The sequence below is a fragment of the Meriones unguiculatus genome, chromosome 11, assembly GCF_030254825.1.
Source record: "Meriones unguiculatus strain TT.TT164.6M chromosome 11, Bangor_MerUng_6.1, whole genome shotgun sequence".
Lineage (NCBI taxonomy): Eukaryota > Metazoa > Chordata > Mammalia > Rodentia > Muridae > Meriones > Meriones unguiculatus.
Window position 1 is genome coordinate 87897493 of NC_083359.1, and position 130498 is coordinate 88027990.

The 130498-nt window shown below is 47.7% G+C and overlaps 1 protein-coding gene across 1 annotated transcript; it reads right to left on the minus strand.

Annotated features, from left to right (window-relative positions):
* Positions 1 to 55071: 55071 nt before the first annotated feature.
* Uck2 (uridine-cytidine kinase 2) lies at positions 55072 to 121244 on the minus strand. Its single transcript, XM_021642597.2, has 7 exons — positions 120814 to 121244; positions 73376 to 73535; positions 72523 to 72619; positions 67948 to 68090; positions 63492 to 63589; positions 61213 to 61261; positions 55072 to 58712 (listed from the first exon to the last, which is right to left on the minus strand). The coding sequence occupies exons 1-7, from the start codon at positions 120910 to 120912 to the stop codon at positions 58573 to 58575; spliced, it is 786 nt and encodes a 261-aa protein (XP_021498272.1). The 5' UTR covers positions 120913 to 121244; the 3' UTR covers positions 55072 to 58572.
* Between the last annotated feature and the right edge of the window lie 9254 nt (positions 121245 to 130498).

Here is a 130498-nt window from a genome sequence, read left to right on the forward strand (position 1 = left end):
CCCCCAATTTCTTTCACAAGGTTGCCTCCTGAAATCAGCTCCAAGATAAGGTTGTTCTCAAATGCTGTGGTGAGATGGTGTAGTGGTTAATTTATGTCAGCTTGACACCAACTAGAGTCTCCTGGGAAGAAAGAACCTCAATTAAAGAATTGCCTGCATCAGGCCGACCGATAGGCGTGTCTCTGCTTCACTACCTTGATTAATGGTTGATGGGTGAGAATTGCCTGCAGTGCCACTGCTAAGAAGGTAGTCCTGGGTTACATAAGAAAGCAAGGTGATTGACCAGACATGGTAGCACACATCTCTGATCCCAGCACTCAGCAAGGCAGAGGCAGGCGAATCAATGTGAGTTCGAGGCCAGCCTGGCCTACAAAGCGAGTTCAGGACAGCCAAGACTACAAAGAGAAACCCTGTCTGGAAAAACCAAAAGAAAGAAACAAAGACACAAAGCTGAGCAAGTCACTGAGAGGAAGCCATAAGCTGCATTCCTCCATAGTCTCTGCTTCAGTGTCTGCCTTGAGTTCCTGCCCTGTTCATAGCATCTTTATGCATAATAGCCAGAAACTGAAACAACCGAGACATCCCTCAGCTGAAGAACAGATAAGGAAAATGTGGTGCATTTACACGATGGAATACCACTCAGCTGTTAAAGACAATGATATCATGAAATTTGCAGGCAAATGGATGGAACTAGAAAATCAATCATCCTGACTGAGGTAACACAGACCCAGAAAGAGAAACATGCTATGTGCTCACTTATAAGCGGATGTTAAAATAAAGGATAATCGTGCTGCAATCCACAGACCCAGAGAAGCTGGGTAACAAGGAGAGTTCAAGGTGGGGGTGGCGGGAAGTGGGATGTATGAATCTCCCTCTCCCAGGGAAGAGGAAATAGAACAGATATTGCTGGTGAACTGGGGTAGATGGAGACAGAAACAAAAAGGGGGAGGATGGAGGGACAGAGTATTGGGAAAGACAATCTACTCCTAGAAATGGGACATACAGAGTCTAAACTGGCCATCCTCCGAGAACCAGGCATGGCTTCCAGTGAAGGAACTGGGACCATCAACCCAGCCACAAAACCTGTGCTGGAGTAAAGGTGACACAAAAATTGCGCAAGTGTCCCAGCTTGAGATCAGTGCCACGAGAAGGAGCCCAGACCTGATGCTGCTTGGAGGACCAGAAACCAGAGGCCAGATGGCCCAGAGACCTAGGACAGAACCAAACACAGTTGGAAAAAAAAGTCAATGAAATGATGCCTAATGATATTCTGCTATACTCATGGATTGGTACCCAACTGAGGAGAGCAGATGCAGAGACCCACATTAGGTAGAGCTCTGGGGAAATCCACTGAAGAGGGAGATGAGGGGTCAAGGACACCACAAGAACACAAGAAAACACACCGGGATCAACCAACCTGGACTCACAGGGGCTCACAGAGACTGAAGTATCATTCAGAGGGCCTGCATGGGTCTGATCTAGGCCCTCTGCATGTATGTTATAGTTGTGTGACTTGGTGTTTTGTGGCACTCCTAACAGAGGGAGTGGGAGCTGTCTCTGACACTTTCACCTACTTTTGGGGACCCCTGTCCTCCTACTGGGTTGCCTTCTCCAGTCTTAATGTGAGAGGAGGTGCCTAGCCTTGTTACAGCTTGATACACCATGTTTGGTTGATATCACTGGGAGGCCTGCCCTTTTCTAATGGGAAATGGAAAGAGTGGATGGGGATGGGGAAGAGGGAGGAGGTAAAGGGTGAGGAAGGAGGAAGGAGAGGAAAGGGGGAAACTGGTAGGGATTTAATATATGAGAGAATAAATTAATTTAAAAAATTAAGTTAACACAAAAAAATGTAAAAGAAAATAAGAAATACATAGACAATTGAGTTTTACTTAGCCATGAATAAGAATAAAATTCTGTTGTTTGTTGAAGAATTAATGTAGCTGGAGATCATCTGGTCAAGTGAAATAACTCAGATAGCAAAGATAAATGTTGAACCTCTTCTTTCAAGTGTGGGAGCCAAGGCACTGAGAGCATGAAGCCAAAGGCTGACTTCTAAGGTGCTGAAGAAGGGGAACAAGAAAACAGGGTGTGAGAAAGAGAGATGAATAGAGGGGGCTGATTTTGAACATAGCACATTACGTGCATGTATGTAAACATGGTGATGAAAGCCCTTTGTAAAACTAAAGCATCTTAACAAATGTAAACAAAATGAGTCTGGTTTTGTTTCATTCATTTCCTAAACTCCTCTAACTGTACCCTGATTTTACGAGCCCTAGCCCCATCCCAGGGTTAGTGTTCCAAGAACAAGAACAACCAAGTCCCGCATGGAGTTCGGTCAGCATGGCCTGACCTCGCCCAGCGGCTGTGCCCTCAGCCTTGGGCTCTGTGCCTTTAGCATTCTGCTCTCTGAAAGCCAGCCTTCCCCGTGCTCAGGATGGCAGCTTGCTGTCTCTCCACTCCGCTCACACACTGAGCTGGTGTCAGGCCCTTGGCTAGGTCTGACAACTCAGCAGAAAGAGTTGGCTCATGACTTCATGGCTCCTGCAGCTCGCCTTCCAGAGGAGGAAGCCGAGAGCTTCCTCTTTTATAAGAATCCACTCAAGGCCTTTCTAAAGCAAGCTAAAAATATACACACCAGCATTTGTCTCCAGTGAATCCCCAAGTCCAGCTAAGAAACAGCCCTGTTAGCTGTGTGGTTTGTGAAGTTACTGTCAGGCCCTTATTCAAAAAGCAGGGGGAGGCTGAGGAGATGGCTGCCAGTAAAGTGCTTGCCGTGCTTGAGGACCAGAGTTTGATCCCCAGCGCTTGTGTAAAATAACCTGGGAGTAGCAGTGTCAGCCTCTGATCCCAGCCCTAAGGAGGCAGAGACAGGAGGGTGCCTGGGGCTACTGGCCAGCCAGCACAGCTAAAGCCACAAGCCACAGACTCAGTGACAGACCCTGTCTCAAAGGCTAAGATGATGGCAAACAGCTGTAGACAACCAGGCAGTGACCTCTGTTGTCACACACAGACATGAACCTGCACACATGTATGCACGCACACAAACACACACACACAAAGCAAGCCTAAAGGTTCTGAGATACAAAGGGTTTTTTTTTCCTTAAAAACTACTGTACTATCCATAAAGCATGATGAGGTGATATTGACCTACATGTAAATAAAGTTATAAAATCACAAAAATGGGTGTCATCATAACTGATACCTTCTTAATGAGACAGTGTCGTGATCATAAATTCTTCTGGCTTGCTTTCCTGGAAATTCAGTTACTAAATTATCAAAATTTAGAATGACTCCACTTCCTTTTTTAAATGCAAAGGAGCTCTTTCCCCAACAACCCTTATTTTAATTGTACATACTTACAGAATAAAGTGCATCTTGATCCACACATACAATACGTATTGGTTGAATCAAAATGATCAGTGTTCGCCTCTCACCCCCTCCCTCTGCGTTTGGCACTTTCAAGCTCCTCCTGCAATTTATCTCTGTCAGACATGTACCAGGTGATTGTCAACGGCAGGTGTGCCACGGTAGTATACAATGCCAGAACTTAAGTCACTGGCCCTCTCCAAGCCTCCCTCCCTTCACATCCCCTTCGGATACCACTGAGGAGAACCTGGGTTAACCCGAGGCTCCCCTGCTACAAACAGTGCAGCAAATAAACATGGCCGCACCCTCGTCTCTTTAATGTGCTGGTTTAAGTTCCTTTGGCTACAAACCGGAGTGGGCTCACTGGGTCATACAGTAGATCTAGCTTTACGTTTTGAGGACTCTCCATTCCGTTCCTCCATAATTGCTATATTAATTCACAGCCCCACCAACGGTGCATGAGATTCCCTATGTTCTAGAGGCTGTCAAGATGACTACGGACAGGCACTGGCCACCAAACCTGATGACATGACCCACATAACAGGAGAAGAAAAATATTTTCCCCCTGACTTCCACATGTGTTCAATAGTACATCACGCGTACATACACACCTACACACAGATAGATAGATAGATAGATAGATAGATAGATAGATAGATAGATAGATAGATAGATAGATGATGCAGGTTTTAAAGAAGATGCTCTATTCTCCACATCCTGGCTGGCACCTCTATTACTTATCTGTTGCAAACAGCTCTTCTAATTAGTACAAGGAAACCTTTCACTGTGGCTCTGATTTCCCGATGGCTAATGGGAGAGAGCGTTTTTCCGTGAATTGGAACAAGTCCATTTCCAAGTGACACAAGTGTAAGCTGCAAGCGACAACTCCACGTCGGCAAATGAGAGATCACAAAGGATCCCGGGCACCTCCCAATTTTGAAAAGTGTTTTTCTTCTGGGGCCATTGTTCCTGAGCTGTCAGGAACACTCTACAGACTGTGACAACACCAGGATACACTTGTGATAAATTGCCTCAAGACATAATTTCCAGTGTACCTAGAACAGACCATCCTTACAAAAACAATTTTTCTAAAAATACTTATTTCTTCTTGCAGTTCGGTTTTGCTTAAATCTGGATTTATGCTTAAAAGCAGATTCTTAGGGTGGCATTTTTAATGTCTCCGTGGCAGTTCCCCGTGACTTGTAACAGGAACCTGAGAACGGCACCATAACTCAGAACGTTCCATGGCATCGGACACCTGTATCTCCAACTGTAAGGTGGAGTTTCTTTAAATCTTCCTCGTTAATAATCAGACCATCTAGAGCATCATGTAAAACTAATGTGTTCAGGCTGACACGGGGGAGGTGGAGACAGGAGGATTACCAGGCACCCAGTCTAGATGAACTGACAATCTCCATGCTCGGTGACGGAGGCCATTTCAAAAAATAAAAATAAAACGTGGAGAACAGTTGAAGAAGACATTGCTCTCTGACCTCCATATGCATGGGGCGGTAGGCTAGGGCGGTAATGATTTTATCCTTGGATTTGCGTTTTGTTGTTAAGGATCACAGTACGGGGGTCATGCCTGTGAACAGAAGGAATGTGTGCCAGAGGCTCTCGTGTAGACTGTCACCACTGAGTCACCTCTCCAGCCCACACCCGACGTTTTTATGTAGCGCTGGGGATAGAACTCGGATCTTCATGTTCATGCAGCAAGGACTTTACCAACGGAGCCGTCTCCCCAGCCCTCAAATTATTACGCGTTTAAAGAAGGTGAAAGCGGAGCAAGAAACCGAACACCTGGCTCCTCCTGAAATAAGATCCCTGTGCGCTGTGCTGCCTCCTCCCCACGGGTCCAGCCCTGCTTGCAGCATCTCCCTGAGTGTTACGCTCTGTGCTCCCTAGCGCCCTCTGCCGTCCTGCAGCTTCCGTTCTGCAGACCCTCTATGGCAGTCAGCAGAGCTGTGCAGCTTCCTTTATCAGCCAGGTTCCCCTGCTGGTTTCTTCAGGGCAAAACCTCACTCAGCCCATCTTCCTTCTAATCCATGTCCTGCACCCTCCCCCACCAAGTGCCTGCTTTACTCTCAAACCCTCCCTTATGACGGACCCGTCCTTGCATCTCCCACAAGCTCTGCTTGCCTGGCTTTGTTTTCCAACGGCAGGAGGTTTGGGTTTAAAAATAAAAGGAATCATACTGGTGATAAGGATTAGCCAGCAGCACTGACTAATGGAGGTGACTGTGGATTGAGTGACTAAGCGGGGAGAGAGCCAAGTCGCTATTCTAAGACAAAGTTCACTGCCATAGCAAGAAAGGCACCGTGCTTCTCTGGCCCTGTTCCTGCTCCAGCTCTGCCTGCTCTCTGCTTTCCTGGAAATGTCAAATTATAAATAAAAACTTTGAGATGCCCCTTTAAAATAAACGTGCCTCGAGAAAATGGCAGCTATCCTCTTTAGCGCCCGGTCTATATCAAGCGAAACGCAGGGCCCGTCCCCCAAGAAATAACATTTAACCCCTGAGACAATCCTGTGAGCCATTAGAATGCCCTCCCCTCAAAAGTATGGGGCAGAACGCGCAGAAAGCCTGGATCGCAGGCGCCAGTGATGACCCTGGGCTTACGGATAAGATAGCTTAGGGCGGGAGGTCACAACCAAAGTGTCAGGTTAGGCGAGGTGATCAAGTCTCACCGGACTGATCTAGAAGAACGAGCTGTCCAGCCAACAGGGTGAGTGGTGCAGGACACCTTCCATAGAGCAGATAACAGAGTAAAAGTCAGCCAACAGCTGGGGGCCCCTAAGTGGAGGTTACGTGTGGTTCACATGGCAGCCACAGCAGCTATGTGGGCAGGCTGCAGCCAGCTAAGGGAGCCAGGGTCGGCAACTGAGGAAGCAAGGACTCAGAAAGGTTAGCCGGGTTCCTGGAGGCAGGAAAGATGGAGCTACATTCCAACCTGAGGCACGTACAGGAGGCTCCCACCCATAACCGGTTATGACACATGGCAGCCACAAGAACATAACCTCAGAGTAATCCGTTCTCCTAAGGAGAGCTGACTGCTTGAGAAACTCTGATACTCTGAGCTTAAAAAGAAAAGAGAGAAAGGAAGGAAGGAAGGAAGGAAGGAAGGAAGGAAGGAAGGAAGGAAGGAAGGAAGGAAGAGAGAGAGAAAGAAAGAAAGAAAGAAAATGTGTTTGAATCCAAGTTACCCAAATTGTATATAAATACGAAAAGGCCAGACTTTTGCTCTGGGCTCCAGTGCAATTTGTTAGTCTTTTGCTTGCACATCAGTTTCCAAACTACTGTGTCTCCTGTGGCCCCCTTTTCCAGCCAGGGCTCCTTAAACTTTTTCTGTCACAACCATTTTTGTCCAATAATTTTCTTTGTCAACCACAGACATCTTGGTATATAAAACAGGAGCACAAATAAAATTTTTATTGGTTAAAAAAATCATAAATAGGGCTAGAGAGTGACTCCGAGAGTAAGGGCACAGGCTGCTCTTCCAGAGGTCCTGAGTTCAAGTCCCAGCAACCACACGGTGGCTCACAACCATCTGTCATGAGATCTGTTGCCCTCTTCTGGCACAGACATGCATGCAGGCAGAATACTATATATAATAAATACATCTTTAAAAGGAGATGTATTTTAAAATTATTTTTGGTTGAGGTATGTTTCGCCATAAGTTAAAGACGAAAGTCAAGTTTCATAGTAATAATATGACAATGACTGTTTATTTTTACATAAAGAATTTTAATTTAATCTTGGGCTGGAGAAATGGCTCAGTGCATGCCATTCTCCAGGGGAACCCAAGTTGTAGTTCCCAGGACTTATATTGAGCCACTCAAAGCCATTTGGAACTTGTCCCCAGCTTCCACAGGCACACACTCACACGCACACACACACACCCAAACACGCACATACACATACACATTTTTTTTAATCTTTTTTTTAAAAAGAGTTAAATCTTGACTGTTGTTACCATTCCCGTATTTTGGTGGACAGCCTCACACCCGTGCATATATAGGCACTGTTAACTGAATTTAGTAGGTTTTTTTTTAAGACATAAAGTTGGGAGGAGGATAAGCAGGGAGTTGGAGTGGAGATAGAAGATAGATCATATTTCATTGTATGCATGCATAAAATTTCAAGAATAAAGAACATATTAATAAAATATCAAATGATATTAATAAATATATTAAATAAAATAAACATTTTACTAAATGAATAATGAAAGAAGCAAAAACAAAAACAAAAAAATCCTGGTAGGATATTTGATGCCTCAGAGACACAGAGCATTAACTTGTAATGATTTTCTATGACGCTCACGTCAACAACTCAAATGATTTGTAAAATCACTCTAAATAAAATACAGTGCAAGGCAAAGACAAAATAATTTAGTACTCGCTGAGGAAAGAAAACAGAAAAAATATTAAAAGTCTTTGTTTTCCATAGTTAAGCCACTGTGCTTCTATGAGAGCGGAGAACTTCGTGTGTACATAAAAACACTGCAGCGCTTGGCCTGGAATCTGAGCCAAGGCATTTCAGGCCGCGCTCATAGGTGACATGATGTCATGCGCGGTGCAAAGTGCATGTGTTGTGTGTTCAGAGCTCAGGCTGCAGTGACGTCACAACGCAACAAAGACAAGTGCTGCCAAAACACCCCAGCTTCTTCCCACATTTAGCTTTGAATTAATATTTTAATTCCAGAAAGTTGCTGTGTCTTCAGAGATCTCTTACTGGTACCAATGTTTCCCAAGCCCCACACACAGTTACACAACCCCACGGGGGTTTAAGAAGCTGGGCTCTAGCCTGCGCTTGTCTCATCCCAGAAGTGATGGAGTCCATTGATTCTGTGGGTGAGGACCTTGAGCAATTAGGAACAAGCAGGCCTCGCCAAGATGGAAATAAATGAGCTCATCAAAATACCAACAATGTGCCCCACAGAGCTCGAGAAAACCATCCTCGAGTTTATACAGAGGTACCAAGGGCCTAGAATAGTCAAAGAAAGCCCAAGGGGGAAAAAAAAACAGTGCTGGTGGAATCCCAGTATCTGACTTAAAACCATGCTATAATGTCAGGCATGGTGACGTTAATCCCACCACTAGGAAGGCAGAGACAGGCAGTTCTCTATGAGTTCAAGACCAGCCTAGTCTACACAGAGAGCGTTCTAGGCTAGCCATGACTACATAGTGAGACCCTATCTTAAAAGAAAAAAGAAAAAACAAACCTACAACATGAAACACACGTATAGATGTGTGTGTTCGCGCCCATACTGCATACATGCTGTAGAATTTCATTCACCCATGAAGATGAAGGACGTATTATTCGCACCTGGAAGTCATCAGGTAATTGAAATAAGATGGAGCCGGGAAAAAAAACACATCCTGCTTGTTTTCTCTCACGTGTGGATCCTAGACTCTATGAAGATGACATGAAGAAGTTACATATGTGGCATGAACATATAAGCAAGAATGGGAGATAAATGGGGAGAGTGGGGAGACAGACAGAGAAGATAAGGGGTCAAGAGTCACAGGCATCATGCGCATGCCTAAAATTTCTTTACAAAAGCGGCTGCTATGTACAACCAAGTTTGAAAATTCATACTAGAAAAGAATGAGATAGATTCTTTGACATATGTTCCTATCACAGAAGAATAATCTAAAATACATAAAGGGCTTTTTTAAAGAATAAAAATAAGAACACAATCAATAAATGAACAAATCTCAGCAGGCACTTCTCAAGAGAAATATAAGTGATCAATCAATACATGAAACAAAAAGTGTTCAACGTCTTTAGCCACCGGGGAAATGTAAATCAGAGCTACATAGAGGCCGGGCACCGTGACACACACCTGTGATCCCAGCACTCAGGGAGATAGAGACAGGTGGGTCTCTGTGAACTCGAGGCCAGCCTGGTCTACAAAGAGTCCAGGACAGCCAAGGCTACACAGAGAAACCCTGTCTCAAAAAAAAAAAAAAAAAAAAAAAAAAAAAAACTGCATGGAGATTCCACTCATCTAAATCAAAATGGCTGCTCTAAAGAATTGCTGGCAACTATGTCAGGCACCACAGAGCTGGCCTCACCCCTCTGTGTACCACAGCGGCAGTCTCAGGAGCCACGCTATAAAACCAGTCTAAGTGCCCATTCACAGCCCAATGGCTAAGAAAATACATTCTTGGGGCTCAGAGGTTCAGAGCATTGACTGCCCTTCCAAAGGTCCTGAGTTTGATTCCCAACAACCACACAGTGGCTCGTAACCGTCTACAATGAGATCTGGTGCCCTCTTCTGGCGTGCAGGCAGAACACTGTGTACCTAATAAATAGATATTTTAAAAATACATTCTTTTTTAAAATGGCATGTCATTCAGCTCTAAAACACAGAGGCAGGAGAATCGGGAATCTCACACAGTCATAATCATAATGCATTGGAGTCCAGCCTGGGCTACACAAAATCTTTTAACATCGTGCTACCTCACCCTGCCTTACTGTTAATGAGCTTGTGTCACAGGCCACAGCTCCAGAGAGGACCATTTCCTATGCTAAGCCTGATTCTAGTAACAGGCTCTGGAGTGTTGTCAGTCATCGAGACTCAGAAGCCTGGCTTCTCTTGGGAAGCACGCACCATCGCAGCCCCTTCGCTTTCCGTGACTATTTCTGAGTTCGAAGTAGCCTTTCTGTGACCACATCTACAATTTCCCCAGGACCCTTGGACGCAATCCATCTGGGCTTGAACTCGTGAGGCGCCTCTCCGCACTGCTGCCTCCCATCCCTTGGATTTCAATTCCCTCTTAATCATGTTTGCTGTACCCTTTCCAGCTGAAAGGTCATCCTGTTTGATAGAGAACACGGAGGCAAGATAGGACTGCCCTCACTGCTGTCTTAACCGCCATCCCATCTGCCCCAAGCCCTGCGCCTATCATCAAATCCTCATTGCAGCTTCCCTCAGAAATAATCTCAACCCTAATTTCTTTCTTCGCTCTTGGTTCAAAACAATTCTTGCAAGCTGCAGTTCATCTGGGACTCACACATTCTGATAGCATTTTGTGCCTCCGTGCCTCTTAGCTCTCCATGATGGTCAGGTGTCTTTACAGCTCTTCCTCATGGCCTTTGAACATCTAAACTATGGGCTGGTGATCAGTCACTCCGGTGCTTGCCAAGCATGCATGCTCAAAGCTCTCAGTTCAATCCCCCGGCATACCACAAAGCAGCAATGGTGGTACACACTTGGCAGTATTTGTGAAGAGGGGGCAAGAGGATCCAGGGGTCTAAAGTCACCTTGGCTACCCAGAGCTCTAGATGCTAATCTGGGCTACAGGAGATCCTGTTTAAACAAATAAATAAATACATTTCTGGATTACCTCGGTTTCCGTTGCTGTGACAAACACTGATTGAATGTAACTTAGAGAGAAAAGGTGTTACCTGGCTTCTGTGTTGGATTCCATAGTTGTGGAATACCAAGACAGGAACCCGGAGGCAGGAACTGAAGCAGAGAACTGAAGGAATGCTGCTTACTGCTCTGCTCCCCGAGGCTTACCTAGCTATCTCTATTACACACCCCAGGCCTACCTGCTTAGGGGTGCACTGCCTGCACTGGACTGGGATTTTCCACATCAATCATTAATTTAAAAAAAAAAAAATGCCCCCAGAGGCATTCACCCCAGGCCAGTTTGATGGAGGCAGGCCCTCGGCGGAGGTTCTCACTCCCCAAGTTGTGTCAAGTCGACAAAAACTAACCAGAACACTAAAGAAGCACATGAACGAACAAGCAACTATCTACATCCAGAGCCCCTCTGAGTGGCTGGTTCTCTCCAGTGGGCTCCTCCTGCCTTCACCGCACACTCCTTCCTCCAGGTTCTTCCTGCTCCATCTCAGGGGCTCTCCTGCCCTATCACTTTGTGTAAAAACATTAGCGTTTCCTTACCTTTTTCCCCCCTCCGTGTTTCTGGGTTCACAACTACAGCCATGTGTATTGTTTTTGTCATGTCTCCCTATTTCCCCCCTTTAATAACTGGCCCCTCTCCACTACCTGTTCTGTTTTTGTTTTTAATGTCAGACTCTTTGTCCATAGCTAAAAACCTGATAGACTGTTGGGTTTTTTCCTCTCTCTCTCTCTCTTTGTCCTTGAACACCTGTCTAAAGCCCCCTCAGTTAGGTGAACGTTGTGAAACACACCCTTCCCCCACCTCCTACACATTCTCAATTGCTGCCAAGACACCATGGATAAACAGAGTTTCGTGCCCCTGTGAACAACCCATGCAAAATCTCACTGGGCCACTCAGAAAACATCCGTTTCTCGTCTTTATCATATATAACCACGTGTACTTATAATATTGTACTCCCAACTCTTGTCATTTTGTGACCATCAGGAGTCCATACAAATGTCTCCCTGAACAGTGTGGTTGGTCCTTGTTTCTGTCTTTTGTGTGTGTTCCAAAACCACATTCTATGTAGATCAAATCCAGGCCTCCTCTGTTCTTATTCTAGTGGGGAAGAAGAAGCATGTTAGAAATGTGGTGCTACCTCAAAGCCTAACTCCAAGCTCTAATGCCAATGGTAAGACTGCTCAGCAGCCCTCCCCACGAGAGAAGTAAGAAGATCAGTTTCCCAGCCTCTGAGGAGACCATCTCCCTTCAGGAGAGATGAGAAGCTACCAGAGGGAACACCTGGACTTTCTGAGTCTGTTCTTAGCCCTCACCTTAAAAAATACAGAAATTATGTAAAGAGATAAAGGCCAATGTGGTACCTGCCGGAGTTTCTCAGGGGAGATACAGGCAGAGAGACAGACAGCCAGGGAGGGAGGGAGAGAAAGAGAAAGATATAAAGAGAGAGAGAGAGATTTCAGTCCTTATGTTTCTGTGCTCCTTGAATTTGGGCTGTTTAAGGGCAATGCCTCATCGGGAGCGCTGGAGGAGCTGAAAGAGTCCGTGTCAGCCCAGCACACTGCCACTTGGCTTCACAAAGCCCCCCCCCCCGAACAAATGAGTTTAGATTTTTGCAAAACCTTCCCCTGGGCACTCAGATCCTGTGCAGAGGGCCTTGCTTATTGTAGTTACTTTCTCAGGCCACCATGACCAAGTGCTAGAGACTGGATGACTTAAAACAAATAAACCTATTTCCTCACAGACATTAGAAGTCTAAGACCAAAGTTCTGGTCATCTTAATCCCCCTATGTTTATAGTTTATTATTACAGGGCTCAGGTCCTACACTGCCTCTCCCTAGTTAAATGCCCTCAATATTTGAAACTCTCTTGAGCTTCACTTTCTTTATAAGCACATTGGACACAATAATTTAGTATTCTGTCCATTAGGTGTGAAGGTTAAATAAGCAAAGCCAGATGCAATAGTCCACACCTGTAATTTTAGCACTTGGGAGATAGAAGCAGGAGAATCAGAAATTCAAGGTCAGCCTCAGCTACAGAGCGAAATCAAGGTCAACCTAAACTAATAAGATTGTATCAAAAAACCAAAAATATAAAAATAAATACACATTTGCACATGCACACATTTATGTATGTGTAGAGTCAGTAAGTTGGTAGCTTCTATTATTCTTTCCACGGTCTAACTGGGAATACAGCGCAGAGTAGGTGTTCAACACGTTTTATCATTCTGTGATTCATGATTTGTTTGAGTCAACAAGACTCTCCTGTTCCCAAAGACCCGGCAGAGCAACGATCATGGGGAAACGCCCCTCACTAGCAATGCAGACTTGACCAGCACGGAGTGATGGAGATGATGGGAATGATGAGGACATAGAGAAGCTCCCACTGGTCCCTGGTACTTGTTAGGGATCAAGAAGTCCCCAAATGGTCATCCCTTCACCCTTCCCACACAACAGAACTGAGAGATTTTTAGATGAGGTAAATGGGTGAATAACCTCAGTACATTTCCGTATTTTCCATCACAGAGAGACTTGGAGTCTCAACTGGGCCATCATTTCTCCAGCACAAGGGCATTGCATCTGACTTAGGGACAGAAAGGACCATTAGCTCACGGCTGAAAGGAAAGCTCAGTGAACCCATGCCTGGTTCTCTTCCTACACAGGGGCCACACTGGGAGCCCACATTTCATTGTTTCCTCCAATTTATGAGACAAGCCTTGGCCCTAAAATCAGCGAGAGTGAGAAACGACTCCATAGAGAAATGTGTGGTTTGAATCCAACTGTTGAAATGTGAAGATTTGTGGGTAATTAGTTCATTTGCTCCGGGGGTTGGACTGGGTTGCCCAGGATTAAAGCCCAGCTTTCACTATTTGTCCTGGAGCTCCAATTCCCTCTCCCAAGTCCTGGTTAATTTAATGTCTACATTTTACTAAATCACTACCTGATCCTCAGAGCCCTCTCTCCCAATGTTATTTGATACCTATGAATATTTTAAAGGAAAAGCAATAATAAAAAAATGATACCCACATTCTCCATTCGTTCCTAGTCTTTTTTTTTTCAAGTCCCAAATATTTGGTCAAATGATAATTGTATTGACTAAGAAATTATCAAGTTCCGGGCACTGTTTTAAGTAGCTTACAAGCACATTCATCGATCCTCATAACAATCCTATGAGATATATGCCATCAATAAGCATGTTTAACAGATGAGGAAACTAAGGGATGGGAAACTAAATAGCTTGCCCAAGCTCCTAGAGTGGAAAGATCCAGAATCTGAGCACAGACTAAGTAGTCCACACTTCTACCCCCGCACCACGTACCCCGGGCACATTCCATGCTACTGTACCTCTGTGCCTTTGTTGGTACTGTTCCCTCTAATTCTCTCCTCGTTTCTGATTTATCATTTAGGAAGCTACAGCTTGAATTAGCAAGATCGCTCACCAGGTAACGGTGCTGGCTGAAAAGGCTAAGAGCACGGCCAGGGAGGAAGAGGCAAGCAGATCGCTGTGAGTTCGAGGCCAGCCTGGAACATGAATTCAGCTCCCGGGAACCACGTGGTAGCAGAAGTCTGACACCACAAATTGTTCTTTCACCACCACATGTGCACCCACATACACATGAGCACACACAAATAAACACATTAGTAAATAATTTAAAATGTAAATAAGACCCTACTATTCAACCTTCACGATCATGATATTTTTGAGATGATAACACAATTAAATCATTTTCTCCTCCCTTTCTTCCCTCTACGCCCTCCCGTATACTCCTCCTTGCTTCCTTTTGCATTCGGAGATGATGGATTCTTTGCCTGACTTCCTGAAAAGTTAGCCCTGGCCTCTTCATTTGCTCCCAGAGCCTATGACTTAACATAGCCATGTTGCTTGTACATGAGATTATGGCTCACATACCTGTCTGTCTCCACTACATCATATGAGGCCAAAGATTCTCAGAGGTAACTCCAAAAACCGAGCATGTATGCATACACACACAAACATACATACATACACACATGTATACATACATACACACATGTATACATACATACACACATGTATACATACATACACACATACATCACGTTACTGCCATTCAAAAACAATTCTTCTTGTTGTTAAATTTAGGTGCATTAGGAGGCAGGATTTGGGAACTGGGGAGATATCTCATCTTGGTGGGCAAAATGCTTGCTCCACAAGCATGAGAACTAAATCTAAATCTCCGAGAACACATCTATAACCTCAGTGCCCCTGCAACTGAGAAGAGGATGCAGGATACCAGAGACTTGCAAGCCAGCTAGCCTGGCATATGCAGCAAGGAACCAAGAAACCTGTCTCAAACAGGGAAGAAGACGAAAGCCAAAACTTCAGATTGCCTTCTGACTTCTATGTGTTTGTGATGGAATACCGGCTCTCCCGAACTCAAATACAAGAATGCACACACACACACACACACACACACACACACACACACAATTATACACTCACAAAAATTAAAAATAAATCAACTTGGGGAAAAGTAGCAGGCTTCAGTAATAATCTGGTTGAGTACCGTGAACAAAGAAAACTACGTGAGTCAAAGATTTGAACCATACAAGCCAGGCATGGTGGGAACAACTTCAGTTCCAGCACTCAAGAGGCCAAGACAGGCAGACCTCTGTGAGTTCAAGGCCAGCCTTTTACACACAGCAAGTTCTAAGACAGCCAAGGCCTCATAGAGAGACCTTGTCTCAAAACAACAGAAGATTTGAACCTTATACGAAATAGTTGGATTGAACTTCCAAAATGCAGCCTTGCCAAAAAGAGATCCATATCCTCAAAGACATTTCTCCCTCGCCTCTTTTTATTTTATTTTATGTATTTATGTATTTGTTATTTTATTTATTTATTTATTTATTTATTTATTTATTTGTATTGCCTGAACAGTTTTAATGGGCTCTTCCTGTGTGCCCAGCCTCTTGTTTTATCCCATCTAATTTATTTACTACAGCATGATCAAGATGAACTATCTAAACAAATGAACTATCTAAACAAATTCTCCCCACCCCATTGTCCACGATATCATATCAGCTTTCAAATATTTCTATGCTTCACACAGCCAAATGTGACCATCGCATTCTTTTGGTGCATGAAATCCCATTTCCCTAGTTGAAGTGATGCCTTTTAAATATTTAAATAATATTGTGTTTCACCATCAGAACGCATAGTTGAGGAAAGATGCTGAAGTCATCTTACAGGCTCAGAGCAGAGAAATGTTAAACTCATTGGTTTTCCATGCTGACCAAGTTCTATTTGGCTGGAAGCAAATAAATCAATTGCATCATTTTTCACTTAATTAGCCTTGAAGCTGCTGGCTTGAGCATTCTCACTGCCAGGCCAGCACAAGGCATGCCTTCGTCCCCTTCCCCCAGCCTCTACTCATTAGTCAGTAGATGCCAGTCACAGTTAAGTCTGAGTCTTCCAATTGCATCCTCTGGGCATCCTGAACCCTCTGCACACATTGAAACCAAAAGTTTCTCTTCTTTTCCTTCACGGAGTAGGTATCTGTCTCCCCACTGGACTCTGAGCTCTTAAAAGGCACTTCTCGTTTATTTTCATGTTTTGGCATAAAGCTGGTACTTGAATTTCAGTCAGTGATGTCACCTTGTGGATGGGGAAAGTCATAAAAGCACACTTAAAAACTAATTCTACATCTCTTGTTCTACCTAAATAGCCAGGAAGACGTCCCGCTGGCCAGAAGCACAGCACAGCCCCTCCAGCTTGCTTCTCTTGAACTATGCATTCAAAATTATGTATGTATCCAGCTGCAAAAAATTAAAGCCAGTCCCTGGCAACTGATGCCCTTTTCCTGGTCCATGTGGATAAGCTTACTATTGGGTTTTCTGGAATGAATTGACCAGCTTAATGTCTTACTGAGCTTACAGGCATACTGAGAGTCAGAAAACAGTGAGTATTTGGTGGGAAATATTTCTCTTTTTTGAATCAGGAATCTTTGAGCAGAACACAACCTGCTGTCCTTCCATGATTCCCTTAGCTTGGGAATCAGCAGTTGACAACAATAACTCCAACTGTGCTCCTAAACTGCAGTGGATCCCTCCAGTGACTCACGGGGTCCCATCCACTCTGTGGTACTTAATACTGAGTGGCAGGATCTAGAACCATCTAGGTTAGCCTCCAGGAATCCCAGTGAGGAATTATCTAGATCCTGGGTTCATTGAGGTCAGAAGACCCACCTTCAATGCGGGTGGCACAGGTCCTTAGGCTGAGGTCTCAGACATCATAAAAAGAAAACCGAGAATTGAGCATAAGCCTTTCTCACTCTCGGCTTCTGACTGTAGATGCAAGGTGAATAGCTGCCTTCTGCTCCCGCCACCTGGATTTACCAACCACAACAGACTGTACCCTTGAACCGTGAGCTAAAAATAAACCCTCCTTCTTTAATGTGCTTTTGTCACAACCCTCCATCGGTCCTCTCGGTGATTTCATGCATTCCCATGGTCCTGAATTCATGTAGTACTAGCTGACTTCCAAGCTCATACATCACTTTCTCTATTACCTCCCTTAAACTTTAGAGTCAGCCAATAATTAGCACCTCAAACTACGTGACTGTCAGTAACTGACCTAAGCCAGTTGGGTCAGACACAATAATGTGTTTCTTTTGATAAGTAATAGTAGCTGCCATTATAGTAAACAAAAGTAGGATATCCTCCCTTAACTCACCATAGGCTTTTGTTCACCATTACCATGGCTGTTCACCAGGCTGTTCATAAAATCGCTGTTGACACACGCCTGTGTTTAACTTATTAGCACACAACTGCTAGGTCCTCAGTCTGCATCCAGTAGAAAATATATACCCTGAGTCCTGGGTGAAGCTCTGTGCTGCAGACCCATCTGTCAGCAAAAGCTTGCATAGCTCCTACTTCCTGCAGCAAAACCTCAATATTGAGGTCCCAGGATTGAGGTCCTCTAGCTTAAAAAAAAATGAAAAACATGGGAGCAACTGGCAACAAGGCAGACTGGGTTGATTTAGCTCTCTCTCTCTCTCTATTGCCCTCTCTCTCTCTCTCTCTCTCTCTCTGTCTTCTATACAGAGGAATGCCAGATAAAATATAACTGGATAAATGAGTGCACATAGGCAAGCAGGAGGGAGAATAAACTCCTCGGTGCTAACAGAGAAAAAGAAACAGGGAGCCGAAGCAGGAAATTGATGGAAAGGACCACAGGTCCCTCCCCCTCGATGTGGCGGTCAAGGGACTAAAGCAGGAGAGAGAGACAAGACTTTATACTTGGCCGAGACAGAAAAATGCAACTGAGATCTGCCAAACAGGGCTTCCTGGGAGGCTCATGAACAGAGATTAGGAGAGCCCCCAAACTGCCTCTATATCCTTGGTCCAGAGAAATCATCAGAGAGGCTGTGTCTCTTATTCTGCACGGCAAAGAGAAGGCCACTGAAATTCAAATTGGAAGTAGTTAGTTTGCAAACGCATCTAACAGGGCATGGGTTAGGATACTGCAAATGTCAAAGACTTCACGACAAACGAACCTTAACATTTGGGGGCTGGAAAGATGGCCCAGTGGTTAAGAGTACTCTCTGATCTTCCAGAGGACCCACGTTTGGTTCCCGGCACCTAATTAACCTTTTTTAAAATTTTTATTTGAGTGTACTTAGCTTTTATTTAAGTGGCCTATAACTCTGTTGCCAACATGGAAGCCAGCTCTCCCCCATCCCCGTGGTTGGCTTATGGCCACTTAAATATAAGTAAGTACACTTAAATGAAAATTAGAAAAAGAATTTAATTAGGAAATGCATTATCTCTAACAACCAAAGATCTAGACAAAAGAGTAGGTTTCAAGGGATATGGTCAACAGCTGGGTCATATCACACTGTTTGTTTATTCAACTGGTTACAAGCTTAGTGGGTTTTTGTTGTTGTTGTTTTGTTTGTTTGTTTTTTGTTTTTGTTTTGTTTTGGTTTTGATGTGGCTTAATTACCTACTTCTTTCTGTAATTATGTCAGTTTTTTCTTTCCCTATCCAAAAGGTTCAGGATTGTTGTATTTTCTCATCAACTGCTCCTTTTATTACTCAATAAGAATGTGGAGAGCTCCTGAGCTGGGCTTGCTTTCTTTTGATGTCTATTTTATCTTATTAATAGTCGTTATCTCCCTGTAATATTGCTAAACCAGCTTTATAGTTTTAACTGCCTTCCTTGTAGAACTTTTGCAGCCCAACGGCTTTGAATTTTTTGTTGTCAATACACTTAGGTGTTTTGTAAACGGGTCTTCTCTCCATAGTTTAACAAGTGAGGTGGGGATGGGGATGGGGGGTGCTTATGCTTTGTTTTCTTTTGTTTCTTTGTAAGATAGGATCTTGTTGTGTTCCTTAGGCTGGCTTCAAGCGTGAGAGTCTCCCCAAACCCCATTTTCATCCTTCAAGTAGCTAGGATTACACATGTGTGCAGGGTTACCCTACTGGAACATAAGCTCAACCAGCAGCAGGCACCAGGCTGCCTTGGTAACAGTTAAGCCCAGTATCCAGCAGAAAAAAAATTAGTTGAAGGGTCAGATGAATAAAATCGTACTCAAAGCTCAGTCATGACTGAAAAATAAAAAACTCACAAGTGGAGGTCACCACTGGTAAGTCCTCTGACAGAGATACCCCTCCGGAGCCACTCTACTCAAGCTTCCAGGACATGGTCAAGACCCTTTTGATACGCACCCAACCCCAGCACCTTGCACAGATGTGCACACACATGCAAACACATCATAAACATACACAGACACACACGTGTGTGTGCACAAATACGCACCTGTATTCACACACACACCTGACACCTGAGAACCACCTTTGCCCCTATGTGAGCAAACCGTCTTAAATATTTATGGTTCTTAAGTCAATTAAACCAATAGCTGCCCCCTTTGCCTGAAGAAACACTTCTGAGAACAGGAAAAGGCAACCGTGACTGAGCCCCTCCTTGGCACCTTGATGTAGAAATTGAGCTGGCTTGATCTGTGCTCCTACTGAGCCCTCCAAATGAGTTAGGAGAGTTGTGATTTGTTGACCAGGGAAGGTTACAAGAGGGGTCCCAGTACCCTTTCCCATCCACACCATCATCATCACCCACAGTACCAATGCTGACGTGCTTGGCTGCCACTGCGAGAGAACCTGTCTGGATTTGCCTTCAGGGGTCCCACACTGTCCAAACAGTTGAAAAAACACCACCTTTGAGAGAAGCCTGGACAAGTCCAGGCAAGACCTTACTGCCTCTTAGCACTGGATTGGGGAAGAGATAAAAGGGCAATGAGACACCTCCACCAACCTCCTGGCTTCCTGAAATGAGTGTCTTAGTGCATCAGATAAGTTATCTAAGGAGTCATCTCTAGTCTTGACAAGTTCTAAAATATCAGTATGTAGGAAGAGACGCGTGCCCGCACGCACACAGCTGCCAGCTCCAGCAAGGTTAGGAGCGAGCATAGTACTGAGTGAGGCTGACGGATCCATTCTGCCCGTCGTCAGGACTGTTGGACAAAATCTTCACCTACAAGGTTTAAAGCACTGTTTCTCCTGGGGGATTCAGCTCACTCTGTTCCCCTCACCTGAAACAGGCTCTCCAAACTCCATCCTTCACGTCTCACTTCTTCCTTGATGCCCTCTCTGACTCGCCAACCCATTTATAAACTTCCAAACAAGTAGGCGACATCCCCAGTCCACTTCTCTGGATTTCTACAGGACCGACTATTGATTGATATACCTTAACACTGAGCACACTTAGATATTCGGCAAAGAGTCAGCGCCGCTCTGCCTCCTGACTGCTGAGGCAGTGGGACCAGCTGCCTCACCTTTACCACCAGGATGGTCTGTAGCCTTTCTTAAAATGTAAACGGAGGGGCTGGAGAGGTGGCTTAGCAGTTAAGAGCACTGTCTACTCTTCCAGAGATCCCGAGTTCAATTCCCAGTACCACATGGTGTCTCACAACCATCTATAAGTGATCTGATGCCCTCTTCTGGCATGCAGGTGTACATGCAGATAGAACATTCCTATCCATTAAATAAATAAATAAATCTTTTAAAATGTAAACAGAAATAAACACCTTCTCCCTTAAAATGAGAAACTAAGACTTCAACTCATACTTTCTTGCTAGTCATATGGCCAAATGGGTGTGTGCAAATCACATAACAAAAATAGCAGTAATAACAGCTAATGTACCAGAGCATTTACTGTAGAGCAGGTACTTTGCTAAGCACTTTGTCTGCATTAGCTAATTTAAATATCTCAGTGGACTTGGTTCAAGGCTCTCATCATGTCTTGGGCTGTCACCTTGTCCCACTAGGTTGAACTAGGCTCTTAGCTGCCCTCCGTTCCCTTTCCTTTTGCCCCTTCCTCACCATCTACTCTTTTGTTCAGCCCCACCACTGCATCAAGACTCCCGACACCGAATTGTACTGTTCCCTTGCCACACAGAAAAATTCAAACACTTCTTGTGCTGTGGTGAAGCAGTGACCCAGACTGCAACACAGAGGGCCCAAGAGGGCTGAAGACAAGTTACCCTTTGTGTGTGACAAAGGAGAACATACCTCCTGTTTCCCTCTGGCCCTGTTCAGGAGCCCCTACCTCTCCTGGGTGGAAAAATGAGAGAACTAACTAATTACCTTGGAGACTCTAATCCAGCCACAATCTAGCCAAGCTGTCAGCTGTCCTCAGCAAGCAGTTTTTAAGACACTTTGATCTCCTTGGTTGTCATTGCCAATGATGCCCATGTCTCCGTGGAAGGAAAGCAACCAGACCTGGGTGCTCATCAGACCAGGAGGTAGCAAAAAGACCTGAGTTCTAACAAAAATTCAAAAGCATTGGAGCAGCCCTGGGATGACTCACTCCATGGGGAGACTGAATGTAGGTTTACTGAAGAGTGCGATGAGCTAGAGAGATGGCGCAGTAAAGTAAGCCAGGCAAGCCTGAGGGGCAGAGCTCACTTAGCACCCGATTCAATAGCAGGCATTTGTAATCCCAGAACTCTGATGAGGACTTAGGAGGCAGACACTCCCTGGAAGCTGAAGGACCAATTACCCTGGCATATGCACTAGCAAACAACAAGAGACCCTGTCTGAAGGGGAAAGGTGAGGTCAGACACTCTTGATTGTCCTCTGATCTTCACACATGATCTGTGGCACATGTGTGTCCCCTTGGACACACACAATGTGCACAGACCCACATATATTCACAAAGCTTAAAGATTTGGCAAGAGGAACAGACTGTCCTCTGTCTGGTGAGTATTTTTGCCTTATTTCGAATTATTAACACTAAGCATCATGCACACTAACAATGACAAAATGCTCCCCCACAAAAAGGCCCAAATAACTCAGAAGTCAGTGTGTTTCTTTCTTCAAAGTTAACTGGGACACATCTAATAATTGCTCTTCCCAAGCTCCAATCTATCCTCTCTTCAGTCCATCCTTCAAAAGATAACACGCGTGTCTACCTAACACATCCAGCCTAGACACTCGATGTGTGCACCACTGAAAAGAAAAGATGAAGAAGACCTGGTCCCTGGGAGACCAACACAGAATGGACCATTTCAGCCAAATCGTGAGTACGAGAAATAAGAAACTCAGAGAAGCACGTCACTGCCCCAAACAAAAGCTCCTCAGCACACCTGTGTCTCCCTATTGTGGCAATCCATGGTCCTCAGCAACGTTCAGTTCTTTCCCTCCAGGCCTGTGATGAGAGTCATCTTCCCTTCCCCTCCCTGTGACCACAGAACTAACTTTGACTAATAAGATGTGAGCGGAAGTGGCAAGGTGCCACTGAATGGAAATCTGTAAGTACTGACGACTCTCTCTGGCCTATACCGTGTTACAATGACGTAGGTTGGCGGTCTAGGTCCTCTTCTGCCCTCAGGATGTCCCGACATAGTTGCATACCCAGCTGAACTAGAAGGAATGAAGGGCAGGTGGGCAGGTGGGTTATGTAGGATCTTGGCTGGCAATGAGATGGCCTTCTCTGGGATGGGTTTTCCATGAAACTGCTCTCTTTATTGGGGGTAAGGGCTAAATAAACCTTGGGGAAGTGAGTAAGTGTTTTGGGGTGAGTGCGTCATTGGCTGGGGCTGAAGTGCTAGGAATGCTTCATTTGCATGAAGAGGAATTCCAAGTGCTAACTGAACACATCCTTATAAGGAAATAGAAAGTTTTAACCTGAAACCTAGCCACCAGGCTATATGACTACCTCAAGAGTGGCAGAAGGTTGGGGGGGGGTGTCACAAGGCTACCTTGCACCTGGACACACAGGCCCAGAGCAGTCCCGCCAGTGTTGAGATGAGATGTTGGGGGTCTGAGCACGTCTCAACCTCACTCTTGCTCCAGCTGGCTCCCCCTGTTGCACGGCTAGCCTGCCCCACAGTAGGCAATGAGGGCTCCATTATGACGAGCTCAGAGAGCGGAGACTGGGAGGAAGGCCCCAGCTGCCCTAGCACAGACAATCCCCTGTGCTGGAGACTGATGGGGTTTACAGCATGCTACAGCCATCCAGATTCCTTAGGCTGGCACTGAAGTCCTTCCCATAAGCCTGAGCACCTAGTTTTCTAGGCTTTTCTTTCATAATATTTACATAAATAATATTCTCTAGCTGAACAAACGACAGCCAGCATTCTCTGACACGGAAGCCTTCACTGTGTGACTTTGCCCACAGTGCCTTCCTCCCAACCAAATCTGCCAGCCTTACAAAGCTCAGCCCAGAAATGAATCCTATCTGTGAGTTCAGCAGCCTTATCGCTTTCTCACTTGTAGACATTCTTAAAGAATGGGGATCGGACCATTTATTTGTCCCTGTTCCCTATGAGAACTGTAGCTAGTTTTGAGAGCTCAGTGGCCTTTGGGCTCTCCATTCAGTACAATAGCTGAGGGTTACCATTCTCACTGGCTGAGAAAACTCCCGAAAGCGCCTTCCGTGAACCGTTTGTCTTATTTCTCTATAAAAATATGGTGAGTTCTTTCTCTCTAACATTATAAATCTGAACCACTGCTAAATTCAACCTCCAGTTTTTATCTCCGCTTTCTATTTCTGGCCCACTTTCTGAACCCTCTTCATTTTCTTTTCACCCACATCCCCAGTGCTGGTTGTTGGCTTTCTTTCAGAAGCCACTTGTCACCGAGACACTAAACTGTGAACACTGCATGAGTTATGCTCCGGAAGGGTTGAAGCGTGGGCACACCGCAGTCAGCCAGCCCCCTTCCCCACTCCACAAGCTCCCTTCTGCACAAGCCCCACAGCCCGGCCGATTCCGGCACACCTCCGTGTTACCTAACAACAGCTGGATTTGTACATGATAAATATGGTTGCTTCCATCTTACAGGGCTTCTCTGAGACTTAGAGGCTGGCTCAAATAATCCCTGTCATACCACAGGCACCCAATAAACGGCCACCACAGTTGTTGCCATATAGGCAATCAGGTCACACATGATCACGCATGCTCCCTAACACAGTACTCATGAGGATGAAAGATCTTAAGGGCCTAACAATTCTGTTTCTAAGAGATGTTTGGTTTGGGGTTTAGGGGTTTGTTTGTTTGTTTGTTTGTTTGTTTGGGGTTTGGTTTGGTTTTTCGGATTTTGAAACAGGATTTCTTCGGCCGTCCAGAAACATTCTCTGGAGAGTTGAGGAAAGCCTCAAACTCAGAGATGCCCTGCCCCTCGCCTTTGCCTCCTGAGTGCTGGGATTAAAGGCGTGCGCCGAGATGGCCCAGCCCAAGAGTTGGGTTTTGCTGAACCCACCCTGCGGCTCACTTCCCGCCAGCTGTTTCCCCTGACCTCAGTATCCTTACTCAACGTGGATCCACACAGCAATCCCCCTTTCCTGCGTCACCCACTCTAATGGGAAATGCCGGCAACGTCCGTTGTAAGCCAGTAGAGGAAAAAGGAAGAATGAAAAGGTTCTCCCCACGTATAAAACCCTGGCAGGCCCCGAGGACCCACGCGGCAGTGGAGGCTTCTGATTCCCGAGGCTGCGGGGTAGGGAGAGGAAGGAAAGAGCAAGGAAGTCTTGCCTGCTCAGCCTCCCACATCTGCTCTTGGGCTCCAGAAGGGGGAAGGGAGGCCGGGCATAGGAGGCTTCAGAGCAGATGGCAGCTCCACTGCCTGTGGATGGGGTAGGGAGGGCCCCTTGCCGATGGTAATTAACTAGGATAAATAAACTGAACCCTGCTTGGAGATCTGGGAGAAGATAAAAGGTTAATACTAGTGGCTGCTGGTCACAGGACAAGTGAAGCCCTTTCAGCAATCGTTTGAGATAGCCCTCCTCACAAGCCTATGAGGTGTGTGTTGTATGATCTCTGTTTTACACTTAAACACACACACACACACAACCCTAGAGTTCAGAAAACATGAAAGCCATAGACCAAGACTATACAGGCAACAGAAAGCAGTTTCAAAATGCAAAACTTAGTTTGATGCAGGAGCCTTTGTCTTTTCTGAGGAGCCACACGGCCAGGATGTCACTACTAATCAAACAGTAAGGATCCCTTTCATGGTACAGGTTCTGTCCTCAATCCATGATGTAAAATGGTACTGAGCAGCTAAAAACTAGACCCCATTCCTAACCAGCAGGACTCACAATCTGGGCGGAAAACAAAAGCATACCAACACCGTTGAATAGCAACCCATTTCGTCACTGAGTCTTTTTGCCAGGATTTGCTATCACAGCAATAGGATAAGAAACTAAGACACACAGAAAAGATGAGACTAGGTCAGCTAAACACACACAGGTTTTGAGTCTCTGAATTCAGCCAACCACGGATAGAAATTAGGATAAGGGAACCATTTCTCTAAATATGTATGGACTTTTCACTGCCATTATTACCTAAGCAATATGGTGTCATGACTGTTATATCATTTTTATATTTTATTTGGGTATTCTAAGTGATCTAGAGATGCTTTAAGTTCATAAAGGGAAATACATAGATTCTATGAGAATACTGTGCCATTTTATGTGTGGAGAATTCTGGAATCATCCCCCTGCAGATGGATGTGAAGGCATGCCCGTATCCAGATGCCAGAACAGGGATCTCCACGCTGAGCTAAGAGCATACAATATGGAGCTTGCCACTCTGGGGAATTTGGCTACCACAGCTCAAAGATAGAGTCAGACATCTATCTGCCCCTCTTATTTGTCAGGAGACGCTGTGGCTCACCAAATGTCTTCCCACTTCACTTTTAGGCTCAGATGTCATCAGGCCCCCCCGCTGCCATGCTTATGCTTCCTGAAGAGTAGAGTTGAGGTCACAGGGCTAAGACTAAGAAAGCAACTCCACAATCACACCAGCTCCTGGAGGGCTCTGCAGCCGGGGTTCTGCAGCCACTCTGTGTAACTTCCCGGGGTGGGACAGGAAGTTTCCTGACTCTCCAAGGTCCCCTTTCACTGTGAGAGGCCTGTGCCACGTGACCAAGTCCCAGAGGCAGACGGTGAGAAGATAACCAGACATGCGCTGACAAAGCTGGACTGGACAAAGGATGAAAAGAGAAAAGAGTAAAGAATAGGCTGGACAAGCCTCACTGGTAGATATATTTAGTAAGTTTCCATGATCCTTAGACAATAGCTCATTGGAGCAGTGAGTAAAAAAGACCAGGAAGCCATGCGCTGGGCATCTGCAGTACAGGAACAGGAAAAAATCAGCACATAGAAAAATGTAACATGGTGGGCCAGGTGAAATATGTACCAGGAAAGTTTGGGCCTCAGCAGCCACATAAATGCCACGTGGACATGATGGCCCACTGTAATCCCAGCACTCAGGATGTGGAAACAGAGACTCATTAGAACAAGCCGGGCTCAAATGGCAGGCCCTGTCTTAATATAAAAGGTGGGGCATTATCGCTGTACTGTCTCAACCTGCCAATCTCCCCAATGATGACATGGAGACTTTCTATTAACAGGAAATCTCGGCCTTAACCTAGGCTTGGTTAGTTTCCGACTAGCTCGTATAACTTAAATTAACCCGTTCACACTAATCCTCATTTTGCTAATCTACATTCTGCCACGTGGCTCGTTACCTGTCCCCAGTACCAGCACCTGTTTCTCCCCCTCTGTGTCTGGCTGGCTCTCCCACGCTGGATTCAGACAATGCCTAGCTCTGCTTGATGTCCCGCCTACCCTCTCCTGCTTTGCTATTGGCTGCCCAGCTCTTTATTAGGCCAATCATAAGGTGATGGAGAAGAATGTTTACAAAACACTGATACAGGTGATGCTTCATAAAAGTGACAATACCAAGGTCCAGCTAGCTAGCATTCAGCACTCAGCTGGTACAGCATTAACATTTAAATGATACAAAAGGAGCTTTTACACAGTGCACAAGAATAGCACTCCCATGGAGCAGAATCATGAAAAACACCTGACATTCACTTAGAGCCTCACACACAAAAAATGTGAACAATCATATACAAGCACACTGTCTATACATACATATGGGGAAAAAAATAGAAAGATGCATTAACTTAACCTTAGGTATTGGTAAGTTTGTGTGTGTGTGTGTGTGTAGGCCATGACCTGTGTGTATGCATATAGAAGACAATGTCACTTGCCTTCCTTTATCTCCCCACCATATTTTTTAGACAGGGTATCTCACTGGACCCAAAGATCACTGCTTCAGCAAGTCAGGCTGTCCAGGGAGCCTCTGGGCTCTGTGCATCTCTGCTCCCACAGCATTGGGCATAAATTAAGCAGAGAGGTGATACAACCTGATTTACGCTTTAGAAAGACAGTCATGGCTGTCATGTAGCATTCAGATCAGGAGAGTGGAAACAGGAGGGCATGTTAAAATATTATTAATGGAACTCGGTACATTAAAAAGTAATCTTCGATGATGAAGCAAGGTTTACCCCATAAATATAAGACTAAGACTAAGCCAACACTAAGAAATCCAGGGATATATTTTTATCACAATTTTGAAATGACAAAAGCACATAGTTATCTCCATAGGGACAATACAGGCATTTAATAAAATTCAAATGCATTTCAAGTAAACAACATTTTAAATATGAAAACAGACAGATTGCTTCTCAACATGATAAAGAGGCTGTGCTTCCCACTGATATTATTTTTGTCTGTCAAGGGTTCAAAGCCTAAAACAAAGACGCCTGTCATTTCCATTATGCTTTATTGCTTTGTTTATGACTTTCTAGACAATCCAATAAGACAAGGAACATAAATAAGAAGCATCAATTTGGAGAGAAGATTGTCCCTTCTGATAAAGGGCTGGGTTACTTTTTCCTGAGAATCGAACCCTTGATGTGGGTCTTCATTGTATCGCATGTCTCCTATTCACTGCTGTGCAGGTCCTGAAGCCCATTGAGGGAACATTCCTTTGATGGACAGACAATAACTTTCCTAGCTATTAAGCCGGGAAGCTGAAGTGTGGTGAGTTTGTACTTACAAAGTCTATGTTCTTATGTAATACTACCAGACTACAAAAAGATGAAGCCAACTTGAAACTTTTCTTTACTATTTTTTTTTCAGACAGGTTCTCTCTGTATAGACCTGGCTGTCCTAGAACTCACTCTGTAGACCGGTCAGACCTTGAGCTCACAGAAATCTGCCTGCTTCTGCCTCCTGAGTGCTGGGACTAAAGGCCTATGCCATCACCGCCTGGCCCAACTTGCTTTCTTAAGTCTCAGAGCTGTGAGAAATTCCAGACCACGTCTAGGCTATAGGCAGGACCTAAACCTTATTAGCATCTCAACAGTCTTAGTGCTGAGGGAGGTGATGCTATGGGCAGCTGCCTCCTGCCCCTCCACATGCACACACACACACACACACACACACACACACACACACACACATCAACCTTGAGCCATTCTCACTGGGATGTTCTCGTGAAAACACACTAAGAACACACACCAGTTGCCAGTCACTTTGAAGTTTTTCACTTTCCTCTGGAGGTTTTCTTTCATCCTACTCTAAAAGCGTAATGGGATGATTTGAAGGAGGAAGGGAAAGGAGGAACACTTGAAGAGCGACCAAAAAGATGTCACAAGAGACTGGGTCTCAGTGGATGGGTTCCCAGGGCGTTTTCTCTCCTGATGCCTGAAACACCTTTGTGGCACCATGAGAAGCACGCTTCCCTCATTTATATATCCCAGGCACAAATCCAGCCATTGTGAAAGGTGGCGTCTGGTACCTTAGGAAGTCTGCCCTCCCAGGGGCCTCTGTTTCCTGCTTACGTAGTCTACCAAGCACCCTGCAAGGATGGCCAGGACCTCGGACAGCAGCCTCCTTGTAACCCAAGCCTTCCAGAGCTCTCCAACAACCCTGCAATCTGCCTCTCCTGGATTTCAGCTATACCGACCATCACTGCTTGGTTTTTTTGCTGGGTTTTTTTTGGGGGGGGGGGTTGTTTTGTTTTGTTTTTTAACAAAATTCGGGGCTATCTAACGCACAGGCAGGAGTGGGTGTTCTACAAAACAACAAAGCTCTTCAAACATGGCTCCCACATCCCCCACGAGCTGACCCGTTCATCATTTATGACAAGGTGTTGATTAGCAGCGGAGCCGTAAACGGTGAGCGAACATCTGAAAACTCGGCTATAAAATCCCGTAAATCACAACTCAGCGCCGGCAGCTACAGGCAGCAGGAACCACCCCTGGAGTCACCACTCTGGAAACATAGCTGGTCTCCATCTACATGGAACTGCTTATCTGCAAGGCTAGGAGGGGTTGCGAGGGTGGCTTTTTCCTAGGACTCTCACTTTCTCCTGCGCACTTTGTTTAGAGTGCCTACTATGCACCAGATGCTGAATTCAAGGTCAAGCCTGAAATGACACCAACCTTCAAGGAGCTCACAATCCGTAAGCAAAAGGCAGGGAGCCGGCCCTGATGGGCTTTGCTTTTGGGGGGCAGCCCTGGTCTTGCCAATACTATGGGTCCTAAGCTCATATTTTGGCAGGGCTGATGATATGTGTTGGTTGGCAGAGTGCACACCTAGCAGGTGTGAGGCCCTAGGCTCAGTATCCATAAACCAAGCCCAGTCACACAAGCCTGTAATCCTAGCACTTGGGAGGAAGAGATGGAAAGGTCAGAAGTTCAAGGTCATCCTCGGCTGTATAGGGAGTTTGGGACCAGTCCGGGATATATAAGACTCTGTCTCTAAGACATGAAGGAAGAAGCTTTTAAGCTCATATCAGAGTTTGCAGGAGGACTATGTGTGCATTTTTCAGGACTGGAGAGTGAGCTCTGCCACAGATCTACATTTTCAGCCCAGTTTATTTTATTTTATTTTATTTTATTTTATTTTATTTTATTTTATTTTATTTTATTTTTCTTCCTTATTTAGGGAGTTCATAGTTCTTGTGTAGGACTCTCCCCAAATTCTGTCAGCTAGACAAAAGCCAACATTTCTCAGGAGCTTTGTGAAGCTGCTTCCCCTCTACCGACAGAGCTATTTCCTTTATTATTAGCAAAACGGACAAATGGCTACCTGTGGTGCCCATACACCAAGCACGTGCCAGACTCCAGGCTCCCTCAGTATCACAAGTACCTGTTACACACTTCCGGGTTCATGGCTCTCCTTACCTCCTCCCCTACCCTAACCTTCTCTAGCTCACGGACTTCGCTCCCCACAACTACTCATTTCTCCTTCTAACCCCGCCTTTTCAGCTATGCTCTCTCTCTCTTGCCAGCACTCTCTTTGTCTTCATCTCTCTCACTCCCCATATCTTCCTCTCTCTAACTCTCTGCTTTGCTTCTCTCCTGTCCAGGTCCAATCTGCTGGCCGTGTTCAGTCTATTTTCCCTTTCCACTCTGGACTCTTTCAGATGCCTCTGGCTGTTCTCTTCCCTCATGTCTACAATAAACCTTCCCCTTAACTATACCATGGCATGGTCATGATATCAGCTTTTACAAAACCCAGTTTGTATGCATTCCAAAATGAGCTTGGACACAGGGTGCTGTTTGGTGTTACTCCTGGCACTTCTGAATTCTGGGGGATAATAAGAAACAGGGCTCAGGGCTGGGGGGTGGGGTGATAGGGAAGAGTCACTAGGTTTTGGAATTGGTGTGGCAGAGACCACATCATTATAGCCCTTGAATTGCACAGCTAGCTGGACCTGCTGCTGCTGTTGCTGCTGTTGCTGCTGCTGCTTTAAGTCTCTCTTGTGACCCAGTCCATTCAGTCTCTCAAAGTCCCAGGGTGGCAGGGGACCTCATACGTCACTGGTGAGACATCCTGCCTCACAGCTCCCGTTATGCAGGACCCATTGTACCCTCAAACTCATGTGCAAACACACACACACACACACACACACACACAGACTGGTTATCCCAGCAGGCCTCTGTTGTGGGCTGGCAACGAAGTTCACTGTGGCACTCACGATAGACCATCTAGGATGTACCTTCACAAGCAGCTGCCTGGAGTAGGTGGGTAGCGCAAGCTGGAGACACAAAGACTTGGAGAGCCCTGGATGAGAACTCTCACTGATCCACATGGGAAGGTAAAGAGGTAGTGGTCACCTCTTGCAAGCACTGTTGCAGATAGCGTTTCGGCAAAGCGTCTCAGAGATTCCCCACGTCCTAGAAAAACAGCTCTTCTGTTTCATTATGCCACAGTGCTTAGCAACAGGTATCTTTAATTTGTTGTTATCATTTAAAGAAGAAAGGATTTCTCTCGACACAGACTTGAGAGGACAGTCCATCATGGAGGGAAAGGAGTAGAAGCAGGAGTATGAGATTTTTATCTATAGCCAGGAAGCAGAAAGAGGGGTTCAGGGGTTCCCTTGTGTTTGCTCCCTCAACCCTGCCTCAGTTCCCTTTCTCTGAACACCCACAACCCTGGAGTTCCACTCCCGCATTCCAAGAGAGCATAAACTCATTACTTTTGCCTCAGGCTCCATGTCTAAGGGGCCTCAGACCAAGGCATTTCAACTGCAAATAACCTCCTCACAATCTTCTCTTCACCCTGCCCCACTGTCTCCAGTCTGCTTCAGGCTTGGCCTCAGAGCCAGCCTCCAGCCACAGGGAGAAGGAAAAAGAAAGAAAAAGCCATGATGGAACTTTTCAAAGGCAGCACCATGACTGGTAATACTTCTCCTACGTTTCCAGGCGTTCTCTCAAGAGCTGCTCATGGCGAAGCGTGGGAGGGTCTCATGGTTGTTTCTGTTTTGATTTTAATCAGCACATCACTTACTCCCACTTCCCAGAATTTCCACCAGACCCTCATCAACCACACATCAACAGTGTTGAGGATGAGGCTCTCCTCTGTCTGAACACACTTCCAGGATATGCACCAGCCAGATACACTGCTAAGCAACTGGGCCCTGCTTCATCTCGATCTCTCTCTCTGTTTCTGCGTGCGTGTGTCTGTCTGTCCGTCTGTCTGTCTCTGTGTGTGTTTCCCACCCCATCTCTCTCAAGATTGCTGGCTACCTAGAGGGTACTCTGAGTAACAAACATCTCCACGTGGTTGTTTTTCTAAACCAGGTGTTTGTAACACCTGGCAGCTGAGGGATCTGGGGGAAACAGCTCCTTGTCACGCGTCCCTGCACTCCGCCAGCCCAGGGAAGCGGTGGAGATCGAGACACAGCGCTGTGGAGGCTTGCACCCTTGCTTCTTCCTTCATAACAAAGAGTGGGGGGAGGGGGCGGCGGGGTATGGGGGCGGTGAGACTCCGAAGTCCTTCCTTTCCTATGAAATACCCTCTTGGTTTCCTCTCAGCACGAGGTGGAAATACACTCCTTCTTGTCTGATAATTTTGTTAATTTACAGCTAGATACAGCGTGCCGCTCCCGCGGAGAGAAAGAAACCACAATTTCTTCTTCCTGGCAGCCGTGTGAGTTCAGCACCTCTTCAGGTCTCAAGCAAGCTCACCCGACTCCTTCTGGGATTCTATTTCATGCTGTACAGGGTGTTATCATCTAGGCAAAATCAGGCATTATCTACCTTCGAACCAGCCTCTGATTGCCCCCCTTTTGTGATGCTAATCACACATCCCTTCCTCGGCATCTCCCCACCTGCACTTTTAGGGTGCCTCACTAAATTCCACATTTCCCTTCACATTGCAGTTACTGATTGTTTGGTCTTCTTGGCTGTGTTAAAAGTTTCTTGAGGGTAGAGAGGTGGAATAAACCACTTTGTCACTGGCAGTATCTTGCATGTCTTAGCCACTCATAAACGCTCCCCTGAATGGATGTTGCTTCAAAAAGGAACAAAAATAGACAGTGAAATCCTGTCTCAAAATTTAAAGAGAGAGAGAGAGAGAACAAAATAGCCTGCCTTCATTTCTCTTGCATATCAGACAGCGCCCAAGGAAACCCTAACCTACCCTGTCTTTTGTGAGTTTCCCATGAAGCCCTGAGCTTGCTTCTCAATCTAAGCCCCAGCCAGTCAGTAGCATGCCCTTGGAACTGACGGACCAATGCCCAAGGGATTAGACAAAGTCCATTTCAGACCCACTGCTCTCCCTACTGATTGTCTTCAATGCCTCCTGAACAAATTGCTCTGCAGACAGTAGCTCCTTCCGCTGCAGAGATCCCAGGACTTGCGTGAGATGTCTAAAATGCACCTCATTCCTCCTCAGCCGTAATGAGGGTTGCACATTGGCCTGGGACTAGAAGCCTGTACAGTAGTGGGTTTAACACAGCGCCAGGAAGGCTTCGACAGCTCAGAGAAAGCTCTGTGGCTGCCCAGCCCTCTCCTTATACAATAATAACACAGAAAAGTAAAGGAAATAAAGAGAAAAGAGTTGAGGTTACTTCCAAGGTCATGGGCTCCTTGAAGGTAGAAATTACAGGGAGACTGGAACACTGTGATCCTGATGTCCCTGTCTCAACACACGCTCAAATTATTATTATTGTTTTTTTTTTTTTTTTTTTTTTGATTAACACAAAGCACCAAAGCTTGTTACAAACGGATTACAGCAGATACAAGGCAAAGGTTAAAAGTTGACTGGTTTATGCAGTAGGGATGAGAAAAGGAAATCCTAGGATGAGACTAGGATTACAGACAGGAGCAGAGGGAAGTTCCCTGAGGAAACAGCCCTACAGATAACAGAGCAACAACAAACAGGACCCTCTTTGACCAAAGCTTTGGGTTCATTTCTAGCACTGGAAAATAAAATAACAAAATAAGAGTTTTGCGATCTCATGAAAGAACTAGACTGGGGCACGCCACGCTGCCGGCATTCGATGGCGTGGAAATGTCAGTGATTATCAAATGATTAGTAAAGTCTCCCCGTAGGAAGCGGCCATGGACCTGCCCTTGGAATAGCTATGGGCGGAAGAGGCAAAGGCAGTCGAGAGAGATGAAATCTGTGGAGGCATCTGAGACAAGCCATCACGATGTGTAGGATCAAGACTAGGTTGACTTTAGGGGAAATGTTAGAGCGCTCCGTGGCCACCTCCCCCACTTCCTTCCTCTTGATGCCCTTTCCCCCTGCACATTTTCCTTCTCTGCCGGTGTCACCCTAAACCTAGTGGGCTGAACTTCAGTGCATCTGTCTGTATCAGCTCCCCGGTTCTCAACCGTCTCAGGCTCTTCCCAAAAGTCAGCATAAACCAGGGCTGTTTCTGATCTCTCGCCATCCCAGATGGCTGGCCGAGGAGGCTAACACCGAAGTGGCCATAGCAAACCAGCGCAACTGGACATGTCAATTTCAGCTAGGTACTGAGGGCTAGGTACCACAGAAGAGATACACAGCCTCTGATTTAGTACTCACGGTTAGCACTTAAATGAAGTGTTGCTATTATTTGCATTTAGCTAAAGAGTAATTGAATGTGATCTTAAACGGTGATCTTCCCTCAAACAAACAAATGATCAAAAATGCCCACATGCTAAGGCTTTGGATATCTGTGTGGAACAATACGATCACAGAGGAGGAGGAGATGATGGAGTGAAGAGGCAAAGCGAAAAGGAAGAGAGATCTACGGTAGAAGCCAAAATTGGAATCATGCACATTGAAGGTGGCGGACAGGGCCAGGAGCCAAGGTACGCTGCAGCGTCTGGGACCAAGAAAAGGTAGGAAACTAATTCTTCCTGGAGCCCTACCAACACCTTATTTTCAGCCCCGTATGCTGACTGTCAGCCCGACACAAGCTAGAATCACCTAGAAAACAAACCTCTGAGCGTGTTATGAGAGACCATCCAGGTCAGGTTCACTAGGTGGAATGACCGTGGGCCACGGCACTCAGCAGGCCGGAGTCCCACGCCGAACACAAAGGACTACGCAAGCTTCACACCAGCATCGATTCTCTCTGCTCCCTGACGGCACATGCAATGGCACCAGTTGCCTCCCGCCCCTGCCCCCATCCTGAGCTGTACCCTCTCGTACTGCGGGCTGAACCTAGTAAGCCCTTTCTCCTTCTCCTTGCTTCTTGTCACAGCAGTGAGATAAGCAACTTAATATAAGCCCCATTTCAGACTCCTGACCTCCGGTCCGGAAGATAACGAATCCGCATGGTGCTGAGTTACTAAGTCTGGGGTAGTTTATCACAGTAACAGTGGAGAACAAAGATGGCTGTGTATAACCTTCACACTCCCCCACATCTTCACGGCCTGACTCGGTGGCACTTGTTCAAACAAAAGAGATGGTGAAAACTGGCGGACCAATAGGAGAAGTGTGTGTTTATCTGTCCCGAGGTGGGGGAGGGTGGGGGGAGGGGGCGGAGGGTGGTGAGTGAGCAGCAGAGTTATGCAAGGTAATTTGTTATGGGAGGGCCTAGAAGTCTGTCCCAGCAGCAGCAACTTCTCTGTAGAAGAGAATGACCCAGGCAGTTACTGTCCCTCCCAGGTTAATGCTCTGACCAGGTGCCTAAAGAGTTCTTGGTCAGAATGGACCCTGTACAGCCTCCATCCTTCCAGGCTCCACAGCTTTCTCTCTGCCTTTATCCTGGCACCCGCGGCCGCAGCCTTTGTTCTCCGGGAGCCTGCTGTCAAGCTGACTAATTAGGGTGGCGTAATGATCAGAAATGGGAGCCGTAAAAGGAAAATTGCTGAGTGGTCAGCTGCCCATTAGAGAAGGACTCGACCTGCCAGTCCCATTAATAAAGGAAAGTGAGCTCTGTGTAAATCCCAGCTCTCCTGTTGCCTGGTTGGTGTGGACCGGCCGCGGGAGACAGAGCAGAAGGTACTAAAACAGTCCAGACACACCTTATTGGACAAGATTCACTTCATATTCCACGAAGCAAAGCAGATGCGCTCTGCTGTCTGTCCGCCAGCGGTCGGGTAGCTGAGCCTTTTGTTTTCAAGGAAATGTCATCAGTTTCTGGGAGGCAAACATCAAGGTCAGTCTCTGCCGTGAGTAGAAAGCCATCAGCCCTTCGTGGGCTTCTTTTCAAAAGCTCAAATCCCACTTTAATCAAGAGAAAACCACTTGGGGGCCAGAGAGATGGCTTCGTGGGTTAAAAGTGCCTGCTGCCGAGCCTGAGGACCGGAGTTCAATTCCCAGAGTTCACAGGGTGGAAGGAAAGAAATGTCTCCTGGTTGCTATCCTCTGATCTCTACAAATTTCACACAGAGAGAGAGACAGACAGACAGACAGACAGACAGAGAAATGAAATTGGAAGGGGAGAGAAAAACTTCATACAAATGAGGGAAAGTCTCCAAAGTAACTGACCGGCTCTCCTCCAAACACCACCACATATTTTGCGACTGCCAAATTTTCCATTTCCATGCAGGGTGAGAACTCTGACCTCTATACCCTCTTCCTGGTCCTTTACCTCTAAGGGACCCCAAAATTCTCCACCCTGGGATCTAGGCAGGCAATCATCCTAATCCCAGAAATGACCACTATAAACAAACACCAAGATTTGTACCTGTGTGGCTCAAGAACCAGGAGACAGGAGCCCGGGCAGGCCTCTTCCTTCTCCCTGGGCAGAAATTTTACACCTCAGCCTTTTGAATCTAATTTTGGAATTGCCAGAGGACCTTGCTAACAGTGCAGTTTTGGATTCAATGGATTTGGGGCAGGGCCCAAGAGTCACCCAAAACTTCCTGGCCACAGTAGAGCAGGGTGGACTGTTTTAGAAGGAAGTGTCTAGACTCACAGTTCTGAAACGTTGCACTGAGGACGGTTGTCAGTGACTGGATGGCTGTCTCAGCTGGAAGGAAACCACTGCTGGCAGCTGCTAGGGGGAGGCGGGAGTTGCTGGTAAAGGTGCACAGAATGGCCCGGTAAAGACTCATCCAAACCCAAGCATCTACAGCTCTGAAGGTGGTTCCTGCCTGGAGGGAGACCCTGTTGACACTCCAGCTCGCAGCCCCACCCAGCGGGTACTGAGGCAGAGACTCTGATTCGAAGCCTGACTCTGCAGCTGGGCGATGCCTCTGCTTCCTGATCCCTGTCACGCTTTGAGGACCGCAACTTGTGATGAAGATAAATAAAGGTCCCTGCTGCTTCCACCACCACGCACAGGCTGGAACTCCTCGTTCTGAAACACCTAGCCTAGAGTTTGTTGAGTTCTGGCTAACAACTGGCACGGCTCCCTCCCCTGTGATGCTTTGATCCGTGAGATGCTGGGCAGGTGGAATTCAGCGAGAGGGGACCCGAGACAGCCTGCAGGTTGACCGCTCCTGGTACACTGGCCCCACGTAGAGGTAGAGCCACTTTTTTGTTTGCTGGCGTGTTTTTGCTGTTTGCTTGTTTCGGAGACCCAGGCTAGCCACAAACTCACAAGATACTCAAGAATGACCTTGAACTTATGATCCCCTTGCTTCTTTCATGTAAGTCAGGAGTCCTCAACCTGAAGGCTTCAACCTCTTTGGGGGTGCTTATCAGATATCCTGCAAATCAGATATTTATATTAGGATTCATAACAGTAGCAAAATTACAGTTTAAAAGCTGCAATAAAAATCATCTTATGGTTGGTGGTCACTACAACATAAGGAACTATATTAAAGGGTTGCAGCATTAGCAAGGTTAAGAACCACTGCTCTTAAGTGGTGAGATTAAGGACGGGCCCATCGGTGCATGCCTATAATCCCAGCACTTGGGGAGGCAGAGGCAGGAGGATCTCTGTGAGTTCAAAGCCAGCCCGGTCTACAAAGTGAATCCAGGACAGCAAAGGCTACACAGAGAAACCCTGTCTCAAAAAAACCAAAATAACAATAACAATACCCAGTTGTAAGTGGCGCTTGAAGTCAAACCCAAAGCCTTGTGCATGACAGACAAGCACTTTACAACCAAAGCAAGCATCTGCATCCTGATAGATTCACACCTAAAAGCGCCCAGCAGTCCTTCCCTGACACTGACTGTGTGAACAGTCTGCCCCCGGTTGACTGTTGCTGCCTACACACCCCCTCAGCATTATAACAGGTGAAGAGAGTCAGCTGTCCTCCATCACACCTCGCAGGGGCCGGGGAGACAGCACGCAGTATCATGAAATGGAACACAGTACGAGTGGCCGCCTCCACCCCGCCGCCCTCCTCCCATGAGACAGCACAGAAAAACAACCCTAGCTGAGACAGCAAGGTGGCTCCACTGGTAAAAGCGCTTCCCACATAAGCCTGAAAAGCCGGGTTGATCCGCAGATCTCGCGTAAGAGTGAAAGGAGAGACTGAGTCTACAAAGTCAACCTCTGGCCTCCACGTGAGTGCTGTGGCCCCTCCCCCCACACACATACACACACAAAAGGATGACGTGGTTGATGATGATGACGACAACAACGACAAATGATTTTTTCTTAGCTGGAGCAAGAGAGCTGGCTCAGCAGTCAAGAGCACTTGCTTTACCAGAGGACTGGACTTGGGTTCCCAGCACCCATGTCAGGCAGCTCACGACTGCCTATAACTCCAGTTCCAGGAGATCTAAAGCCCTCTTCTGGCCTTCATGGGCACCTGCATTTGTGCATACACAGAAATAGAAGTAAAAAAGGAATTTTCAGGAAAAATGTAAGAGCCGGCCTAGTGGGTGTGGAGAGATGGCTCGATATTTAGGAGCATTTGTTCTTGCAGAGGACCTGGGTTCGGTTCCCAGCACCCACATGGTGGTTCACAACCATCTGTAACACCAGTTCCAGAGCACGTGATGCCTTCTTCTGACCTCCTCAGGGTCAAGCACACACATGATGCATTCACACACATGCAGGAAAAACACACATACACACACACAAAAAAAATTAAAATAGTTTTTAGTAAGCTGTCAATTGAGATGACAGAGATTACACCCTTCACCTCTGTGTGACCTCATACACATCAATGGCCTCTCCAAGCCTTGATCAAAGGTCTGTGGGTTAAAAATGATCCAGATAGTCACAGGTCCGTATGGAAGATTTATTCATGCAGCGCTGAAGTCCTACTACGTGCTACCGCCTTTTTTTTCCCTCCTGCTATCTTAAACAGCCATACTACTACAACAGCAGAACACTAAAATCCCTGCCCTGTTCACTCTTGCTAGACACTCAACATTTTTACATTAAATTTACTCAAGCAAAACTAACGGGACACCTCTCCCTAAGAAATCTGTCAAACACGGCTTCTGCCACCATCACGAAGGCAAGCTCCAATGGGCCAGGAGACTGAATCAGGAAAAACAGAGCCCAGTAAGGACTTCTCTGGGACAAATCATTTCCAGCTCAATACGCATAAGGTCACAGCCCTCCGAGCTTTAAACATTAAGGGTTTCCCCATGACTGTTCTGTTACCTTGGGCAGTACGGTGGTGACGATGCAGGATGGCTGGCGGAGGCAGGAGGTGAGGGACCCTGGTCTCAGAAGCCAAGTCCTGATATGCAGGGAACCTGGGCACCGTCAAGCGTCAGTCAATCGAGAATGTCTGGAGGGTGAAACATGTGGAATGAGGGTTCTTCATGCCAGCCGCAGTGCTGAGGACACAGCACAGCTCTGGGTTCTGAGTAGCTAGCACTGCAGGCACTCACCAGTCCTCGCCCCAGGATGTCTGCTTTACCTAGAGGAGGACGGAAGAGTCCTGGATGGTCGACATGGCAACTGGCAGAGCCTCTCCAGGCCCACTGAGGTCAAGCAGCTGGCTGCTGCTGTCGATGCCGCCCTTAGCCTCATCCTGTGGCACACCTCCTCTTTGGAAGATCTGCCTGCTCTAGCTAGCTAGCTTGCCCAGTGTGCCTTCTGGCCCCCACTCCCTGATGTCATGTCTAACCAATGTGATATTCTCTCGATCCAGGCTCAGAGACTTGCTCCGACTCCCCCTGCGCTTGAAAACACTAAGTCCAGACCCTGAATAAAGCGTGGGCGTGGACGGTAAGATGTGGAAGTGACATTAGCTTCCCCAAGACCACAGCACTTAGAGGTAAATACTATTTAAGCAAATGTAAACTCCATGGCTAATGGATTCTTTTTAAACTTTGTATTGATTCTTTGTGAATGTCACATCATGCACCCCAATTCTACTCATCTCTGTCCTTCCATATCCACCCTTCACCCTTGCGACCTCCCTCCCAAAAGAAAACAAAAGATAAGAAAATATTTTTTTTTTAATTTTAATTTATAAAGATCTCACAGTGGAAGCTGCGGGGTATCATGGTATGCCATACAGTACCCCTTTTGTCCAAACAGCTTTACCTGCAAACAAACGTTCCTTGCAATGAATCGTTGGTCTGGTTCAAGGCTTCTGGCTTCTGCCGCAGTACGAATGCTGAATCCTCACTGACACTCCTCTAAGCTAGCCTATTGTTGCCCTGTGTCATTTTCCTTCAGCTTTGGTTTCAGAAGCTCAAGCCAGGCCCAGTGGCTGGCTCGCTTTCTGCTGCCTGCAGATGCTGATGTAGAACTCCCAGCCACGTCTCCAGCACCATGCCTGCCTCCACACTGCCATGCTTCCCACCGTGATGATAATGGACTCAACCTCTGAACTGTAAGCCAGCCCCAATTAAACCGTTTTCTTTATAAGAGTTGCTGTGATCACGGTGTCTCTTCACAGCAACAGAACACTAAGACAGGTCCTGATTTTAAACTTACATGCCCTATTACATTTTGGGGGAAGAGTGACAACATTGCATCCATCCAGGAGAAGCCAGATGTTAGCCACCATGGGCCTGGCCTCCTGACAATCTCTGGGGAGCTTGGGGATCTGGGGTATCAACTAAAACCTGCACCAAACATACAAACCTCCTCACTTCCCTCTCAGCATTCCAAAGCCCTTCAGAGTATAGAGGCCGCAAAAAGGTGCAGGGGTTGAGCCAGCTTGGCTTGAGTGGGAATGAAAACAGCTCAGATATTCCTTGCAAGCTGGGAAGATCAGCCCAGCCTGCTGAGGCTTGGAGCAGCTGGCTCTCAGTGGCCTTTCTTCCCCCTGCCTGGGAATGGGGGAAGCCAACTAAAGCATAAGCAACCTCACAACATGGCATCTCAAATGTCAGCCCTCCTGGGTCCAATTTGCATTTTAACCACCGTCTTCACATCACCACCACCAGGAGAGGGAGACTAAGACAGATGTGCTTGAGAGAGAAGCCGGAGCTTTATTCAAGCCAGAGGAGAGTTTGGTTCCTGCACGCTTTTTTTTTTTTTTTTTTTTTTTTTAATTCCTACTTGAGCTTTCCCACAAAGGCTGTTTCTTACTGCTTTTCTATCAGAGTGGCAAGGGCTGCCTTGGAGGGCCCCCTGCCTGGGTCTTTTCTGGCAAGACAGCTTTGCCTCAGCTGGGGCTCCTCGTTAGGCAAGGACTGCAGATAATAGGCTCCCTAAGTCCTCCTCCAGCCCCAGTCCTGGAGGGGGTCTCTCCTGCCCTTTCTGCTGCCTCCCCACAGCACCTCCCTCCACCCTCCAGCACTCCAGGAAGGTCCCAAACCTCCCCAGGCCGGCGGGGTATCTCTCTCTGTCTCTGATCTACCTTTGACTTCCACATCTAGGCAGCTGCTGAGCTTTTGATCCTTCTGTCAGCCACTGACTCACTCCACTGCCCGTGAGAGCCCCCCACACACACCTATGGTAATGAAAAGCATCTGGCCTCAGACCTAGGGAATTATGGGTAGCTCCCAGCTCTAGCAACTGTTCTCTGGGTACCCACCCTTACTCAGGCAACATCTCTAAGCTTCAGCTCCCACACCTGAGACGCAGGACAAAGGAAGCTCCCGATCACCACAGAGGTGTGGAAAAAGAGGAGTGGTAGAGGCCCAAAGGATGACACTCTTGTCTTTCTCACGAGTTCGGAACTAATTGAGGGAAAAGAAGGCAAAAATGAAACATCTTTTTTATTTGTTTGTTTTGTTTGTTTTTCAGGACAGGGTTTCTCTGTGTAGCCCTGGCCGTCCTGGACTCACAGAGGCCTTGAACTCACAGAGATCCACCTGCCTCTGCCTTCAAAGGGCTGAGATTAAAGGCGTGTGCCACTTCCCCTGTGTTGTTTTTTGTTTTATTTTTTTTAATTTATTTTATTGACACCTGGAGAAGATGGATTAGATTTTTGGTGAAAAGGCTTCCCAATATATCCCTCCAAGATGTAGACGTGAAGGGTAGAGGAAATGTGATTATTTGACTGTTGTGGAGGGAGAGGGCATTGCCTTTTTTTTTTTTTTTTTTTTTTTTTGCCTATGTCTCTAAGAAGCCCAGGCCTTAAACTAGAAATGCCCCTGCCTCAGCCTCCCAAGTACTGAGATTTCAGGCAAAGAAGGAGTATTTTTGAGCAGCACGCTGAGCCAAGAGATGTGTTGTTTCTTAGCATGTCCAATACCCACCCACCATACATGAGGCAGATATACCCAGGACTTGCCACAGAAGAGAGTAGTAAGGCTAAAGAGACAAAGCCGTTTACCCAAACCCTTATTGATAGTCCAAACAGCTGGGATGTGAGCTAAATTAGTTTGGAAGTCCAGGCTCTCTATACTAGTTTGGATGAAAAGAGGTCCCAGCAAACAGGAAATTGACTTTCCTGCTTTTGCAGGCAAGAGCACAGAACAACTCTCCCAACCAACCAAAGGGCAGCCTTAACACTTTGCAAGGAATTTTACAGTCATTACTTCATTGCATCTCCTTGTTCTTTCAACCAACATTCGCTGAGGATCCCTATGTCCCAAACTGTCTTTCAGATCCTAAGGATGCAGTAAGAAGCAATGCAGTGTGTCCCTGCTCATGGACACTTGCATACTAATGAGAAGAGAGATGACAAAACAGCAGCAAAAGGTAAATATACAAAACTAGACAAAGGCATAGACACAGAGAGATGGACATAGTTACAGACATAAACAGAACATAGACAGACATTAACAGAGACATCGATATGGACAGACTACACACTGACATAGACATTGACATCAGTGAACAGGCAATGACAGTCTCCAAGGGAAAAATTAAATCAGGACTGAGGTGTATGGAATATGTCAAAGATGGCTCCGAGTTACACACCACCAGAGAAAATGTGAATGTCAAGGAAAAGAACATTCCAAGCCAATGGACCCATCAGTGCAACATTCCGAAGAAAAAGAAGAGGAAGAAGAAGAAGAAGAAGAAGGAGGAGGAGGAGGAGGAGGAGGAGGAGGAGAAGGAGGAGAAGGAGGAGAAGGAGGAGAAGGAGGAGAAGGAGGAGAAGGAGGAGAAGGAGGAGAAGGAGGAGAAGGAGGAGAAGGAGGAGAAGGAGGAGAAGGAGGAGAAGGAGAAGAAGGAGAAGAAGGAGAAGAAGGAGAAGAAGAAGAAGAAGAAGAAGAAGAAGAAGAAGAAGAAGAAGAAGAAGAAGAAGAAGAAGAAGAAGAAGGAAGAAGAAGAAGAAGAAGAAGAAGAAGGAAGAAGAAGAAGAAGAAGAAGAAGAGGAAGAAAACAAACGTGGTCATCTGAGTTGTACACACACTGTAAAGAAAAACAACAAAAACAAAGTAGGAGTTGAGATCTTAGCATCAGTGAGCGTGGTAAATATGGAGCCTTGTTGGTCACAAGAAGGACTTGGGTTTTGCTCTTCAGTATGTAAGAATCAGAGAATGTAGAATAAAGTGGGTGTCCTGACTGGATTTACATTTTTAAATTTAAATGTAATTGAATGTAAGAGGTTAATCTTATATTAAAAAATTAATGTGATTGAATGTAAATTTTAAATTGTAAAAGAACAAGAATGGGGGAAAAAAATTCCAGGCTAGTCACCTGAATTTAACAGGTGACGGTAGCTTGGACCAGACGGCAAATGTTGAAGATGTTGAGACTGGGAATCTGTTGCAAGGGCAGTAGGTGAGGGTCACCTCAGGACAGGACAGGAACCCCAGAGCTCAGGACCAGAAAGGAAGCATGAATGTGCAGTGAGTGCAATATATAGTCAATGAGAGTGGCGTCAACTCTAGCAGCACCTGCCCATCCCTCAGCCAGGGATCACTGCTATCTTTCTGGAGCATGACCCAAAATGTCCAGCTGAACCCCAACACCAGCCTCTGAGCATCCTGGCTTCCTCACCCTCTCCTGGCAAGATGGCAGGCCAGCTGCGCCATCCAGCTCTTACTGTGTATTCTTCAAGTGACATTTCCCCATTTGCCACTTTAATGCAAGATCAAAGGAACTGCATCAGATTGCTTCCATCCAGGGAGCTGCACTCAATGACCCACAAAGAGGGTGGTGGCTCTTCTTCCACGGTGTTCCTCAACCCAGGCTTGTCATGTGTTTGCTGGCTTACTGAGAGCAACAGGGTGCTGCTGGTAGAGAGAGAGGTACAGACTGAAGAGTCACAGGACCCTTCACATCAGGCGGTAGGGACACAGGAGGAGACGGTGACCAGGGGTCAGTAAAGCAGTCCCCAGCGTGTGCCCTGACTCAGTGGCGGGGGTGGTGGGCTGGAGGGAGTCTAATAGGAGATGGCTGAGCAGCGGCCTGCTCTATGGGAAGGAATGGATGTACTGGAGTGCCCACCAGGGGCAGGGCAGGGCAGTGTCGCAGAGCAACAGGAATGCAGCAGAAAGCACGGGTACTGAGCCAAGCCTGCTTTAGAAGCCCACAGGTACCCTTGTGGAGACGAGACTGACACCACCAGTTCTCTCATATTCTGAGCCCAGAAAAAGGGTTTGTCTTTTATTTTCTACTACTATGGAATCATTATACATATGGCTTATATTGGGTTATTTTCAAATATGCACACGCTGTATTTTGACCATATTTACTTGCCATTACCGTCTCTTGTTCCCCTGTTGTTCTCTCACTGGTCCTTCTTTCAAACTCATTCTCCTTATACTTTCATATTGCTTTTACGGCCCAATGAATTTCTTTAGGGTTGTTTACAGTAGCATGGGTGAGGAGTTATTTACAGGTGCGTGGGCAGCTGACCAAGGGCTACACCACCTGAGAAAATGTCTCTCCTTCCCCTAGAAATCATTAACTGTGTATAGATCCTCAGAGAAGGGTGGGTCCTAGGAACTCCTCACCCCCACGAACATCACACTGGCCATGTATGAGTACCGAAGCTGCTGTGAGTTCAAGACCACAATAGCCAGGTCCTGTCTTGAAGTTAGGGCCCCCACACCATTCTCTTACTTCATCCTGCCCTTACATTCTTTCTCCTCATCCACACCCCGACTCTGGTGTTCCCTGAGCCTTGGGGAAGGCAATATCCATGTCTCATTTATGGATGGGCATCCAATCTTGAAACCGAAAGATTTTCAGTGGGTTTGGTAATGGGTGGACAGAACCTCTCCACCCTGAACTGGTCTGTAGATCAGGACAGAATTAACCCTGGCTTCCCAAACAGCATCTCCCCCAGCTCTTCACATCCTACCTCCCAAGTTCTGATGAGAGAATGACTGGAAAGAAACGTCCGGGTCCTCTAAACCTTTTCAAAGCTAGTGGGAGCTGAGCAAGCATCCACCTCAAGGAGACACACACCAACCCAAGATGCAGGCGCTCTTACACTGTCTAAGGTGGGAAAAGGACCTTTAAGATAAAATGCAAATGGCCAGGTGTGGTGGCACACACTTTCATCCCAGTGTTCAGGACTCCGTGGCAGGAGAATCTGTGAGTTCAAGCTTAGGCTGATCTACATAGCTCCAAGAGAGCCAAGCAGCCAAGGCTACATAGTAAGATGCGGTCTAAAAACAAAGAGAGGATGGAGGGAGAGAATGAAAAGGAGGAGGAGCAGGGAGGAGGAGAAAGGAAAAAAATGTGAGATACAAATGGCAAAATCCATAATGGATTATGGATTATATAGGTGCTCGGGGCTCAGACTAGAAGCCAAGATAATCACGTTGGTTGGATGAACTGTAATTGCCAGAGCATAACCTACTGAAGATCTGGCACTGTAGGCATATGGGGTAGGGCAGAACTCTATCTTCAAGATAGCTTGACCAAAAAAAAGGGGGGGGGGGCAGGGATGTAGGGTTCAAGCTTTTCAATCAGAAAAACACAGGTTTAAATTGCAGCTTCCTCGTGTGTTGCTGACTCGGCGCAATTTACTTAACCTCTCCTAAACCACAATTCCCTTCTTAGAAAGAGAGGCAATATAATATACCTCGCAGAATTCAAATGAGGTTTAAAACAAAACAATACTGTGACAGGCATACAATAAGAGTTAGCCATATAGTGATCCATGGAGTGAGTGAAATTGCAAGTCTGCCCCCTGGTGGAAAATTAGAGACTAGCACATCGGAGAATGAAAGAAATGTTAGCCGTGTCTTGGCCAATGGACACAGGCAACAGACACATAGTCCATCTTTGCCGGCTCCTCCTTGCTGCTATAGAGCAGGAGGGGTGGCGTATCAGTCCTCACCCCTAAGCACTCACATGCAACCAGGAGAAAAACCTCCAAGGCTGTGCATGTGCAGAAGGCCAAGGGTCCATTAGCTAGAGAACATTCAGCCCCGGAAGGCGGTGATGCTGACTGAGATCCTCGCAGGAACAAACAAATCTCTAGTCTAAAGCAGCTGCCAGAGCATCAATTAGAAACCTCTCCGGGAAACTGCTCTTTAAAATAGCCATCCTTTTGGTTCCCATTCCCACCCATCAGCCCTGTACACACACAATTGACAGCATTTGCTTGCTGTCTGGCAGAAGATCTGGGTTCGGTTCTCAGCACGTACATGGCAGCTATCCTGAAATCCAGTTCCAGGAGATACGGGGCTCTCTTCTGGCCCCCACAGGCAACAGGCACACATGCAGCACACATACACACACACACAGGCAAAACACTTGAAAAAAAATATATATATATATTTAAGGCCCTGTGATCTGGGCACAGTGGCCACGCCCACAGTCCCTGCAGCTGGAATGGAGGCAGGAAACTGGAGCTACAGCACAAGACCCTGCCTCAAGAGACAAAACTGTCATAAATAAATAAACAAATAAGGCATGATGTGTATGCAGCCCTGTGATCCTAGCACTCAGAAAGCAGTGACGGGAAGATCTCTGAGTTCTAGGCCAGCCAGAGCTACATAGAGAGATCCTATCCCAGTAGCAAAGAGAGGTGGTTGGGAGGCTGGGGAGATGGCTCAGTGGGCAAAGCTCTTTCCCAGACCTGCAGAACCCAAATGTCTTCATCAGGGTTCTCATTGCTGGGATGAGGCACCATGATCAAAGCAATGTAGGGAGCAAAGGATTTATCTGGCTGACACTTTTATATCATAGTCCACTACTCAAGGAAGCCAGGACAAGAACTCAAACAGGGCAGGAGCCTAGAGACAGGAGTCGATGCAGAGGCCATGGTTACTTACTGGTTTGCTTCCCATGGCTGCTCAGCCTGCTTTCTTATAGAACCCAGGACCACCAGCCTGGGTGAGATGGCCCTACCCACAATGGGCTGGGCCCTCCGCCATCGCCACTAACTAAGAAAATGTGCTGCAGGCTTGCCTACAGCCAGATCTTACGGAGGCATTTTCGAAACTTCGGCTTCCCCCTCTCCAACGACTGCAGCCTGTGTTAAATTGACATAAAAACCAGCTGGCACACCAAATAAAGCTAGACACAGGAGTGTCTGCCTGTAGTCCCAGTGTTCTTAAGGTAAGAGGGAGACAGAGGCAGGAGAAGGCCCAGAGCTTTAGGGTCATGGTAATCCCAGCAATGAACAAGAGACACTGCCTCAAACTCGGTAGGAGGTGAGGACCAACATGTGAGATTATCTCCAAACATGTTCACCCACATTCACACATACAAACACATACATAAAGATTAAAAAAATAAAGAATAAGCCAAACACAAATAGACTGTGAAGGAAGAGAGGCTTAAGGAGCCTGCCGGGATGTTCTTTGGTAGAAAGGTAAGCACAGTTACATCCCAGCTGCCATCCTTTCTCCTCCGCCCCATGGATCCCAGATTGGTACCCTGCATCTCCCATGAGCTGGGAAAGGGCTGCGCCTCCCCTCAGGAGTGAGCAGGCTGGGAAAGCCCCCAGCAGCCATTCTCCTTCATCCTGTTGGTCCTGAAAAGCCACCGTAGCTTTTGTTCTTGAAGGCTTGTCTCAGAAGGTAAGGCTGTGGCACCCCAATCGCATAGCCTGACTCCCTCTGCTCCTCTTGAGGCGCCCCTCTTCCCTGGAGAAAGCAGACTCTCCCCAGGGGACCGCTCTCACCGGATGCCAGGCTGGGATATCCCTGGCCTGGGTCACCACGTGGTGTTCAGCTGGACGCTCTGGTGACCCTTCCACTTTACCAGGCATGGCCTGGAAGAAGTTATGCTCTCATCAACTGAAATCATGTCCATTGTGGACCCAACCTTCATAGGCTTTGCAGGCATTTCAGGGACGTTTGTATTAGTTATTTCAATGCTGCATACACGGACTTGGGAAATTTCCAAGCTCATTTGTTTGTCTTTCTTTTTTGTTTGTTTGTTTGTTTGTTTTGATTTTCCCCCCAATACAGTGTAGACCAGGCTGCCCTCAATCTCAGAGAGCCACCTGCCTCTGGCCACCTGACACCCAGCCCCACCCCCACCCCTACCCCCGAGTGCTGGGATTAAAGAGTGCCACCACCACTCTGCCTTTCCAAGCATTTTAATGTTCTTTTGCTTCAGTCTGGCACAACCCTGTAAGGGCTGGATAAAGAGATTGGAGGGGGGATGTTAATCCAGGATTGGGCGGTCAGTCAACCGAAAGGCTGGACCTAGGAAGACGCTAGAAGGGAATGAGACACAAACACGCAATATCTATGTGAGGTTGAGCCTGGGAGGGTGGATGGCCCAGCCTGCAGATGTCTTACTTACCCACTGCCAATCAGGTCCTTCCACGCTGCCTCCCCCGAGAGTCCTGTCCACACAGGAGAGGCCACGGGCTGTTTATGTGGTCCCTGAGGGTGGGTGGGGCTTGCACAGGACCTGGCTCCGGTAGGTACTCTCTGTGCCTCTGACTTGACTGTCCTCAGGCTGTTCTGAAGGTTAGTCGTGGCAACCAGGGCTCGCTCCCACTACCTGGTGGCCAGTCCTAAGACAGAATGACCACCCATGAGATTGTAGGATCAGCCTGCAGACCCCATCACGCCAAGCTACAGTCCATAGTCACCAGCAGCAGCAGCAGCCCGTTTTCAGACACCCACGATGACCTTGAAGGCCACATGTACATCCCGCATGGAAACCAGCAGACTGTTCATGGGTGCCTGGACAAGTCCTCTGAGGGGCAGAAGGAGACGGGAAAAGTACAGCCCACAGTTCTGGCCTTAAGAGAGCTCACAATCTGCTGTAAAGTGACAGTCCTCAGCCATTCTACAACACCTTACCTGCCCAGAGCGGTGCTAGCCGGAGGACTCAAAGAACATTAGGTAACCCGGATAAAGCCAAAGCCTACGGAGCCGTGGTTCTCAACCTGTGGGCTGCGGCCCCTTTGGGGGTAACATTGGATATTTACTTTACCGTTCATACCAGTAGCAAAGTTACAGTTATGAAGCAGTAATGAAATGATTTTATGGTTGGGGGATCACCACAACAGAAGAACTGTATTAAAGGGTTGTGGCATTAGGAAGATTAAGAACCATGGCTTTAAAGAAAAAAGGGCTGTGCGTGCCTTTAATCCCAGCCCTTGGGAGGCAGAGATAGGCAGATCTCTGTGAGTTCAAGGCCAGCCTGATCTAAGAGTTTTATATAAGACTGCCAAGGCACACAGAGAAACCCTGTCTTGTGGGGGCGGGGAGTTTCAAAAGATCAGTAAGACCCTCAGATAACCAGAACCCCCCCCATACAAAATGCCTAGAAATTCAAATAAATGCTTAAAAAAAATTAAAACAAACTTCCTAACTAGCCAAGGATGACCTTGAACTAGTCCTCCTATCTCTCCTTCCAAGCACTAGGGTCACAAGCGTGTACCACCCACCTGGTTTGCCCAGTGACTGGAATCAAACTCAGTACTTTGCACGTGTTAGGCAATCACTGTACCAACTGAGCTACACTGTCAACTTTAAAAAAGGTTGTGCTTAATGCATAGCTGAACATATGAGGAATCAAAGAAGTTTTGCAGGGGCTGAGAGGAAGAATCCAAAAGGTAAGTATAAGACAATAGGAACAAAATTAACAAGCAGATTTAAAATATAGTGAAATCATTCTTCTTAAAGCCACAATACAGTCAGTGAAATTAAGTACCCTGGGGATAAGCTTTAAACAGCAGAATGAAATTGTGAATTCCGAGGCTCTGCTTAGGAAGACTAAACTTAGCTGTGATTTTTAAAACATGAAAAATGGAGGTGCAGAGTGGAGCCTGAGAAATGGCTCTGTAGTTAGGAGCCCTTACTGCTCCTACAGAAGACCCAATTCCAATTCACAGCACCCACATCACAACTAACAACTGACTCCAGCTCTGAGGGAGCCAATGCCCTCTTCTGGCCTCTGGATGCACTGCACTCATGTCACACACACACAAACACATACACACACGTATGCACATGTCATATAAGGAAGTCCTTACCTTTAAAAAAAATTAATAATTGAACAAATGAGAGCTCAAAAAACATAGAGGAAAAAGGCCAGAAGCCTGTAAACACGTGACGATGGCCCAAAGAAAGAAGAGAGGAGCTAGTGAGCAGGAAAGACTGGAAAAATAACAGCAGTGAAATTTCCCCAACAGGCAAGACGCATAACTCTTGTCAGTCATGATGCACAAGGTCTGTACGGGATGAACAGAGGTAAAACCACCTTTCCACCCGCAAGACAAGCTGTGCAACACCAAAGACAGTGGAAGTTTAAAATGCAGAAAACAATAGAAAAGTCTGCCCCAAATGCTGTAGTAGCCAGATGATCACTTAACAATGGGTATAAGAAAGATATTCTCTCACAAAGTAGTCCAAACTAATACTTCTGTCAAAAAAATCAAGAATGCTACAGAGAAAAGGTCACATATGAGGATAACTGACTCTAAAATATATTTGTGGATTCTTTTTGTTTTAAACGTTCCTTGAGATTATATATATTTAATATATAAATTATATATATATTAAATTTATTTTTTGTATATAGGTATAGTGTGAAGGTCAGGACTCAGTTGTCTCCATCCACCATGTGGGTCCCAGGGATTAAACTCAGGCCTGCAGGGTTGGCCACAAATGCCTTTACTTCCTGCGCCATCTTGTTGGCCCGTAACTGACTATTTTACAAAAATACAAAAGCAATTTAGTGAAGAAATGATTGTCTCCTCAACCACAGTGCTCAAACACACACAGAGCACAAGCAAAACAATGAGCTTCCAGCTACCTACAACACAGACAAGAGCTTATCACACACACACCCCAAAAAATGAGTCACAGTCTTAAATGTAACACCCAGCACTGTAAAACTATAGAAGACAACAGAACAGAAAAATGTGGCACTGGTTTATAGAAAGATTTCTCAGATAGGAAAAAGCACCGCAGATAAAAGTATTGGTAAAATCAGACGCCTTCATGTTTTTAAACATCAGGTCTTTGAACGATAGCATCATGAAGAGAAAATGGAACCACGCCACAGAATAAGATCAAATACTTACAAAGCCTAAAAGGCTGTGTCCAAAACATAGAGAGGACCTCCAAACTCAACAACAGCAACAAAAGTCCATCCCCTCCAAAAACAAACAAACAAACAAGGCAAATATTTGCTACGCCCAACATGGATGACTCTCAGAATTATGGCGAGACAGAAATGAGTATACAATGCATGGCCTACGTGTGATAAACTCTGGAGAACACGCTGTAATCTAGAGCAGATGTGAGGTGGGTAAAATGAGTGGCAGCTCACCTCAGGGTTACCAAGGGCCGTAGAGAACTCCAGGTGGTAATGCTGTGCTTATCCTCTCTGGTCACATTGATGGTATTGGCATTTGCTGTCTGTTGCTGAGATAAAACCACTGTGACCAAAAGCTTCCATCACCAAGGGAAGCCGGGCAGGAACTGAGGCAGAAGCCGGGCAGGGGTGTTAATGACTGGCTTGTTTCTCCTGGCTTGCTCAGCGTGTTGTCTTATGCATCCCCGGTACCACCTGTCCAGGGCTGGCACCGTCCACAGTGAGACAGGCCCCTCCCACATCAATCACCAATCAAGAAAATGCTCCACAGGCTTGCCTCCAGGCTAACCTAATGACTCTAGCCTGTGCCAGGTTGACATAAAATACCACCCAACACACAAGCTATAGTGCAATGAAGTTTCTTTTTTTTTATTATTAACTAAATTCATTTAATGTCGGGCCAGTCTTGATGGTTCCTGCCTTTAATCCCAGCACTTGTGAGGTATAGAACACCTGTGAGGTACAGCCTTGTCTAAATAACAAGTTCCAGGCCAGCCTAGGCTACATGAGACACTGTCTCAAAAACGTATTTATTATTAAAAAATAAAAATAAAATAAATAATCGTACTTAATGTGTGTGAGTATTTGGTGTGTGTGTGTGGTGGGGGGTGACCACCATTGGATCCGGAGGGTCTAACTCAGGTCGTCAGACTTGCCGGCAATCCCCTTTCCTCTCTGCACCATCTCAGCCCACCCTCAATTTTTTTTTCTTTTAACAAAATTATAGTAACAGCTTTCAGTTACTGAGAGTTTCTTTCTGGGTTTTGCTCACGGTGTCTCTGGGCGGCTCTGGTTTTATTCAGAGAAGGAACGCAGTCACCTAAGAAGACCACAGTTACCCAGTCTCCCTACGAAGCAGGTGTAGGCTGAGTTCTGAAGGCCAAGGAAATGCAGGCACAGGGCTCATCCTGGAACAGTCTTCCTAAGAGGCCAGAGCCCCGCCTCCCTCATCCGGAAGCAGCCTATTTGGACGTGAAGACTAAAGGCTGCTGGTGGAAACCTTGGAGTCTGAGTCTCTGATATCATCCTTTGCACTGGACCACAGCACTGCCTTTAGGAGATTCTCAGCCTGGGGCCCCTTTTCAAGGGAGTCACATATCAGACATTTACATGACAATTCATAATAGTAGCGAAAGGACAGTTGTGAAGTTGCAATGAAATCATCTTTTGGGGTTTGGGGTCACTGCAACCGAAGGAACTGTATTAAAGGGTCGCAGCGTTAGGAAGGCTGAGAACCACTGGCTTAGGAGAGAAACAAGCGCTTTCCTTCAGTCAGGGTGTCCTCGGCACGTTTCCTACTTGTATGCAGCGCAACCCAACAAACCGCCACTGGCAAGCACCTTCGTCGGGTGCCTGGCACAGTGGCCTCACCGCTAAGATTAGCCGCATACCGAACTGAGCCGAACAGCACACTCCAGCCGCAACCAAAGCCGCCCCTTCCTGCTGCCATCTGAACCGCCGCCACTAGGTGGCAGAAACACACCAGACTTGCTGCGGTTTAGGTTAGGCATTCCCCACAGCTGAATTCAGTTTTCCAGTAATCCTGGAGAATAAACACATTCCTACCATACTTCATAGGTCTGGGGGAGACGTGGTGGGGTCGGGGTTGAGGGTGGGAAGGAGGGTGGGTGTTTGTTTTGTTTTGATGGTTGTTTGATTGCTTTGGTTTGCTTTTAGGCCAACTGAACACATGAGCACAGAGAAGCAGACGGCGCTGGGAGGACTCCTGTGAACATCCTTGATTGAGAGGAGCAGCCTCGGCAGGGGATGGATGTAGACACCAGGGCTTAGTGCTGTCTCAAATGGGCTCACACAGTTATTTAGCTTTAGCTCGTGGTTTATTCATAGGCTGGGCTGAGATGTGGCACGTAGTTTTGTTTGGTTCTGTGGTGTTCTAGTACCAAGCTACAGCCCCAGCCCAGAAAATGCCCTCATTAAACTGCTAGGCAACTTCTTGGCATCCTCCTGCCTCAGGTTCTCCAGTGTTGGGGTCACAGACGTATGCCATCACACCTAACCTTTAAAATCAGCTGTTAAGTATCCAAACATCCCCCGAAGTCCAAGAAGGACTCACCTACCCAAGTGTGGCTTCTCTTGAAGCCACATTGTCATGTCACAAGACCTTTTCTCTACTCCTTGTATTCAACACTTAACCATTTCTGCAAACCTGCCCATTTATGGACAACATTGAAGCAGTTCAGATTTGGGGCTAAAACACCGACTGGGAGGCTCACAGCCATTTGTGACTCCGGTTCCAGGGGATCTGATTTCCTCTTTTGGCCTCTGAGGCCATCAGGCACACAAGTGCCACACAGGTATACATGGAGGCAAAAGAGCATGCCCATAAAAAGAATTAAGAACAGCACCACTGGACCCCCAAGGGAGGGATCTGCTGAATTCCAGGGGGGGGCCAGGGTCAGCAGGACAGAGGTAGAGATGAAGGGAAGCTCCGACATGGCACGGTCAAGAGCTGCGAAGAGCAGAAGCCGATTCTCCGACCATCCCTGGCAGCACAGGTCACCGCAAACAAGGATAAGCTGGGGGCGATGGCACGTGGCTTCAATCCCAGACACCTCGGAGGCTAAGGCACCTGGATCAGCCTGGTCAACACAACATGAACCTTACCTCAAAAATCAATCAATCAATATGTAGGTATATAACTAAATAAGTAGGCAAGGATAGAAAGGCTGGAGAGGTGGCTCAGTGGTTAAGAGCACTTAATGCTTTCAGAGGACCCACGTTTGGGTCCCAGCACCCTAACGGAGGTTCACTCCAAGACCCGACTCTGGCCTCCTTGGTTGGGCACTCCGTGTATATGTACATACATGAACGTACACAAACGCTAACGCACATGCATCTTTTAGGAATACGCACATACACCTTCATCTGTTTCAGAGTGAGTTATGATTAAACTTTCTTCCACCACATACCCTCATTTACTCCATTTAGGTTTTGCTTTCCCTTTCAATAAAGCAGGAAGGCAACTGGTCTGGAATATAGAGGCTTCGTAAATGAGAGCTGTCATCATTCCAAGAACCGTGGCCTCCCAGAAACCATGACCCAGTGATTCATGTGTAAAGAGCAAAGCAACTAACATTGGGAGAGCCCAGCTAGGGCCTGGAGTCTGCTCCACCCAAGCCCCAGGACCAGGAGGCCTCAGCACAGCAGGCTAGCTTACATTTCCTCCAAAAAGGCAAGGCCCAGCCCTCCCCTCCACCCCTGAATTCTCACAGCAGGCTCCCGTGGCTGCTTCTAACCAGGCACCACAAAGAAGTCAAGAGTTGGGTACTTTTTGTTCGTCTTTATTTACAGCAAAGTACATAGGATGTGGTCATTTCATAGCACTGACAAAGACAGGGCAGTAAAAAGCAAAGAGGGGAAGAGGCAGCATCTTCTAGGGAAAGAACAGCCTAGGTCTCCATCTAGCCACTCACCCTCGCTCCCCGAGGCGGGCCTGGGTGGAAACTCCCGCCTGAGAGAAACAGGAAGCTACTGAAACACGTCACCTGTGCCTGGCACCATTTGAGTAGAGCAGGCCCAGAGCCAGAATCTTAAAGGGGACTTGTGCACACCACAGGCATCCAACTGAGCCTTTCCCAACCCGCGCTCTTCCGTGTTCTGTCCGACACAAAGCATAGCGCAATGGCCTGGAGGAAAAGTATAAACAGCAAAGGAGACAGAGAAGGCCTGCTGGTCCTTCCCAGAAAGCACCGGCCTTCATGTACCCAGGACTGACCCTAGCTTTGCCAAAAGCAGCCCATTCTTTGGAGATTCTTGGACATGAGCACAGGTTCCAAAGGGCAGTGAAAAACATTTCCCTGCAGGAGAATGCATTCCTCCACATCTGCGGGGCTTTGCAGGCAAGGTTGATCAGTCTCTTCACCTTGGACTACTCACGGACACACCTGACCCAGTGGCCACCCAAGAGACAGACAAGTCACCCTGCATAGACGGAGCTGGAGCCAACTTCCCTATGATCTGAGTAGCCACCATCATAATTAGTTCTGGGACAGGTGACTTAGACACTCGCTTTCCCACTCTAGATCAGAGTCCTATCTTTTTTTTTTTCAGCTTCTGGTTACCCAAAGAGAAGTCACAGGCCAGCAGGAGTTACGCTAGTGGGATGAACTGTGAGGTTGAGCCTCTGGACACCCAAAGAGAAGTCACAGGCCCAGCAGCATTTGCTTTAGCATGAAGTATGAGCCAGGGCCTTCCTGCCTTGGGACACAAGGCTCACAACTTTGTTTCCTGAACAAAGAGACGGTGGGTGAGCGGGGAGGGGGAAGCAAGCACCATTGGGTGGCTTTGAAGCCAATAGGATTTGTGCACCTGAGATCAGTGTGACCCTGCTCAGCTGCGCTCCCTCTCTGGCCAGCTGAAAGTCCCCAGGTGACAAATGTCATGGTTTCCTGATGAGTTTACCTCCAACTCTCCAGTGGAATTGGAAATCCAGAATCTCAGGACTGATCACATGCTTCCTATGGAAAGTTCAAGTTCAAACGCACAATTGGCCAAAAGCTGGGCGGCCTCAGAGCCTCCATCCCTTCCCTGTAGCCAGCAAACACTGCTTCTAGCCAAGCCAGAACTGGTTACCATTCCCCAAGGAGGTAGGGGCAGGGTAGTCCTACAGCTGTGTCCAAGCTAGGAGTGGGCCGCTCAGAGGTCCTGGAGCCTTGGTCCCAACACCGTAGATACACGAGGAAGCAGCTAAGTAAAGGCTCAGAGATGAGAAGAATCCGTTTTCCACGGCAGTGGGATAGACAGCCAAGGCACTAAGTGGTTTGGCACCTGGGGGCTTCAAGTAAAATTGAGCATGCTACCCACTGAGAGGCCAAGGCTCTTGCAGACAGGAATGGATTTCCCATGAGCACGTACAACCCCAGCAAGGCCAGGATTCTCGTCCTTGGAATCCCAGGCCAGGCCCTAACCTACCCCTTGAATCTCAGAACTGCATGAAGTCGATGTGATGAGGACTGCTCCCCAAACACTCTAGCGTGCATCTTGGTGAGTGTGTGCCCTCCCCACAAGCGCCTGAGCTGACCTCTCTCCCGCTCCAACAGCAGCTGCCAAGCAGCGGCAGCTTTCTGCAGAGCCTGCACCATGGCCTGATGCCGAAGAAAAGTGGCAAAGCTCTACTTAGGACTAGGTTAATGTCTTTTCAAGAGAAAGACAGAGCTGGAGGCAAATTTGAATCCTGATTGGGGAACTGGACGGTGCTGAAACAGCAAGGGAACTTCAGTGTGGCTGCATAGAACCTCAAGGGCTCCTGAGAGCCACCCAGGCAGGAGGCTCTCGTGTCCAGGTGGAGTGACTAAGCACATGGCCCACGAGGTGCAGGACGGTGGCCACCAACGTGACAATCCTGGGCTCTTCTGTAGATAGGCACAGACTGGGGCCTCTATCTCATGCCTGCCTTCTTGTTTGGTCCCCATTTCCTCCAGTCTTCTCGGCATGCCATGGATCAACTTCCTCCAGGCCAGAGTTCCCACCAAGAGGAAGTGCTCACTCAGGAAGGCTGAAAATCTCTACCTCTGGCATCTTCAATCTAAAACCCCAGCTTAGGCACCCATGATTTAAATACCCTTCCCTTAATACCGTCTAAGAAATAACTTCCCCCAACCCCTTCCTGCTGGGCAGCCACCACGTTAACACGGCTGCGGTGTAGTTCGGGAAATCCTGACGCTGCTGCTCTCAAAAGTCTCAGGTGGGAAGCCAAGGCTGCCATCCCACTATACAGTGCCAGCTCAGAAGGAACAAAAGCTACTGCCAGCTCCACGGGTGGAACTCTTGGGGCATCCTGTCGGCAGTCCACACCAGATGTCCTTAACCAAAGCCCAGACTGCCAATGAGCCATTCCATACTCAGTAACGTGTCCAGGCAGCTTCCCTAGAAGGCAGTTTATCCTGAAATTCTCCAAGGGACACAGCCCCACCCCTCCTCTTTCTCTCTCTCTCTCTCTCTCTCTCTCCATGCTGGATGAGACCCTTTAAAATCCCCACCAGGCAAAAGACAGCTCTGGCTTCCAGGGAAACAGATAGTGGTGGAAGGAAGGAGCGGTGGAGCTGCCCAGGCAGCTGGAGCCAGAGCGAGGCAAGAAGAAACACAGACAAGACAGATTGATCTTTCTCAGTCGGCCTCTTCCCTGAGATTTGAGTTTTTGAGTTGAGATCACACTTAATTTCAACTCCAAAAAAAAAAAAAAAAAAAAAAACAGTATCTCTCTCAGTTCCAGTTTCAAGGATGCGGCATCTAACAGGGGAGACAGTGAGGGCTGTGTCCCATCCCCACCACGGCCCACGGTGCGGACAGCAAGGGACACCAGCTCATCAACCACCCAGCCCATGGCTCCCCAGATGCCAGAGCACGGAACCCTGCTGGGTGGGGCTCCAGGCCCAACACCCCCGCGCAGGCCCCCGCGCGACCCTTATGGCAAACAGCTTTACAGTATTTGTACATTTACACAAAAATAGATCCTTTCTTTTATATATCTGTGTGTACGTGTGTATTTATAACTGGTTACACGGTGGGTTCATAATTAGGCATCACCAGTAGTTGGCACAGTTTGTCAGTTAAGCTTAGGGTCAAGTTCTGTTTGATTTGTTGTTCCAAAGTACAAAAAGGAAAAGAAAAAAAAAAGAAAAAGAAAATCAAGGCATTTCATCTCCGTGGTGTTTTCTTAAATACAGTAATTTCATAGGAGGCGTATGTACAGGTGATCAAAGCCTCTCGACCTCTCCTGTGTCTTGGAGCTGGGGGCTGGGGTTTGGAGTCAGGGCACGGGGTCAATGTGGCCGGCTGCTGGACTCTGACGCCTGCCTCTTGCGGGAAGGGGTGTAGCCGTTGAGATAGCCGTTGGTCTGCCGCTTGGAGAGCCCCCCGTTGAGGATGTCCTGGATATGCTGAACGATGAGGTTGATGGCCACTGCGGGACACAGAGCAATGGCGTTAGGGAGAGCAGGGGAGGGCACGCGCACTGGCCAGGGCTGTGAGAGCATAGTCTGTGCGCATGGACTGGCACACAGAACGCAGAAGCAAGGGCTTCCAGGGAGTGGTCCTGGCCCTCGGGAGCAAGCAAGTCACCTAACCTTCTAGAGCATCCACCTGGGCTCACGGAACCTCCTTTGTGAGGTATTCTAAAATGATAAATGATACCCAATGAATGCACACCCTACAGGTCAGTCAGCGTCCCCACCGGATGAAGCAAGCAACCCAAAAATTGTATGGATATGACTGAAGTTTGTTTCTTTGTTTTGGTGGGGAGGAGTGGGCATGCTGAGACTAGGTTTCTCTGTGTAGCCCTGGCCCTACAACTCTGGAGAACAGGCTGGCCTGAAACTCAAGATATTCTCTTGCCTCTGACCTGACTACTGAATTTTGCAGGATATCTGATGATACTGATATTTACTAGAAAAACCTGTTTTTAGTTATGGTGTGGCTCATCCTTAGAACACACCTTTAATCCAAAAGCTTTCTGCTTGAAAACTTGTAAAAAGGATTAAATAAAGTCAACCACAGATTAAGAGGAAGAGCAAGCAACCTATGGACAGAAAGTGAACATAGGATTTAAAAAAGAGAACATAAGCCAGGCATGGTGGCACACATCTTTAATCCCAGCACTTGGGAGGCAGAGGCAGGTGGATCTTTGTGAGTTCAAGACCAGCCTGGTCTACAAAGCAAGTCCAAGACAGCCAGGGCTACACTGTCTTGAAAACACACACACACACACACACACACACACACACACACACACGGATAGGGAAATGCACAGGAAGTAGAAAGGAGGGGCATTCAGTTTGAAGGACGTTGTTTGAGATGATCTGGGAGAGAAGGACTCCTGCTGGGACACTGGCTGAGAAGGAGGGTCAGCTGGGTGCTTTCTCTGCCTCTCTGACCTAGCAGGCTTTCGCCCCAGCACCTGGCTCCAGGGCCTTTATTGGTAAAATGGAAAAATTAAGGTCTTGTTAAAAACAACACTGAAATTAAAGGTATACACCACCACTGCTTGGCTGGAGATGGTTTCAACACCACCAATTTCCTCTAAGTCCCTCTTACTGAGGATCTACCAACTTCTGTCCCAAAACAGGGCAACAATACAAACAGCTCTCTTCTTCACACAGAAGAGTGAGCTGTATTAGCAGAAAATGTGTGTGTGTGTGTGTGTGTGAGAGAGAGAGAGAGAGAGAGAGAGAGAGAGAGATTGGGGGGTTTGTGTGGGGGTGATGGTAGGGTACTTGTGAATGTGTGTATGGTGACAGTGGGGCACACAGGAATGTGTATGTATGTGTAATTGGTGATGGTGAGTGTACAGGGAAGCTAGAGGAAGAAGTCAGTGTGTCCTTTGCTATCACTGTCCCTCACTAAACCTGGAGACAGGTTTAGGCAGACAACATTCCAAATCGTCCTGTTTCCAATCCACACAGTACTAGGACTGCAGGCAGACCTAGCCATACGCAGGTTTTGGGAGGCTTTACCTGACAAGGGCCTCGCCATCTACCCCTGTGGTCTGGAACTCACTCTGTAGACCAGGCTAGCTTCAAACTCAAGAGATCTACCTCCTTCTGCCCCTGAGTGACATGGTGCTGAGGCCTAGACTCGGGCTCTCGGGCTTACCCACTGAGCCACCTCGCCAGCCCCAACAACAAAGGAATTCTTTCTGGGGTGATTTACAACCACACCATGTGGCACTTCTACGACACGCCTCTGGCCTGTGCAAGCTGAAGGCCACCAAACAGTGGGCCTGTACTGCTAACAGGGTGAGTGTGGTGAGAATCTAACATAGGCTGAAGACTACAGTCAAGGAGAATAGACCAATGACGAGCTCCCCAAACTCAGCTATGAATGAGAACGTCCTGCTCCCTGAACACACACGGTGACATGCTGCTGGGTGAACATCCAAACAACTCCCGGAACACATTTTTGTTGTTGTTTTAAATGGAAGAAAAGGAAACAAAAGAGAATGAAGAGATGGGCTCCACCCTCATGCAGCAGACTAATTCAAGCAACACTGTCGGGGCCGTGGAAAGGCACTGCCTTCGAGACATGCTGTACATACAAAGGACAGAGTGATGCGACCCTCTGTCTCCTTTTCAGAAGTGTGAGGGCAGATCATTTTAAGTCAGCTTAGGAAGGAGGTCTACCTTCACCGAAAGATGGTCTTCGATATCCGAAGTCCAAGTGTCATTACTGGGGTGACAGCTGTAGGGAGTCCTTCACTTCCGCTGGAGATTCCCTGAGTATGTCTGTCCCCAAACATGGATAGACCTACGACCAGGGATCTGTTCCTGGGCCTGGATATGTAGCAGATATACCCTCCTGACTCTGTCAGACTGCAGGACGCTGTATGGTCGGTCACACTGGGCCCACATCATGACGGGTGTGAGGAGATGGCACTGACCCGAGGAGGACACACCACTGGTACTCACCGAGATTGTCTGCACCTCTAGGAATGATCACGTCAGCGTATTTCTTTGTCTGTGGAGACAGATATTTACAACACATTAACGGCGGTGTTCAGGGACAAACCTGAGTCTCTCTCTAAGAGCACAAGGAAAAGAAGTGTCAGCTTGGCCCTGGCAGCCACTGAGGCTTTAAACGCAATACTAGGGAAGGCTGTTGGACACAAGGAGGGGAGCGAGGATGGACCTTCATGGCTGCAACGTGAATGCAAGGGAGGAGGAGACGGAAAAAAAGAGTGAAGACTTTTACTTGACAAACAGGGAAAGCGGTCCCCACTGAGTGGCTGATTCAAAACCAGTTCATACTCCAGTGCTTGACTGAATGACTGAATGTTTAACCCTGATTGCTACTTGGTATCCATGTTATAATAAGTGATTTACACCCAGCCCTCAGATAAAGCCAGCAAAGGCAATACCCTGCTGCTGGTTCCCCTCACTCCTCTGTGACAACATTTTACAAAGTCAGTTTTTAAAAACGAAACCATGCTCCTTTTGTGAGGTGCACTTTGATCGTTTGTTTACTGAGATTCCGTGGACCACACTGAACGTACGTGCGCCCTGGAAAATGCACCCAGTTTTTCACACATGCCACGAGCGGCTCCTTGCATGCCGGAGAACCTTCATTCCTGACAACTGCTGACTCACAGCTTTGTCAGCCTCAGGCCCTAGACCTTCCTCGGCAAAGAGCGCCTGGACATCCCAGACATCCCAGAAAACACTTGCCCAGAATCTTCAGCTGGCCTATAGTTGAGTTAAATGGAGGAACAATGTCAGTGGTTGGTTCCCAATGGTGAAATCCCTTTGTGTTCTCAGTAGGTCAAAAAGAGTGGGAAGGTTCTCAGGTAAAAAAGATGAAAGGAATTTCACAACCCGTCAGCCTTGGGAGCCCATGCCCAGAAACCCGATCTTGTAACCTAACCTCCAACAGGGTTAACAGGCAGGTTGGCAAACTTACTCAGGCTGACTCAGAACACCCACCAGCCCCTGAAGGAGAAGGCCTAACCAACTTAAAGTGGACGCGTTCATGATTAGCTTCTCCAGGAAAGGAGGAAAAGCAGGAGGCATTTGTTAGCATGAAAAGATGAACCCATCTACTCTGAAGAGATTCCCAGACACCACTCTTCCCAAATGATCTCACTCAAACGGGCCTAAATGCCAACTTCTCCCTCTCCTAACTATAAATAAAGGAAGCCTGCTTGGCCAGACCTGAGCTTGCTCAAGCTGGGAGGACACAGTGAGTCAAGATCCTCCTAAATTACACACGTCTTCCCAAACCAAACCTTGTTCCTTCCGTGTCCCCTTCCCACCATCCCACATCACACCTGGCTCTCCGGTAACTTCACATGCCCCATTTGGTCTCTGAGGAAACCCGTTTCTCTGGCTGATTATGAGCCGAGAGCCATTCCCCTTCGGTTCTCGGGAAGCCATCTCCCAGGGAACTTCCAGGTGCTCCAGAGGGGATACAGTTGTGCAGGAGGGAGGAATCCAGCACAGACCAGCACTTCCCAAATCCAGAGGCCAACAAGAAACTGCAAATGAACCACCCTCGGCCTGCCCCAACCTGAGCCCTGACCTTCTGCAGTCCTCAGCTGGCTGAGGTCTATCGTGGAGGTGAGCTAGCTTCAGGTAAAGTCTGACAGCATAAGACCCCCACCCCCGCAAGAAACGCAGACCGTGCTGGGAAACACATGGGACTAGGGTAACCTTAATCAGCAAGGATGGCTGGACAGACCCTAGCCCCGCCCTCTTGGGACTTCGAGAGAAGTGTTCTCTGGGAGGGTGAGACTGAAGCCCAGCACCCCACATGCTTTAAATCCTATCACTGAGGAGCCAGAGAGATGGTTCTTGGCTCAGCAGGTAAGTGCTCTCCCTGCTCTCACAAAGGACCCAGCATGCACCCGGAAGCTAACAACTGTAGTAACTCCAGTTCCAGAGGACCCCACAGCCTCTTCTGGGCACTCCATGGCTACTTCATTCGTGAGTGAAGTGCACAGACATACACAGGCAAAAATACCCATACACATAGAATATAAAAATAAATAAACCTTAAAAAAACAAGATTAAATCCTTAAATGTCATCAAATTGTTAATGACATTTTAAATTTATATTATATATAATTGTATATATTAATAAAAATGAAAATAAATGTAAAACAAATATATAATTTACATATATTAGTAATAAAAATCATTACATCATCAAATGTCAAGATGTACTTTTAGCGGAAACAAAGACTACAACTCACTGGCAAGCAGAATTCCTCAAAAGCAGGCTTCACGAATGTGATGTACTGTGATAAAATCTGCTCAAGGTCCCTCCCTCGTTCACTGATGTCCCGCAATACTGTAAGAGAAGGAAAAACAAAAATCAAAACCCCAGTGCACAAGGAAGTGAGGCAGACTCCTGCAGGTCGCCGACTGAGCCGGACTCCTCAGAGCTTTGATCTAGGACGGATCACCAGCGCATTCAGAAAAAACAAGCTGCCAAAGCCTTACCACCATCAGGTTCTACTACAGCGCGTTCCCTGCCATAAAAGGCTGCCTGGCCAAGAAGCGGCCAGAGAAGAGCAGGCCATCCGCCTGCAGAATGCTCGCCTGCGTTCCCGCGTCCGGCAATCCACGCTGCGGGCCAGCCAGTCACCCAGCCACCACACACACTCCCCTGGGTGCAAACGCCAGGGGTGGGGAAGCCCTTCTGCTCACTCTGGACACTGAAGACTTACCACCTTCCCTCAGCCCTTTCTGGTGAGGGACCCTCAGCAAGCTTTTGAAAAGCCAGTTTTAAGGGCCAGGCCATCCGGGTTCCGTCCCCGAGCCCCGAAGACCTCCTGGAGTCCTGTCAACCACAGCCCTCTGCACAGCCATCACTTTAGAGCCGAGTATCAGGCTGCTAAGCTGTTCACCTGGATCCCAGAGGTTACCATATCAGAGTCACGCCGCTTGAATTCACTGGGTGAGTGCGTGAGCTCGTAGTGCTTGGTGCCAGATTTGTCTCACAGAGCACACTTTTCAGGAAGCTCCCGGGTTTAGCACCATGAAAGGGTTTGCCCTTCTACCTACAGGACACCCCACAAAGACCTTCTGCTGCCAGAGCAGACCTGGTAACTCCATCTTGTGTAAGAGAGGCCAACGGGCCACTCAGCGAGCTCCAGCAGGACTGCTTGTCTCTCCTCAGCCAGTGAGTGTGAGCCTGGAGGGAAGTGACCTAGATTGGAGTCCTGTCCCCAGAAACTCCTGCTCCTGTGGCCTTAGACAAGTGACTTATCCTCTTTGAGTCGTAGGCAAAGGACACCTTATTTATGATTGGGGGAAGGAGGAATCTCATGTAGCCTAGGCTGGTCTTGAACCTAGCTACGTCTTCAACTCATACTCCTGCCTCTAATCCCGAAAGCCAGATTTCAGGTGTGTGTCACTGTGCTCGATTTAAGCAGTGCTATGGAAAGAATCCAGGGTTTTGTGTGTGGAAGGCAAGCTATCTACAAACGGAGCTACACTTCTAGCTCTGATAAAGCTGTCAGTTAAGATAACAGGGAGGTACAGGAAAAAAAAAATCCAGCAAGGCAGCTGGCACACAGTATGTTCAATAAGCCTGCCCTACCATGACAACTCCAGCACCTAGCACAACCTGGAGACTGAAGGGACAGTAAGACCAGCAAGGAGTGGGGGCTGCAGAGGAACCCCGCCGAGCACTGGACAGATGGGACAAGGTCCAGGAGAGGCAAGCAGGACGCAAACACAAACAATGGCTATGTTAAAAGGGGACAATGGGAAGGAAGAAATGGGTACCAGACACTGGGGACATGCAATAACATGTCACTTAACTCCTTCAAAGAAGTTGTCACCTTAAAGAGACAAGGATGGCTCCGTAGCCAAGGGCATGCCAGGGCCAGCCAGCTCACTGCATCTGAAATGCCCTGCTACTTAGGTACTGCCAGGGAACAGAGCCAGATCAAGGGCTGAGTCAGAATAAGATCTTGGCACAAACTGGAAACTCCAGAAAACCAACACCCCCAGCCCAGCCCAGCCCAGCCAGAGCCCACACGTGTGCTGGGAAAAAGTAATGGGCAGAAGCTACAGTCGGCCAGTTCCCTGCCTGCCACTCCGCCCGTCCAAATCTCGCAGTGCTCTTTCAGTTCTAAGCGCCCATGCCCCATTTCTTCTCCACCCTGGTGCTTCAGAGCAGGCAGGAGGAGCAGAGAGAGAAGCACTCAGGAAACTCACTCGCTGAGAGTAAGGGGAGCTAGGAGAGCCGGCGCCTCCCCGGCACTGCGGGACTCCAGGACCAATCCCTCCATGGTTGAAGGCTATGAAGATAGGCTCAAGCAATGTGCTCAATTCTGTCAAAGCACTGCAGCCCTGTATCTATCTGCTCCTGTCAGACATGGGCCCCGCCTCAAAGCACCCAGTACCCTAAGCATATGTCAAGCATGTTTTGTGTCCTACCTGGAAAGAAGAACTTGTAGAAATAAATGGCACGAAAGAAAACCCCACAAATCTACCAGGAAAGTAGGAGCTCGGCAGATGGGGATGTAAATGAGGAGGCAGCAGCCTGCCCAGGCGGCCAGGGGCAGGCAGGGACTGGCCAAAGAGAACCCTAGGGTGAGCTGGGTACACACACCCTCAATCTCAACACCTCAAGGCAAAGGCAGGCAGATGTGATTACGAGACCAGCCTGTCTACAGAGCCAGGGCTACGCTTTTCACAGGGAAAAACCTGTGAAACCCTGAGAAACCCTGTCTCAGGAAACAACCTCCACACCATTTCAAAGATTTCCCATATTCATATAAAGACCCTCTCCCTGCCCCAGGCCAAGAAAGGGAAGGAGAAATTTTTACTTAACCTGCACAATGATGACCTGATGAGTCAGAAACCAAGACTCAGTTTCCAAAAACTTTACAACTACTCCAAATCTCTTTCTGATTCCCTGGAAGTTGTCTGTGTTTCCGTCTTTATGGTTTCTCTAGTGAGCCAGGGGAGCACAGACTCCTGGGGTCAGACTCTCCCGGAGGCCCAGCAAAGCAGCAAAGAAGATACCAGCCACCTCTTCAGAAGTCTGACCTGACATTAAGCAACTATCACCTAGTGCCCCTCCCAACACTGTCCCAGCCTCAACTCTAATCTGTCCCTGGAGGGCTAATCCCCTGATGATTGTGACAGAAAAATAATAATAATAATAACAAGATTCAATGAGGTTAAAACAGCTTGCCCTAGGGCACAGATCCTATGGGGAATGACGCCTGAGTCTTAGCTCATTTCACCTGGCTTTGAATTTGACTTTAACTTGGCAACCATCGGGGACAGTGAACCACCAGCTGAGGAAAGAGCTGGGCAACTCTGTAAGGTGACAAGCCAGGCGATGAGTCAGATGCATGGGAGGTGGGGAAGCTCCAGAAAGACACACAAGCCTGGGGCATCCCCGGAGCCACCAATATCACAAAGCTAAATGGGGGACCTGCCTGCCGGAACTAAAATCATGTCCCTCCTAACCATTCTCCCATGACACAGTGATGCCTTTGCTGCTCCCCACTCAGATTTGAACTGTAGCCCCAAGTAAGCACGCATCCCATGCCTTAGCAGGGAAAAACCCCAGACTAGTTTCTCTCAGTTCTGCTGGTCCCATTAACAACAGCTCTTGCCAAATACTATATTATTACTCTCTTTACGAGAATGTCCAATAACTCACTTATTTACCTACCAGGATCTGTCTGAGACAGGGTCTAAACTGGCCTTGAACTACATATGTAGCTAATGATGACCTTGAATTTCTGATCCTCCTACCTCTACCTCCCCAAGTGCATTGTGGTTATAGGACAAACACCTGTTTATATAATGCTGGGGAATTGAACTTAGGACTTCACAGATGCTGAATAAGCACTCTACCCACTGAACTGAGCTGTATCCCTAGCCCAAGCTACTTCCTAATGTCTACTCTCCCTTGTATTCTCTATCCACACGCTGTTCTGTATAGGTGTCTCTGTGTAGGTAATGCAGCATTTTCTCTAGTTGGCTGCACCAGTCCCATTTCATCCCTATGACCTGAAATGACGACCCCACCCCCACCCCCGAAAGCTTCCCAGTGGAAGCAAATGGCTCAATACCACTAGATCCTCACGCAATTCTCTGGCTTCCGAGATGCATAGACTGAACACAAGCACAGGGACACTCTCAGGAAGGTTCGCCAGGGAATCTGATCCAGGGTTGGCTAGATGGAATGAGAGCACGCAGAAGCAGATGGTGGAACAAGGCGCCCAACACCACAGGCAAAGCCGGTCCCTGTCCCCGGATGCCCTACAGTCACTTAAAAGACCAAGGCATCTTTTCTTGATGCCTTCCTTAAGGGAAAATAAAAGACCTGAGCCTTTAAGCTAGGCTACTCCCCCAATGAAAACAGACGTTATTTCATCTTTATGACCGAACAAGCCTTTCTTTATCTAAACAGTAAGGTGACTAATTCCTTCCTAAATGTCACCAAACACTGAGTAGCAGGATGTCCTGGGGGTTGGGCTGATATAACTAACCTGGGTCACAGGGCCACCCAGCTGCATTAGGGAAGGTCCAGGCTCCAGACTCAGGGAGGGAACATGCCTCTCAGGGGCTCCCAGCTATCTGCCAAGGTGGCCACCAAGCAGGCCCTCTGAAGCTTACAGCTATCTGCTCCCAAAGTGGCCACCAAGCAGGCCCTCTGAAGCTTACAGCACGCACCTCTGCGAGAGAGACGGGTGTCCGCATCTGTGTCCACGAAAAGCTTCATCTGGAACAGGTCTCGGACCTCCTGGGAGTAGAAGGCCAGGATCCCTTCAAAGAGCACCACATCCGCAGGGTAGATGGTGACCGTCTCCTCTTTCCTGCAAAGCACAGAGCATGATGGGACTGAACGGCCAGGGGGTCGGGGTTCTCTCCCACCACAGATGTACGAAAGGAGAGGGACTTGGCTCCTACCCCCAGATGGCTCAGTCCACCACCGCACAGACAAGAAGGAGTTGGGACGGCTAGGACAACTTTTGCCATAAGGCAGAAAGCCTGGGCAACCACCGACTTTAAATAAAATAAATGGGTTGAAGATATGGACAAAGACAAAAGCAGGTGTGTGTTCTAGCTTCTCGGAAGGAGTCCCCAGGGACACTGTCACGCCTGGCACCTCTGCAACTTCGCATTCTAACCTTTTAAGAACCAGAAACTCAGTTCTTGCCGTACAATTTCTACCCACTCCTCTCTACCTGAGGCAACTGAAGAGGAGGAAAGAACCAAGGCAGGGAGGGGAAAAGGGAAGTTCTAGAGGGTGGCAAGTTCAGAGTTACTGGTCTACCTCTTCCAGGGCCTCATCCTTATTGACAGACAGCTCATTCACTCACAGGGCTGGGCAGCCCAAGGCAGATCCTAATGTAAACAAAAGTTTTCAAAAGCCAGATGGGCGACAAACTTGCAAATAGTCATAGGATGCAATTCTCACAGACAGGCCTGCTCGGGGCTCCTCTGGCCTCTTCAGTGAATTCTTGGCCTCAGATAAGACACATGCCCAAAATCTTCTTACAGGCTCCTACTGCTTCTCAGTTAGCACTGTAAAGTTTGATTCCCTAATGAAAGTGAGCTAACACTGCAAACAACTTTTCAGTTCCTTAGGCAGCCTTCTCTATGCAACCAGTGAGGGCCGGCAGAACAGCCCACTGAAGAGAACGCTGTCCATCCTCCATTTCCTCGGGACTGTATCTAAGTCTCAGGTGGGCACCACTTCCTCCTCTGCGCAACCCGGCCAAGACTCCTTTCCCGTACATTCCAACTCCTCCTCCCTCCTTTACACTATTCCACGGGCCCTTTCTTCCTCCAGCTGCACTGGACTTGGAAGGAAAGCCATGCACTGGAGTACCTCATCAGCTGGACACTCACTTCCCTCTGAGGCACAAAACTCGAGTTCCCTGGATCTCTTTCCCTGTGTGGAACCCGGCTGCACTGCTGACAAAGACTCAGAAGAAGACAGGGAAAACCCAATGTTCAAAACAGAGGGACAGAGACACTTTGCAAACACTCTAGAGCCTGGAGGCCAGATATGGTGCTTTCCTGCACTTGTTTTCCAGGAGCCTCTGCACCTGCTCCAGCGGTAGCTCTGAGCAAACTTATTTTCTCTTCCTGATGGCTGCCCCCTTCCGAGTCATCACTCCTCCAGCCCCTGACATGCAGCGTAACTCCAATTCCTACAGTGGACCCCATTATTCCTGCACAATCCACGGGGGTTCAGTAAAACAAAGTTAGCACGATACTTAGTGTTAGATTTCTCCAATCCCCCACAGGGCAGGAGACACTAGTGAGGGAACAAGACAGCCCCACTGCACACTTCACAGAACCCTCACCCTCACGTCTTCCTCACCTACCTCATCCCTTGCCGCACCCTCACGCTCTGGGCTCTGATTATGTGTACACTCTAAGGCCGAAGACATGCAGGGCAGGACAATGCAGAGGCAAGGGCTAGGTTTATAATGACAGGAACATCTGGTAAGAGGTCTACAGACGAGCTCTAGTTTCTTGTTTTAAAAGAATTCAACTCAAGGGAGAATGGTACAGAGTAATCAGAAGAATGCTAAGCCAATGAAAGGAGATTTCTAACAGCCACAAATAAAGACATTTACTGAGCCACTACAAACCCAGGTAAAGGGAGCCACGCCTGGGAACAAGCCATCTAAAAGTTCAGCTTGTGGCTGCAGAGTCCCAAAGGCTTCCATGTTAAAGAGCTCTAAAGACTCGTATCTGGCCAACAAGAGTGAACATTCCTAAACTTATCCTCACACTGGGGCAGGGAGAGTGCACTCAGAACCTGATCACGCTGCAGGATCCCCACGGGAGGGACTTCGATAGAGAAGGTGAGTCTTTCCTGGTGGAGATGCCGTCTGGAGAGATGGCACTAACTTCGGAACATGCATCTGACGGCCTCAGACCTCTCCACACGGTCCAACGGCAGTTACAGCGTGAGAGCAGAGAGAAGTTGCTTTCTTCTTTCCCTGTCCTGCCTTTGGTCCTCCCCACAACTTTTTTTTAAGGATCAAAGATTCAGAGACATACATCCCAACAAACACATTCACCATTCCCTCACCAGCCCAAAATACAAGTCCGTCCTTTATAGAGAAAAATTACCCAACCATTCCACAAGGCATCTTCTGTACCTCCTTTTAGACTAAGAAAGCAACGAGTCTCAAATATTTTACATTGGTATGGATTCTTGCCTGTTGATAGAAATCTAAGGTTATGGGCTAGAGAGATGGCTCAGCGGTTAAGAGCACTGTCTGCATTTCCAGAGATCCTGAGTTCAATTCCCAGCAACCACATGGTGGCTGACAACCATCTAGTGAGACCTAGTGACCTCATCTGGCATGCAGGTGTACATATAGATAAAGCTCTTGCATACATTAAATAAATAAATAAATCTTTTAAAAAAAGAGATCTAAGGTTATATTTTGCTGCAACATATTGTATTTATGTTTCAACTTATTTACGGAATTATAATTATGCAACTCATTAAAAATATCATATAAAGTCCGAATCCTTGAAAGTTACTATTGCAAACAGTTTAGGATAACTAAGAATTAATTAATTACCTATAAATAATCAAACTTTAGTCTTATTAGGTACTAGTTTAGTTAATTACAAAAAATAAGCTTTATTTAGCCTCCTGTATATTGTTTTCAAAGTTAAGCAGAGAGTAAGTAACTAGAAACTAGCAACATTTGTCTACTTAAAAATACTGAAATACATAGATGGTCCTCAAATACTTCAGAGATCTGCAGGATATAGCATTTAAGACGTTTTAATAATAAAAGGCAAGCCACGTACAGTGCCCCATGCCTGTAATCCCAGCACTTGAAGAGGCAGAGGCAAGAGGATCTCTGTGAATTCAAGGCCAGCCTGGTCTACAAAGCAAGTCCAGGACAGCCAAGGGTACACAGAGAAATCCTGTATTGAAAAATAGATAGATAGACAGACAGACAGACAGATAATAAAAAATAAAGACTTTTTCTGACAGAGAGAGACACTTCAGCTCCCAGCAGCAATTTCCATTCTACTGCAAAGAAGATGATGGGCACCGAAGAACCTCCATATGGAGCTTACTTCAAATGTAGCAAAGATGGCCACGAGGCAAAAAAAAAAAAAAAAAAAAAAAAAAAAACTGCCCTTACTTCAACTGCTGACAGCATGCTTTCCAAACTGTGGACAAGCAGGACACTGGGAAATCAAATGCCCAACTTTGCTAAGACAAGGAAGGCCAGTCTTTCAAACTTTCTGCTTCACAGAAAAGTCTATCAGATATTCTGGTAAAGATTGGATGCCCCACCAATACAGAGAAATCTTGGGTTACTGTCCAAATAGCCAGCATTCCTGTCATGTCTATGGTTTCGGAAGCTGCTTGCTCTGCACTTCCTGTTTACTTAGGTAAATGTTATCCTTCTCAGGTCAATGATGGGTTGAAGACTTACAGTTGGGTTGAAAAGTTAGTCTTACAGTTTTCTTTGTTATCAGATACAAAAAGAAAACTGGTTTTCTTTATAAACATAAAAACTGGTTTTATGTTTATAAAGACATAAAAGCTTAAGTTATAAGAAGCTAAGAAAGTGTTTTAGGTTCTAAGATGTTTTAAAAATGGTAAATACAAGTTGTGTAAGAAAATGATTTAGGTACAAAACTTTGGACTCAACAAGATAGGAAAAATAGTGAAGTACTTTTTCCAAGGTTGCTAGAAACAAATGGACTGGACTGAACACTGTAAATATAATTCTTACCTGATAGATCTCACATAACTGTTGTACACAGTTTATGGATGTTAGAGTAAAAGCCATTTATTGAACTAAAAGGGGGAAATTTGGTGAGAGTTTTGGTTTCTTTAAAAACCCAGTTATGTCATGTGAGTATGTTTTTGTTTTAATCTCAGGTGTGGACTATGGGGCTGCTTCAGACTGTCCAAAGCTTCATAGCAGATGACTATGATTTGCCTCATGCTTTCCTGCAGTGGTTTGGCTAGCTGCAGACAGTCTGCTGAGTGTGCGGAATTCTGGGAACTTTTCAGAGGATATATAAGTGCCAGGGCCCCCAGGGGTGGGACGGCTAGTGCTTCTGTTGGCTGGTTGCAGTTTCGGCCGGCTACGGCCCGTTTCCCCTCGACCTTCTTTTTCGCCTACCTACGGTAGGCCCAGCTGTGGACATCCTCACAGAAGATGGGGAAGAAGGTGGCGTGCACACCTGGGACACTCCAGGCTACACCAGCTAACTCCCTCTGGCCCGGCCTAACTCACTTACCGTGAGTGGGAGACGAAGTCATACACAGGGATCTGGACTGTTTTTCCTTCAGTGATCTCTTTGAGTGTTTTGAAGATGAGTTCGTTGTCAAAGGCATCTGAAGGAAATCAGACTATTAAAACAGCTCAATTTTAAACTAACTGGTCCTAAAAGCACAACAAAAGTCACAGCCAAAACTTGATGCCCCTCCAAAGCTTATGTCCACCTTTGGTAGAATATAAACACTCCCTGGATCTTAAACTGGGTGTATGAATGAGCTCTGGCAGACTAATCTGTTGTTTGTTTTCTGCTCTCCAGAAAGGCCAGCTGGGTGCCCAGGGATTGGCACAAGCTGATCAGAAAGTGCACTCGTTCCTTAGGAAGAATCACAGGTCCCGTGCCAAGAAGGGCTGAGTCCCAAAAATTGGAGACACCTAGACCATCTGAAGGAGCAACCTGCTGTTGATCTAGGCTAGCAGCAAAACTCATTTAGGGGGCTACATTAAGACAACCCATTTCCCTTCTTGCTGGTCCCCAAGCAGAATGCATGGGCCAAGTGTACACAGAAGGGGGGGGGCACAGGCTGCTACACATCAGAAGGCAAAAGGACCAGTTGTGTGTTTGCTCCTGGGGCTGGTCCATCTCTGCCCAAGCTTACATGGTCCACCTTCATTCAAAACGAACTCAATGAGCTCTCTGCAAAGCGATCCACAAACCCACTCTTTCCTCTAAGCACACGAGAACCCTTCAAGGTGGTCCTTAGGCCCCTATCAATGGTGTAGACACGACAAACAAGCTGAGCTAAGACCTTCCTCATGAACACAACCACCACCCGCTCCACCTTCAACACACATCCTCCCAACTCCCAGCTCACCCGGGTGATCGAAGTTGAATTGGCCCTTCAGGGCTTTGGCCTTCTGCTCTGAAGTGAGGACTCGGTAGAAGCTATCCTGGCTCAGGATGACCACCTGCTTCTGGCGGTGATCCACCTCATTCTGCCCCAGGAGCTGAACGATCTTAGCACAGACGGAAGACTGTGAGGAGAAAAGACAACAGCCTGGAATAAGAGAAGGTGTGTGGGGGAGCCGGGACAGTGGAGGTGCAGGTCACTGGGCTGGATGGAGCCTCCCTGAAAAGAAGCTGAGACGGAAGAGGGCAGCAGCGCTGCTGGGAGGGCCAGCCTGCTGAAAGGAAGGCCAAAGGATCCCAGAGGCCCTTCCTCCTCCTCAGCACACCACCACTCCGGGTACTTGGTGCTAGATGAGGAAGCAAAGGCCCTGCCTCCTCTCTGAAAGTTGGTGAGTAGGTGAGTGAAAACGGAATGTCGAGTATTACACTCCTCCTCTCGTGAAGAAACACAAAGGACACCAGGAAGTGGAACGGAAAAGACGCTGCTGACAGGCCAAAGGGATAAAAAGTAACTACAGAATCCCAGTGCACTCGGGCCTTACAGTCTTCAACAGTGCAAGAGCCACAGCAAGGGCTGGAATGACAGTTCAGTGGTTAGAGCTTGCTGCTCTTCTGGAGGAGCCGAGGCCCAGCCCCAGCACCCAGGCTGGGTGGCTCACATGAACCTTCAAGTCCACTGAAGCCTCTTCTGGCTTTCAAAGGTATGCAGATACACACGTGTACATATAAATATGAAGATAATAAAATCTTAAAATAGAAAGCACTGCAGAAGCCGACGGGAATGATGGTTGAGTGGGTAAAGGCGCTGGTCACGAGGCCGTGAACCCATGTGGTAGGAGGGAAAGAATGAACTTCAAAAAGTTGCCCTCTAACCTCCACATACGTGTACATGAAGGCACCCACGCACGGACACACATGGGTGTACACACACACTAAAAATGATGTAATAACAAAATATAAAGTGAATGCCTTTAATCTCAGCACTTGGGAGGCAGAGGCCAGCTTGGTGTACACAGTGAGTTCCAAGACAGCCAGGGCTACACAGAGAAACCCTGCCTCAAAAAACAAAACCTGGGACCTGTCGTATAAAACAGAGAGTGCTTGCCTAGCATGTGTGGGGCTGGAGTCCAATCCCGGCCACTGCACATATAGCTGAAGGTGGTAAATTTCATAATGTTTACACCAAATCAGAAACAATCATTAGGCCAGGCAGTGGCACACACATTTAATCCCACCACTTGGGAGGCAGAGGTAGGTGAATCCCTCTGCATTCAAGGCCAGCCTGGGCTACACAGTAAGCTCCAGAACAGCCAAGGCTACACAAAGAAAGCCTGTCTTGGGGGGGAGGGGGAATCATTAGCTGGGTATGGTAGACACTTGGGAGGCTGGCATGTGGCGAGCCTAGGCTACACAGTAAGACCCTACCTCAAAAGAACCTAAAATGGGAAGTACTATTTCTGTTGCAAACTGGGCTCCTCTCTTTTTATATGATTTGGTTATTATGGCCTTACATGATGGGGACTACAAGAATGTGAGCTTAGCTGACGGTCAACACTCAGCTGAGGGAGGCACAAAGACTGGCCAGGCTGTTCGGCCCAGGCCCCCAACGCCACCCTCTAACAGACACTCTCGAACAGTACCTAACACAGCCTGAGGGAGCTCCAGTGGGGCCTGGTTTTACATATCTTCATCCTCTGTTTTTGTTGTGCTTTTCTGGAGACAGGGTTTCTCTCTGTAGCCCTGGCTTGCCAAGAACTACCTGCCGTTGCCTCCCAAGAAGTGGAATTAAAGGTGTGGGTCACCATGACCCTCTATAGCTCCATCTAAATGCATGGTCACCAAAACAATTATGTTCTTGCCATTTCCACTCACTGAAAGTAGGGAGGGGACTAGAGAGGTGGCTCAGGCTTGCTGTTCTTAAGCCCAGAGGTGGTCTCAGGCCAGCCTGGTCTACAAAGCAAGTTCCACAACAGCCATGGCTACACAGAGAAATTCTGTTGGGGGCAGGTTGGGGCAGGGGGGATGCTGGCTACTCTTGCAGAGGACCTGAGTTCAATTCCCAGAACCCACATGGTAGTTCCAACAATCATCCGTGGTTCCTGTCTTCCCTGGGTACAGACATACATACTGTGTACAGACATACATGTAGGCAAACCACTCATACACATAGAGCAAAACCAATAATCTTTAAATGTTATTTTTAGAAAACAGGAGAACTTGCCTACTGCCAACTGTGAGCTCCCGTCTGAATACAACCAAATAAATGACGTGTTCAATCTGATCTCAAGCTTCCGCTCACACACACTCCTCTCCATCTCTCCAGAGTGCAAATGGGTCTGGCATCAGCTCCGATGTTCTCCAGATTTCTTCCACTTCCGGCAGACACTGGCAGGGAAGGGAGACGCCGGGGACACTGAGCAGACGTGCAGGAGCAGCCAGCTGCACTGCAGCTAATTAACTCACTGTGTTAAATGCCACTGAATTTCATGTAACTAAGGCAGGGGAGTGCTGTGCCCATCAGAAGGAAGAAGCTCCAAGTACATACACAAAAGTTCTAGAAATGCTACGTTCAGAAGAATCCAGCTGTTGGGAGCCAGTCACTACAGGCTAAGTGTTCCAAGTGTGCTAACAATGGACTCCTTTCTCAGAGACACTGTCACTGCCCCTCGGGAAGCCCCGAATTGTCAGCTAGCCTCCAGGACCCTCCAGCTGGCACTTCCTAAAAGGGTAGCTACTGAGCCTGTGGCACCGTTTCTGGACTAATGAGAGGCTTTCTGTCTAAAAATCATCCTCACACTAGAGACGGCTCACACAGTGCTGCGGATGCCATCTGGCTATTCTATTTGTAGCAGTGTGTCTTCCGGGACCTAACCCCGTAAGATGCTCCTGGCTGGTTCCAGTACTGCGAGGGAGCAGAGCACTGAGGACCATACAGCTTCCGACCCCAGGGTTGTCCATGCTCAGGGCAAGGCCAGGAATGGAGAGCTCGGTTGCCCGCCCTGGGGAGGGTGCAAGGCTGTGTGGGGGAGGGAGGGCCCCTGGAGGAATGGAGCAGCAGTTCTCACCTGTGGCCTCGCAGAGACACCCTGGTTAAGGGCCACTCTGCCCAGCAGGCCGTAATCCCATCAAGCTGCCTGTCAGGTTGGGAGGGGCCCTGCCAGAGTCAGAGGGAGGGAAGCCTAGCAGCTAGTGTGTTGGGCTGAAGGGAGCCAATCAGCAGGCGTGCAGATTCATCACTTACTTCCCCCTCATCGAACACTCACCCTGAACAAAACTGACCTGTAGGCTGGTGTGGGAAAGGCCCAAGCATGAACAGACATCCGGCCCCTTGCTCTGCCACTGTAAGTCATACCAACTGCTCTTCGGTCTCTCCCTGTTACAATCATTACTAAGTTCTACGGCGTCCATCTCAAGAAGAAAACACCATGGCCCCCAGACATTATATCACTCCTTTGGGGCCAGGGGTGTTCCCCACACACCCAGAGGCTCTAATTTACAGGCGTGAGAACATCAAAACACCCATAATTTGCCCTGGCCACAACTGAAAACAGAGTTCAAATATGTTGCTTCTAATAGGAGCAAACCAGCGTGGCCACAGGAGGCATGTCGCTCAAATACTTCCCTGGAGTAGCCAAGAGCCACCCAGTCTTGGAGTGGCTGGCCCCAAACCACGCATTGCTAAGCAGGCATACTAACTACAAAGCGCACCATCTGCACTCAGTGCACAGACACAATCTGTGAACGCATAAGGGTCCTCAGGACCCCAAAGAGACCACAGATTGTTCGGTTAACCCAGAATTCCCAGAGACCAAAGATCAGTTGTGACTCAGCTTTTCTCCCCAGGGAGTGGCAGGGCTTTGGCACAGAGGGGTTGGCGTTGGGGGTCTCAATTCAGCATCTTTAAAGTGTGTGCCGTTCCTTTTTAGCGCCAGCGCGCTCTGGAGTACTGTCCTCCTAGATTCTATCCTAACCGACAGAAGAACACGTACATTAATAGAGATGGCTGGTTGTGTGTTCTGACTCTCAAGCCCTGAGCAGGGCAGTGACAGTCCTTCCCTTCCTTGCAGTCTATCATCATGTTAAATTCTGGTCACTTCAATATACAGAGGTCTTAAGTGAAAGGTTCCAGGAATCTCCTTAAATAACCCCTCTTTTTGTTCCTCCTAGTGAAGACTTGACAGCTGGAGCTTAAGCAGCCACTCTGAAGCAACTACAGGTGGACAGCAGCGAAATAAAAGAAGTCCGAGAGTCAAATAATCACAAATCAATGTTCAGAATGTACCCTCCAAAGTCCTGCTGAAAGTGCTTGTGAATATGACACCAGCAGAAGGTGGGGCCTGGGAGGTGTTCAGTTTCCTTCCTATTGCTGTGATAAAAGACCCTCAAATAAACAGGCAGGCAGACGGAGGGAAGGAGGAAGGGAGGGAGGGAAGGAAAGAAGGAGACAGACAGACAGACAGATCAATCTGAGGGACATTAACACTCCCATAGAACATACTGAGCACCAGGAAACAAGCTAAGAATTTTACATAGAGTCACTCCTTGACACCTCAATGGATTAGGTCCAGAAACTCCCCTAGACACCCAAACCCTGCTGATGCTCAAATCCCCTCTATAAACTGGCACAGTATCTGCATATAGGCCCCCTGGGACTTTAAAATTTATCTGTAGATCACCTATAATACCTAATACAGTGTAGCAGCTATCATGCTGATACATGCACACACGCGCGCACACACACCTTCCATCCAACTTTGATACAATATAGATGAACAATGTGCTGGCTAGTTCTATGACAACCTGACACAAAAAGCTAAAGTCATCTGGGAAAAGGAAACCTCAATTAAGAAAATGCCTCCATAAGCTCAGGCTGTAGACAAGCCTACACGACATTTTCATAATTAGTAATTGACTGGGAGGGCCCAGCCCATTGTAGATGGTGCTATCCCTGGGCTAGCACCATCTAGGTCCTAGGCTCTATAAGCACGCTATGCAAACCAGTAAGCAGCACCCTCCCCGGCCTCCACACTAGACCAGCTCCTGCCTCCAGGTTCCTGCCCTGCTTGAGTTCCTGTCCTGACTTCCTTTCAAGATGAAAACTTCTATGAAGTGTCAGCCAAAAAAGCCCTTCCCTCCCCAACTTGCTTTGGTCATGGCGTTTCATCACAGCAAGAGAGACACCTTAACCCTCAAGCCAACCTATGACATGGGTGCCATTATCCAATCTTACTTAAGAGAAAACTGAGTCAGGCAGATGAAGTAATCGGCCCATGACCAGACATGGGGAAAGCAGCCAAGCTAAGGCGAGCTGAGGTGAGGATGGGTGGACACTCGTAGTCGCTGCCCACGCTGCCAAGGCTGCCACACGTCAGAGCGGACAGAAAGCTTTCTCTTCCGGGAGCCCCAGGACTCTTCAAACCGTGCAGTGCCAATGTATTTAAACACAGAAGGAGAGCATCGCTGGTAAGGCTCTGCAACCCTCCCTGCAGGCAAGTTTAATTTTTTCTCATGAATACTTCCCTATGAGGGAAGGTAAGCCACTCCTGAGTGTCTACAATTAGTTCTTCTGGTTAAAGGGTGTCTGGAGGCACAGGCCGCTACTCCAGAAGGCAGGCGAGCCCATGCCCTGTTCTAGAGGGAAAGGAGTGGTGTGCCAAAACTCGGGAGTGGCAAAGCCGTCCCATGTGCCGGCATCATGCTCTGAACTGACGAACCTCATTCGGAAGGAGGGCCAGGCTAAGGATGGCAGCGTTCCTACCCTCTTAGCCAGCAGCAAGGTAACAGCCATGAGTAAGTGTGTAAGAGGAGAGGGGGAAATACAGGCTGATGCAAATACTATAACTGCGGCCACATGAAAGAGATGGCAAAACCCAGAGAGAGGGGAAACACAGAAAGCATGCCGGTGAGCAATAAAAGCTGTGGGGTTCTGCGTCAGAAGACACTGCTCACACAAAACCAAGGTCTAGCTAGGGTCATCAGGTCTGGTCACCAGCTGTGCAAAGGCAAACTCCCCCGCAGCAGCGCCTGGGAGTCAGGTGGTCGAGTCACCTCCATACTCATTCTGTAGAAAGTATTTTAGCACCCTGTTCCTCACCCTCCACCTGAATGTGGAATCCGTGGCCATGCTCACACACGGAAGGGACCTGCCTGGCTCACTGCTAGTTTTGAAGAATCTGCTGGATGGATTTCTGCAAGCTCCTGAGGGAGAGGGGATCACATCAGGAGAACAGTAACTCCCGGCTTGAGGAGAAGAGAGGGGCTGATCTATTTCCTTCTCCTCCTGCCTGGGGGCGAAGAGACAAAAACCAGGGTGGTAAAGCTCAATACTCACACCTTGCCCTGACAGGAGACAAAAGCCTACCCACCCACTATCACACGGTGAAGATGCCTATTACAAAAGTGGTTTGCTGAGAAATGAGAAGACATCTGTCTGCCGCACCTGTTTACACAAAAATGAACGGTGAGTGGGACAAGAGAGGTTAATGAGGCAACAATGACCAAAGTATATCGTAACACACATCTATGAAAATCCACAAAGCCCACCATCACTCTGTTCCATCAATATACACTAGTGAAAAGGGAAGCTGAATAGACAGGGCAGAGCAGTGTGTCAGTGGGTCCTCTGCAGCATCTTCCAGACAGAAGGACCACATGGACAAACAGCTTGTGTAGCCAGAACAACACAACATAAGATGTTTCCGTCTTCTCTTCCACTCTGATACCCATGCAAGCACCGGAAGCACAGTGACCTGCCCAGGAAACACTAATGTTCAATTTCCTCTTTCGTTCTCATCCAGCATCTGTGTCTGACGCCCAAGTGCAGGGTGGCAGGGAAGAAGCAGTGTGTGCCAAGCACCCATCCCACCCCCCTTTCTTCCCTCCCTCCTTTTAGAAAGTCTTTTTTGCTATCTGGGAAAACTCATTATTCATTCTTCATAACTTCTGAAGAGAAATCAACTCCTTTGTTGGCAATCAGTTCCCTGGGATGATGCTCCCTTACCCACTTTGTTGGCTTTGTCATTTGTCGCCACTGCCAGGAACCCCAAACTCCCCCGGAACCTCACACTGTATTTGAAAATTAAAATGTCACAATATGAACGGGAAGTTGCTAGGAGTGAAGATGAAGAACCGATGGATAAGCAGGGGCTCTCAAGGCAGGCAAAGTCCCCCTGCTGCAGAAACAGTGTGCATGTCCAAACCCACAGCAGACACAGCATCACGAGTGACCCTAATGTCAAGAGCCGGCTCTGGTGATCGTGCTGGACCACCACAGTTCACACAGCAACGAATGCACCAGTCTGCGGGAGGTCATGCCTACCGGGGAATTTACGGGAAAATCTCCTACACTTGACAATTAATTGTTCTATGAAATTGAAAGTGTTCTTTTTCCAAAGTCTACTTCAGTAAGAGAAACTAATCACGCAATTACTGTGTGTTCCTGAAACTGCACTCCAGAGGAAATGAAAACTCGTTCACAGAGACGTATGCACACAAGTGTGCACAGAGGCTTTATTGTTAGGACAGAGAAACTCTTGGTCAAGAGAAGAGAATCTGTGGCCTAGGTGACCTAACATTCCAGTTGGGCTGTTTCAAGTGTCTTTGGCTCAGACACCAGGCCTAAAAGGTGGGCTCATCCTTAAGCCATGAAAAGGTGGTAGGCGGAAGTAGTCCTTGTGTGAGACAGTAAACACAGGGCAGCAGAGCGCGGGCAGCTCACTGGACCACCAGTCTCTTGAGTTCAATGAGAGACCCTGTCTTGAAAGCAGGGGCAGAGAGAGAGATCAAGCAAAGACACTCAGCATCAATCTTTGGGCCTCCCCACACATACGCACACACACACACACACACAACACCATGCACGTGCTCACACAGCTTAAAATGTAAAAATGAAAAAATTGTTACTGAGGTGGTTAAATTAACTTTAACATTAAAAAAAAAAAAAAACAACACTTCCTCACCCATAGATTGTCTTTCAATTTCCTAATCTTTTCTCCATTTCATGCCCTTTTTACTTTCATCCTTCTGCCTTCCAAGATATCAAACAGGTCACCACAAGAGGGCGCCAAACCCACAGCTCCCAACCCTGAAACCAGGCCAGAGCCACAGGGAGCAAATGAGACCTGAGAGGGTGATAAGAGCTTCCTGTGTCACTCAGAGAGTGCCAGGCAGACCTGTGTGCCAGCTGTGTGGCCCTGGAATCCATCAGGGCAGAGGCCCGGGCTTTGCTTCCGGCCAGCTCACAGCTGCGCAAGAGAAAGGCCTCAGCTTCGGGCGACACTGAAGGCGCGGGCACACAGGTGCTGGTTCCCACCTCACACCAGTTGTTCTGTTGAGGATCTTGTTTTCCCCAACCACAGGAAACAATGCACACAAACACATAGCATATGCACGTATGTGTGAGTGCATTCTTACACACACACACACAACTACATGCCTTAGTAAGATCAATGGGGTTCCTGCCCACCCCCAAGCCTTTGATGAAATAATATATAACTAAAGACGGAAATCTATAACAACAGCATGCGTTTTTAACCTATCCTGGACAACTTCCCTCGAGATCCCCTCCCTGTATCTGGATGGCAATGATTCCGCAGGGTTCCCTCGGGTGCCTGCTATGTTCTGTTGGGTCCATAGCACAGTGAGAAGCTTAGAACTCTTCTGCATCGTTTAGGCAGAGGAAAAAAAAAAAAACACCCCTAGCAGACACTGCATGCAGCTCAGTAACACCGAAACAGCAGCTAACTATCTTATTTCTTGTAAGAAAATCATCCTTTACCAAAGGTACTGAGAAAGCCCAGCTGGTCCTCCCAACGCAGAGCTGAAACCTTGCTTACGTTATACCACAAACAAAAACTCAGAAGGGTGAAATTACACAATACTTGGGAAACGTGGGAGGCAAAGCACTGTAACATGGAGTTTGGGGCGGTGTGGAATGTGATACCCAAAGCACAGAGAACCGAAGAACAATCAGGAAAACTGGGAAATATTTTTGTGCAGAGAGTACTGAAGAGTAAAAAGAAATCCTGTGGGGTGTTAGAGTCTGCAGTAACATGTTGCTTGGTGAACAGTGCCCTAAATAAACTGAAAAAAAAAAAAATCTACCAACTAAACAAAACCAAAATTCTGACTATAAAATGGGCAAAGTCAGGACTCAAAGTCAAGATGCAAATGGACAAAAGGTATGATACCGATAGCTGCCAGAAATGCAAATCAAAACCACAAGGAAACAGCCTTTCACACACGTCAGAATGACAACCACATTCAAGAAAGACATGGGAGGGGGCGTTTTGGGTGCATGACTGTAAGTGGTGCAGCCACTGTAGACGATGGTATGGACACCTAAAAATCATAAAATCTCACCACATGATGTAATATTTCCACACACTCTGTTCACAACAGTCAAGGGGAAAGTGCAATAACCAGGCCCATCTGTCCACTGAAAGGTGTGGGAATGCGCACCTTCGATCCCAGCACTCACCGAGGCAGAGGCAGGCAGATCGCTCTGAGTTGGAGGCCAGCCTGGTCTACAAAGCAGAGTCCAGGACAGCCAAGGCTACACTGAGAAACCATGCCTCAATAAATAAATAAATAATAAATAAATAAATAAATAAATAAATAAGTAAGTAAATAACAGAAGACAGATACTGACTGGTCTGCCCATTTCTAGTCTGCATATGTCCATCCTTTTCTTTTCGTTATTGTTGTTTTCCATTTTCTGAAACAGGATTTCTCTGTGTAACTTTGGCTGTCCTGGAATTAGCCCTGTAGACCAGGCTGGCCTCAGCCTCTGCTGGGTCCTAAAGGCGTGCACCACCACCACCACCTGGCCAACCTCTCCATCCTTTTCACCAGCACAGACTGGGGGGCTCCTGGGAGCCTCCCACAGTAAAAGAGGACTAGGAGCTGGCTAGGAAGGAAAATACCAGGACTGAGGACGACGTCAACCACTAAAGGCAAGAGGAAGACAGCTCTGGAAATCTGCCAGGCAGCTGGGACAGATACACAGTGCAACATTTGTATCCCAGGCAGCAGGAGGACCACGTTCTAGGAAATCCTCTGTGGCATCTGATCATGAGGAAACCAGAAGTGGAATTGTGGGGTTATACCATGGCCTAGCCTTCAGAGATCAAATTTAATTTGCTCATTCAGAGGCAGCCTATTCTTCCAAATGGTGAGCTGTTTCAGAAAGGGCCTGGTTGAGGTCATGAATGTCTGCCAGCCATGTGCTGGACAAGTCTGAGGACGTGCAGGCATAAAGGACTACAAAGATCAAAAGGCAAGCAGAAATGAGCCCGCACTCTGGTCCCCTGTGTGGAGTACACTTCTGCTCCCCTCCCCCCTACATTCAGGCATAAGGTTCCTTTCTCCTCCACTCCTCAGCTCCCTGCCACACACACAGAAAAGACCTGTCCACACAGCTCAGTTTAGAAAGGAGGAGTGGAGTCATGGGGGAGACAGATTCCCTAAAGCAAAAACAAGGAGCTCTATCCTTTGCCATGTGGCTGGCAGGGGGATAATAGCAATGAAACCAGATGTGCGCCCAACCTCCTGGAGAAAGGACAAGAACACAAGAGAATGCTGGGAACCAGTTTTCCCAGTTTCTTCCCGTGGTGCCCACCACGCTTGCTGCAGAGTCAGCTCACAGTCTGCTCAGCGGCTAGGCTACAGTATAGACTGCTCATCTTTTTAACCAAGAAATTCCATTTCTACATGTTTGTTCTAAGGAAACACAAACAAACAAACAAACAGCCCTCTTTGCAGAGCTGGAGAGGCACCTCAGTGGCTAAAATCACCTGCTGCTCTTGCAGAAGATGGAGTTTGGTTCCCAGCACCCACACGGCATCTCACAACCATCTTAAACTCCAGTTCCTGGGAATCTGACTTCCTCTTCAGGCCCTCACAAGCACAAGGCACACACACGGTACCATATACACCCTCAGACAAATGACTCATACACATAAAACAAAAAGTAAATATATGTTTATGTACACACACAGAGGTACATATGTATGTTGCTTATGAAAATGCCCACCGTTGAATGAAAGCCAGTAGCACCATCTCTGGTCACCAGCATCAGGCGCCACTAAATCTTGGTGCATGACAAACACAACATACAGAAGAGGTGCAATGTGGGAAATGTTCAGAACACATTATAAAAGTACGCAATTAATCGGTCCTCTTTATCATGCGTGCTGTATCAACATACTCAACAAAGAACAAAAAAAAAAAAATGTTTTAATCAGTTGGGAATGATTGACACACAACTGCCCCAGAACTTGGGAAGCTGAGGCAGGAAAATCAGGAATTCGATTTCAGCCTGAGCTAGAAAAGGAGACCCTGTCTGAAGAAATACATAGACAGGGTCCACACTAAACATGCACAGACTTTTTTCTTTTTTTCACTTTCTAAACAAATAAATATAATTGCTGTTAACACTGTTAGGCATATAGAGAGGACTTAAACTACAGGAGAAGGTAGACACCGCCTGAACTTCTTTAAAAGTATCTGAGCATCCTCACAATTCAACATCTAAGGGGAAAGCTCTTGAAATCTGTCCTCTGTGGATAATGAAGGACGACGGCATATACAAACCTCAATTTTGTCTAAAAGCAAACTAAATTCCATAGACATGTGTACATATTATCTACACACGTAAACTTCATGGGGTAGGCAGGAGGAGATGCTCACTTGGTCAAGGATTTGCCATGGAAGCAGCGGAGCCTGAAGATGGTCACCAGTACCACATTTCTGAGCGTGGTGGCACGCCCCTTTAGCTGCAGAGCTGGGCAAACACGCAGGCTTGGGCCGGGCATGCACACAGACATAGCATCTGGTTCCAGTGACATCTACACTTAGCCCGCAGAAGCCCTTGGATTGAGAAGAATGTTCCCTTCTTTACGCAATACTCTGCAGTCCCAGCTTAGACACATGGCCACCAGAAAGCACGCTCATTGTCCAGAACAGCGAATGCATTTCCGCCCCCAAACAGTTGGATCCGGAACCTTTCTGGTCACTGTTGTGACCCAGAACCCGGGGCACTGCACACCCATACAAACACTTCACAGTGAGTCACACCACAGCATAGCATCTATTCAAATGCCCATCTAACCCGCACAGCTGACAGAGTGGCCAGGCACGGCCGAGATGACGCTACCAAACACCAAGGGATGCTGCTTGCAAATACGCACAACCTGTGTTCCTCAGCTTTTTGTTTGTTTTCTGTATGCACTACCAGCAAAGGCCAGCCAGGCTTGTTTCCCAACACACAACACAGCCTGTCACCCTCTACAGCCTCCTCCACCCACAACTCCTCCACTGCCCTGTTCTTTGTGCGCTGAGCGATGAGCCCGCAAGTACTGAAATAATAATGATCTGGGTTCCTAGGCAAAAGGAGGTCAGAGCGCTACGGGGACGTAATAATCACTGTGCAGCAACTTCTCTTGCACCAGCAGACCCACATTTCCTATGCTCCCCTCCAGGGTGGAGCCAGCAGAGGGGCAGGCAGTAAAAAGTGACCTCTGCAGAAGCAAATCGCCTGGTCGACTCTTCTGTACAGGAACATGTCATTCTTTGCTCTTTATTTCCACAGACAATTCAAATAGGCTTCTTTTCCAGATTTTAAAGGCTGCAAAAAAAGGAGTCACATAACACCCATCTGTGTCTCCGTGTCCAGCACTAGGAACAGTAAGGGTTAAAAAGTGTCCTATCAAGGTCACTCAGTGATGAGAAAGACTAGCAAACTAAAACCAGAGCCATCAGTTGCTGGGGAGTCAAGAGTCACTGCCACCTGACAGGCATCAGAAACAGCCACCTGCCTGTGTGGCTGAGGAAGTCCCCAATGCTGGCCTTGGAAGGCAGAAGCAGGTGGATCTCTGTGAGTTCAAGGCCAGCCTGGTCCACAATGTGAGTTCCAGGACAGCCAAGACTTACACAGAGAAACCCTGTCTGGAAAAAAACAGAAAGAAAGCAAGGTTCTGGGAAGACTTCCCATCATTCCCGTGAAAGACCAAGTCTTCCCAAGTCTGGCCCTGACGGAGGACTGCTTCCATCTTGGAAGAGAGCTGGGGGGGGGGGGGGGTGAAACGTTCACTGTACGGGAACGAAGTCCTGCACCGGATCTCCAGAGCCCACGTTAAAAAGCCGAGCAGGTGGCGTTTAACCCCAGTGCTGGGGAGGGAGAAACCGCTGTGGCTCAGTGGCCAGCTAGTGAGCATACACACAGACGTGCAGTTTGTCTCTGTCTCTCTCTAATCCCTACCGCCCTCCAGGTTCTAGGCAGGGGTTTTACAACAGGCCCCCAGAGCTCTATGTCCCTGACCTCCTATGAGAGTGTACAGACAGAGTCGGCCAACGTGCACCCCAACGGGTCTTCTCTGCACCCAGCAGTGTCCAGGCCCAGATGCCTAGGAGAGGGCAAGTCTGCTCTTCCTCTGTCGTGCTGCACGAAGACACCCTCCAGGCCAGAAGCAGGGTTAGCAGCCAGAGTTTTATCTCCTGAGACTAAGTATCAAGAGGAAGAGAAAGCAGAAAGGAAGGGACCATGAAGCCGGGTGTAGTGGCAGACACCTGAAACCTCAGCTCTTGGGAGGCCTGCCTGGACTACAAAGCCAGCCTAGGCTAACACAGCAAGCCCCCCATCTCTAAAGAACAAACAAGTGAGAAAAGTCATGTGAGCAAAGAGACTGATGCAAGCCAAACCAGGTGGCTAGTGTTTTCAGCCAAGCACTTGGCAAGGGTTTTGCACACGTGGGACTTGCTTCTCAATAAGCTGTTTATTCAAGGAGGACTCATAAAAGAATACCTTTGATCTCCAGGAGTGTCCAACAATTATCATCCAACTAACCAGAAATGATCAGATAACTGGCTGAAGTTAGGAGGAGAGATGGGCTGATTCTGCTGGAGGTGGGACAGTACAGTGAGGAAACAAACCAACACCAACAACAAACTGACCTGATTTACACAAGACCATGCCTGACTCTAGATCTGTCTTCCAGAACAACTCTCTTCATCTGTGAGATGACCAGGTCAGGGCATCTGTCTTGTATAGAGCCGACTGTTTTACTTGTCTGATGCCCCCCCTAGACCCCGCATTCTGTTGACACCCAATCCTCAATGCAGTGGGAGTAAAATGAAAAGCTTTGGGAAGTAATTAGGTCACGAGGGCTCCATTCTCATGGATTCCATTGGTGCCCTCCGGCCTTCCACAGTGTGAGAGTGGACAGAGGGCACTTGGCCCTCGGCAGACACCAAAGCTGCCAGCCCCTAACTGTGAGCAATATGCTACTTCGTACACACTACCCGGTCTCAGGTGCTCTGTTATTAACATCCCAAGCAGACAGAGGCAGTGGCTTTATCTTCTTCTTCTTCACCTTGCTGAAATATTAAGCATTTCAAAGTCTGAAATGTCCTTTCATCAATCACCGCAGTGTTAACCAGGGAGTGAAAAGAAAGCAGTGAGCAGATGAAGAACATACCCTGTATAGATATATCCTGCACACGAGGGAGAATACTGCGCTCCTTACAGTGCTGGCCACTCCTTCCTGGGCTCTGGACCCACAGGGATCCTAGCCTGCATGCAGCCAGGTTGCACAACGAACGCCTAAGGCTCTGACTCCCAAGCACAACACAAAGAGTGAGAGGTGGTTATCCACAAAGAGACTGGAAACTGGGGGCCAGGATGCTGCGGTGGGAGCAGGCGGCCAGCTGCACACGGTAAGCAATGGGGGTGCGGGAGGAGCAGCACCTAAAAGAGAAGGTTTCCTCCCCAGATCTGAGATGGGGACGTGCTTTCTAAACCCATTGCTGCTGAGGACGCTGTGCTATTTACATCTCCAGTGCAGGGAAGGCTCAAGGATGTGAGCCCAAAGAGAAGGGGTGTCACTTCTCTGAGACCTGGAACATAGGAGAATATTCAGGAGGCTGGGGAGGGGCAGTGAGAGCTAACCAAGTCAGACAACACGCAGGGGAAGAAAGCAAGCCTCTGGCAGAGGAAAGGGAGGAGAGCTGGAAGAAAGGTGCCCCTTCAGCCAGCCAGAAGATTCAGGATGGCCACTGGCGTCCCTCTGTTCCCAGAATGCAGGCAGCCTCCTCCTCCACAGGGGAGTATGAGAAAATGAAAGAATGGCACACCCTTGGAACACCTGTCCCCAAAAGCTGACAGCAAGCATAGAAAGGGTGGTCCTTTTAGGTGGATTTTACAATCCTCTGTCCCTGCTGGAGATGACGCAACTCAGTTAACTTTCCTGTTCTTCAAAAACGCACAACTATTAAACATACCGTCAATAAAGCACCAATTCTGAAGGATGTATCTAGCAGGTGCCACTGGAGAACAGACCGCCTTCAACTTAATTTCACCCCTTTAACATGAGAAATGTCTACATGACCCCAGATCCAAATCAAATATTTACTATTCAACAATGACATTTATTTTAAAACAAGCCTCTGGTTAATATATAATTTTGCCATTCATTAAAGATAAAAAGCATGCAAATAAAGTAGATATGCTTGCTTGTTTTTGCATTTAAGAATTCTTTACTATCTACAGCAAAGGTCAGGAAAATAATGTTGTAATATCAGAATGTTTTCTACCCGTACACTATTTACCTTCTTGTAAACAGTGGTGAAAGAGTGGGCAGTAAGGAGTTTGATATTCCTTTTGTAAAAACATAAATCTTGGCTGGGTGCATGCCTTTAATCCCAGCACTCAGGAAGCACACACAGGTGGATTTGGTCAACCTGGTCTTCATAGCAAGTTCCAGGATAGCGAGGACTACAGAGTGAGACCCTGTCTGGATAGATGGATTTTAAAAATAAGTAAATACTGAGAGTTTTAGTGTTGGCACTTGTAGCTCTTGCAGAGGTCCTGGATCCAGTTCCCAGCACCCACATGGTGGCTCACAACCATCATTAATTACAGTTTCAGGGGAAAAGCTCTCTTTTGCCCTTTGGGATGCATTTCAGCACAACACAATCCAAGATCTACTAATCTGACTCATACATGCTTAGGGATGATGGCAGAAAATTTCTGAAAGTCTTTGTTGCTCATAACCCACTAAGTTTCTCTGCATGAACACCACACTGCAATTCCTAAGATACAACAGTCTCCGATGGGTACCGTTATTCCGGGCAGCAGACACAAAGTATAAAGTGCTTGTGTGTTTAGAACCAAGGCTGCTTTGAAGTTACTGCCAAAAGAACCCCTAGGATTCATCAGGTGTGTGACTCTGAATTAACTTTTAGTCACGGTGCTTTCAGAAACCCTTACGTTAAGTTACACACCCTCACATCAGGTAGCAATCCACAGTTCAAGACCGCAATTTAGGAACTTCCAGGTGGCTCAGGGTTAAAGATACCTGCTGCCAAGCCTTATGACCTAGGTTCAATCCCACATGGTAAGAAAACCGACTCCCAAAAGTCGTCTGCTGATCACCTCGTATGACACATACACATACATACACACACACACACACACACACACATTTTTTTTCCTAAAAGAAGGTGTGATCTAAAGAATTTAATGGTTTATGCAGCCCCAGTAATCTGGCTTAACTCAGTATTCTCTGAAGGCCTTGGAATGCCTCCTAGTCATCCTTTCCTCATCCGTCCAAGCATGGGCCCTGAGCAGGCCATTGCAAACATCTCCTTGGAAGGTAAGGCTCCTATGGTACAGCTGCTGAAGGTGATAAACCTGCCTCCTCCTCCAGCTGGGCCTCTCCTGAGCTGAGAGATGACCACCAGGCAGGAGTCGGCCGGCAGGACCTACAGGATGGGATGTGAAGCAGGAGCTCTAAGTTCATGAGGTTTGCTGACGTGTCCAGACCTTTCTGCGGCAAAGCCTGGACTTGGCGACTCTCTCCGGGGACCAAGTTCCCAGGCCAAGCAGAACAGCTGTCTGCTTGCTTGTTCACCTGTCAGCAAACTGAGCTAATGTAAGCAAAGCTGCCACATGGGGCAAATGGGGACTCACAGCCACTCACAGGTCACTCAGCGACACTAACACAACCAGAAACTAAGAAGTTCAATTGCCGCTAATGGTCCCTCGGATCCCCACCTTACACAAGCCTAATACACTCTAAATAGTTTTTGAAGGGATCTGAAAGGATCCAGTATTTCTCAATTCTACTCCCAGACTTTCTCAGAAAGCCAGTTCCGGATACCTGGTCTGAAAACCTGACAACGGTTTCCGCACACCATCCACACACTGTGCCCCGAACTGCGGCACCTGCCTCCGGGTCCTGCAAGGTTCACACTGCAGTACACACTGCCTTCCAAGCCACCCAGCTGGCTCCGTCTCCAATGCCATCCTGCCCATCCTGGCTCCACCCTCCTCATCCTGGCCAGATTCCACCCAGTCATCACCTTCTTGCCACCTGCTTTCCCCACCTCCCCACTCCCCCACCCCCCCCTCAGCCCTCCCTCCACATCGGCCCCAGCATGTGCTTCCTTCCCTGTTCCTCCGTGTCAGGCAGCTCACTCCTATCAGTTGTCTACTGCCTTACTCATCTTGGCTTGCCAGGAAACAAGTCAGGTATCCTCACACCTTAGGGTGCCTGTCCTAAACTACCTTCTCTTTTCACAAGTGGCAGAATTAGATGGGCGGGGTCTCCCTGAGAGCACCACTCCCTTCAGCCCACTTGTCCCCATCGCTGTCTTTCTTCTTCCTCAAACTGTACATTTTGTGTTTCTTTCTGCCCCAGCTTACTCCTTTTCATTGAGGATTTGTGTAAGAGCTACATGACACACTCAGTACTAGGCTGGCTCCCTCGCTCCCCCCGTCCCCCTCCCTGCCTGCCCCTGCTCAGTAGCTGTTGTCTCATGATGTGAAGTTCCCAGCTGCTCTCCAGCGCCATGTCTGCCCATGCTCCCCACCACCCTCTCAAACTGTCACCATCCCCGTGAAATGCTTCTTCTCTGGTACTACCGCTGTGACAGGCCTGACCAGGATGTCTTCTGGAGGAATGTGGAAGGGCTTAACAGCCCACCCTAGAAAGGAGCCCAGAGGGCAGCGGTGCTGAGGGCCACGTGGACTACAGAGGGCCAGCTCAAGGTTTTCAGGGTGAGACACTATTAGCGACTATTCTCGTGATATGTTTGGCAAAGAATGTGGCTGCTTTTGCCTGCTTGCCTTCGCTCCCACTGGCAAGTTCACCTCTCCTGTTCCAGAGTCATTTTACTTGCTGGTGTTAGAAGCTTCTTCCTTTGGGATTCCATCATCGGCTGAAAACTGGCTCCTCTATCTGACTTCCCCGGGACTCCAGAAATTTGGCAGAAGACAACCATTGCTGGACTACCCGGACCCCACTCTGTAAGCCACTCTAATAACCTCCTATAGCATAACATAAAATACAGACATCTGTCAGTTCTGTTCCTTAGAACCTCAATGAACTCGTCAATGAGCCAAAGGCAAAAGGTCAGGTACCAGCTACCTGTAGCAGCTTAGGAAGACATGTCTTCCCTGCCTTAGTTTTACCATGACTTGATGGTGTGTGTATGTGTGGTGTTTGTGTGCTGTTTTGAGACACGGTCTCACGTTACTCAGGACAGCCTCTACCTTCTAATGTAGCCACAGATGATGGCCTTAAAGCTCTGCTCCTGCTACAGTTTTGGTCTGTACCCCCGCACTGTTTTACGTAGCGCTAGAGACCCAAACCACTGCTTTCTGCATGCGAGGTCAGCACGCCGGAAACGCAAGACTGAGGCAGGAGGGCCTCCTGGTTAAGACCAGCCCACGCACAATAAACCCTTTTCTGATAAATAAAGACATAAATAAATATTTTAAAAATTGAAAGCTCGCTTCTTTGCTGTTTGTTACAAGTTACTCCGAGGAACAAATCTTAAGACATCTGCAAAACCATCTAACTGCAGACTGAGCTTCACCCCCGAGGCTCATATTAAAAGGAGGAATAAATATTACCACTTCCTCACTTGGGACTCCAGGCTGACAGGGGATCAGCTGAGGAAGCAGGTGTGTGAAACTGAGTAACTGTGAAAGGTGGGTGCCCTGAGCCTGAGTGCTTTCTGAGACCCTTAAATCATCTCTGCAGGTGGTGAGGCCAGGGCGCACGACAGTGCCTTCCCAGTGCAAAAGCCTGTCAAGGGCCCCTAGTTAACACCCGCCCTTCATTTCCTGAAGCTGCACGCTTGTCCCAGTTAACACGCACAGCTGCCAGAAGAATGACTTCCACTCTGGGATCAGGTTCCAAGTTAATTATCAGCTAAAGCTTTCAAGCTTCCACTGAGGGAGCCCACAGCCAGGGCTGGGAGGTTAGCGGTGAACTCAAAGCGGGCAGTTTGTCATGATCATGTGTCTCAGACCCAAAATATTGACTAAAATCATCTGAAGTCTCTTTTCCTTACAAGACACTCCCCTTGCCAATTGTGGCACAAATTCACACGGGGACGGCAACTAGGGATTTATGACACACAAGCTGGCTGGAGGAGGGCGCTCTGGGGTCGACAGCCTAACTCCTGAAAGGTCCTGCCTTTCATCCCCAACCCCGTGGCGGACTAAGAGCCACTGGCTGAAGTACTGGGCTTTAGTGCGCCTGTGCTGTTCAGGAAGCTGAGGCAGGAAGATCTCGGATTACAGAAACTGTGTGATGCCTATGTGGTGCCCCCATAGGCTCATACACTGCAATGCGTGGTCTGCAACTGTGTGGGATCATAGGGTGTGGCCTTGCTGGAGGAGGTGTCACTTAGGGGCATCATTCCCAGTTGGTGCTCCTCACAGATGCTCCGCACCCCTCGTGGGAGCTCTCAGCTACTGCTCCAGCCCCATTCCTGCCTGCTGCCCTGCTCCCCGCCGTACTACCCGCTGGCACTGGGCGCCCCCAAAGTCTCCTGTAAGGCGCCTTGGCCATGGTGCGTTGTCACAGCAGTAGAAAGGTAACTAAAATAGCACGTCTCAATAAGTAAAGGATTTAAACTTAAATTTAAGAGTCACTACATTGTACCCCATTACAAGTTCCTTAGAGAAAGCTGGGCATGGTGACACACACCTTTAATCCTCAGCGCTCAGCATCGGGGGGGCAGGCGGATCTCTCTGAATTTGAGGCCAGCCTGGTCTCCACTGTAAGCTCCAGGTGAGCAAGCTCTACAATGATGGTTTGGTTCTCAAAACAAAGAACCAAACAAACAAACAAAAGCCAAGTATGGTGGTGCATGCTTTTAATCCCAGCACTCGGGGAGGCAAAAGGCAGGCTCTGTCCACAAGAGCAAATTCAGGCAGCAAGTCTACACAGAGAAACCCTGATTCAAAAAAACTAAAACACAACCGAAATTTAACTACTTACTCATCATTTCTGTTATATTTAAATGTTATTAGTAATCAGAGAGATGATTTTTAAAGCACAGGGTATCAGAAAGGCCTGTAAGATGCTCAGTGGATCAAGGCACTTGCCACACTACGCTGATGACCCGAGTTTGGTTCCCCCAAGACACACATGGTAGAAGCAGAGAACTGACTCCTACAAGCTGTCCCCTTACCTCCACACAGATACACACCTGACAAACAAACAAACAAGTCACGTTTTTAAAAGGTTAACTAGTGCATGGTAGAATATGCAGAGATAACTTGCAAATAAACATTAGGCCAAATAAACATTTATTTAAGGGCTACAGCATCCTTAAAGAGTTTGTTTTTACATATATATAAATATTTTAGATTATATATGCTACATTAGGATATAATCACTTCACCATGGAGAATTTTTTTATGATTTTTATGCCTATTTTCACATCTTACTCCCATAACACCAGAGTGCCATAGACATGATACTCTTCCGTTTCAAAAATGATCAAAAACCAGAGATTGCGACTGGGGTAGAGCCTGGTGACCTGGTGATAGAGCATGTCTAGCATGCTCAGGGTCCGATGTTTAATCCCCAGCCACGAACCAACACACACAGACAGGAGCATGCACACACACACTTTAATCAGCTTGCACCAGAACATGAGTTAGCTGAGCAGACCAGTTCCACGTCCCTGAATCTCTTCCCGGTGTTCTACTCTGGCAATGATAAGGGAAAGATGTCCCAACAGCGCACACTCTACAGCCTGCATTTGTTCAGACACCCCCACAGAAACCCTGGAATGTGCAACTCAGCTCACAGACAATATGTGGGCTAAGGCAGGACAGGAGGAGGCTGCAGGGAGGGGAAAAAAATTGACTGAATATATATGTAAGACAGCTTTACTTCCTGCCGCGCTGGAGTCTGTTACTGTTGAAATGTGTTTGACTGTGGGTGCCACTCTGCAGCAAGATGTGAGGAAGCAGGATCTGCTGCTATTTATAAACGGCTTATTTTGGGCCGTCTGCCGTGTAAAGTAACAGGCGATCCAGACAGGGCCTAGAAATGAGTTTCTGTGGACAGAACTGAGAAAACCTGACACCTTGCAAACACCCTCCACACCACGGCCTGTTGCTGCCAAAAACGTCTAAATGGAGCCAGGAGGGCCCTGTCTGATCATCCCTGAGGAGAATAATCCTTTTCATTGATTTTCTTCTACAGTAAGACATCTTAAAACAGGAAATTGGGGCTGGATGTGATGGCCCACACCTTTAATCCCAGCATTGAACTCTGTGAGTTTGAGGCCAGCCCTGTCGGTATGAGATCTACATGAGGCCACTCTGCTCAGGACCAGTCAGGGCTACAGAGTGAGACCCTGTCCTGAAAATAACAGAAACAAAAAACAAAGAGCAGGCTGACAGTGTGGAGCACCTGCCTAGCACAGGTGAGCCTCTGGGCTTGAGACCCAGCAATGCAGAAAAGTGAACGACAAGACACCAAACAGAGAGAGGGGAAACACGGGCTTTCAAGCATTCTGCACTGCATAGTCTCCTCTGAGCTGAGGAGAGACTTCCTGCCCAAGAACAGGCCAACACTGAGCTCTGTGCTCTCCTCCATGCAAACATGCTTAGGATAAAGTTTAGTTCCTACCAGTAAGCAATGAACCAGTTATTAAGAGAGTAACTGTAACAACAGTGGTGCTAGGGTGAAGGTTCTGTGACAGCGCTCTCTGTGTTGTCGGTGTTCTATGAGCTACCGGGACCGTGGCGACTCTTTATGAAGGAAACCATTTAACTGGGGTTGTTTAGTTTCAGGGGTGCAGGACAATATCATGATGTCGGGAGCATAGTGGCAGGCAGGCAGACATGATACTGCCGAAGTTCTACATCCGGATCCACAGGTAGCAGGAAGAGAGGGGCACTAGGCCTTGCTTGGGCTACTGAAAACCTCAAAGCTCAAAGGTCGCCAGTGGTGTACTTCCTTCAACAAGGCCACACCTCCTAAGCCTTTCAGGAAGTGCCACAGCCTGGCGACCAAGCATTCAAATCTATGAGCCTATGGGGGTCATGCTCACATGCGCCACAGTCTTTCTCCCTCAAAGATCTATTGTAGATGCTTGATTTTATGTGTACAACTCTTGCCTGCACATATGTACACCACATGCATGTCTTCTGCCCCAGGAGTCAGAGTCCCTGTCCTTCAATTACTGATGGTTGCGAGCCACCATGGGGGGTGCTGGAAGTTAACTTGGGTCCTCTGCAAGAAAGACATGTGCCCTTAATCACTATGCTGTCACACCAGCCCCTCAAAGATCCTTTTTAATTATGACAACTTGTCCTCTGGCCTCTACCATGTTGCACCATGACATGCTCTCAGCCAAATACACACAACACACATCAAATCAATAAGTTGTGTGTGTGTGTGTGTGTGTGTGTGTGTGTGTCTCAGCGTTTTGACTGCATGCCTATCTGCAAAACCTGCATGACTATTCCAATAGGGTCGGAAGAAGATGTTGCAGGTAGATGCTGGGAATCAAACCCAGATCCTCTGGAAGAGCAACCAGGGCTCTTAAAAACTGAGCCATCTCCACAAACCCCTCAAAGGATAGAGGAAGGGAGGGAGGGAGGGAGGGAGGGAGGGAGGGAGGGAGGGAGGGAGGGAGGGAGGGACCAAAGATAAAGAACACAATACAGTCACTGATGGAAAGGAAGATACTGTGAGGGAAGCTGAGTGTGTGGGGGGGGGGCTGCTTCCTCCCTTTTCTCTTCAGACCCAGGAGAGAGCTGTGATCATATGGTGTCTCTAGGCCCTCACGCCACAGTCTGACACCAGCGCAATTTCAAAGCCTGCTCCCTGTGACCTATGTGATTCTGTACTGGGGTTGGCATGGAGGCAGGATTGAGAACCTAGTTTCCATACAACTGACTCACAATAAAGGACAACCGGAAAGAGAAGCAGGAGCCAGGCCTCTGGCAGAGGCACCTCCTCAGCAAGAGCCTTTAAGAGAAAGATGATGCGGATGTTTGAGAGACGAGTGCCCATTACAGTGGGAAATCATCTTGAGGGCCACCTACTTCCTGGCCCAGCTGGCCCACACATGTACCAATCCCCTCCCATTCTGGCATCTGGGCTTCCCCAGCCAGAGTGCATTAGCACACACTTAAGAGGTTCAGATGAGACGCTAGAGGGGAGACGGGAGGTGATGTATCTACACAGAAGCATCCATCAGGAGAGACTTTACTAGCTTGGCTTTGATCCTTGTCAGTCTATAAAAGGATCTTCCAGAATGTTCAAAGGAAACCACACTGTACTCAACATCCAGGTTTGGACTGTAAGGTCACTACTAAGAACCACACCCATATTTTAAAAGAACAGATCACAAGTTCAAAGGGAAGGTAAGACAAAAGAAGCAGAGCTTGTGCATTGGGGAAAGCCAGAGACAAAAAAAGAAACCTAAACACACTTTTACAAACCATCCCCCTGTTCTGTGCTAGTAGGTGACCAGTGCACTGGTCCTCTGACGAGACAGACAGCACAGAACCAGGTCACATGACCCAGAAGGGGCTCTCAAAGCTGCTCAGGGCAGCTCTAAGGTGGGACACTGGTTACTGGGTTCTTCTCACTATTCCAAGCCACTGTCACCAAGTCAGGGTCACCGGGTCAACGGTCTGACCTGTTAATCCAGCCAGCGTGAGGAATATATGTCACTGACTATGCCTATCTTACCTGGAAGATGGCCAAGTTCCAGAGGTAGGGCCTTGCCAGAAGCTACTCAGCAAAACTCGAGGCTGGATGAGAATCATACAGCAAGAGAAGACGAGAAAGGCAAGAAAAGCTCCACTGAGCCACACCGTCTGCTGTTCACCCAAGCGTCGGGTCTTGCGGGGCGGGTGAGACGGTTCCATGGGGAGAGGTGCCTGGCTTGACCACCTGAAGTGTATCCTTGGAACCCACACAGTGGAGACCTCAAAGGGCGAGCGAGCAAGTGTGTGCTCACACTGACACATGACATACAATTATTACATGATTTTTTTTAATAAAAGCAACTTTTCCAGTTTTCCTGGTTTCCCAGTTCTCTCACTCCAACATTTAAGGGCAAAGACAAAAAAGGAAAAAAGAAAAAAAAAAGAGAACTGTTTCAGCAAACATGAGTTCCTTGCTTCTACCCCTGATGGATCTGGTCACTTAGGGTCAAACTATTATTAGTGTCGGGCATGGCTTCCTCAGAGGAATCCAGCTTGGCTCTCTTCTCCCCAGCTCCAGTGCCCCACTGCCCTGCCTTGCCCTGCCTTGCCCTGCCCTGCCCTGCCCTGCCCTGCCCTGCCCCAACACCTCACCCTGTGAGGGGGAGGGGCGGTGCAGAACACGTGGATCCTTTCAGGACTGAATTCCAGAAACTCTGCTCTCCTTATGCGCTCCCCACTCGCTGCCCAGACCAGGAACCCACAATTCAGCCACATGCTCTAATGACAGGGTTTTGGCCTCTCGCTCAGATTCCCAGACAAAGGCTCTCCGCCACCTGACCCTTTCCATCTGGTTTGTCAGCAAAGGGTTGCGTTCAAGAAAGCCACAAGCGCTGGCTGCTCTTGACCCTCGCCCTTCCCTCACTGTGAGTAAACTTCCGACCCAGTAAATCAATATTGGTGTTTTCACTAGGAGAAGCCTCCTAAGTTCAAGCTCCTCTTCGCTCCCAGCATCTGTCTCTGCTTCCCCTAGTCCCATCCACCTGCCTTTCCCCACTCCAGGCTCCTCCTGGACCACAGCCAACTGGGCAGTCCGGAGCATGCTTTCCTGTGACCTTATTGCATTTTCTGGAAGATGCAAAGGCTTCCTCACCTTTGACACACGACCTCAGCTTTAGGGACAAGGTTAGGGACGGTGGCTGGTATCAAAGAGTGGCACAGACCTGCTGGCCACCCTCTTCCACCCCAAACACATCCAGAAAGACTGCTATTTCTTAAAGGAGTTTGTGTCTATAACCCTAACACGTGGAAGACTAAGAGAACAGGGCTATGCAGAGACCCACGTAAGGTAAACCTCTCCCAGGTCTTCAAGTCCAGATAAAGGAAAGGGACACAAATGAGCACCTGAGAGAACAAGTCACCAGAACGGCCTCCCCTGTCACTCAGGTCTATCAACAATACCCTACTGGTTTGTTGTTGCTCTGTAGAAGTTTATTGTCTTATCTTCCTACTTCCCATGTCTGTTTGTGTGTGTGTGTGTCCCCTGACTTGTACTGTGCTCCCTGCCCCATTCCTGGCAGAGACAGCATTTCTCTGTGTAGCCTAAAACTATCCTAGAACTCTTTAGACCAGGCTGGTCTTGAACTCAAAGAGATCTACCTGCCTCTGCCTCCTGAATGCTAGGATTAGAGGCGTGTGCCACTCAGCTAAAGATTTATCTTTATTTTATGTATATGAGTGTTTGCCTTCACATATGTATATACACTGTGTGTGCAGTGCCTGCAGTAGCCAGGAGAGGGCACTGTAACCCTGGAACCAGAGTTAGCGTTAGAAGGCTAGACAAAGTGGCACACTACTAAGCTTCACTCCCAGGCCTTCTCAGATTTCATCTTGTGGCCAGGCCCCTTTGCTGAGCATGATATCGCACTCCTTTAAACCCAGCGCCCAGGAGGCAGACATCTGTAGATCTCTGCAAGGTTAGCCTGGTCTACAGAGGGAGTTCCACGGCAGCCTGGGCTATACACACAAACCCTGTCTCTAAAAGCCAAAACAACAACAACAATAAAAAATGGAGCCTATAGGCTTTGAATGCTTGAGGCTATTTGACAGGGATTAGGAGGTGTGGCCTGGTTAGACTTGTTGAAGAAAGGCGTGTCACTAGAGATAGGCTGTGCAGTTTCAAACACTCAAGCCAAGCCTGATGTCTCTCTTTGTTCCCACTGCCTACAGAGCAGATGTAGATCTCTCAGATCCTTCTTCAGCACCACTGCCTGAGTGCTGCCAGGCTTTCCGCCACGATGACAATGCACTAAACCTCTGAGACGGTAAAGCCCCACCTAAACGTTTCGGTAGCCGTGTCTCTTCACAGCAATAGAATACTGAGTGCTGACACATTGAGACAGGGTTTCTAGGTTGGGCAAGTTGACCTCAAATTCTCAAGCCTCCTGCCTGTCAGTCTCCTTAGAACTTGGGACAAATGGCCCACAGGTTTTGTTGTTGCCGTTGTTTTGATAATTACAAAAATAATCATTTTTTTTAAGTAATGTATTTACTTATTTATTTAGTACGGGTGCCTCAGAATGCATGTGGAGATCAGAAAACATCTTCCAGGAGTCAGTTTTCCTTCTACCATGTGGGTCCCAGGAACCAAACACAGGGTAGCAGGCCTGGCAGCAAACATCTTTGCTGAAGCATCTTGCCCTGCACACACAGTCTGGGGCAGCAGTAGAAAATAAATACAGCCAATTTAATGCCAGGATGCCAGCTTTTCATATGACATCAGGCTCACAGGGGACAGAAATGGCATCACCCTGCCCAAGAACCCCTTCGAAGCTGGGTGTGCCACAGGCAAAGTGACACAGGCCTGCAATCCCAGCACTCCGAGAAGCAGAGGCAGAGGGATCTCTCTGAGTTCGAAGCCAGCTTGGTCTGACAAAGTGAGTCCAGGACAGCCAAGGCTACACAGAGAAACCTTGTCTCAGGGGGAAAAAAAAAGAAAAAGAAAAAAAAAATTGAACCCCTTTGATGTCATGAGCTACAATCCAAACTGCCCTCTCTGGTTTTACTCACACTCACCTCTGTGAGCTTGAAAATACATATACACCATTACCAAGTTGGGGTGTCCAAAAGATCCTTGTCCCCAAGGAAACAATACTCTCTTAGCCCTAATCAAAACACGGTCTTAGCTGCTGTCAGCACCAGGGGAGAAGGGGGTACAACGCCTGTCCCAGGAAATGTGCGCTCAGGAGATAAGTGTCCCTTTCTGAATGAAGCTCATCCATGGACACCCTTCTTTCCCCTACCCCACCCCACCCCCAATCTACCTAATGTGCCCTACAGAGAAACTGTCTACTTCAAGGCATGGAAGCACAGGGCCAGCCCCTCCCAGGTGTTGTCAGCAGTGCTCTGGTTAGAGACAGTCTCTCCGAAGGTGGGAGCTGAGGACTACAGTTGGAAGGTGGGGGGCCTCCAAGGGGTGGGACCGTAAAGGGCTTGGTAGTGGTGTTCTGTTCTCAGAAGAGATTAAAGGTGGTTCTCATGATACTTGGTTAGTGCCCACAAGAACGTGCAGTAACGGACGGGTTAGCCTGGCATCTTCCACATTCTCTGGTTTCCTGTCTCTCACACAGGCATCCACCAGGGCAGCATCAGCCATAAGGCCCTTAGCAGTGACCAAACTGACCTTGACCAAACCCAACCTTGAACTTCAGCCTCAAAGCAGCAAAGTTAGTAAGATCCTTTTCTTTACACTAGTTACCTAGCCTCAGGTGTTTCATTATGGCAACAGGAAACAGACCAAAACAGCCAACAGTATGGACATTCAGCTTTCCAGAAGGCTAACATGTGAATACCCTGGGACATTACGTCTCTTCGCCAGCAAGCTACTTTGTCAGAATCAACAGAACAGGAGTAAGAATACATAGCTGCTTCGGTACTCCCTGCTAGGATACTGCTGAGACCAAAATGCTTCCCAAATTTGAAGGAAACTGACATTTAGTTGAGGTGAATAATCAGCTGGGATCCAGCTGATTATTCATAGTCAAGATAATGTCATATCAAGGGACAGGATTCCCCAGGGAGTCAGAGGTAAAAAAGAAAAACTGTGTTTGCCAAAGAGGAAAACCTTTTTCTATAGATGTGCTCTGTCTAACTGGGTGGGCTGGCCCACGCCTGTCCTCCAGGCACTCAGAAGGCTAAACCAGGAGTTCAAGACCAGACTGAGCAAAATAAGCCTCACTTAAAAAAACAGAAAGACTAAGAACAAAGCTCAGTTTGGGAAAGTGCTTGTCTAGCATTCGCGAAGCCACAGGTTTGACCCTAGCAGTATTTAGGGGTGTGGTGGTACACACATGAAATCCCAACACTTGAATTGAACAAACAAACAAAAACAGTTTAAGTTCTGCATCTGTGCAGAAATGTGTGTCTCTGGCTGAAATGAAAGGACCTAATGAGGAAATCTTCTGCCTTAGTTCCTCCTCTGGACTTCTACAGAATATTTCCTCTTTAATCACCAAAACATGTGAGAATTTCTGCCACCAGCAGCCAGTCAGCTCTCCAGCTGGGTGTACTACAATTAACTCTATTTTCATGTTACCGATGTGGAGACAGAATCAGATCTGCAGTTTAAGGACTCAGTCCCCAGGCCCCACTTCCCCCACCTCGTTGGGCCCGTGCCTCGGGCGCAGGGGCTATAAAATGGGGTTTCCTTATTCCCCACTGGGGTGGGACCAATCTGTTAGGAAGAGCACGAACCCAGGGACACTCTCTGTTCACCATCAGGCCATCTGAAGACCTACAGGAGAGACGCAAGGCGGACAGTCGTACGGGGGGAGTCTCGGAGCACCCTCCGGCCTCCCTCCAGCATCCCAGCTCGTTCAGTTACCCAGAGGCCAGCTTCATCGTAGGCATGGCTGATTAGCAGCACTGGCCACGGTGATCAACTCAACTCTTCTTCCCCTCCTTGGATGTCACAAGACAGGGAAGATAATGAAGACTCTGGCCTCATCAACAGAACAATTCAAATTTCATTTTTTTTCCCTTTGCTTTGTTTTATTCATTTATTATTTTTACTTATTTTTGCTTGCTTTTTTTTTTAAGGCAGGGTCTCACTATGTAACCCTGGCTGACCCAGAATGCTCTAATTCTGAGTTTTTCAACCTGTCAGTCTCAACCCTTTGGGAGGTCAAACCACCCTTTCATAGGGGTCTCATATCAGATACCTCATATCAGATAACCTGCATATCAGATACTTGTGTTACAATTCATAACAGCTGCAAAAGTACAGTTATGAAGTAGCCATGCAAACAACTTTATGGTTGCGGTAGTCACTGTACTAAATGGCTGAAGAATTAGGAAGGGTGAGAGCCACTGCTCTGTGTAAACCTGACTAGAGACTCAGATCTGCCTACCTCTGCTGGGAGTAAAGGCCTGTGCCACCACACCTAGCCCAGATTAACTTTTTAATGGGTCCTAATTTGATAAACTATTGGGACCCTAAAATATGTATATTTTATATATATATATATATATATGGTCTGGGATGGGGGTTATAGCCCAATTGACAGAATGTTTCCTACACCAAGCCCTGGATCCATCTTGAGCAACCTACAAACTGTGGCATGGTGGTACACACCTACAGCTATGCTGAGGCATACCCAACACTCAAGACAAGAAGATCAAGTCATCCTTCAGCTATCAAGTGAGTTCCCAGCCAGACTGGGACACATGAGACTATCTCAAACCAGCCTGATCCCCTACATAAACTGCTGGTTGATGCAGGAGGATCATGGTTTTAAGGCCGTAATTAGCCACCCGGTATTTGCAAGGCCTGCCTGAGATACATGAAATCCTGTACAGGAAGGAGGGAAGCTAAAAAACTTAGGAGGTGGAAAAAGACTAGTTAGGTCAGGGCAACGTCCCTGATGAGCCGTCCACTTCCTGCTCCCCATGCAGCAGGCAGCACTTCACCACCAAGCTTTCTCTCCCTTGATGCTCTGGCCTTGCCACAGGACCTCCAATACACACTGGTCACCATGGGCTGACACTGTAAGCCAACGTTTTTTTCTCCTTCAAGGTCCCGGTCACAGGATGACACTGATGAACCCAAAACTCTGTGACAGGAAGGGGGACAGGAGGTTATGCCAAAGACCAAATACTAACAGGAGAGTCTCCTGATCTTTGCATGCACTAGGGAATTAGGCGTTCTGAGCTTGGCCCACGTCCCTTCTTAAATGCCTACTTCATAGTCTACTGGCTTCTAGGTCTGCTTTTCTCTGTGGAATCTCCTGTTCATTCTGAACCTATCGTCATCTATGAGGGGGCTCAGTTTCCCGTCCTGTGGGCAGTCACTAACTGCCCTTACCAACCCTGTGGCTGGGGCTTCCCAGATCAGAGTAGTTTTCTTAGGCCCTGAAGTTGTCTGGGCAGGCTTCGGATCCAGCACCACCACTCTCTGGCTGTGGGACTTGGGGTGGCTACTGAACTCTGTGAAAACAGAGAATGGTCACAGCAAACCCGCCTCCCACCTCCAAGGGCTTAAAGTGGTTACAGAGTTAATAGAGAGGCAGGCTCAGCAAGGGCCCGGGAAACAGACACTATTATAAGCAGAGCCTGCTCAAAGAAAGGGACAATAAACAGGTATTAGGAAGGCTTAGGCAGTGACAGAGGGAAAGCTACGACAGGGGCGAGTGAGCGTCACGGCACTGCCAGCACCTTACTAAGAGCACCTGGTGTTTAGATTAAGGAAAGACAGGTTGGGCTGGAGAGATGGGCAGTGGGTGAAGGGCCTCACTGCCAAACCTCACTGATTTGATCTCCAGGACACACATGGTGGAGAGAACCTACTCCTCCAAGTTATCCTCTCAACTCCACATTGGTGCTCCGTACGGCAGGCACATGATCACAGTTGTGTGCACAACACACACATATCACAAACATAAGATGGAATTTTACAAAGCCACAAACTTTCTTTATAAAGAAAAAGAAATGCTGTCATAAATATTTTAAAAAAAAAAGTTGTTTAGGTTTCACTGTTGTTTGTGGATTTGTTCTGATGTGTTTTTGGGGTTTGTTTGTTTGTTTGTTTGTAGACAGGGTCTTGCTACACAGGCCTGGAACTTCCTGTGTAGGCCAAGCTGGCACTGAATTTACACAGATCTGACCTGCCTCCCCGTCTACCAAGTGCTGGGATTACAAGCATGAGCTACAATGCCTGGCTCGTGTGTGTGTGTGTGTGTGTGTGTGTGTAAGCGCACATGTGTATATGTGTGCAGACCTGTGTGTGTTTAAATAGAAATAAAGTTTACTAAGAAAGAAAAAACAAACCCAATGACAGGAATAGGCCAGGGAAAGGTTGTTGTTCCTAAGGAAGTCAAGGGCTGTGCCACACCTCAAAACCCCTGAGTGCCAACAACTTCCTGAAATGCAAACATCTGTCCCAGTGCTCAACAGAAGAACTACAGTTTCTGCTGCAGACACCGGGACCGTTTAAAGCTGGCTTTTCCTAGAACTGGCACGTGAGACTAACTTCTCAGATCTCGAGTTCTAAAGTTGGGGTGGCAGTGGGGGTCAGACAAACTCCACATAAGACAAGGAGGGAAACCTGAGCACACTCTCTCAAGGGCCTAGGCACCTGCTACATTGTACACAGACAGAAGGGCAGTGTCCTTAAATTTTTTTCTACTGGGAAGATACACAGTACAGAAGAAACACCTAGGACTGAATACCAATTCAGACTCAAGTGAAGTGGCAGATACATGCAGGGGAGGGAGGCTTCAAGAGATGAATAGATGCGCCCAATGAGAGAGGAGGGCTTCAAGAAATGAACAGAAGGGCCCTATGGGAGAGGAGGGCTTCAAGAGATGAACAGAAGGGCCCCATGGGAGAGGAGGCAGCTCAGAATTCCCAGGTGGAGGTGAGCTGAGCTCTGGCCCTGGCCGTGGTTATCAATTCCGGTGGGAAAGGACAGATGTGGTATGTGTAAAGAGACAGACAGCAGATTATGGCTTGTCGGGAAGGAAATGCCAAGGGCAAGAGCGGAGAACCACAAAAGAATGCCCTGGGAGTGACGGGATCAGAGCTGCATTTGTTTAGAGATCACTCCAGCAGCAATGTGGAGAATGTTCTGGAGGTGGTCCAGGCTGCTGGCTGGGAAATCAGCCATTGGAGAGTCATGCTGTCCGGAAATGATGGAAGCAGGGGTAAAGATTCCAAAAGAGAGTCGCAAGGGGCCCTGTCGGGAGCAGTGGCCTGGATGGATGTGGAAGGACATGGATTCTTGTACACTGAGGTGACAGCAAAGCACCTCTCCTGTGAGTGGCTGGACAGAATGCAGGTGGGAGAGCAGGTCTGTGGTGAGGAAGCTGGCGCAGGGGTTAGCAGGATGCACTGAGGAGAAATGCAGGGAGAGTGCTCAATAAATGAGAGAGGGCTCCGCAGTACTGAGAAGCAGCTAAGTAGCAGCTGAGCAGACAATCGCTGACAAATGAGAATACAGATGCCAGACAGGGAGAAAAGCAGTGGGCCAAGGAGCTTGAGGCCGGACCTATGCCCAGGCAGAAGGAATACATGAAGCAAACTGAGAGGACAATGAGATGCAAAAACCCTTGGGGGAGGGGAACAGCAGACCATTGGTCCTCAACCTGTGGGTCATGACCCCTTCAGGAAGGAAACAGGACTACTATTTCACAGGAGTTGCCATCAGATATTTACATTACGACTTGCAACAGTAGCAACAAAAGTAATTAGATGGCTAGGAGTGACACCACAGGATACTGTATTTAAAGGGTCGCAGCACTAGGAAGGTGGAGAAGCACTGCAGTAGACACATCCCAAGGGAAACAGCAAGTCACACAACAGGGAAAGGTGAGCTTGGGAACCAATGGCATCAGCAGGATCCAGAGACAAGCAAATCCCGTAAGAAAAGCTTCCTCGCGGCCACCAACCCTGCTCCTCTTGACCTGCCCAGCGCTGACTACCACTCCCATGACTCATCACTCCCTCAACAAACACTGAAGCCGTCTCCCTGCAAGAGGCTGAGGGCACAAGGCATGAGGCTGCATCCCAACATTCTGAAATCCCAACATCACAGGTACAAACAGTCAACCATGACACAGGACCAACACTCCAGGAAAGTACTTAAGGCTTAGCCCCGCTCGATACATGTTTAACTAAGCACCTACCCAGTGGCCAGGCAGTATGGCAGGTGCTGAACTGACAGGGTGAGTTGGAGCCAGGCCTGGGATCCCTGGGGTCAGGGCTCTCTCCCGGGCACCACTGCGCCCTACCACCTCAGAGAGCTCCAGCACAGCCAACGTCTGCACCATATTTACCAATGAACAGACCTGGCTGAGGACGAAAGCTCCCTCTTCCTTTAGGACTATGAAGGGGTGGAAGCTTTGTTGTGTTTTCTGATGTTTCTAACAGGAACTTGCTATAGTCCAAGGCCTAGACCCTAACGATCATCATGTCTCTGCCAGCACAGTGCTAGGATTACAGGTACGCAACACACACACACACACACACACACACACACAGCTCACAACATGCCAGGTACATAGAGACTTTATTCTCTTCCTTCAGAAGACAAATATTAAGTTGGCATGGAGGCAGGGGGGTTACCGGTTGGAAGTTGACCTGGGCTACTCAACACTTTGCATCAACAAAAGAAAAATAACTAGATCAAATTTTAAAAGGTCCACCTAAGGCAGACAGCGGACTGCTAACGAGAACAAAAGAGCTAGTACAGCACCTAGATCCATGACGCCCTGGCCTGTATCCCCAGCATTGCTCACGCCAGCTTGCTGTGCAGTTTGAATGACAAGGTTCCCCACAGGCTCTGACGCTGCCTCCTTGGTGCCCGGGCGGTGGCGCTGTCCAAGCAGTTCAGGAAGCATGGCCTTGCCGGAGGCTTCAACACCAGGCGCCATTCAGCTTTCTGCTTACAGTGTAAGACAGGAGCTCAGCTCTTAGCACCATCTGCCATGTCTGCCACAGGATGCCACGCTCTCTTTGCCACAGTGGCCACTAACCCCCTGAAAGATAAGCCCAAATAATCCTTTCCTTCTATAAACCGCCTTGGTCGTGATAGTTTATCACAACAATGGAAATATAAATGCCTCAGCTTCAGATGAGAGGGTGGTAAAGGCCAGAGGATCAGGAGCTCCTGATCAGTCAGTCATCCTGGCCACACAGCAAGTTCAAGGCCAGCTTGGGGTACATGAGAGAGGAAAAGGGGAAGGAGGAAGGAAAAGATAATGGAAGAAGACAGGGATGGGGAGATGAAACGAAAAGACTGGGAACAGAGAGGTCCACCCTGAAAGATACAGGACTGCTTGAGCCTGATCAAGAAAGAAGGGCAAAGTACCCTCAGTACATTAACACCACAATACTGAGAACAAAGCTCTAACTCACGGTTTTCCCTACCCTATTCCAGACATGACCAAGCTGAGCCCCTCAGTTTAGATTTTCAGTGTTTTCCCATAAAAAAGGGTGATGAATGTGTTGTTTACTGGGCTGAGCCATTCAACATAAATCAAAACATACAGCATTAAAAGTATTCCAGGATTAAACAGTGGTAAGGTAGGCCTTTAGTCCAGTGCTCCGAAGGCAGAGAGGCAGGAAGAAACAGCCAGGCTTACAGAGAAACCCTGTCTAAAAAAACAAAACAAATACAAAACCAAACAAAAAGCATTCTCCAACTAAACAAATAAATATTGAGAATACAATGTTTTTAACAAAGCAGACTGGTCAAAGAGGCTATGATGCCAGCACACACGCTGTCGTGAGTGCAGGCGTGCCTGGAGGGCGCTTGCTCCCAGTTCAGACACTGCTGTGCACACACTGGGGCACGCTGTCTCACTTATTCCTACCAGGCCAGGCCTTATCTCCCCTTCACAGGTACAGGGATGGGTTCAGAAGAAACAGACTAAAACGGGTCAAGCCAGACAAGCAGCACAAGCCTGAGCGTGAGGCCAACGTTCCTTGCCCACTGAGGCAGAAACATCCGTCCCCTCACTGGAAACCATTTCCGCAACAAGGCTGGGGCGGGGAGGAGGGGGGGTCTCTGTCCTAATGGACACAGAGACACTCTAAAGCTTTGATTCTATTTCGATGAGAGACTTCAAATCTCAAACTGCCCCCAAAAACACAATCCCAGGGAAGGCCTGGTGGAGTTCTTTCTTCTCAGACTATATGTGTGAAATACAAGCCTCCCCTCCATTCATCCGAGAAGCAAGAGGTCAACCTGGCTTCAGTGTGTCCTGGGACGTCAGATGGGCAAGGTCCCACAGCTTGCATTTCTTGCATTTCCTCCAGAACAGTGTTCCTGCCTCCCTCATTCAAACAGGGGGTATTGCTCCGTATTGTCCAAATTCCAAAGTCCCCTCAGACAACCAATACATGGCACAAGGGAAGCTTAAGCCCTCTCCTGAGACAGAACCTTCATGCTGCTTCTGTGTTTGTGGCTCCCCCACACCTGTAACAGAGGTGGGCGCATGGGCCTTAAGGATGCTGCGGGGGACCTGCAGCCCGGTTCCAACCCTGAGTTCTGACTTCTAGTCAGCGCTACTCATTACCAACACTATCACAAGCCTTTATTTATCTGCTTGTTTGAGGAGGAAGGTTGCTGAAACAAGGTCTCTATTGCGTAGCACTGGATATCCTGGAACTCACTAGGGTAGACCAGGCTGACCCGAACTCAAGAGATCTGCCTGCTTCTTTCTGCCTCCCTAAGGATGGGGTTAAACGTGTGCTCCATTATGCTAGGCTGAAACTGATAACACTTTACCTTCTAAGTTTAGTGGGTTTCTGGGAAACCAGGCATGCCTCCACTGGATGGGAGAGACTTTAAAAACAGCCTTCATAAAGCGGTGTCATCTCGTATTGTCTCTTTTGGATGATCACCATTCTTTCAGGACCCATGATATATAATTACATGTATTATAAACTTCTGTTAAGATCCTAGACACTGCTATTTAAGATGTCTTTTTTTATTTTTTTGATGAAAGGAACACAAAGCCTGCGTAAACTGTGAGACGTGCACAGTGTTTTCCACTGTATTCGCTTTCTGATAGAGGGGCCAGAAGGCTCAATGGTTAAGAATGCTACCCAGGAGACCTGCACAGCTCCAGGCAATCTGACACCCTCTTTAGACAACTTTGTATCCTGTATCCCTGCACAACATGGTCCTCATATATACACTGAGACACACACAAAGTAAATCTAAAAAGATTTATCTGAGGGAAAAAAAAAACCTACCTCCCTGTTTTCCTACTGTGTCCCTGCTTAGCTGCCTCAATTTCAATCCCTGTTAGAAAATCCCTGTTGAGGTTTGCAAGCTGACCAAAGCAGGTGGCTTTTCTCCAAATATCTTCTTCTGTTCCTAGAAGATACCTGTCTGGACTTACAAGGTCTACCCTTAGAAGCATCTCTTGGGTTGAAGATCCAGCTCCTATCGATTAGCATTCACCCAAACAAAATGGATGACAACTGTGAGAATGTGAGGAGAGGCGCTCAAGTCAATCTCCACCTGATTTTGTCCTTTTTCTTCATGGAACATTAGACAGACATCTAGCCATCCAGCAAGGACACTTACGCTAACCTACGTGACTTAGAATATAACAGCAGCACCGTCGGGGGAGTGAGGGATGCCCTCTCAGGAGAGAGCACAAGTGTGAACAGCACCGACCGAAATGTTGACACAGTATTTGGGGACTCAAGGGCAGTTCAGCATATGAGATCCTGTGTTCAACCACAGCACCAAAAAAAAAAACAAAAACAAAAAAAAAGAAAAAACATTAGAGGATGTAACTGGGCAAATGGGCAAAGAAGCAATTCATTTGTACCACATGCATATTCGGGGGGGGGGGGTGGTCACGAGAACCATGGGCAAAACACTCAAGAACCCAAGAAGTGCAAGCTGGACATAAAGACAATTAGAACTAAGATAACAGAGTTCTCTCCTCCTGCCTCATGGCTAGGGCGAGAAACAAGTCAACAGAAAGGAGCCATTTGCAGGCCCTTGTGGGACTTTGTCTTTATTTATCTATTTATTTACCTATTTATTTATGGTAGCTGGGCATGCCTGTGGAAACCATAGGTCAAAGAAGGGGATCTTCTGCCATCACTCTTGACTCGTTTTTTGACCGGTTTCCCACAGAACCTGAAGCTGTCTTAGGCTGGTTGGAGAGCAAGCCACCAAATACCCTGAACTGCCTGTCTCCACCCCCAAGTGGTGGGTTGTAGGCACAGGCAGTCCCTCCACTTTTCCACGGCTTCATGGAGGAAGGGATTTGGGGGAAGAATAAGTAGTCATCTCATCCAGGAGACAAGCAGTCTTCCCCAGGCTTTAGCAATCTTCAGGTGAATTACATTGTATTTCGTGTGAGGCGAGCTGGCGACAGACAGACAGGAGACAACTGTGCTGTTTTTATCTTTGAAGCAGATCAGAATGTCTCCACCCAAGCCAAAGGTATTCATTCTTTTGATCAGGATGGCTAAAGGAGGAACAGCTGTAGGGTTTTCCTTTCTAGTGATAGCGCAGAAACCAGGGGGGCGACCCTCGGCCCACCAGGAGGGAAGGGCCCAAGTCAGTGGCCTGACAGGCCATGGATTCCTATCTAGCTACCTAACAGTTCCTCTCACTTTCCAAAACCAAGGCCAGTCATTCCTGAGCTTGAACCAAGCCTCAAAGGAACAGCATGAAAGAGTGCTGAGGCCTCAGCAGAGCTGCCTGACAGTCCTTTCTGCGGATAAGGGTTTCAAAAAAATGGGCTGGGCACTGACAGTCTCTCCATCCTAGTGCTTGGGAAGTTAGAGGCCAGCGGGGACATTAGGACTTGAAGACCAACCTTCGCTGCAAACTGAGTTCAGGGTCGGCCTGGGGTACATAATACCCTCTCAGAAGACAGGGAAGGAGCCAGCAAAAAGTCTTCTACCAATCTAGGTTCCAGTCCCTCAGGGTAACATGGTAAAAGAACCTACCCACATGTTTGCTTCTGACTTACACACACACAGCAACAGAGTCTACACATATACACACATAGTAAGTAAAATGTAATAAAAAAAATCTTTTAAACTGGAAGTGATGGCGCATGCCTTTGATTCCAGTACTCAGGCAGGCAGCCGCAGGCAAATCGCTGCGTTTAAGGCCAGCCTACTTGCTTTGTAGAAAGCAAGTCCAGGACAGGTAAGGCTATACAGAGAAACCCCCTGTCTCAAAAAACAGAAAGGAAGGAAGGAAGGAAGATCTTAAGTCGCAATGCTCAGGAAGCAGAGACGATGTCAGAATTATTACACTGAAACCCTGTCTCAAAAAAAAAAAAAAAGCAACAACCAAACAATCCAAAAGAAATTAAAATTTATAATATAAAATAAAGCTCTAAGATACAAAGACATTTTATTGCTTAAGTATTAAAAAAAAATAATGAAACACTTGAAAGCAAAATTAAGGACTGGGGAAAGGCCATGACTGCAAATGGATGGGTAGGGATGCTTTTCCAGCAAGCCTAAAGACCCAAGTTCAATCCCTAGTACTCAAACGATGGGTCTCATGTTGATATCACAATAAAAACACAGCACAACTTTGAAAGGCCCACAGTCTTTTAAAAACTACAAAGAATTGTAAAAAAATTCTCTGCTCAGGGTGGGCTGGAGAGATGGATCCATCAAGTAAGAACATACTGTTCGATTCCTGGCACTCACATCGAGCCACACACAACTGCCTGTAATTCTAGCTCCAGGAGTATCTGATACCTCTGTCCTCTTGGAGCACCTGCACACACATACACACACATACACACACATACACACACATACACACACACATACACACACACACACACACACAAATAATAAAAATCAAGTTTAAAGAAAATCTGACCTACATACAATAAATAAATAAATGGAAAAGGAAAAAGAAAAAAAAACTATGCTATGAAAACAAGCATTGTTGATCATGACACAGTTTCTCTCCACAGCCTTGGCTATCCCAAAACTCACCCTGTAGACAAGGCTGGCCTCAAACTCAAGAGATCCGCCTTCCTCTGCCTCCAGAGTGCTGGGATTAAAGGCATATGCCACCACTGCCTTTAATCACTACCAATCAATCCAGGCCTGGTGACACACTCCAAGCACCCAAAGATAGCTTGACCTTAGCTACCCAAAGTTCAAAGGCCAGCACATGGCATGCTGTATCCACAGCTGCCCACCCCAACATATATACACACACAATGTAAGTTAGGAGCTAGGCACTTGCCTAGCATGTATAGGATCACAGGTACCCAGCTCAAGAACAAACAATCTAAACAACAAAGTGTAAAGTCTAATGAGGAAGCTAAATGATCATTTCCTGCTTCACCCTCCCAGGTTCTGTCTGATTGTTTGTTTGTCTGGGGTGGAGAGGTGGAGTGGGGGGTTGGTTGAGAAAAGCTCCGTCTAGTCGCCCTGGTTGGCCTGAAACTTGACAAGTAGACCATGCTGGCTATCTACTCAGATTTCTGCACCTGCCTCCTGCATGCTGGGGTGAAGAACCAACGCTCCACCAAGAAAATCTTGTCTTTTTCCTTTTTATTTTCATTGTACAGTGACGTGTCCATGTGGAAACATTTCATTCTTTTTTTTTTCTTTCACGTTTTTATTTGCTAATGTTTTATGTAGGAATGAAAGAAAACTAAACCATTCACTGCTTGATGAGGTGGTCACAGCTTATTAATTCCAGCACTCAAAAAGGGCTACAGCAGTGGGATACTGATTTCAAGGCCAACCCTGGCTACAGACTCTGACTCAAAACATGAAAAAGCAGACAAAAAAAAAAGCACCAATTTACCTCTTAATAAGATACTTTGAAAAGCTGCCAGGCACATACCCTTTAGTCCCAGCGCTCAGGAGACAGAGGCAGAGGCAGGCAGATCTCTGAGAGTTCTAGTTCTAGGGCAGCCAGGACTACCCTGGGAAGACACACGCATACCAAAAACAAACAACAACAAAAAGCTCCCACTGTTAGGCAGCTTTGAGGCAAGAAATCTTTAACCTATTTTAAAATAGTGGAAATTAGCATGTCTCAATGAGTTCTGTATCTATTATTATGGTTCTATTATATGGTTCTATTATGGTGGCATCTTGATTTTTAAAAACGGCTGATGCACTGAGGAATTAAAACTGTGCAAGTTCTTCTGCAAAAGCCACTGCATAATTGGGGGTGGAGGCAGGCTTTCGATTGAGTGCGGATGCGGTAGCTTTCCTCTAGGAAGGCAAGGTCGCACAGCCATTATCCCAGCACTGGGAAGGCTGAAGCAGGGACCTGCAAACTCCAGACCCAGCTGGGCCTGCCTGAGACCTTGTCTTAAAAAGCCAAGGGCCATGGGTTCAATTGGTCAAAACACTTGCTGCAAACGCCTACATGCACTGCCCAGGAAGGACCCATGATGGAAAAGACAATATCCTCTGACTTTCACACTTCTGCCACGGCATACACTCTCCGGCATTTACGTACAATAATAAATACTTTTTTTTTTTTAAAGGACTTTCTTTCAGCCAGGGATTGTGGCACACACCTTTAATCCCACAGGCAGGTGGATCTCTTGTGAGTTCTAGGCCAGCCTGGTCTACAAAGGGAGTTCCAAGATAGACAGGCTACTCAAAGAAACCCTGTCTGAAATCCCTCGACCCCGCCCCCCCAAAAAAGGACTTTCTTCTACTTGGGCTTTTGAAGAGCTAATATGGCAGTCATTAAATCAATATCCAAAAAGGCTGAATAGATCCAAACACTCCACTCCTAAACTAGTATCACTAAGCCACCAGGAATCATAATGTCAAACATGATTTGGGCTGAGGAGTATTTCACAGTATGCACCAGGCCCTGAGCTTCTATCCCCAACACAACGTAAAACATTTAACAGTGTGTGGCGGCACTTGCCTGTAAGGTGAAGGCAGGATTGCACGTTCAAAGTCACCCTCAGCCACGACAGCACCTTCTATCTGCAAGCCTGGGAGAAGGCTCAGCAGGTAGAGACCTGCACTGGAAGGCCGCAGGATTTAAAATTCAAGACCCAGATCACAGCTGGTAGAAGGTCAATAAGATAATCTGCTCAGTTTCACCTGCCATTTGTACATTTTTGACAGTGTGTATGTGTGTGTACAATGTATGTGAGCACATGTGCTATAGCATATACGTGAAGGCCAGAGGTGCCTTTTGGGATACCTCTGGGCTCCAGAGCCCAAACTCAGGTTCTCAGCTTTACCCACTGAGCTGCCACCACACCCTGCCAAAGAACATTTCAATTGAAAATATTTAGGTTCAGCTGGGTGTGGTGGTGTATACCTTTTACTCCAGCTAGCTCAGAGAGGCAAGGGCAGGCACATATCTGTGAGTTCGAGGCCAGTCTAGTCTGTGAAGTCCAGGACAGCCAAGGGTACACAGGGAAACCTCTCTAAAAGCTCCACCACTTTTGTCTTTTCATAATTCCTGTCCTGTTAGTTCATGATTAGATAATCTAACCATCGAGCTGATAAAGATGATTTACAGGGCAAGAAAGTATAGTACACTGTAAGTACCAAGTGCACCCTCAAATATTTTCATCAACTTATAAAGTCGAGGGCTGGAGAGATGGCCTGGTGATTAAGAGCACTGGGTGCTCTTCCAGAGGACCTGGGTCCATCCCAGCACCCAGTTGGGGGTCTCATGACTGTAACCCCCCCTTCCAGGGGATCCGACATGCACGACACTCATGCAGGCAAAGTACCAATGCACATAAAATAAAAATAAGTAAACTGTTAGGGTGGCAGCACACACCTTCAATCCCAACGCTTGGGAGGAAGAAGAGGCAGGTGGATCTCTCTTGAGTTCCAGGCCAGCCTGATCTACAGGACAACCATGACTGTTACACAGAGAAACCCTGTCTCAAAATAAATAAATAATAGAGGAACCCCAAAAGACAGTTTCAACCTCACCATCACAGAACCAACCAACAAAAAGTCCTACCTCACATTTTCAGTGGAATTCCCAGGCGGAAGCTGTCTGCATCACAGAAGCTAATAAAAGCTCAACTCTGAGGAGAGCTAGTGGGAGTCAGTTCTCTCCTTCCAACCGCATCCGTGCGTGCACAGACTACCAATACACAATAAATAAAACATTTTTCTCTTTTAAAAGTTTAAAGCAAGATTCTACAAAATTACATTAAGCCCAAGACCTAAGCAACCCCATATACTAAGATAGTGTGAGAGGACCACAGGGGATAAGTATCAGAAAGGGCACTTCAAACACATTCAACCCAAGAATAAAGGGCGGCCTCCCGGAGGGAGGGCAACAGGAAAGAGCTGCTGCTTCTTCACTCCACAAAGTAGTGCCCTGAACTAAATGGAAGAATTTTAGGAGGAGCAGGTAATAGGGAAGAGGACTTCCTTGGGCGAGAAAAAGCAAGACATACCTAGTGAGAGTGACTGTAAAAGAGCCTGGATCTGGCAGTAGGGTACCAGGGGCCAGAGCATCACCCCTCAAGATCAAGACAGCAATTTGGGGCAGTAGAAAATACACAGAGCCTGCCCAAAGAAACAGAGCCCAGAGAGCAAAGACACACATGCCCTGGGTTCTGGAAGCACCTCAGGGCCTGGGACAAGCCGTCCAGAGAGAAGGGAAGCAGCTGAGGTTCCAGGAATGGGGCAGCAGAAGCCAGGATGACATGGCCCCACAGCATTCTGAGGGTGGCCAAAAGCAGATGCTGACTCACAGTCAAGCAGAGCTGAGGTATCAGCCCACACCTCAGTTGGGGACCGCTTGTCCTGTATTACTCACAGCCCAGCCTCCCTAAAAATACCTTCAAGGGGTGGTCACTGCTTGCTGAGAAGCTCAAATGAGGCAGATTCAGAAAAGTTGGATCCCAGTGCCACCTCTGTCCTTCAGTCAAAGCTGCCACTGTCTCTTCTAGAGAGGGACCTGCCCAAACACCTATAAAGGACTGAAATAACTAGATTCTTTCATGATAAAGCCTCATGATGAGAAAACAGACACTCAGGGGGACCTTCTCTGGCGTCCTTCAGGTTAGATCCCAGTTACGCATAATAAATATTCCAGGAGAGGCATGATGGTGCACGCCTGTGGTCCCAGCTCCCAGTGCTCGGGAGGCAGAGACAGGCAGATCTTGAGTTCGAGGGCAGCCTGGTCTACAGAGTGAGTTCCAGGACAGCCAGAACACAGAGAAATCCTGTCTTGACAAAGCAACCAACCAACAAACAAAAAAAAACCCTATCTTGCCCCTCTCCATACACCTCAAATACAACAGCACTGCAGTACTTCTTAAGGAAACCCTGGAGGAAGCAGCAGTCGGAAGCATGGTACAGGGCAGCCTCCGGTAGATGTGATGGAGCCAGAAGAATTCTGACGAAGGAACCGAGTGACAAGTCCCCTTCTGGAAGCAGTATGCAGCTGCACTGAGAGCCACTGTAGACTGCGCTGTATAAACAATGGTATCAGTGGAGGTTTAATTAGACGTGTGAAATACACAGGTCGGGACCACATCGGAGGGCCACAGGGGCAGGAGCAGAAATCAGAAAGAGGGAGCCATATCTACAGTGAGAAATGTAGCTAGACACAGGCAGGTGGGCTGCAGGGGGCTTGTTTTTTGTTTTTTTGTTTTGTTTTGTTTTGTTTTCTGCCTCCCTTCCAATGTTATTCTCCCTATCATCTGAACCTATTGTTTAGGAAGAAATAAGAGTCTGGCTTTCTCATCCACCACGTAGAGTGGCTTCATGTTTTGGGGGTTTAGGAGATGAAACTCAGGACCTTATTTGTACTAGGCAAGAGTTCGATCGTGGACTTACATTCCCAGTGATATTTTTTTTTGAGACAGGATCTCACTATGTAGCCCTGGCTGACCTGAAACTCACTATGTAGACCAGGCTGGCCTCAAACTCACAGATCCACCTGCCTCTGCCTCCCAAGCGGCAGGACTAACAGTGTTCACCAGCACGCACACCGAGCTTATTTGTATGAATGTTTTGTCTGTACGTGTGTGCCTGGTGCTTTCAGAGGCCAGAAGTTGGTATCAGATCCTCTAGAACTGGAGAGCAAGGAACCAAACCCCTAACAACGATTTGCTTTGTCTGCCTAGGAAAGTTTACACTTTTAAATCATCTTCTCGATAAAATAAGCCTCAAGCCGGGCACAGTGGCACACGCCTGTGATCCCAGCACTTGGGGAGGCAGAGGCTGGCGGATCTCTGTGAGTTTCAAGTCTGCCTGGTCTAGGGAGTGAGTCCAGGACAAACAAGGGTACACAGAGAAACCTCGTTCTGAAAATAAGTAAATCTCAAGAGGTGTTACAGAGCAGAGTGTCAGTACATTCTGTGATCCAAGCATGCTTGAGGCAGAGGCAGGAAGACACCCTGGACTAATGAGTTCAGTTCCAGCCTGAACCATACAGCAAGAGCCTGTCTCAAAAAGTCAAAATATAAAATGTGATACACAAGAGCTGCGTTTTTCGAGACAAGGTTTCTCTGTGTAACACTGGCTGTTCCAGAACTCACTCTGTAGACCAGGCTGGCCTCAAACTCAACATCTTCCTGCCTCTACCTTCCCAGTGCTGGGAATAAAGGCGTGTGCCACCATTCCCTGCAGTTTCTTTCCTTCTAACTTTTTTTGTTTTTGACAATATGAACAAGCTAAGCTGGATCTCCTTGGGGATCAGTACCTGGTGAAGTAGGGGCTGGCTAAAGGAAATTGGAAAAAGGTGTTAAGAAAAATGTCAGCTTACAAGGACCCTCCAAGCCTCCAGGGGCCCACAGTCTGACCAACTGTCTCAAGATTTACGTTTTGGGGTGGCGTAACCTGGAGCCTGCACATGTCACATCGATGAGAGAAATGAGGCTGAGTAATAATGTATGCAGATGACGTAGTCAGTGGCACTGCTGGGACTAGGGAGCCATCCCTGCTCAGTCTCTGCTGCTGGCTTTACCAGCTAAGACATGAAGCCATAGCACGTCCTCCCGCTGTCACACGGGACAGGAACTGAATGGACATACCTGGGAAGGAATACAGGGACTCACTGCTACATAACCCAGAGCAAATGGAGGAACCCTGAAGCCATGAACTGTAGATCCCCACTTTTCTCCCTTTCTGGTCTCTCCTTCTCCAGCCTGGTCTACAGCCAGGCAACACAGAGAAACCTTGTCTCAATAAAACAAAAGAAAGAGAGCTCCAATTCTTTACAGGAAAAACACTAAGGCCTAGAATGGTAAAATAATGATATAATTACATCAAACTGACTACAACATGAAATTTTTAGAAGTCCAATGCTCTTTTGATGTTTTGAGACAGCATTTTGTTAAGTTGCCCAGGCTGGCCTCATACTCCATCTGTCACCACATGCAGCTAGACTTTTTTAAAAAAATAAATGCACCCAGCCTGGTATGGTGGCCCACACCTTTAATACCAGTCCTAAAGAAGCAGAGACAGGGGGATCTCTGGGAGTGAGGCCAACCTAACCTATCTACATAATGAGTTCCAGGCCAGCCAGGACACTATCTTAAAATAAACACACAAACACACTCAGTTCTTTAACAATAACAAGCTGTCTTATGCCCAAAATGTACAATTTGAAAACCGCATGAAGAGACCCTTCTTACACTGGCTTCCTCTTGGATGAGAAGCAGATCAGTAGACAGCTGGCTACTCCCACAGTGGCTAACTGACCCTCCCATTCCAGCTATCTAGGTGAACCTTAAAACCCATCCTCAATACCAACTGCGAATTCAGTTGTGTCAGCTGAATAAGCAACGCGGAATAAGGATGTTTCCACTTTTCAGCGTGTCAGTTCTCAGCCTCTGTGGTGACTAAATTATTTAGGTGACGGCCAAGGTCATTTTGTCTCTAACTGTTCCACTCATCCGTAAGTTTATCTTCCCCACTAAGAGGACTGGACTTCGGGCTAACATGTTACCCCAACTTCACTCGTGGAGTTACCATGGGAATACAGCCATGAATTAGAAAAGGCCATTCTACAGCAGGAATACAAGAAAGAGAATGGTGTGGCAGAAATTAAAAAAAAAAAAAAAGGCTGATAAGGAGTCCTATCAGGACTGGCATCCTGGTTTTGCTCTGCATTCCTGGACACACAGTGAAGAAAATATTTTTAACCTTAGGATGTTAAAAAGGCCAAGAGAAAAAAAAAAAGAAAAAAGAAAAAGAAATCCAACTTCAGAGACCTAAAGAGCATTAGATTCCTAGCAGCGGAAGCTAAAAGACCAGGTGGACTTCATCAATACTGGAGTTCTACAGCACAAAACGCTGGGTGGCTGGGCTAAAGTACTCCAGACCTGGAGGGAAAAAGCGTAAAATCAAAATGGAGGAGGGGCCAAGGAGAAATGGGCTGGAAGCAAAAACCTCGTGGCGCGTGGCGCGCGTCTCATGGCGCCATCCAACCTTCCTGCTCCACACTCCCCGGCCTCCGGACTCGCCATCCCGCCTCACGGGCGGCCGCACGCGGCGCCCAGCTCCCCCAGGCACCACCACCACCACCCCTCGTGGAGCCCGGGCGCCCCCTGAACTTGGAGGCTGTTAAACGGCAGGCGATCAAGCAGCCCCATCTCAAAAGGCAGCGAGGGGGAGAGTAAAGAAAGAACCGTCAGGGAGGGCTCCACCCTTTTCCACCTGCAAAAAAAGACCAGAGGTTAAGGCAAGATGCCCCCCACCTCGCTGCCTGGCAGGGGGGAAAAAATACAAAAGAAAAAAACAAAGAGGCTCCCTGGAGAGTCAAGACTGTGTAGCCCCTTCCCTGGCAGAGGAGGAGCGAGCGACCCGGACACCTAAGAGCACGGAGCCAGCACAACTTTCTCACTGAGACTGATGCCGTTTTCTCTTCCAGACATGAAAGACAGCAGCCCCTGCGGTCGTTCCATCCGCGACTGCACCCACCGGGGCTTCAGCTCTCTAGGGGAAAGCCCTGCAACCCCCAAGGTGGGCTCCCGGCAGCCGGCGCGCCGCCACGCGCATCCCCGTCACCCTCGCCACGCTGCGAGCTTGGACGAGCGGCCGGGAGCAGGCCGGCCGGCGGAGGAGCGCCCCCGGAGCTCGGAGGGAAGCCCCGAAAGCCCCGTCCCCGTTCCCCGACTTGCAAAACAATAAGCATCCGCTTTCCGCCCCTCCCCCACAGGACCCTGACCACGAGTCGCCGCCGCCGCCGGGATCCGGCGAGGGAGCGCACCATCCCTGCGTGGGGGGAGGGCGAGCGAGGAGAGGGGAGCCGCACCCGGGACCCTCGGTCGAACCGGTCCCCTCCCCGCTGGTTCCCCAACGCCGCGCCCCGAGCCTGAGCGCGGCGGCGGCGGCGCCGGCCCGGAGCGAGGACCGCGCGGGCCACGCGGTGGCAGGCTGCAACTGACACGGCCCGCGGGCGCCGGCCACATGCGCCCGCCGCCCGGCGGGCCGGGCGCGCGGACCCTTACCTTGCCGCTGGCCGTGCCCCCGCTCACGCCGATCAGGAAGGGCTCGCCGCCGTTGGGCTGCTGGTGGTTCTGCAGGGTCTGCTCGCTGTCCCCGGCCATGACTCGCGCCGCCCCTCCTCTCGCAGCCTGGGCGAACCGACGCACGCTCCCCGCCCGCGACCGGGCTCGCTCGGCTCCTCGCAGCCGCCTCCCGCTGGTCGCCGCCGAGGTCGAGGCTGGGCCGGCAGCGGCGAGAGCCGGGGCGGGAGGGGGAGGGCAGGGGACAGGGGGGACGGGGAGGGAGGCCGAGATGGCTTTCCCGGAGGTGCCGAGAGCTCTCGTGTGCCCGTGGCGGCCGGCGAGGTTTACATCCCAGGCAGAGGTCAACGTGATGAGGCTGCTCCAATCCGGGCGGGCGGCGCGCTGCTATTCGCCAGGAGTCTGGCCCCGGCCTCCGCCCCGCCCGGGCCCTGCCGCCGCCCGAGGTCTCTGGGAAAGGTGTGAGCGCCACTCCCCTCCCCACCCTCCCGATTAACCCTTTCTCGGACGGAGCCCCGGGGCAGAAGAGCTAGGTCAGCGTTTCCACGGGCCAGCCTGCGTCCCTCTTTGGAAAGAGAGGAGAGAGCGAGGGGGAGGCTGCTGAGCGGATCGGAGGCCGGCGGAAATGCCCCGGGTTTGCGACGCGAGACTGGAAAAGGCTGGGAAGGGAGGAGATGGAGCGGAGTTGACGCCTGGCCCCTGGATCAACGATGTTTTCAGAGACTCCCTTCCGAGCCCCCCTTACAGAGCCAAAAGAGTGTGTCAGCCGCTTGACTTTAGAGATTTTTTTTTCTGTCTTGGAAACCCTCAAGTGCCATTTTCTTTAGCAGGTCTGTCCTCGTGTGACCCCCTGAAAGGAGGGTGACTCGAGGACGGTTCCCCCTCCCTGGAAAAGCGGTGCCCTTCCACACCACAGCGTCCATATATATATACCCAGTGCTGAGATCCCCGCAGAGCTAAGGCTAATGAAAATAGAAACAAAACAATGCCATTTCATTGATGACTAACTGACCTAATTTAGTAGAGGCAGGCAAGTTGTCACTTGGTTAGGAAGATGGTACCAGGGACTAAGGAAGGGTCTTCACCTCCGGGGCCAGGTGTCTTCGTAGCAAGGTCCACTGCGCCTCAGTGTCCCAAAAATTAAAATGGGAATAAAGGTGCTCACTAGGATTTGTTTTGGACTTAAATGAATTACCGCAGGTAAAAAAAAAAAAATAGAACAATGCCTGAATATCCCTCTAGAGCCTGTATTGGGGCTTGAAAAGACTCCTAAAGGACTGAACCAGAAAGGGCAGGTTTTACTGGGCACACCCAAAAGGCAGGGCTAGAATCTTTGCTTTCTGAACTCTGAACCTTTTCAGTGAAAGGATGGGGCCCTAAAAGGGGGCTTAAGAGGCTGGAAAGATGACTCAGCAGTTAAGAGAGCTGGCTTCTCCCCAAGAGGTACCCAGGTCCAGTTCCCAGCCCTCGCATGGCAGCTGACAAATCCTGCTTCAAGGGGTCTGGAGCCCACTTCTTGCCCCTGCCCGCACCAGTGCACAGACATACATGCAGGCGAAACAACTGCATGCATAAAACAATTTTTAAGGTTTTGTGGGTTTTTTTGGAGGGGATTTTGCTTGTTTTGGTTTTTCAAAACTGGGTTTCTCTGTGTAACCCTGGCTGTCCTGGAACTCAATCTGGCCTCGAACTCGAAGAGATCTCTCTGCCTCTGCCTCCCGAGACTGCAGGGATTAAACAGGTGCACCACCACCCTAAAAGTTAAAAAAAAAAAAAATTAAAAGAACGTAAGTCTAACACATTTTCTTGTAGATGATAGTTTTAAAAACATTGTTAAAGGGTATCAGGCTGCTCGTAGGGCATGGAGAGCCTTTGTTCATGCTGACTTCAAAAAAAAAAAAGGAAGAAAATTCCAGTTGTTCAGTGAAAAAACACTAAAGACTTAGCAGGATGGTGATGGCCTTTAATCCCAACACCAGGGAGGTGGAGGCAGGCGGATCTCTTGAGTTAGAGGCCATCTTAGTCTACAGAGTTCCAGGCAGCCAGGGCTACACAGAGAAACACTGTCTTTAAAAAAAAAAAAAAAAAGGAAGAAAGAAAAAGTGCAAGTGCTCTTGGAGTGTGGCTATTTTGTTTTTTTGAGGCAGGCTGATCCAGTACACCCTGCATAGGTGAAGATGATCTTCCCATCGGCCAGTCTCCTCCTCCCAAATGACTGGATTACAGACATACACCAATCACGATGTCTAGCTCACAATAGTTCTTTTTTCGCCCGAATAGTTTCATGTCACCGTCAGTATCCACCCCTGTTCCCAGGAAGCCAAGATGAGAGCAATCGCCTGCCGTCCATAGGAGGCATCTGGGGAAGCCTGGCTAGACCTCATCACACAGCCCAGGCAGTGTGGGGGGCCGACTTCTCCCAAAAGCCTCTTCTCTGCAAAGGAAATATAACAGAACACTATTTATAGCCCAGTGTGAGGCCTGCTGGAATCTGGAGTTTAATGAGTTCACAGATTAACATGGAGATAGTAGGTAGCTAAGGAGAATCGGAAACTAAAAGGCTACACCATGGACTTTTCCAAAATCCCCACCCCTAGCTTTTTCCATAGTTTAACACAAATTTTCAAATGTACTTGAAATAAGCTTACAATAAACAATGTACATCAGCTGGGTATAGTGGCAAACACCTTTAATCTCAGCACTTGGTAATCTCAGCACTTCCCAGAGGCAAGCCCGTCTGGGAGCTGGAGGCCAGCTGGGTCTGGAGTCCACCACTGACACACTAACCCTGCCCTATCGTGCAGGTAGTTGTGTGCCCATCCCTTTTCCCCGTGAAGACGTTTGTCTGAGGATCTATTTGTTTTACTTAGCCTACTCTGAACTGACAGACTTCTTGCGGGAAGGGGCATTCCCCCCTTTAATCACTACACCCCGACATCTAGAAGAGTGGCTGGCATATCCTAGGGCTTCAGTGACTATTCCTTGTGTGAAGAAGCCGGCACTCATCTCATCTGCATTCCCTGAGGAGAAAGACAAACAATGCCTTTGATGTATGGTTATTGAAGGAACAATGAAGAATGGGTTAAAAGGTACCAACAAATACATATTTTGGGTTTTTTTATTTTTAATCATATTGAAAGAAAAAGTGAGGCTGGAGAGATGGCTCATCTGCTAAGACTGTCCACTCTTCCAGAGGACCGGAGTTCAAGTCCCAGCCCCAACATGGCAATTCACAACCGTCTGTAGCTCCAGTGCCAGGGGATCCAACACCACCACACAGACATATGTGTAAGCAAAACACCAATGCACATAAAATAAATTTGAAATAAAAGAAAACATCCCTGCAATTGTAGTTGTGTGGTTACTACTTTTAAGAGAGAGCGAGAGAGCTGTTCCTGGAACTTGCCCCACAGACCAGGCTGGCCTTGAACTCACAGAGATCCTCCTGCCTCTGCCTCCCAAGTGCTAGAAACAGAGAAGTTTGCCAACACACTCAGCTTCTAATTTGACTTTTGAATTTTTTTTTCCTGGCTGTTAAATTTTCAGTGTAGTTAGTTCCCACCAAAAATTTATTCTGATATTTGATTCCTTATGTAACAGTACAAAATATTCTTTGGAGCCAGGCATGGTTGCATAGGCCCTTTAATCCCAGCACTCAGCCCGAGGGAGGCAGAGGCAGGTGGATCTCTGTGAGTTCGGGGACAGCCTGGTCTACAAGGAGAGTCCAGGACATTCGGGCATTCAGGGCTATAGAGAAACACTGTCTCAAAAAAAAAAAAAAAAAAAAAAAAAGCCCTTGGAACCTTTTAAAAGGGATAGGAATATGTCACAGGAGCTCCACGCTCATGGTGGGATTGATGCAGCTCTCCAGGTTGGTTCAGTTATCAGTTGTGTTGTCCTTGGCTCCCTAGTGCTTCCTCTCTCACAGAATTCTCTTCTGCAGTATCTGCAAATCACTTGCCACACCCTGTTCATGCTGTGTCATCTTCCATATTGTGATGAAGCGTAAAATTAGTCTCTCAGCAGAAGCCTGTAGATGCTGGGGTTGTGCTTGGAGGCTTTCCTATTTTCCACTGCTGTCTTCAGAATTCACAGTGACTTTCTACAGCTAGTCCTGGTGCTAACTCAGTGCATTCCTTTGCCCCTTGCTCAGTACTATTAATAATAGCATTTGACCTCTGTACGTGAATTAATATCCACGAAAATGCTCCAAAAATGCTGAAAGCTTTCTCTATAAAGATAAGGCCTGGTTAGCAGAGGAGGATAACCACCCTCCCCCTCTCACCCCGTTTTCACTTTCCCTCTTTGCTTTCCCTTCCCTGTTCTTAGGGCTGGCTTGCCTGCACAGAACTTGCCCTCTGTCCAAAGTATTAAGAATCCAGTCCGCATGGTGACCTCAGCAAGGACCTAAGTGTCTTTCTCTGCACTGAGCAAAGCAAGCTGCCTCTGCTGCTCCCTGGGCTGTACCATCCTCTCTTGAGAACTGTCACAAATCCCAGAGCCAGGGATGCTCACCTCACATTTGAGCCTACTCTGCAATTAACACCGCAGTTCCGAAACTAAGTGATTCCAACCAGATCCTCTGCCCCTCCTGCTAAGGAAAATATGTCTTTGGAGTAGCGACAGTGAATAAAATGTGTCTTCTTGTTATCCGTGATTTTTTTTTCCTTTATACGGATTCAGCCTGCTCAAGTCCTGGCCCAGGTACCGGTTGGGAATGAAGTCAGCATGAGTATGCATCTCCAGTTGTAGTTAAAGAGCAATGAGATGCTGCTCCTTGACAGTCCTTTGTCTGCCTGGCCCCCTCTCCTCACCCCTCCTTCTGAGAAGCTAACTCAATTGTTCTCCCTGCAGGTGCTTCAAAACAATGACCACTGCTGCATTTGAATATTCATGCCCCACAGAACAATAAATGCGACCACACTTCAGTGCCAGCCTGGGCAATTTTTTTTTTTTTTTTTTTTTGTCCCCTCTGTTGCCTTCCTAACTTCTTTCCACCTTTCCTCATTCAGCAGTCGCTTTGACAAGCCATTCATAACTATTCTGAAAAGATGACCTTCCGGTAGGAAGGCTCTTTCAACCTCTCCACCCCGTGACCTTCATGCTGATGCTGATGCTATCTTGCGGGAAAGCAGAGCTCCTAGGGAAAGAGAGAGAGAGAGAGAGAGAGAGAGAGAGAGAGAGAGAGAGAGAGAGAGAGAAGGAAAACAGCGCAGTGGCAGCCACAGCAGCCGCTGCTGCAGCCATCCTCGGCACTGCGGCTGCAGATGCTAACGCCGGGGCTCCGCCCCAGAAGTTATGAATCAGGAATCCGATGGCCCGGCCCTGAGCAGGCTTTCCCAACCTCCCCAGAAGATTCTTTTGCCCGCTGATGTTAGCGAAACACTGACCCTGCTTGAGGGTAAAGAGGGGTTAGCTGGAAAACCAAAGTTTACTTGGAGATGGCATCTCACATACCCCAGGCTGGCCTGATTCATGAACTCCAATCGCAGGGCCCTGCTCCTGTAGTGCTGAGAATCACACCCACGTCACGCTAGGCAAACTGCACTACATCAAGTGAGACACACCCTCGGCCCTGCTTCTGCCTTTGTAATTTTGGGCAAGTTACTTGGAGTCTGTAAACATCAGCGCCCTTAAGCTGACAACAAACTGCCAGAATGGTTGTGAAAACTGTTGCAAATTACTACACATTCGTCTGTAAATATTATCTCCTGCCCCTCCTGGTTCTCACAGCCCTCCGGTCTGGATTACACAGAGTCTATCTGCCATTAAGGGATTAGGTGTTCCAAAAGGAGTATTCCCGAAAAGGCTCTTTCTAGTAAAAATCAAGACTTCCTGTCCTTTCATTAAGATATGCTAAATGTAGGCCCTCTGCACACATATAATAGTTGTGCAGCCAGCTGGGTCTTTCATGTGGGACCCCTAAAGCAAAGGCTGTCTCTGACTACTTTGCCTGCCTTTGGATAACTTCCCCCAAACTTAACCAAGTTGTCTAGCCTCAATGGAAGATGCTCCTTGCCTTACTGCAACCTGATATGCCAAGGCTGGTTGCTACCCACGGGAGGCCTCCAATTTTCTGAGGAGAAAGGGAGAAGGGGGCATTGAGAAGAGGTGAAAGAGGGGGACGGGGCGGGGGGGGAAGCTGCGATCAGTATGTAAAGTAAATGAATAACTTAATGAAAAGATGCAAAATGCACATGGTACACATCCTTGCACATATAATAAAATATAATAAAAAGGAATGATAGATTTGAAGAGTCGAATGTTTAAAGTGATATTTACATTATGCAATGAATATATGTGTGTGTGTGTGTGTGTTTATATACATAGCACTCCATAGTACCCCACTAACCTGCACATCCGTTGCATGTATTTGTTTAAAACTATCATTTAGTTGAGACAGGGTCTCACTCTGTAGTTTACAGGGGCTAGAGAGACCCTGTCTCAAAGTAGCAACAACAAAAACAAGAAGGTAATGGTGAGACTAGAGAGATGGCTCAGCAGTTAAGAGCTCTCTCGCTGCTCTTGCAAAGGACCTGCCTTTGGCTCCTGGTGCCCATTTACCCACTTACAACCCACTCTAGCTCCGGGGGACTTGGGACCTTTTCCTGATCTTTTTATTTAGTGGAGAGGGGAGGGGCACAGGCGTACTTCAGCATATACAAATACATGTTGGAGTCAGAGGACAACTTTCCGGAGCCAGTTCTCTGGGTCTACTATGTGGGTCCTGGACAGTAAACTCAAGTCATCAGACTTGGCAAGTGCCCTGAAACCCAATGAGCCATCTCCCTGCCCACAGCCTATTTTTGTGGGCCATTCCCAGTTACTTCTATTGGTCTGCTCCCTCCAAAAGGCAGGTGTCAGGATGAAATTACACACAAACACGATTTTATTAAGGGAATTGTGGGGGATAAGAAATAGGGAAGGAGCCTGGGAAAGCTTTCAGTTTGCCATACAAGCCATATCTTGAGCGAAAGAAAGTGTCTTAGTTTGGATTTAATTGACGTGAAGAGACACCATGACCACGACAAATTTTGTAAAGAAAAACAGTTGGGCCTGGCTTACAGTTTCAGAGGTTTAGTCCATTATCATTACGGTAGAGAGCGTGGCAGCATACAGGCAGACATGGTGGTGTTGGAGAGGTAGCTGAGAGATAGATCCAAAGGTAGAAGAAGGAGACTGTGTGCTACACTGGGCAAACTTGAGTACCTGAGACCTAAAGCCCGCCCCCACAATGACATACTCCCTCCAACAAGGCCACACCTCCTAGTAGTGCCACTCCTTAAGTACCAAGAATTCAAATACACGAGTTTATGGAGGCCATTCCTATTCAAACCACCTCAGCAAGGTAGAGCAGAAGCTTCTAGACTCCTTGGGAAAACAAAAAGGTTGTAAAAAGCTGCTGGGAGTTCTCGGGCCAAAGCTGTTGACGATAGAAGAGCCAATTGTCTTCTGGAAACGGAGCTCTTTGGTATAGCAGCTCTTTCCCTTCATTGGCTTAAAGTAGACCAAGGAGGCGTGGCCAGGGAGGAAAATGCAACGATCAGTCTCAGAGCCCAGGAGCTGGGCATGTTGGCCATGCATGCTCCTGTTGGCAAGAGGACACTCCAGTCTACCACATACTGAGAACGAAGCCATAACATCTCAAACTAGAATAGTTGTCTCAGGAGGCACAAGCAGGAAGATCCCTGAGTTCAAGGCTAGCCAGAGCTACGTAGCAATAATTTGTCTCAATCTACCAATCAATCAATATACAACCCAAAACAGATATAAATACTGTAGTCAATACTATTTAAGTAGTATTTGACTAGTATTTAAGTACAGTCATGTTTTTTTCAAATGCATCAGTATTTTTCCTCCATATATCTTGAGGCTTTCTTTTTGAAGGCAGGGTCTTGCTATATCTTAGAATGCCTCACATTCAATATTATGAAGTGTACTTTTTTTTAACCCTAGTAAGCCTTCTAAGCCTACTTGATTCTAAGGGGCATAGTTCAATCAGTAGTAGAACATGTCAACCATTTGCACCCCAAATAGCTTGTCTCATAATAAAGTAGCAACTACAGTTCTCTTGTAATTACTGTTTCCACAGTGTATCCTTTCCTGACTTTTAGGTTGTTGTTTTTCTCTCTATGTAACCCTAGCTGTCCTGGAACTCACTCTGTAGAGCAGGCTTGCCTGGAACTGAGAGATCTGCCTGCCTCTGCCTCCTGAGTGCTGGTATTAAAGGCTTGCACAACCACCTGACTTAGTTTAACAGACTTATGTTCATGAATCTAAATTATTTCTCTTACTGACAGCCTATAACAGGGTCTTGCTTGCTGTTTTATCCAAGCTGACAATCTGATAAATCTGCTTGCAGGCCACAATTCTGTTTTTTGCTTATCTGTTAATGTCTTTATTTTGTTTTCAAAAATAGTTTTGATAGATGAAGAACTTAGTTGAGAATTTTGTTGTTGTTGTTGGTAGTGGTGGTGTGTGAGTGTGGGTGGGTGTGTTTGTTTTAAAGATTTATGCTTTGTTTTGTTTTGTTTTGTTTTGTTTTGTTTTGTTTGAGACTGGGTTTCTCTGTGTAGCCTTGGCTGTCCTTTACTCACGCTGTAGACCAGGCTGGCCTTGAACTCACAAAGATCTGCCTGCCTCAGCATCCCAGAGTGCAGGGGTTACAGACATGCACCACTCCACCCAGCTTGTTTTAAAAACTTTTTATGTGTGAGTGAACACCTTCTCTTCTCTATCTACACCACTTGAGTATGGACACCCCCAAAGTCAGAGAGGATGTTGGTGTAATGTCAGGATCCCAGGACCCTCAGGGACCACCAGGAGACAACACAATGCAATAGCAAGAGAGCTTTATTACGAGAGCGATTGAACTCGGGACCCAAGTCTCACTGATGCAGCAGTAGAGAAGTGGGACCCTGAGCTCTGAGTGAGCAGGGTTTTTAAAGGGAAAGTCTATGATCAGGGAGTTTCCATGACAGCAAGCAGGGGGGCACATGCCTTGATGTTACAGGATTAGGTAAAAGAGGGGAAAGATGACCTTCTCTGAGGCACAATTGCCTAAGACATATGATCACAATGGCTATTCTTTTAAACTATATCTGAAACATTGGGGAGATTTTTCCCACCTGATTCTCAACCGATTCTCATTGATTATTGCCAGGGAGGTTGTCTCTATTCTCTATCAAGTATTTATTCTGTGATATTTCCTGGAGTCTGTTGCTAGGAGAGTTAACTTTGTTCTCTGCCAAGTGTACATTCTGTGATATTTCCTGGTACCTGAATTCAGCTCCAGTCAAGATGGCTCTTTATTTCAAAATGGAGTTATACTCAGGCTAACTATACCCAGGCTAACTTAAACTCTTCATTGGATCCCTGGATCTGGGATTACAGGTAGTTGGGTACTGCCTGATGTAGGTGCTGGGAACTGAAACAAGTCCTCTGCAAGAGCAGCCAGTGCTCTTGACTGCTGAGTCATCACTTCCATTCTTATTTCCACCTGAAAGCACAAGTTGGTCTCAAACTCAGGAAGGATGACTGGGTTCTTATTCTCCCTGGGTACTGGGATGACAGACATGCTCCATTACACCGGATTTCTGTGGTGCTGGAGATCCACTCTAAAGCTTCCTGCATGCTAGACAAGAACTCTACCAACTGAGCTACATCC

Excerpts from the sequence above, each read along its gene's own strand:
- Uck2 (XM_021642597.2), bottom strand. The coding sequence starts at position 120,912 with ATGGCCGGGGACAGCGAGCAGACCCTGCAGAACCACCAGCAGCCCAAC. Across the intron at positions 73,536-120,813 it reads GGGGCACGGCCAGCGGCAAG|TCTTCCGTCTGTGCTAAGAT; the intron begins GTAAGGGTCCGC and ends TTCTCCTCACAG. Across the intron at positions 61,262-63,491 it reads TTGAGGAATTCTGCTTGCCA|ACAAAGAAATACGCTGACGT; the intron begins GTGAGTTGTAGT and ends CTGTCTCCACAG.